Here is a 121896-nt window from a genome sequence, read left to right on the forward strand (position 1 = left end):
AGTCTCCTTCCCCTCCCATCCCGGAACCCTCCAGTAGCTGCCCTGGCACTTAGGATACAAATCTGTACCATCAGCACCGCCCATCCGGCCCTCCATGATACGACTCCTGCCTGCCTCTGTTTTTTTAGTTCCTACGACTGAGGCTGAACTCTGAGCTCCCACAACACCAAGTGGCTTACGGTTCCCCAAACCCTTGTATCTTGAGTTTTCTGGCCTCTGTCCCTATGAAAGCACCTGCCCTCCCCTTGGGTCCTTTGGTTTGCTGCCTCCTCCTCACCCCTGATGGGCCAGTTCAGACATCACATCCAAGAAACCTTTCCCAGTGACCACATGCACGCACACACACACACTCAGATGCACACACTGTCACCCTTCCATGAATGCATACACTTGGCTGTGCCCAGATTACACATGCAGGGCTCTGCTACCTACCACTGCACTCATCGCCCTAGCGCCCTGATGTATTACTGTGTCTGTTTCTCTCACCAAGTTGTCAGCTCTTATGTGGAAGGTTTATTACATATTCATCTTTAGACCCAAGCACCTAGCATTGTGCCTGCCATGTAGTAGGCCTTGCAATAAATGATTATTGAAGCATTATTTCAACAAGCCTGCATTTTAAACTAGGGAAACTACTGCTCAGACGGCTTAAGGGATTTGTCCAGGATCTAAACTAATAAACGGGAGAAATGAAATGCTAATCTAGGTCTGTCTGCTGCCTCTGACACTTCCAACTACTCCACACTGCCTTCCAGAGGGAACCCACAACTCTGTGAGCTGAAAAAGTTATGTCTCTGGAGAGAATTTTTCCTTTTTGTTTTGTTTTGTTGTTACCCCCTTTGAATCTTAGATTTTTTTTTTTTAATCTGAGGAGAGCTATGGGCTTTTTCCTCAGAAAAAATGTGCATACATACACACCAAATTTTGTGTGAAACATGAGTATAATCAGTCAGAATAGGGTAGCTGTTGCTGCAGTAACATATAAGCCACAAGCTGTCAATGACATAATACAACAAAAGTTTAATTCTCCGTCGTAAAGTTCTCTGTGAGCCAGCAGGGGCTCTTCTCCATCCAGTGAGTCAGAGCTAGAGGCTCCCTCCACCATAAGACACTTATCTCAACACACGCTTCCAAACCACAAGGATGAAGGAGGAGAGAAACAAAGGAGGCACAGTGGTTTTTAACTGCGTTAGTGTGAAAATGGTGTGTGTCTGTGGTAGACGCAAAATACCCACAAATTCCTTCCAACCTTGGATGCACATCCCTTTTCAAAGTGACTCTACCTTTCCTCCTGTCAACAGGTATGATCTGTGTCTCTCTCTCTTGAATGTGGATTTGGCCATTGCTTTGGTGAGTGGGACATTAAGAAACAATTCAAGCAGAAGCTTAAAAGCACTGTGCCTTGGAGCCTATCCTTTCTTGCTGTCCTTTGGAACCATGAGATCACCATGAAGAAGCCTGAGTTAGTCTATTTGGAGACGTATCTGTGGCCCATAGATCCCATAGCTTCAGTCAACAGCCAGCACCAGTAAACAGACAGAGTGAATCCTCAAGCAGGTAAGGCCATCCTGTATCAGCCAGCCCCCTGCCAACCCACCAGCTGGCTGAGGTTACATGAGTGTACCCAGCAAGACCAGTAGAACCACCCAGCCTAGCCCAGACCTACTTGATGACCCAAAGAATTTTGAGCTAGTAAATGACCATTGTTTTAAGCTACTGAGTTTAGGATTATTTGTTATGCAGCAAAAGCAAACTAATACAAAAACAGGTACTAGGGGTAGAGTAATGCCATAACAAAACCTAAAATCTGTGCAATTGATTTATGGAAATGGAAGATAGAAAATCAGTTATCAAAGATGGGAAAAAGCAATGATCTGTTAATGGACCCATAGACCTGAAACTGGATTTCTTCATAGAATTTAAAGGGCTGGGGACACATCATCATTTTTGAAAGCTTTCTCTTGGTGAGACAAGAGAGCTACGGCCAGAGAGTGGTGAGGTGTGGTCATCGTGCTGGGCCTAGATCCATCCTGGAACTTCCTAAGAGGAGGGTAAAGTCTTGGAATTATAAACAGAAGAGTTTGGGAGTCAGGGGAAAAAAAAATATCTGACCATAGATTTGCTACCTTGGAATCAGTAATGGAACCCTATCCCAGAGGCATGAAAGGTGACACTTGTTTTTAGCCTATTGTCAAAATCAAACAAGATGACGTATGGGAAAAACTGTTAGAATGCTAAGACCTGCCCATGAAAAACATGTTTTATCACCACAACCTGAAGGCACCGTCCTCCTGGCCTGATCTCAGGTGAGCGGCACCTGAAACCACTAGCGGGCGCCATGAGGTGGGAATTCCAGAAGACCTGTTGGAGCCAGCTAGGAACCAAAGAACCCCAGGAGAGTCACTTGGAAGGCTTTCTGGAGAAAGTGACATGAGTATGAAACATAAATAATGAGTCCTGTTTAGCCAAGTAGCACACAGTCTGGGGAAAAGGAAAAGCATCCACATACACACAAAAAAAATCTGGCAAGAGAGAGCACATGAGTCATTCAAGTCACTGCTCTCTAAAATGTGCAAGTTTCTCTGTGAGTCCAGCAGGTTGAGGAGGTGGAAGGGGAGCCTTATCTTGTAAGGATGTGGCTTCTCTTAAATGCAGGCAGGCATGGGAGAGGACATGGATCTTTCTTGAAATGCAATTTTCTGCTTGTTTACAAATGATTAACTACCACAATCAATTGTGGCAAAGTTCAGGTCACTGCATCCATTGGGACAACAGTGAGATAGTGCCTTGTGCTTGGGGTAATGATAACTGGGATGCACATAGGAGGGTCTGACAGCAGAGTTTGTGTTCTGTGTTCTGGACCCAATTAATGTGAAGGCATGGCCGCCCTCTGGGGCTTTCCATCTGTCCCCTCGCTGATCTTCCTCATCTGCATTCCCAGCCCCAGCTGGGCTCCTCTGGCAGGTGTGGTGGGATAGGGAGCAGGCTGGCACTCAAGAGTACTCCCCTCTGTGTCAGGAGGTAGGTTAAAGCCTTAATATTTTATACATTCAAACCTCAAAACCTCATAAAGTAGATATTAATGGATTATCATCTCCATTTTTCAGATTAGAAGACAGAGAGATTGGGTACCTTGTGTAAGGAAGTCAAATGCAGTTTCTCCCAGCCCATCCTCAGGCTCCCTCCTGTCTCCCCCCACCTCGAGTCCCCTCGTCTACACCTGCAATATTAACAGCAACGGGAGGGTCATCCACCACATTTATAAAGCCCCATATGGGCTGCGGATGCCAGGTCCGTGCAGGTTGGACTTTGTTGATTCTGGGCAGTCAGTGATGGTTTTCAGGGAGCTGTGTTTGGGAGCCTTGGCCGTTTGCACATTGCCCTTGAGTTTGTGCTCTGCTGCTCCCAACCCCACTCCAGGGCTCCTTGCCACAGGCAGGCCAGGCGCCATCTCCAGCTGAGAGGCGGGGCTCACAGTGTCCACCCTGCAACCACAAAGGTGAAGACACCCATCCTCCTTCGGCTTGCGGGTCCTTTGGGAATCGTTCCTAGAGGTGTTGAGGTGCACTTTTGCTTGGATTCAGCCGTGGCAAGAGAGCTTTAGGGGACATTTTTCTTTAATCCCATTTAAGGGGGAGGCCACAGAGAAATGACCAGGCAATCAGTGTGTTATTCAGAATAATGAAAAGTGGAAGGTGAAACTCTCTTCTAGGCTTAAATCAAACAGGTTGGTCCACCATACATGAATGGCACCTGCCTTTGCCATGTTCAACCTTACAGGGAGGACAGTGAGTCCCCCCTACCCGTGACATGGGAGAGGTGATAGGTGAAGAGCAGTGGTGTTTATGGAACTCTTTTCAGGTTGCTACCGCTCATGCTTGTATGGGGGTTACTAGCAAATGTGGGAGACACATGTGAAATCTAGCAGTACCAGCCACCTGCTTCACTTCCCAGAGAGGTCAGCGAAGCTCTCTGTTTCCCCCTAGCTACAGTGAAGTTCGACGTAAGTTATATAGGAACACCACCGCATATTTGGATAATTATTCTCTTATAGTTAGCATTTTTATAATGCCTACTTGTGAAACATTTTCATATCTAGTATCCCATCTGACTCTCTCAACTCTGCCAAGTAAGCATGGTCCTCCACATTTTACAGATGAGGAAAGAGAGTCAGAGAGAGTCAATAAAAATAGATCAGTTTACTCATAGAGAGAGCACATAGAATGTGCCAGGCACTCTTCAAAGCGTTTTAGGGGCGCCTGGGTGGCTCAATCAGTTAAGCATCTGCCTTTGGCTCAGATCATGATCCCAGGGTCCTGGGATCGAGCCCTGCATCAGGATCCCTTGCTCAGTGGGGAGCCTGCTTCTCCCTCTCCCTCTGTGCACTCTCTCTCTCAAGTAAATAAATAAAATCTTTAAAAAAAAAAAAAAGAAAATTAAAAAAACAAAGTGTTTTAAATATTGAAATTTATTTAAATTTCACAACAACCTGTGAGTTGGGTACTATTATTCTTCTTGTTTTATAGATGGGGTAAGTCAAGCTCGGAGAGGTTAATGATTTGCCGTGGGCCACACAGCTAGTGAAACATACCAAGAGAACTGGAACTCAGGTAGATAGGCTCTAGAGCTCTACGGCCTCTCGTCAACTTGCTCAAAGTCACAGAGCTAGAAAGAGACAAAATGCAAAGCTTGGCTGGACTTCCCACCCTGCCTTCCACGTCGCAGTAACAGCTCACATATCTGAGTGTTTAACATGGGCCCGTTCGACTCACTTTACTTCTGTTATTCTACTTAAGCCTCACCGCTTTGCATTTGAGGAAACTGAGGCTTCGATGTAAAGTAACTTGCCCAGGTCAGCTGGGGTGGCTCAGAGGTTTAGTGCTGCCTTCCGCCCAGGGCGTGATCCTGGAGACCCGGGATCGAGTCCCATGTCAGGCTCCCTGCATGGAGCCTGCTTCTGTCTCTGCTTGTGCCTCTCTCTCTCTCTCTGCGTGTCTTATGAATAAATAAATAAAATCTTTAAAAAAATAAAATAAAGTAACTTGCCAAAGGTGACAAAGCGAGCAAGTGGCAGAGAAAGGATTTGAACCCAGGCAGTCTGGACCTCGAGCCCCTCATCCTCACTAACAGCTTGTCCTTTTGGCTGCCTCTTTCTTGTGTAGAACTTTCCATTGTTCTCCCTGGTGTCCAGAGTCATAGGTAAGTTTCTGTCTGTACAAAGTCTAAGGGGTTTCCGGTCACTGTTGATTTTTTGTTTACTTTGCTGACCTGTTTGCTCTATGGGGACAGAAGCTGACAGCAGTGCTCCCTGCGTGGACCTTTCATGGACCTAGGAGCCTCGGCAGAAGCTCGGTCTCATACTGAAAATGAAGACATCTCGGCCGCAGGGGTGGAGGGCACTGGCAGAGCTGATTCTTCTCTGTGCTGCTCTGGGCTGCCTCAGTTTACCTGGCTCCAGGTAAGTGACGGTCACACATGATTCCCCAGTCAATCATGTGACAGGGAGTATAAAGCCACAGAGTGCTGACCGCCTCTTTGTTGAGTGCCTATTGAATAAGGAACATCTCTTGAAGCAGTTTGCATGCATTTGATAAAATATCAACAACTCCCTTGAAATTATTGTGGAACCAAGCATCTGACTTCAACAAAAGTGCCCAGAAGAAACTGACATGTTTGAATGTATTTTGTCACGCTGAGAAGAATAGGATACTTGTTCTGTGTTCTGAACAAAGCCCCGGTGTGATTCTTTATGCAAAAGAAGGTTTGTTGTGTATGGAAAAAAGAGCCAATTCACATCAATGATTTTAATTTATGGGAGGGACTCACTCTATCTGCTCATCAACCCAAACTCTTTGGGTTCTCAGGTGCTCTTGCTCACCCACTGGCGTTCTCTCTCTCTCTCTCTCTCTCTCTCTCTCGCTCTCTCTCATACACACATACACACACACTCCATATGTTCTCAGCAGATAAATGCTAATTGATTTATTTCATCATTTTGTTAACAGGATATAAAACAGGCTAAAGAAATTATCTGAGTGAAAGCTCAAACTTGAGCTTCAGTGAGACAAGTGCCAGTGACTTGGCAATTGGGGCATCCTCTCTACATGAAAAGTCCCTACCATGAATGCTGAAGCACTCAGGTGTCCCAGGCCACCTTGTGAGCAACCCTCTGGGAGGAAGGACTGTTAGTGCTATTCCTTTTGTTCATTCCATAAATGTTTCCTGAGCACAACCTCCCACTTACCGTGAGGAGCACCAGTACCCATTGGACACATGCCTTGGTCTCAGCTCTGTTTAGCACTCAGCTGCCACTGGGCACTGTCCCTAAGACCAGGACGGTGAGTGCTCACTACGCATTGCGCACTCAACAAATAGTAACTATTATGATTGTCAAGAATCTCAACTTGGCCCCAAGAAGAACCAAGGTTACCAAGGCCTTCCTTAGGTGCACACACTCTGTATACACAGAGAAGGGTTATGGACCCGAGGAAATGTGTCTGGAATGGAGGTTTGAAGGGGCTCATAGCAACCCTGCCCACAGTAGTGACCCCTGCATGATACAGAGATGAGTAAGCCACAGAGAGCTTGTGTTCTCATGGAGAAAGCCAGCACGTGAGCACACTCTATGTGTACTGCTGCAAGAGAAGATACAGGGACAGGTGGGAACCAAGAGAGGGAGTGACCAGCTCTACTGGGCATGCAGGGTATGTGGGAAGGCTTCTAGAAGACAGGGTACTCGCACTGAATCTTTATATATGAATAGGTGTTGTCAAACGGCCAAGGCAGTGGAGGGAGCTCCAGGCAGAGGAAGCACCACAGACAAAGACATGGAAGTAGGACAAACCTGGTGTGTCCCTGAAGCTTCAAATCTATTTCAGGAGGCCTTGAGCACAGGCCACAGTGGAGTGCCACCAAAGTGGGAGTGAGCAGGGTCAGAGCAGAGAGGACCAAGAACACTAGGGTGCTGGCTAAGGAGCTTGACTCTTACCCTCCCAGGCAATAGGGAGCCATTGAAGAGTTCTAAGCCAAGGAGCAACATGATCATATTTATACATTAGAAGGTTCACTCTGACGTAGGAAGCGGAGGTAGGAGAGGGTAAGTAGAGGCCCTGTTCAACCCTCCAGCCATGTCCAGAGGTGGATATTAATCTCATACTTACACGGTGTAGAGTAGCAAAATGATCCTCAAAGAGAGGAGGAGATTCACTCACTCTCTGTCAGTCTCAAACCAGGTGTGGTGCTCGGCCCCTCCCCATGATTTCCACCGGGCAGCCCTGCAAGCAGCAGGTATTTGAATTCTATGTCAAGCGTGGAAGAACAGGCTTCAGTTCTGAAACAGGAGAAGCTGAGACCTCCCTCCTGTTAGCTGAGAACAGGTTTCTTGTCTTGAGTTCTTCTTATAATCAAGCCAGATGAACTCATCACACTGTCACCAGACCGGTGGCTTATTTATTGCCACTCTGTGCCAGGCACTGAGCTACATGAGCTCTCATCCCTCACGGTTATCTGGGGTACGTGCTGTTGTTTACAGTGTAACCGAGAGGAAAAGAAACTAAGATTGAGAGATAATGTCATTGTCACAAGGCTACTTACTTCATATGTAACAGAATATGGATTCAGATCCAAGACTTTTTCTGGTTCCAGAGCTCCTGTGTAACCCTGCACCATTCTACCTCTCAAGTGCATTATCCCCTCTCGTTGTGTATCTGACCTACTGGACCTCCATGCCCCTTCTCTGTCCCTGGGCCACACATTTGTTGCCTTGAAAGGTTGCTTTAAATTTCACGCCTACAATGGCAACTGACAGAGAAAGGAAGAAATTGAAAATCTGCCACCCAGAGGCTGCCCCTTCTAGCAAAGAGAAAGGATGCTGGTTGCAGAGGGGATGCAGCTGCCTAACAAATTGTGTGTGACAAGAAAGTTGTTGTGTCAGGACATTTCTACAGAAAGCCAAAATATATTGACATACCGCATCTATATAAGCTGATGGCTTGCAATTTACTGCTGACCTAATCCTGCCTTACTCGGTGGATCCATCTTTATTTTGATCAGAAACTCCTGTTAGAAAGAGAGTAAGAGACAGGGACCCAGTGAAATATGTCCTGATGTTGGCAGTAGCTTTCCACACACCTCGAGGAAAGGCACATCCCTGCCATTCCTTATGTAGAGAGATATGTTCCAAGAACCTGTAGCAGGGTGTTTATTGTAGTATTATTTGCAATGGAAAAACAGTGGGAATATGTAAATGTCCTTCAAAAAAGAAAAAGAATAAATCGAATGCAATTTATGTCCTCTGATGGGATATCTAGGTAAAGATCTCTTTATGAACAAACGAGCATTGGGCTCAGACATAGAGATTGACAAAAGCAATTTACACAATGAGATGTACAGTAAGAGTAAAGCATACAAAAACAGTGTTCTATGTCACACATATGGATAGATACATAAAAATATTTAAAGGATTCAAGGATATGTGTAAATTCCTAACAATAGTTCCCTATGAAAAGGAGGAGAAGGAAATGGAACTGGAACTGGTATCACACGCAGATGAGAAATGTATAGGGTTATTCATTTTTATTTAAAAAAAGAAAGACTAGAGGCACCTGGGTGGCTCAGTTGGTTAAGCATCCAACTCTTGATTTTGGCTCAGGTCATGATCTCAGGGTTGTGGGATGGAGCCCTCACATTGGGCTCAGCTCATCAGAGTCTGCTCAGGATTTTCCCTTTCCCTCTCCCTCTGCCACTCCTCTGCTCATGCTCTCTCTTTCTCTCTCCAATAATGAATGAATGAATGAATGAATGAATGAATGAGAGAGACTTGAAGGAAATATACCAAAATGTTAATAATTGCCAATCCTGTGTTGTGAGTACATGAGTGTTTATTACTTTATTTTCTGTACTTCTCTGGGCATGTTTAAGTTTTCAACATTAAAAACATACAGAGGATTTTTTTTAAAAAAGATTTTATTTATTTATTCATGAGAGACAGAGAGAGAGAGAGGCAGAGACACAGGCAGAGGGAGAAGCAGGCTCCATGCAGGGAGCCCGATGTGGGACTCGATCCCAGGACTCCAGGATCATACCCTGGGCCGAAGGCAGGCTCTGAACCGTTGAGCCACCCAGGCATCCCCCATACAGAGGGTTTTGAGTGACAGAGTCAATTCAGCGAGTCAAAAGTCCATCTAGTTTATTTCTGTAAAAATCCATAGGTGTGAGAGCCGTTAGCTATATCCCTACACAGAGGCCAGGATTTAAAGATGCGACTTAGTGTCAGCCTTTCTTTCAGATTTGCGTTTTGTAGGGCTAATAAACCACACACATCCCAACTGCTGTAATTTACAAACATACTATTTACGCAGCTGATTACTTCATTATATTGCCACCTCCATAATGAAAATGGGGCACAAAAATGAGACATCCGGTGGCTCTAACTACTTTTTACCAAGTTCCTTCTGTAAATGATCATCTTGCCTATTAACAGGCTTTCAAATCTTAGAGAGGAAAATAATTGTGACTCTGAATAGTGTGTGTGTGTGTGTGTGTGTGTGTGTGCACTCCTGTTACTTATCCACCCCGTCTCAATTGTGGCCCAGAATTGGGTTGATCATTGCTGAAAACACAATGTAACTGTTTCTGAGTTGAAACAGGAAGAAGGTACCCTGCCGAGCTGTCAAATATATACTTAGGAGAAGCCGAATCACAGACAGTATTGTTTTGTCAAACCTGGGCAAATTAGTAGATAAGAGCACATTCTGAGCCCCCCCACTGGTGTGCAGCATCCTGCCTCAAGTAACCATTTTAAAGCATCCACCTGTGGTTTCCAGGAGAGTCTTTGACCTTTCGTTAAAGATCCAACTTTACTAGGCAATTGATTTTTGCTGGTCTCTGGGGCGGTTGTGGAGATGGATTTCACTGTAGTTAATATTATACTCTTTTTAGGACTTTTGCCAAGTGAGAATGTATTGTTAATGACCTTGTCTGGAGTGATGTACTATGTATTTGAGTCAGTGGAAGCTCTGTGATGCTCTCCCTAATGACTCAATCTTGGACGCAAGGAGGGAAGAAGCGTTGCACGGAGAAGGAGGGCACCGGTAGAGTGGATGCTGGCCTGGTTCCCGGTTTGGGGAAACGGTTGCAGAGGTTCTAGAGTCCAACAGACCTCAGCTAAGACCCTCAGACCACCGCGAACCAGCTGTATGACTCTCAGGCATTTCCCTCATCTATCCAAGCGGCAGTGTCTTCTCACATTGCTGTGGGGACTCCGTGAGATAGCACAGGTCAAACTCCGTGCTCGCGTCTTGACACGTCCTGGGTGCTCAGCAAATCTGTTTCCTTTCTCATCTCTCGTGTCTTGGAAAGGAACACAGATGACAAAGATCTTACAGTGTTATATGCTCTCCGATGGAAGAAAAGCAAAATCTTAATAATACACCCATCATGTTACACGTAGGGAAACTGGAGGCCTAGACAGATTCAGTGACACGTTCATTTATTCATTCTACGGAATGACCCACTGAGTGCCAGGAACTCAACAAAAAGGGTTCCCTTACTTTCTGGGCGTATTTCAGGTCTCACATCACTTGACTGCTCCGCAGATGTGACACTGCCTGTCTCCCCACCACCCACCCTGGCCTCACCTATGCCCCCACCCACTGCCCTCTGCTGCCTGTGCTCAGGACTGGCAGGGCACCAACCTTTCTTGGTCTGCGGGTGGTAGTGATGTTCCGCAAGGACTTACCCTTGGCCTTTGTCTCCTCTCAAGAACAGTCTCATCTTCTTCCATAGCTTTGCACGATCAGATCCATATCTCTTGTGAAAATCTCTCTTCTGAGTGTGAACCCCACGTAGGAACCAATTGCTGAATACTCTATACAGGTGTTCCATGAGCACCTGGAACTCAGCATGTCCCAACCACATCTTCCCCGACAAGCCCTTTTGCTCCTAAACAGGAAACAAGCATCGGCTCGAACCCCTTCCTCTCTAATGCCTTCCTATTCCACCTGCGCAGTGCCTCATATACCTGTCCTCCCCAAGTGCTCTCCCCCAGACGCTGCCATGGTTCAAGCTCGCATCACTCGTTGGTGCTACTGCCAAGAGGCTCTTACCTGCTTGTCCCACGTCCAGGCTTTCCCCACCCCTGCCCAGGCTCCATACTGTAGCCCCTAAAAAGCAAAGCTCTGGCCATGGGGCCTGCATGCTTAAAAACTTTGCCTAATGGATAAAGTCCCAAAGAGCTAAGATAGGAGATCTGGTTCTCTTTTCCCATTCTAAAACAAACTGAGAGTTCCAGAAGGCAGAGCCTGTGTTCTCTATGTGCCTGTGTCCCTGTAGCTCAGTACCCTGAATGTTGTTTGTTCTCAGCCAATGTTTCATGGACTCTTAACATGATAGGGTGCCTTAAAGACCATCTAGTCCAGGGGTGTCTGGATGGCGCAGTTGATATGCATCCAACTCTTGATTTGGGCTCAGGTCATGATCTCCGGGTAGTGGGATCAAGCCTGGCATTGGACTCTGTACTGGGCATGGAGCCTGCTTAAGAGTCGCTCTCTCTGTCTCCCTCTGCCCCTCTCCCCTTCAAAAAATAAAAATAAAAAAACAAAACAAAAAACAAAATACCATCTAGTTCAAACCTCTCCTTTCCTACAGCATAACACAAGACCCGCAGAGAGGGGGGATTTGCTTAAAGTCCTCTATCCAGCTGTGGTTGTATTACCTGCATATCTATAGCAGTTTAGAGTTTATAAAGTGCTTTCATATGTGCTTTCTTAGTTAATCATAGAAAAAACCTTGTGGGATATCTATAGTTCTCCCGTTATATAGATGAGAAAAAGTGGAACTCACACAGGTAGAAAAAGCACCCCAAGATCCCCCAACTGCTGATCTTCTGCTCTGAGCTCAGTACTCTTTCAACCATAGCTAGCCAAAATGTAAAGCACTTAGGACTGTTCAGTAACTGTTTGCTGGATGACTTAACCTATACTTGAATTATAAACTACTAGCCTCACATAATTGAGCAAATATATATTTACTGAGTGGGTGGGAGGGATGGTTGCATGTATACTTAATTCCCTTCTGACACTTGACTGTGTTTTCTCATGATGATCCTGTAGAAGTGAAAGGCCACAATCTCTTGAGTCAAACGCAGTCAATGAGAGCCTTGCCAAGAGCAGACAAACACGGAGTGTGGATGTCACGCTGATGCCTATTGATTGTGAACTGTCCAGCTGGTCCTCCTGGACCATGTGTGATCCCTGTCAGAAGAAAAGGGTAAGTACTCTGGCCTGGGGGGAGCTGTAAGCTTCAAGAAGCCCTAGCTCTCAGCGAGATTGGCTGGGGCAGTGCTGACAGTGACTGGCACATGGTAGGACCTCGATAAATATTGGCTTATTTAATTCATGAATTCTGTTCCTCTGTGCTTCCAAGTAGTAGATCCTTTCTTCGACCTTCCAGTTATTTTCCTAGCATATCTCTCCTGGCTCTTGTTAACAGCTTCCTTCTCTGACTTACTGCCTCCAACTTTGCTATCTCAATGCATCTTCATTGTGCAACCAGAGGAGCTATCAAAAATGCAAGTCTGGCCTGTCTTTTCCCAGCTTGAAACCATTTGAAGTCTACACATGGCCCTTAGGCTCAAATCCAGACTCATGACATTCATGGCCTCCAGAACATAGACCTGGATGACATCTCCATAAAACGTCCCCTGCTCCAGCACACAGAACACTTGACTCTCTCTGACCACTTCTCATGCCCTCTCTGCCTTTATTCATGCTGTTTCCTCAGGCTGGAGTGACCTTCCCCATGTCCATCACTGGCTAACACATACTCATGATTTGAAATTCTTATAAGCCACCTCTCTGAGCCTCTCCTTGACTTCTCAGCCATATGCTCAGTTAGATAGGCCATCTCTGAGCTGTAATAGCTCTGTATTCTTCCTGTCACTTACTTTCCCTTAATTGTTTACCTTTATGTTAAATGGTGAGCTGTTGAAGGTTTATTCAGTTCTGTATAGAATTCGGTGCAGTTAAATTTCTGGAACATAATGGGTGCTCCATAAATGTATATTGTTTGATTTCATGATATTTTATGACACCTCTGTAAGAAAGGGAAGACAGTTGTGACACTTTCCGTGAGGCAGATGAGTAAAACAGACTCAGAACGGGTGGTTTGTCACATTCACCTGGTAGCAAATAACAGGCCTTGAACTCAGCCTTCTGGCTTCTTGCATGGTGTTTTCCCATAAAACAACCTCACAACAACAAATAAACCACGTGGTCTTTGCAGTATTTGTTATTCAGGTTCCCTTGTCCTAAGAGAGCTGACCCAGGATCCCAGCTGTGGGCAGAGCAGGTGTGTCAGAGAAGAGAGAACAATCGCCATTTCCCCAACTCCTCAGGACATCAAAGCATCCATGGGCTAAGACCCTAATGAGGTTGTGAAAGTGAGCCCAGGACAGTTAACTGGAGCTTTGTGAAGATTCAAGCTGGATCATTCCATTCCCAAAGTGAGCTTTATTGCTGAAGTTATCAACATCGAATCCAATTATCTGTATAATTGCTTCATCTGCCCCATAAACCAGGAAGACTCAGTGCGAGTCAGCCAGCCAGCCAGCCAGCCAGAGCTCTTCACTCGGAGCTTGTTACGCGCTTGCCCTCAGTGGACATCATCACTCTCTGCAGGGTCACTGGCTGGGAGTATCAAAACCTTCCTACTGGCATTTCGAGATGTCTCTTTTCATCATTTCCACGTTCCTCAAACCCATTTTGTCTTTGGAGCCTGGGGCTGGTCATCTAGCATATTCTTTGCAGACCTCATCTCTGTCCTGCCAGTCTCAGCCTTCCAAGAAGAAAGACCCTCTGGAAGTGCAAAAGAGCATGGGTGAATGGTTGTCTGTATTTGGGGGTGGGGCAGGATTTCCAGACACTATCCAACATGGTTAGCTAACAACATGGTTGGTTACCATGGCATTCTTCAAAGGGGCTGCTACCTTGGTTTGTATCCTTTTGTTGCACCAGATTCTTACCTACAACTAAGATTTGGAAGCCACCAACTCTGATTACTTTCTCCTGGGAATTATTTCTCATTGCCTCATAGTAAAATGCTGAACCTAACCTAACTGAGGTCTGGGAGACCCCGCGTTACCTGTCCCTGGCTATATCTCCCTCCACCCGTGGCCATCTGCCCTCTTGTACCCTTCTCTCCAGCCATGAGTAATTTCTTTTTGCATTCTGAAACAAGGCACACTCTAGTCTCTCAGGTTTGGTATAGCAGTTTTCTCCATCCAGATTATTCTTCTCTACCCTCCTCATGCCACCTCTTCCTGTTTGCCTGATATCTCTACTCTCTTTGCATCTCTGAGTTTGCATCAGGGATGCCCCTAACAGTTTAAGGAGCAGTCTGTCTTTCCTTATCACACTGTGTTGTCACTGGCTGGTGCTTACCATCACCACCACCACCATCTGTGACAACCTCTTTGAGAGCATGCTAGAGGCCAGGACCATGATTAAAACCAAATAAATAAGCAGTTACGGAATGAACAGGTCCCAGGGTGAAAGGTACAACATAGGCAATATAATCAAGGATATTATAATAGCGTTGCATGGTGACAGATGGTAGTTACACTTGTGGTGAGCATGATGTAATGTATAGAGTTGTGGAATTACTGTGTTATGCACTTGAAACTAATGTAACATTGTCAACTGTACTTCAGTAAAAAAGAAAATACAAACAAGCATAAACACCTACCTTTTCAACATTGGGTGGCTCAATTAATGTTCTAGAAATTCAGTATTTTTGGAATAAACAAACAGGAAGTTAGAGAAATATTGACTGCTAAAAATTATTAATAATAATAAAGAAAAATAAGTATAAGAAATTGTGTGCCAGCTACGTACCAGACAACATAATTTGATTTCACATATAAATCATATATGTAATTGAAACTCGATAACTGTGTGTTTAGGTAATTCATTGCCCCTACTCTATAGATTTAACAAAATGAGATCACAGAGGCTAAGTAACTTGCCAACATCACATAACTACAAAGTATCAGAGTCAGGTGCCCCTGCTTTTTCATTTATAAGATACTAAGTAAACAAGAACCCACTTGAATCAACCCACTGGAGTAATCAAGCTGAGAGATTGTGGTTTTGTATTATTGAACTGGCTATGTCTACTCACCCTATTGAACTGGTCTACTCACCCTTTGACTCTGAAGCCAGGGTTTTTCTCCCATTCAGCAAATCTTTATTGATCACTGGAGCTGCAGAGATCAAAGGCAAGGTCTCTGCCCTCAGAGAGCTCACAGTCTAGTTCAAACAGGCAAGCCAACAGCCAATTGCAACATGGACCCCGGAGTGTACCCCTCAGTTCCTGAGGTCCCCGAGGCTCTGCCCCTGGTTCACCTTGCTCCTCTCTGCCATAGTACAGACATGCCTCCTTGCTCCGGCCCTCTCAGTTCTATGGGGAACCGTGTAACTTCTCTGACAAGGAAGTTGAAGACTGTGTTACCAGCAGACCATGCAGAAGCCAAGTGCGATGTGAAGGCTTTGTGTGTGCACAGACAGGTATAAAGGGATGCAGGAGTGGGAGGGGAAATCTAGCAAATGAAGTGATGAGACCTAATGATGGGGGGGACTGGCCATAGCTTAGTGCTCAAGGTCAGGGTCATATGTCAGGCTGGGAGGCCTCCTTGTCCTCCTTGATCTCTCTTTACATGTATTATTTCACAAAAACAGCCCTATAGAGTAGGTGTTAATATTATCTCCACTGAATGAATGAAGAAATTGAGACTTGGGGAAGTTACTTGCCCAACATCATACAGCAGGTAAGTAGAAGAGCTGCGGCGAGAAATTTGGGATGCAAATTACATTCACTGACGTGAAGGACACCAAAAGAACGTGTGCTGGAATCAGGAATCCTGAGTCAAGTCTCATTTTGACTTTGTGACCTAGGAGAAGTCACTTAATCTTTCTGCATGTTGGTCCTCTCAACAAAATTGAAAGTGATGTTAGTACTTTACAAGCGTGCTCTAAGCATTAAGTGGCACAATGGATATGAATATTCTTTGCAGCGCTGCCTCTCTCAGAGGCTTGGGGCTCAGTACAGCTTGGGGCTCAGTACCTACAATGGTTACACAGGTGGTTAGATCATTTATCTCTGAACAGTTTTTGCAGAGATAGTTCTTGACTTTTGCATTTCTGCATAACCAAGTATAGCATGGCCCCTAATATGTGATATAGTCAGTAAAATTTTTGGTTAAAGGAAGTAAAGGAGAAAAAGGACAGATGGATGGACAGAGGGAAGGAAATAAATAATCATCTGCTGCAGAACTAAGTCAACACTTGTCTTTCCAACTCATTCATCTTATGAATTCAAGCAAACCTGTGCCTATTTCTCAAAGTCTGCCACAGAACTCCGAGTATTTTGACCCAAACTATCTAGATGGTTGTTGCAACTCTCTACAGTCACTTTACTCATGTGGACTGTGCTTCAGGATTTTTCAGGAAAGAGTTAGAGATTTTTAGAGGAATTTCTAGGGCTTATTGCAAATGCAGGATTCTATGTAATAAATCTGAAAGACTTTTACGGTGTGTCCATGGACTCATTATGGCCAGTGTTCCATGATTCTGACCAGAGTCATAATGGTTATTCAGGCAGGCTTTAGTTTAAGTGCCTTGTAAGAAATGTTTGAAGACCAGATTGATATTCTTCTACTATTAATATTGGTTATAAATGATCAGACACACCTAAAGAAACAGGGTCACCTGTCTTACAGGCTTTATCCCCCAAGAATATGTAAATAAGAAAGGGAGTCAAGTCAGGGGGGTAAGACATTTAAAGGAAGCAAAAGTGCTGCAAATCTTGAATATATAGTCCAAATACTTTTAAAGCTTAAAAATAATCTAAATGGCTATGGTGTTGAAGTTGGTGTTGCTCAGTGGGAAGAATTTGTGATTAGAAATCCATAGTTTCCAATCCTGTTGCAAATATTTACCAGCCATGGGCATTTGGCCTACCCAAACAGTAATTAGAGGAATGACTCTTATCTAGCACTTACCATGAGCCACTACCATTCCATTTATTCATTTAAACCCCCCAACAAGGGGGGGCGGTTAAGAATGGATGACCTCCCTATTTTACAAATGAGCAAACTGAGGCAGGGAGGTCAGGTAACCTGTGGAAGGTCACACAGGTAGCACTGTGCAGGACCCTGCAGGACCCTAGCCAGCCTCAGGGAGAGAAGTCTAGACTTCCCTCCTGTCTGGCCACTTTGATCCTGCCCACACACTTTCCCTTTCCCCATCCTTAATAATCTCCCCTCCAAGTGCATTGGGAAATGCAATACTGGCTTCTTGGGGGGAAGAATGTTAATGCCCTACTGACCCACCCTGATACATGAGGACTAATCAAAGTGGCATGAAAGACCCAGGAGCATGTCTGGCCATAGTTGGTGCTCATCCCATGTTTGTTCCCCTCTTGGCAGCCATGTGACTATAGGTAACACTCTTTCTCCTTACAGGGAGGTGTGTAAACCGCAGACTTCTCTGCAATGGGGACAATGACTGTGGAGACCAGTCTGATGAAGTGAACTGTAGGAGGATTTATAAAAAATGTCAGCATGAAATGGAACAGTACTGGGCAATCGGCCGTCTGGCCAGTGGGTAAGTCACTGTCTTTCTGCCGTATAGATAGGAAGGCACAAAATCAAATGTCAGTCTGCTTGAGAGGAAGGGAGCTGATTTTGGCAGAGTTGCTCCTTTCTACCTTTCTGAAAAAAGATTATGGTGTAAGTGGATGCTTGTAGCCGCTCTCTGAAGAAGGCTCCAGGGAGCTCCAGGGACATGCCTTGAGGAGAGGTACAGGCCACACAGAGGGCTGGGCTAGGAACACTAGGGACAGAGCTGTGTGGAGACCATCCAGGCTTCACCCTGGGGCTGGGCGGGGGAGAATGTTTATTTAACACCTGTTATGTGACTGTGTTAGGTGCTTTCTAAGCATCACCTCCAAATCCTATTGACAGCTTTCAGGGGAGGTTTTAATCTGCTTCTGTATATCTAGGCCCCAGCATAGGGCCTGGCCCAGAGGTTAGGCCTCCTAAGTTGTTAGTGAAGAAATGGATTTCCAAGATGGGTCTGCAGTCTGTATTTCAAGCTTCTGGGGATCTCTGAGTTGCTCTAATCCTCTAGAGAGATCAGAGGAGTGAGATCAAAAGGGACCAAGCTAGCCTGGTGTTTTCCCTGATTTCCTGCCACATTCTGCAGCTTCTTAGTTTCCAAGAGGAAGGGTGAGAGCCTCCCCTCACATGTACTAGAAGTCATCGTATATGATGCAGTATGGGGAGAACAGTAACCCTGAGTGGAATTCACTTTCTTCCTAAACATAAATCAAATCTCACTCCTTAAAGGTTGTCATCAGAGAGAGAGATACTCCTCATATGGGGAAGACCTGCTTTCAGGACCACTTCTAAACCAGTGACTATAATCTCCACCTCCTCAATAAGGAAACTGAGGCCTAGAAAAGTTAAGAGAGTTCCTAGGTTCACATGACTAAGAGGTCAACAGAGTGGATATTCCAAGTCAGCCAGACTGGATCACGTAGGAGGAGATGGAAGGACAGCTTGCACTGGCCCTGGGACCTTGCGGGAGGCACGTTTGTAGGCGGGGCTTCAGTTTTGTCATCTGTAGAAGGAAGTCGATAATATCCTTCCCTCAAGTTCTATAAGGATCAAATAAGCTACTGTGGTTGTAGCAGACAAGCAAAGAGAGGCAGCTTATGTGGTGGGGAGGATGCAGACTGGCAGTAAGACATTGGGCAGGTCAGTTACCCTCTGTACCTTACCCTCCTCCTCTGTGAAATAAGCACCATCATCATAATCGATATGTCTTTTTTTTTATAATCGATATGTCTTAACGATTAATCCTTATAAGGATTAAATGAGCCAATATTTGTAAGTCGATTACAACAGCTGCCTCCACAAAGTAAGCACATCATTGTACTGGTTCATAAAAATAAATGTATAGACATTGTTATGATGCATGAAACTCTGTCACAGGGAAGAGAGCCTGAGATGATTCTGTTAGGAACAGAACTGAGGCCAGTGTGCAGAAGCTGAGGGAACACAGAACTCCTTCCAACCACACAAAAAAAGAGCTTTCAGTAGCAGTCATAGCTGGGCAGGATGGAGGCCTGCCTCGGGAGGCAGTGAGAAATAAAGCTACAGCCTGGATTTTCATCCATTCTAGATAGACATGATGATATCTGCTGCCCGGGGCTTGGCGGGACACTATATATGGTGATCCGTACAAAGAGCCACCCACTGCTGGTCTGGTTCCAGTTAGCTCCTAGGTAAATGATAATCATTCAGTGTCTTGTGATGGAGATCATGGAGGATTGAAGAAGGAAACCACCACCCTCGAGGGCACACAGTCTAGTGGGACAAATAATACCAAACATTTATCATAGACCAAGCAGTTTTTGAACACAGTGGGTGTATGTAATCCTCACACCATGAAGCAGGAATTGTCCTCGTGCCCATTTTACAGATGACGAGACCGAGGTACAGAGAGGCTAGCTGGTTTGCCCGAGGTCACATTACTAGTAAATGGCAGAACAGGGATTTGACTCCAGGTGTCTGGCCCCGGAGTTCATGTTCTTAGCTATTTTGTTAAGCCATTCTCCTAAGCTAATGGTAAAGTACAGAGTGATAACTCCTTGAGGGGGCAAGCACAGCAAGTGTTGGACGTCCAAGGCAACAACAGAGCTCAATCTTTCAAGACAAGAAAGAGATAAAACAGTGAGTGGCTGCAAAGGTGTTCTGGGTACAGGGAACAGCACTTCTGCAAAAGAGAAGGAGCAGAGCACACTGGTGGAAGATTAAGCATCTCCAAATGGCTGGGACTAGGGTATGTGATCGTGGTCGGGAAGGGCCAGAGGTGAAGCTGGAAAGCTGGTTTGGACCAGATACTGGGGACCTTGAATGTATAGGAGACAAATATCTTGAAGGTATAGGAGACAGATCTCCTCCACCGAGGAGATTTGGTTTCATCATGAGGGTCTACCAGTCAAGATTACATAAACCGATGACCCTAACCTCTCCCCCCTCTCCATGCCTTCCCTGCAGGGTAAATCTGTTCACCAACAGTTTTGAGGGCCCAGTACTCGATCACAGGTATTACGCCGGAGGATGCTCCCCCCATTACATACTGAACACGAGATTCAGGAAGCCCTACAATGTGGAAAGCTACACCCCACAGGTATGTGACGGCCAGGAGGCCACTGCCGGGGCAAGGGAAGGAGCGTGTTCTAAGGAGCCAGCTGGCCGGGAGTCGAGGCTCTGCCCCGCGGCCTGCTAGCTGGTGAGCGTGGATGTATCACTTCTCCTTGAGCTTCCATCCTTTATATGTAAAATGGACAGTTCCTTCCTCTGGGCAGAGTGGTGAGGCCGGCGTGCCACGTACAGTAACAGCAAGAGTTGCAGCAGCAGAATTATTTGAGCAACAGCATCAGAGCTGCTGGAAGACAGAAGTAGAGCTTCGGATTCAGAGACTCACAGACTGGGTGACTGTGCAGGATAGCACCCGAGTAACCCTACATGCTCTGAGCCTCAGTTTCTCAGTCTTTACATTGAGGGTTGGAAGGGTTCTGCGAGGATCAGTGAGACCACGTGTAAAAATGCGTAACACACGCAGCAAACCCCTGGCTTCATGGTGAGTCCTCAGGAAATGTAAACCGCTTTCTTGTTGCTGCCAGTCCCCATCTATTAGAACCAGCATTCTGCGAAGCCTCTTAAATCCAAACTGGCTCTGTCAATATAAGCCTGTGTTGCTATGAACATGCAAACTTCAACGCAATATGCACAGAGAGTGGGGTTTGGGACACACAACGCACATACACGCTGGAGATCCAAAGGAAGGATGTGAGTTCCAGCCTTACTTTGGGCTAAGATCCTTCTCCATGCTGGGCCTCCTCCTCCTCCTCTTCTCCCCATGCATACTTAGTGGCAAAAAAAAAAAAAAAAAAGCCCAGGGACGAGCACAGCCTGCCCTACAGTACCCACTGCCATTCCCCTCCTTGGTCTCTACTTTCAAGGGAGGATCTCAGCGCAGCCATTTATCATCGCAGTTGAAATAGCCCCTGACCCGGCAGGACATACATCGTAGGTCTTCCCTCTGCAGAGCCAGTGGTTTCGGAGTGTCGAGTCAGGCACTGTGTGTGTTTTATCCACATAGATTCAATCCTCAGAACAAGCCTAATGGGAGGAACAATCATCATCTCTGTTTTACACATGAAGAAATTGAGGCATACAGAGGTTACATTGGTCATCCAAGGTTGCTCAACTGGAAAACAGTGGTGACGTGTTCCACTTCAGGCCACCTTACCCCAGGCCACACTGGGAATCACTTCTCCCTTCCTCAGCAGCTGAGTGTTACGGGAACTGCAGGCAACCGGCAGCTGACGTGTATGAGTGGAGACCCGTGGGGACTGGTCCCTCCAAGGCCATCCCGCCAAGGCCATTTGGCAGCTCCCCTGTGCACAGAACAATACACACTGATTTTTGAGCAAGCAGCTCTTCTAAGTTCTCTGGCAGACACTTTCCTTCCATGCCACTTCATCCCTGCTGCACCCCCTTTGACCAGGCCTCGTCCACTATCAGCTGCTCTTCCCTGATAGCCTCCACACTGGCCTGTCTCTCTGACCCTAGATCCATTCCTTCCAGTGCAACCTCTGTGTTATCCCAAAATGATCTTTTGGAGGCTCAGCTATGTCTATGTTGGTTCATCTTTGGATTAAGTCCACATTTCAGAGCCTCTAGTAATGCAGAAACCTCAACGTTTTTTTGCCAGCACACACCCTCACAACACCTGTCCCTTCCTCTCACTGTTGCATCTTCTGGGTCAACCACACTAGAATCCCTGAACTTTGTAGAATGCGTCCTTCTTCTTTCCAATGGACTTTGCCTAAGCCGAGTCCCCAGGCCAGAGTGTTCTCTTGCATTTCTACCAGCTGAAACTCAAATCAAGCACCCACTCTGAGTATCTCCCACAATCTCTCTCTCCTACTGGATTGGGAGCCATAGGGCTGGGGCCCCAGTTGGCCTTCAGGTTTCTGTATCCAGAGCCTCTAGTTGGAGAACCTTACACACAGGAAAAGTACAGTGGTGATCTGTTGACTTGTATTGAACTGATGTGAGTCAAATGAAATGAGACATTCTCTTTTTTCCTCCTTTAGACCCAAGGCAAATACAAATTTGCACTGACAGCATATGAGTCGTACTCAGATTTCGAACATAACATCACAAAGACAGAAAGAAGCACATCCAGTTTCAGCTTTGGTTTTAAAATACCTGAAATATTTGAATTTGGCATTAGCATGGCAAGTGATAATGGCAAACATTTTATTAGCAGAATCAAGCGATTCTCTCACACCGTAAGTACCCTCTACTGCTCTCTAATGTACGTATTTTTATTATGTATGTATTTTTCCATTTGAATTTTCATGCCTAGATGTGTCTGTGTTCCCCATTACTACTAAGCCTCATAACCAGGTATATTTCTGTGGTCTTGATAATCTTCTCACACACACACACAAAAGCATGGTCTTATACGGACTTACTTTTTAGAAAGACCAGGCTGAGGCATATAGTTACTTTCTTCTTCTATATTTATGTTCTCTCCCTTTCTGGTGAACTTTATCCCATGGTTTTCTTTTTTTTAAAGATTTTTTTAAAAGATTTATTTAAGAGAGAGAAAGAACACACAGAGGGGCAGAAGGAGGGGGACAAGTAGACTCCACAATGAGCCCAGAGCTCCATCCTATGACCTGAGATCATGACCTGAGCTCAATTGACTGAGCCACCCAGGCGCCCCCACCCCACCATGGTTTTCATTAAGCTTGAGATTGTAGCTTTTCCAGACCAAATCATCTCTGGAGGTATTTCACCCCCAGCAGTTTAACTTTTATCCTAAATATTCAGCTGAAGTCCCCCTCCAGAATGTCACCCAAGACCTCTTCTCCGACCTCTTAGGGCATCTGGTAGAGTCAGCCACACCATCACACACCTGTTCCCCCTGCTTGCCTGCTGCTCCTCATCACTTCCCTTTCTGGGTTCTAATCTCCTCTCCTGCTCTTTATTTAATTTGAGGCCATCTTTTCTTTTTCTTACCCTTCAGCCATACCAGGTGACCTCTTCTGTTCACCCCCCACCACCACGAGGGCAAACTGTGCACCTTCATCGCTGCTTCTGACCTTTCTGTTACATTCTGACCTGCACTGCACACTCTTTGGGCATCATTACCTGGATGCCTCGTGGACATTCCAAAGCAATCTCTTCCTCCCAAATTTTCCACGTTAATTTTTTTTTTATTTATTTATGATAGTCACAGAGAGAGAGAGAGAGAGAGGCAGAGACACAGGCAGAGGGAGAAGCAGGCTCCATGCACCGGGAGCCCGATGTGGGATTCGATCCCGGGTCTACAGGATCGCGCCCTGGGCCAAAGGCAGGCACCAAACCGCTGCGCCACCCAGGGATCCCCCAAATTTTCCACGTTAAATAGCATTTGTTCCCTTCTACTTTTCTAGGCTAAGCATTTCTGAATAGTATTTCACTCTCTCTTCTCTTCATTTCCACATTTTTTGGCCATCAAATCATTCAGTGTCACTCTCCAATATTTCTTAATCTAACTCTGATTATATCTTAACTAGCCTGGATCCTTGCACCTCTTGCTTGGTCCCCCTGAGGGGTCTCCTGTCTCCCGACTTGCCCCTTCAGATTTATGTGCTGCCAGAAAGACACTTCTACAATCCTAATCTAATCATGGCACCTGCTCCCCCTTGCCTCTAAGATGGAGGTCAAAGCCTGTGAGTTGGTGGAAGAGGAGTCATTGAACCGGGAAGTAAAGGGATATGATGTTGGAGAAGCAGGTGACAGGCAGCCCTGAGGAACCTTGAATTCTTGAGTGAGGAAGATGCATTTTATTCTCTAGTCCCTGAGCATTTTCAACATGGGTGCAATATGTTAGAAAATTAATCTGAGTGGAACATGGAGGAAATCAAGTCATCTATAATGATTCATATGAGGAAAAAGTGATGAAGGGCTTAGAAATATCTGCTGCTGAAATACCAACCACCAGAAAATGAGTAGTAAACTTTAACAAGATTGTTATGGTCTTTGCATGTTTTTCCTTATCTGTGCTCTGAGCCATTTGGTGGCACAGGCTGTTTCTTTCATCTTTAGACTTACGATGGCACTTAGTAGGTGTTTAAGACTGAAATATAGTGTCGCCTGGGGGCTGAGTGGTGGAGCATCTGCCTTCGGCTCAGGGTATGATCCTAGGGTCCTGGGATTGAGTTTGCGTCGGGCCCCTCACAGGGAGCCTGCTTCTCCCTCTACCTATGTCTTTGCCTCTGTGTGTGTGTCTCTCATGAATAAATAAGTAAAATCTTTAAAAAGAAAGACTGAAATATAGTGATGAAGGGTGGGACTGATGTAAAGGAACATATTTTGTTGGGAGCAAACAAGGATGCCATCCATTTACTCCTTCCCTTTCTCCTGCTCCCTGCCCTCTCCCCACCTCTCTGATTCAGATAGCCAGTTAGAGCATGCTTAAGTGTTCTGAGCACTTTAGTAGACTTAGGGCTAGAGACAAATACATCTTGATTCTTCCCTTGAGGCTCACATTCTAGGAAGAGAGGTAAATGTGTATGCAGATAACTAATTCTCAAATTTTTTTCTATCAGTAGTAATACAGCATGGTATGTGCTCTAAGGGAAATATAAGCAAAGTGCAGTGGCATCCTGGAGAATGGAGTGGGAAATTCAGAGATGGTGCCATGAAGGCAGCAGTAGCTGAGCAGGTGTTTAAAATATAAGTAGATGGGCATCAAGAAGACAAGGGAGGAAAGAGCATTTAAAGCAGAAGGAACAGCATGTGAAAAATCATATTACAAAGAGAATGGCAGATTTGGGGAATAATGAGAAGTTACACGGATGCTGATGTATGGTGTGGGTGGTGGAAAATAGGAAAGTATGGGAAGAATACTTCACTGCCAGCGGACAGAGTATGAATTCTTATGTTCACAGTGAGGGAATGGATTTTATTCTGGAGACAATAGAGAGCCAATGCAGGGTTTTGTTTTAAGCCCAGGGGGCATTGTAATACAGGTATACCTCAGAGATATTGCAGGCTTGGATCCAAACCACTACAATGAAGTGAATGTCACAATAAAGTGAGCTAAATGAATTTTTTGGTTTCCCAGGGCACACACAAGTTATGTCTCTTAAATGTACAGTAGCATTATGTCTGAAATAACAATGGACGTACCTTAATTGAAAATACTGCTGAAAATGCTAACCATCATCTGAGCTTTCAGCAAGTCATAGTCACTGATGACCATAACAAAAATAACAATAAAGAAAATGTTGAAGTATTGCAAGAAGTACCAACGTGGGGCACAGAGACACAAAGTGAGCAAATGCGGTTGGCAAAAGGTGCCGATAGCCTTGCTTGATGCAGGGTTGCAAAAACATAGTATCTATGAAGCACAGTGAGACAAGACATGCCCATAATACTCTTAGGGTTTTAAGACATCAACTCTGATTGGTACATTGAAAGCAGGCTAGAGAAAGAAAGGAGATCGGTGGAAAGGCTTTTCTCAAAATCCAAGCGAGAGATGAAACCTACAATATTTAGAAAAACTATGAACAGAGCACTGCTTAGCTTGGAAGGGTAAGAAAGAAGGGAGAGTTGTGAGTCTCTGGGGCAGGACTAGAATGAAGTGAGGGGAAGCCAGGAAGCAATGAGGGGCCTGGGCAGTAGGCACCATGGGAACTAGCATGGCCTTCTAGAATAGGTAGGTCAAACTAGCAGGAAGTTTTAAGACTGGGGCAGAATGTGCCTCATGGACATTTCTCACTCTTAGCTCTCCTTCTTTATACACCCCAGTATAAGAAGCCTTATTATATTCATACCTCCTGGATGCTTGCACTTCACCTAGCATCACCATCTTTTCAGTCTGGTCCCCACACCACGGGTCACCAAACTTTTTTCTGTAAAGGGCCAGATAGTAAATAATTTAGGCTTTGTAGAGTCTCTATCACAGCTCCTTAGCTCTGCTATTGTAGGGGGACAGCAGGTATGGCCAGTGCGTGAATGAAAGGGCATGGCTACATTCCAGTAAAACTCCATCTGTAACACCAGGCACCTGATTTGGTGCGCAAGCTGTAGTATGTTGACCCACCATACTGCAATGTCTGGCCTTCCTAAAGCACCACTTTGACTCTTTCTTGAGATGCCTTTCTTCAGAATTTGAAGAGCATAAACAAGGAGGCTGCCTTTGCAGGCAGGCAGACCCTGTATCCCAGCAGAGTGGGCCCATGTGCACCTGCTGCTCCCCGCCATGTCTGCTTCTGGCTACCTACCCTTCTCATTCCCTCTTTGCTATTGTAAGGAAGTGAGTTAAGAGCAAGCTCTCCCAAGCTGAAAGGACATCGGAATATTTATGAGAAATGAAAGCTCGTCAAAGAGGCCGTCTTCCCTCAAGTATCCTCAAGGAATCATAAGAGTGATGACCCCAGGCCAAGAACGTTGGATGGTATTTGTAAAGTTCATCTTCTCGTTCCAGATTCCTAACTTTAAAGGTCTGGTTTTCCCATGTTGGTATTTCATTTAGAAAAGCACATTTCTGCACGCGCGCTCTGACCTTGAAGTAGCACATTACAAGCTGAAACCCAGAAGCCTCATGCTCCATTACGAATTCCTTCAGAGAGTCAAGCTGCTGCCCCTGGAGTACAGTTATGGGGAGTACAGAGATCTCTTCCGTGATTTCGGGACCCACTACATCACAGAGGCTGTGCTGGGGGGCATTTATGAATACACGCTCATTATGAACAAAGAAGCCATGGAGAGAGCAGGTACACGGCCCAGGGGACTATGGCTTTGCTGCTGGGGCACACACAAGCTCTGTGAGGTTGTGGAGAGACGCTTCCCTTAGTTGGTGGGAGAAGAGTTATAAGCTCTGCTCCTAGTTCCCTTCTCCCTTCCTGGCTATAGTTTCACTTGCAGTTCTCCCCTTGTCATAACCTGTTCATGTTGGTCCTCCTGCACCCAAACCTGTGTCTGGGGGTCCTCTTTTCTACAGCTATTGTATCTAGACAACAGCATCCAGCCTCATGGCTTTAAGTGCCTTCATTTTTTTTTAATTTATTTATTTATGATAGTCACAGAGAGAGAGAGAGGCAGAGACATAGGCAGAGGGAGAAGCAGGCTCCATGCACCGGGAGCCCGACGTGGGATTCGATCCCGGGTCTCCAGGATCGCGCCCTGGGCCAAAGGCAGGCGCTAAACCGCTGCGCCACCCAGGGATCCCAAGTGCCTTCAACATATGGAAAACTCAACAATATTTCCACCCTGGCTCTCTTCCCTACACCCAGGAGCTTACATCCAAATGTCTCCTTGACATCACCATTGGAATGTCCAATGACCATCATAACTTTACCATGTCCTGAAAGTCAACTTTTGCTTTTCTTTCCCAAAGTTGTGTCTTCCATACTCACCCACATCTCAGAATGGTTTCACCATCCAGCCAGTGGCTCAAGCCAAAAACCTAGGAATCAACCTTGACTGTATTTCTTTCCTTCCAGTCAATTAGCAGGTCCCATCAGTAAGTTTGAGGTGAAACCCAGGATTCTGCATTTCTAACAAGCTTTGACATGATATCAGTGCTGTGGATCCATAGACCACATTTTAAGTAGCAAGGTCTAAGGTCACAGATTATTAAAATAGCCTCCAAACTAATATTCACCTTCCATTGCACCTCGACAATCTCTTCTCCCTACACATATAATTACAGGACTTTCCACTCATGACCAACAACAGGCATAAGGTACGACTCCTGCTTCCCAATCCAGTGTTCTCTCACATGGCACTTGCCAGGTGACATGACCTGGGTCACACAGTTGACAGTGGCAGAACCAGGGCTCAGTTATAAGTCCATTATACTTGCAAGAGGATACATGGTATATGATATATGTACATTTAAGCCCATGTGGCCTCAGTCTCACTAAGGTTGAGGATAGCTTCCTCCATACCACTGGTTTCAAAAGAACTTTTCATCTTCCCTCAAACTGCTTCCTGCTGAGGGACTCGGTTATCAAATTAATTGGGGAAACATATAATGGATCCCACTTTTAGCATTCCACAAGCCTTCTGCCATAAAATGACCTCTCCACCTCCTCTGAAACAACATTGGTCACACTTACTTGACTACAGAAGCACTTCTTCTCATAATACTTACTAGTACAAAAATTACAAGATATATTATCATGAGATTTGTATTTCAAGGAACATGCTTTGGGGGAAATACTGATGTGCACTAATACCACTGGGCAACCCAGTAGTCAGAAGTGCTCTCCTCCCCTTGCCTGGCCTCAGAGTGCCCACAAGTCACACCTGAATTCTGAGCAAGCCCAGGAGAGGAGGATGCTTTGGGGAGGACTAGGGAGGAACAAGAAGGAAAGGAGCCAAGAAATGAAAAGAAATTGGCCCCTTCTCTTTGCCAGGTCCTAGACCCACATTTTAAATGCATCACCTCAATTAATTAATGAACAAGCTCTCTCTTCTATAGCAAAGATTTTAAAAGAGTGGGTCAGGGTAAGGGGATTCAATTCACTGAATCAATCCCTAGAGGTTCGATAAAGAGCCACATTTTTAGGAAGTGACTCTGAGCACTTCTGCTCTTTGGAGGGCAGCAAAGAGCCTCAGAGCCTCTGAGGACCCTAAAGGGGAAGCTGGTGTAGATTCCTCATGAGGTCTCCACCCTGGTGTCAGTGGATGCCTGCATTGTGGTCACCAGGCTGGCCACCCTTTTACTTGAACCTGCAACCCTGGGGGCCCCATGACATCCAGAAAGAGCAAGGCCTTTGGAATTGATGACAGGAAAAGGGACAAGGTGAACTACCCCAAGGTCATGGGCCTCTTTCTTGCTTCCATCAGATTACTCTCTTAAGGCTATCCAAACCTGTGCCCAGAATGATTTTAAAATCGGTGCTGCCATTAAGAAGATCTACGTCAACCTGGGTGTGTCAGTGGACACGTGCGAGCATATTCTGAGGGAAATAGGAGGTGAGTAGCAGGGGCTTGTGACTTTTATGTACATTATCTTTCCCTTCCTAACATCCCCAGAACTGAGTCTCTCTTTAAGCCAAAGACTGGCTATTCTAAGGCATTTCAATTAAAATAATAATTCATTCAATAAAACTTATTTAGCTCAAAAAAAAAAAAAACTTATTTAGCTCCTACTATATTCTGGGCATACAGAAACAAATAAAATTGTATTTCTACCCTCATGGTGCTCACCTGAAGCAGGAAAACAATTAAAGATGCCATGATGAGATAGCAATAAGCACCAAACCTGGTCTGGAGCATCAGGACAGGCTTCCTAAGGGAGGGAACATTGGGATTGCTGCTCAAAGAGTAAAGCAGCAAGGTTGTGGGGTTTTTTGTTCTTTTCTTTTAAGATTTTTATTTATTTATTCATGAGAGACACACAAGGAGAGAGGCAGAGACACAGGCAGAGGGAGAAGCAGGCTCTCTGCGGGGAGCCTGATCCAGGACTCGGTTCCAGGACTCTAAGATCACGCCCTGAGCCAAAGGCAGATGCTCAACCACTGTGCCACCTAGGTGTCCCAGCAAGGTTGTTTTTAAAGCAGGAGAAAAATGACAATGGGGCTTGAGAGTTGGCCCGGCTGGAGGTAACAGGTAGGGGTCAGGAGCAGGTGGAAGAGGTGGGGGAGGCAGGTGAGGAGACTAGTCCTTACCTGAGACAATGGGGGGACAGACTAGAAGAGCAGGCAAAGACCTAAGTCATGTACTAGAGCCCACACAGCAGGGGAGACCAGATCGGAAGGGAGTACCAAAGCCAAGTGTCTGGGAGCAGGAAACCTGGAGGTCATTCAAGGGAACTGGGAATCAACACAGCAAGTGGAGTAGGAAAGAGAGGCCAACCAGCAGGGACCCAGTCCCTGACCTCTGCTGCACCCTGAGCAGCAATCCTCTACCTGTTCCACTTACTCAGCTTATGCCTGGGATAGTACATGGAGCTGAAACAAAACAAAATAAAACAACCAAAATTTAACTACTGGTCTAGAACAATCCCTTGCTTTTGTGAATGATATATGGTTGATATTGTTTATTTGTTCATTCTGGCTGGGTTGCAAGATATGTCCTGTAAGAGAGGCGTCCATAGAATATAGGTGCTCTTTAAAGAAGACTCATAGGGGCACCTAGCTGACTTAGTCAGTGGAACAGGCAACTCTTAATCTTGGGGTTATAAGTTCGAGTCCCATGTTGGGTGGAGATATGACTTAAAAATAAAATCTTTTTAAAAAAATTTAAAATCTAAAAAATTAAGACTTGTAAAGTAACATCCCATGCAGGTCACTAGATGAAACATTGCCCAGGACCCTGGAACCCTTGCTAACTACAGCTCCTCCTCCCTTTGGGAGATAACATCATCCTTGCTTCTATGTTAAACACATCCTTCCATCTTACCACCGTATGTGTCACTAATAAATACAGCTTAGTGTTGCTTGTTTTTGAACTTTATATGGATGGAATGTAATCTTTTCAGTTCTGGGTGTTGGCTGGTTGTTTTTTTCATCCAATATCATGTTTTTGTGTATAACTATAGTTTCCATTGCTACATAGTATTTTATTCTATGAATGTAGCTCTTTGTCTTTGTCCATGCCACTGTTGAATTTGGGTTAGTTCCTGTTCTGAGCAAGTGCAATCACTGGGACTATGAATATGCTTATGCAGCAGTCTGGTACACACATGCAAAGGTTTCTCAGGTAATGCACCAGGAGTGGGATTTTGGGTTGGAGATGTGTACTTTTCAAGGACTAGTTCCTACAAAGCTGTTTTCTAAAATGGTTGTACCACTATACACCCCAGTCAGCAGTGTACAAGACTCCCTCTCCATGGTCCTCAGGTATTGCAGGCTCAGGGCTAAATGGTCACTTGACACCACTTCTTTTGGCATCGGGTACATGAACAAATTAGAATGGGAAGCACTCACTGATTTGATTCAGGACTTTCTAGGAAGCTCCGTGAGAAGTCAAAATAATAATCGTTTTATCCTAGACACCCTTTAGTGGATATCTATCACATGCAAAGCTCAGCCTTTACAAATTTCCTACCTCTGTTATTGCATAGAAAGAAGAACTATAACTTAGAGCTAGCTGGATAGGCCTTTCACCCCTAGCGCCTAAGATTTCTTATCTGCAAAATGAGGATTAGATAGTTCTTATTTCATAGTGAAGATAAGTGAGTTAATACATGTACAATAATTAGATTACTGGCTGACACATAAGTAATCCGTAACCCAAATCCCTATCATCCTATTCACCTGTCTCTCTCTCTCTCTCTCTCTCTCTATATATATATATATATATATATTTATCTGTCCATCAGCTGTCTATCTTTCGTAGATTCAGTGTTCAGTGACTGGCATTTAGAGATGCCCCTTCCTTGTCCTGCTCCCTTCCTTGTCACTCGTGTCCTATGTGATTAGCTGAGCTGCCTTTTGCTCCTCTCGCCATGAATTCCTCGACAGCAGGAATGCATCTTGTCTACCGGCACTTGCAAATGAGCTTAGTGAATATTGTGGTAATGAGGTTGTTGGTTGAGTTGCTGTGCCAAAGTAGATCCCTTGACATGCCAGGTGCCACAATGCCAAAGAATCCCTCGACATGCCAGGTCTCTGTGTCCATTCCAGACAGAAACAAGAGGAACACAATGGTGGAGGACTTGGTGGTCCTTGTACGAGGAGGGGCAAGTGAGCACATCACTACCCTGGCATATAAGGAGCTGCCAACAGCGGACCTGATGCAGGAGTGGGGAGATGCGGTGCAGTACAACCCAGACATCATCAAGATTAAGGTACAGCTGGGAAGCTGCTCCACCCACCCTTTCCTCTATTCAGAAAACAGCTTATGAGGGGCTACTAGGAGCCAGGGTATGGGATACAGAGCTCACTAAGACCCACACCCTAATTTCAAGGCACACACATTATAGTGGATAATATATCTGGAGTGGACCGATTGCAATATACTGTTCAGCATGAGCTAGAGAACCGTGAGTCCGCCTTACTCAAGCACCCAACTTGCTAAAAGAAATTAATCATCAGCTTCTAATTCCAGCTTCTTAAATTGATAATGTTTCCATTTCATCAGAGAATTGCTCATTCCATTATTTATTTATTTTAGCATTCATTCATTCAACCAGCAAATAGTTAAGTTCCTGCAATATGACAGGAGCTAAAACACTGGAGGAAAACACAAGGAGCTCTAAGGATGAAGCATATGGTCTGTGCTGAGCAGTAAGACACATCCAGGCACAACTGTCTTACAGGACAGGGTAATACCTCATGGAGATCACTAACATTTCGAGCACCACTAGATTCATAACACTCTGCCAGTGACTTTAGAAGTGTTATTTCAATCTAATCCTCATGAGTCTGCAGATTGCATATGTTGATCTCCATTCTGTGGCTGATGAAAATCAAGGTCATGAAGGTGATACATCCGTCTGTGGCTGCTTGAGAAGCCTCCATTAGGTCTGGACCCAAGTGACCTCTTGCCTCCCCTCCAGACTTTCCTGTGGGTTTGGTGAATAAAAACCACCTGTCACCCACACAAGAGCAGTTTTGCAACCTTAAACTAAATAGATGTTTGCTTGAACAAGATTGTCATAAACAGCACCAAGAGTGGGTCCTTGCCTATGGGAACTTCTGCACGGTGTCTGTGTTCCATCCTTGGCCATCTTCTTCTTGTCGTTATCTGTACAGTCATGGGTTGTCTGGCATCCACCCCCTCACCACCCCCAGAGATTTAGTCTTGCCGCCAAGGAGGGACAACAAGGGACTGGAGCTCTTGACAGAAGGCTCTGCAGTTCCCAGCCCTGGCAGTTGCCCATGGTGTCTTTACTTGTATGTCAAATACATAGTTTCTATGGAACAAGAAGGCTGCCATTCAAATTCTCTCCTCTGCTGTGTGTTCCATAGTGACACTGTCAGTGTCACTATGTTAACGAGCATCAAGGAGGATAAAGTCAGCTGTAGGTTGTAGGCAGATCCAGAGAAATCTGGGATTGGCTGTTGGTGTGGTGACATCATTTGGTATCACAGAGGGGCATGGGAATGAACAGAGCTCAAGGGAAAGCAGATCCCTGGCCTTTACTTAACACTTATATTTTACCTGCATCTTTTTTCTACAACTGAGACTTAAGAGAGTTTTCCCTGGTTACCCACCTAAATAGGTTGGATATGCCAGACTGGGCTTTGGGAGTGTCAAGTGCCAAGCATGTGGTATGATATGGTGTGTGTGTGTGTGTGTGTGTGTGAGAGAGAGAGAGAGAGAGAGAGAGAGAGAGAGAGAGATATTGAGGGAGGGAGAGAGGAAGAGAGATAGGGCAGGTTACCGTGCTAAACATCTTGATCAGACCTGCAAACAACCTCAGAAATACTACACTCTACCAAAGGCCAGTGACTTCCCCGGCCTGCATGTGATGTAGTGGAAAGTATCACAGCCACTGTCAGTGCAGTGTTGTGAAGGGCTGTGTGGGCTATCCAGGGGAAAGCATGAAAGAATCAGAAATGTTTCCAGGAGCTGGGGAGGTGAGATTACCGAAGGCTTTGAAACCTTCCCTTTGCAAGTCTCGGACCTGAGTTGGAAACACATTCTGGGCATCCCACTCTTGCACACACTCTTTCTGGCAAGAGAAAACTGCAGATGGCTTCATATTATCTCACCATAATTCTCTGCAAAGTCAGCTCACCAAGTAGTTGGAAGAGTGATTGCTTTCCAGGACGGCAGAGGCCACTGGGTAAGCCGTTCCTAGATACAGAATAGAGTGTTGGCCAAGGTTACATATATAAACCATTCTGGAAGATAGAGACTTGCAGCACGATTCCCATAAGAGCGAGGTGGACAGGAAAGAAGAGCACCGAAGAGCCCACTCTCACTGTTTACTAGGTAAACTCTAGACTCAGAGAAATGGCTCTTTGCTCAGGGTTAAAAAATAGCAGTGACTGTCTTGTAAAGAGAGTCCCAAACACAAAAGGTTGAAATTACATTGAAGATGCAGGAGACCAGCCTATATCGAAAAGTGGAAAAATAAAAGTAAATTTTAGGATGCATTGCTTAGTGATGATAATGAGATTTAAGAAAACAAAGAAGTTAGGAAGTAAAAAATAGAAGCTGAGATAGTGAGCACTCATCAGATGAAAAAGGAAGTGGCTGACTATAGGAAACCACAGGCACAAAGGCGGATGGATGAAAGCCTACATTGGAAACTGTAAAGAACAGAATTGACACTGCAGAAAATTGAGTCAGTGATGTGGAAGGTGCCATAAAAATGTTCTTATAATGTAGAAGCAAAAGACAAAGAGATTAAAACAATGATGTAAAAGAAATATGATGGAAAGAGAGGACAGAAGGAGAAATCTAAAACTCAAGGACTTCTTCCTGAGAAGGGGACAAGATTAAATTTGAAGATGCATTAATCCTGGACGTAATAAGAGAGACTTCCCTGAGCTGATAATGCAACATGAAGAACTCATTGAAAAGGAGTCAAAAGTACGGAAAACAAAACAATACTGAAGCACATCCTTGTAATTTTTTTTTTTACTTTTAGAAACAAATATAATCCTACAAAAATAAAAGTTGTACTGGTCTTAGAATTCTTCAAAACACTAAATGCCTGAAAGACCTAGTGGAGTGACAATCATGATTGTGAAGGAAAGACTCATAGCCCAGTGAAATGGTCACTGATGGATGAATAATCCCAAAGACATTTTCTAATTAGTAAGGGAGTCACATAAAGAGTTGCCAGATTTGGCAAAGGAAGATGCATGGTGTCCAGTTAAATTTGAATTTTAGACAAACAATGGATAACTTTTAAAGTATAAGCATCCCTCAAATATTTCATGGGAAATGCTTGTACTACACAATTATTTGTTGTTTATCTAAAATTCAGCTTTAGCTGGGGCATTCTGTATTTGCCTGGCAATGCTAGTCACAAACTCTACCATCCAGGTACATTTCTATAAGTAGTCAGGGTGGCTAGGTTGTGGTCTGAGGTCCAAGCTGATGGAGAAGCTATTGTACAGAGCTCAGGCTTTGCCCAGGGTAGAAGGAAAAGATAGAGTTGTGAATGGTGCTCATATAGAGGCCAGGAAAGCCTCAATTATGCTGCAATTAAGATTTGGAAAACTTCCAAATCTTAGCAATTTAATACAACAAAAGTTTATTTCTCAATCACACAACATGTCCAAAGCATATTGGGGAGGGGGCTGTTTGAACTGCCCCTCAGGGATCCAGGAGATGGAGGAGGCTTTATGTGATCATGTGCTCCTGAAATCACCAAAGCAGTGGTAAAGGAAGGGGAAATGTCACCTCACTCTGCTCTGAAAGCTTTACCCTCTGCTTACTTTGCATTGCTCAAAACAAGTCACGTTGTAAACCTGCCCTTAAGGATGTCAGGGAATGGCATCCCTGCTATGTACCCAGAGAGAAAAGCTGCTGATCAGTTGGTAAGCAGTGATAATCACACCTTTCTAAAGATGTGACCATCATACCTTTCTAAAGCAATGTACTCACAGATTCTCTAAAGGCAAATTACTCTGCCCGAAAAAGGTTTAAAATACAGATGTTGTGGTAACATTCCGTGCTAAGATAATGTCTGACTTGGGCTACTGATCTCACCTCCAAAAATAAATTCTGAATTCCAAATAAGGAAACCATGAATAATAATTAAGTGGCAGATGACACGCAAATAAAATAATTTTGCCACAAATGAAATCCTTAATGTGTAAGGAATGAATGACACAATTTATACAAAAGACACATTTCAAAGGAAATAGACAACTTTCAGAACTACAATGGTGAATAAATATGCAAAGTGTTTCACTTTTCTAGGAATAAAAAATTAAAGTAACTGCATAATGTTTTTTACCTATCAAGTTGATAATGATTAAAAATCTACAATACTCAGTGTCAATGAGAGTGATGAGATGGGCACTTTTATAAAACAAGATGAGAACAGAAGTTGATACAACACATTAGTTAAAGAATGTAATTATATCCATAACATTAGAAATGTTTATAGTTTTTGATCCAATAGTCTCAAATGCAATAATCAACTAAAGGAGTCGTTTTATTTTTTTTATTTTTTTAAGATTTTATTTATTTATCATGACAGACACACACAGAGAGAGAGAGAGGCAGAGACACAGGCAGAGGGAGAAGCAGTCTCCATGCAGGGAGCCCGACACGGGACTCGAATCCCGGGTCTCCAGCATCACACTCTGGGCCAAAGGCAGGCACTAAACCGCTGAGCCAGCCAGGGATCCCCCTAAAGGAATAATTTTAAAAGTTGCTAAAGATGTATGTATAAAAACATGCCTTCTTTTATGTTGTTTGCAGTAGCAAAAAAAAGGAAACAGGGGCATCTGAGTGGCTCAGTGGTTGAGCATCTGCCTTTGGCTCAGGTTGTGATCCTGGGGTCCTGGGATCGAGTCCCCCATCAGGCTCCCCTCATGGAGCCTGCTTCTCCTTCTGCCTGTGTCTCTGCCTCTCTCTGTGTGTCTCTCATGAATAAATAAATAAAAATCTTAAAAAAAAAAAAAGGAAACAGACATAACAACAGGGGAAGAGGTGACTACATTGTAGTCCATCGATACAACAGGGTTCTATCCAACCCTAAAAAATCATTTTATCAAAGGATATTGAATGGCATGGGAAAATGCTCATAATAGGATATTAAGTGAGGTAATGGAAAACTGTGCTTTCTTATGCCACCAATTTGGTATAAATATCTGTCCATTTAACTATCCAAAAATATACACTGAAAGGACACAAACCACAATGCTAACAGTTTGAATCCTTTTCTTCCATTTACTGACTGTTTGCCTTTGGTATATCCATTTAACTTTTTTGTGTTTGACCCTTTTCATCTGTAAAATGGGGCTACAAAAGACTACCACCTCATAGGATTGTTGTAAAGATTAAGTTAGATAATGTATGTACTTGGTTCAGCAGCTAATAACTGCTGCCAGTGCAATGGTTAGTTATTATCATTAAGAATGGTGATCACCTGGGGAGCCTGGGTGGCTCAGTTGGTTAAACATCTGACTCTTGATTACATCTGGGGTCAGGAAGTCAGGTTCACGAGATCAAGCCCTACATTGGGCTCCATGCTGGGTGTAGAGCCCACTTGAGGATTCTCTCTCTCTCTCCCTCTCCCTCTGCTCTGCCCTCCAAGCAAAAGAATGGTAATTACCAGGGTCCATTACAGGGAACCGCATGGAGTTTAATAAGTAGTGAGCACCATCCTTTTGCCATGATATGATAAAGTTTTCACAAGGGTAAGTGTGCTTAGGACCCAATGGTCAATATGAGTAGGCAAGACTGTGTGTTGGGGGAGAAATAAGGAAGAGAGAGAGAGAGAGAGAGAGAGAGAGAGAAGAGGAGAAAGAAAGGAGGGAAAGCCCAGAAAATGAAGGGACAATTATGCCCTACTGACTGAGAATAAAAGGCAGCTGGGGAGTCTAGGAGGTGCTGCTCAATCCCAAGGCAAACTGCAGTCTGCAAAACTTGGAGAACACTGACATCGAAATTGGAAATGGGAATAATTAAGCCATTTTTATCAAGAATTATTATAAACTAGTAAGAAAAACGAACGCTTTGGTTCAGAATCTTGGCAATACTGTTGCATGAATTCTTTGACTTTGTTCAAGTCACTTAACCCCATCTGAAAACAAGGCTAGTCATTGCTACCTTGTGAGGATGGAGTGGGATCACATTTGTCAACCACCAGCACAGCTGCCGGCACACAATTCACGTAGGAGGTTTATTCTGGTTTTGCCACCGACTTGCTCTCTGTCCTGGAGCAAATCTCAGTGCTGGTAGGACAATGCCTAGGGGGCTAAAGGCAGCCTTTCAAGGCGCTGTGGCAGGGAATGCAGATTGTTGGAGGAGCTCACACTGGTGTACAGCAAACCCCCCACTTCTCTACCATCCCTCCCCCACGTGTGGCCAGCAGGCTGGACGGTTCTGCAAACCGCCTCTGGATCAATTCATTGACCACAAAACGGTGAGACAATGGGACCACCAAGGGACCTTGCTTTGCCCACTGGAGCGAAGGTCAGCGTCAGATGCATTAAGAAATGGAAGCAATTTTCTTCCCACTGGAGGCTTCTATTAGGCATGATTGCCTGCATTTAGACAGACCCTAAACTCTCCAGAGCTGGATTAGGGCAGGATCACAAACAAAATCTGGAGAGGAACCTGGCCCTGGAGCTGAAAGTAGGGCCAAGAGGCTCTGAACATTTTTAACTACCTCTTTGCACTTTGCCTCAGGCTTTTCCTAGCCTGTCAACATCACCACACTGGCCTGTGACTTCCTCTTGTGGAACACTGCCATGCCCAGGGGAGACCAGCATCACTCTCTCTTTGTCTACATGTCTCCTGTCCAGCTCCTCTCTCCCGGCTATTGCCTTGATGAGGTCTCCCATCCCCCACTCATTCTCCCATCCACTTTTATTAGCTGTTCTCACTAAGCTTGGGGCTAGAGCCCAGAGACACAGGGCTGAGCAGGATACAGTCCTGATCTCCAGCAGCTTACCTTCTAACTCAAGAAGGGAAACAAGGAGATTTCAACACATTTAAAAAAAAAAAAATTAATGACCACAAAGGAGCAAAGAGAATTTGTATCAGATGAGCACTGGACTGTATCCTGAACACTTCATGGTGAGAAGGTGTTCTGTGAGCTTTGGAGCTCAGGAAAGGCTTCATGATGGTGGTGTTTGCATGATGTGAATGATTTTGCCAAATTTGGAGAGGGGAGCGATGTTGGGACAAAGCTCCATAAGAGTTTCAAAGAGCAGCTTGAAAATCACTTCCTCTCCTCCATCAAAGACAGACTGACCACCTGCTCCTCTGCCCCCATTCCAAGTTTGCACTCATGCTCTAACTGCGATGGTGTAAGAACTTGTTACTGTGTCTCTTTCCCTCTGGATACCGAGTTTCTTGAGAGTGTGGATTTTATCTTACTCATTCCTTATGCTTAATGCTTGACACTTAGGAGGTATTCAGTAAGAGTTGACCTGAACTCGAATGAATTTATTTGTGGATATTGAGTGGGATGGGACAGCTAGAGGATGGAGCATCCATCTACATACTGGGGCATCCAGCCAGTTCCTGATCAACCCACTTGTCTCCATGCACCGGCCCTTTGCTCACCCCTTTGGAACCGTGCTCCATCCTTCTGTTGGAGGTTTTCTGTTGAAATCCATGCCTTTCCTCTCCCCAGGCAGAGCCTCTGTATGAACTGGTGACAGCCACGGACTTTGCCTACTCTAGCACAGTAAGACAGAACATGAAGCGGGCTCTGGAGGAGTTCCAGAAGGAAGTCAGCTCTTGCCGCTGTGCTCCTTGCCAAGGGAATGGAGTCCCAGTTCTGAAAGGTACCATTTCCAGGCATCTGGTGTCTCTGTGGAAGACATCATCTGGAGGGGCTGATGCTGGGGGCCAGAACATGTCTTCAAATCCACATACCGCCCAGGGTATCTCCAGAAGAATTCTAGGTCAGTCCTAAGGTCTCTATCTGGGGTCCCAGGGACTATCATAAAGCCCTCTTTATTTTCTCAGAGGGAAAAAAAAAGAGCCCCCTGGCCACTCAGAGCCTCCTAAACTGACCTCCTCCACTCTCATTAAGCATTAGAACTACCTGATGCCTTCAGAGCTACTGATGCTCAGGCCCCATCTGGATCGTGTGACTCTCCAGAAGGCCCCTCATCAGGATGGGTAAACCATCTCCAAGTAGTTCTAATCTGCAGCTGGGGTGTGACTCACAACTGCTAAAGTCCCACAATGAGGTGGCATGGGACCAAGTTGCCCCCACACACACTCAGGTGCAGCTCAGGTGCAAAGAGCATTATGTGCCTCTAAGGCAGACCCCAGCCCAGGCTGCATGTGAGAACCACCCGGGGAACTTTATCACAAACACAAAGTCCTGGGCCTCAACCCAGAACAGCTAAAGTGAATCACTGGGACTGGTCTTTGAAAAACCCTTCCAGATGATTGCACCGTAGAGTCAGGGCTGAGAAGCTGCTCTACAGCTGAATTCACTGACACACAGGATCCATGATTTCCCCAGCTTACAAGCTAGTGGGAGAGCTGGGCCTGACCAAAGAGTCACACTGAAGTGTAATTTAGAACAAGTGTTATTCTATTTCCTAAGAGGACAGAATGTGGGCAACTAGGTCCTGCTGCTCTGGCCACCAGAATACCTAAGTTCCAGTCGCGGGGACACAGTAAAACCCATCTGTCCTTAGATGTCTCATCTAAAAACAGATGGTATGATACATCACAGGGTATGATGCACACTCACTGTGCGTCACAGGGCAGCCCATAAAACCAAAGGAGCAGGCTGAGACTGTGAGGTCTGTAACAAGGGGTGGGGATGGATGTGGGAAATCTCTTTGGGCCAAATAAGAGGCCCTGGGCAGTGCGTGTCCTGACCAATACCTGGTGAGAAGATTGGGGGATGGGAGGGAGGATTGGCAGCAAGGATGAGCCACTTGAACTTGATTCCTAACTTAAGGGCCATATCCAGGGCCACTGCAATGGACACAGCAAATTTGGCATTTGCTAAGCCTTGGGACCTTAAGCTCCTGTCATGATGGCTGAGGAAGAGTCCAGTCCAGCATAAAGCCAAAACAAGGTGTCATGAGCAATTGGATGCAGCAGATCCCCACCCAGGGAGGGTCCAACCTGGACTTAGCCTATGTGGACAGAGCCAGCTCAACAGAGGGGACACAGAGACCTCTTCCCAAAAGAGACTGAGACTCTTGGACAGAGTGGATAGGAGCAAAGCAGACATAAGTGAGAGCCTAAGGCTGGGAAGTTCTGCCATTGGAATAGGGACACCTAAGTGGGGATGAAGTGAGCAAGAAGTCGGATCGGCCCATCAGCCCAAGGGCTTGATCTAAGGTTGCTGAAATCCCCTTGTGTGAGAATTGGAGCCACCTGAGAAGGTGCACTGGTATGAGGGAGACTGTGAAGGCAGAGACTGGGGTGTTCATGGGCCTCGCCTAGAAAGGATAATCCTGCGAAAGTAATCTGTGTGATCCAGATGAGAGTAGCTCCAGGATGACCTGTTGCAGATTAACATAAAGAATAACTTCCAAAGGGTCAAAATTGGCCAAAGATAGGATGAGACATCTAAGGACAGTGAGATTCCCCCCACCCCCACCCCAACACTAGGAGTGTTCAAGCAGAGGCAGGACAATTAAATGCCTCGTGGTGAACTTGAGCACCAATGATCAGGGGCCTCAGTGAACACTCACATCACTTCTGATGCTAGAAACTTACCATGCTGGCTGGGTCAAATGTCAGCTCACGAGTAATTCTCAACAATGCTGTGTGATTCCCCATGATGGCAATAGATGCCCTTCATGAGCAAAAGGCGCTCAAGGAAGGAGGAGGTATCCTTGGCACTAAAACCATTGAACTAAATGTTTCTCCTACTTTAATTTAATGGCACAGTGTCACCACTTTGCTGTGGAGGGCTGAGCTCAGGAGCTGTGCTTCACAGGGTATGATTCACACTCACTGTACATCATCTTTTCCAGAATCACGCTGTGACTGCATCTGTCCTATTGGATCCCGGGGCCCAGCCTGCGAGGTCACCTATGAGAAAAGTAAGGAGACTGACAGTTGGTCAAAAAAAGGAAAATCTAGGGAATTCCAGAGGATCATTCAGAAGGACATCCCCAACCTGGGGATGTCAGGTTGGGAGCTGGGTGCTATGACATTTGAGATACATCCTGGCTCTTGATTTTATATTTTGTTGTTCTCACAGCCAAGAGTGCTTCATGTCACAGGACTATTAATGTGTGTCATTTACAAGTCATTTCTTTGAGTCATTCTGGAATGCTTACCTTCCTTTTTTTTTTAAACTGAACTTTTATTCAACCCTCAAAATCCAGCACAGAATCACCTTCTTTTGTAAAAGTTCTAACCCTCTGCCCCTGAGTAAAATTAGTGAATTCCTCCTATGTGCTCCCGTAGCACTTTGAACATATGCTTTTATAGTACTTAGTACATTATATTTTGGATTATGTGTGTCTGTCTCCCCTATGTGTGTGAGCAGAGATCGTCTTCCATTTATCTCTGTGTCCCCATGGCCCAGCATAGTTCCTGCTCAGTGGTAGCTGCTGAATTAACAAACGAAAGACTGGACTATCATCAAGATCCCCTCCAGCTCTCAAATTCTTTGGCCAGTTTATTATCTGAGTTCTCAACATGCTCCCTTCTCTTCCCTTCCCTCCCCTCTGCTCCCCTCCCTTCCCCTCCCCTCACCTCCCTTCCCTTCTCTCTGCCCGCCTCCCCTCCCTTTCTCTTTTCTTTTCGGTGGTACCATTAAAAAAGGAAATGACACACCCAGTAGAAACAAGGAGGCACTGTACTGTGTATCGGGCACCTTGCTGAGTGCTCAGACTCAGCATGGGTTGGGGTTTCATCTCTATCATTCAGTAACTGTGATCTTGAGCAACTTAAGTGACCTCTTGGTGCCTCAATTTCCTCATCAGTAAAATGGAGACGATGATACGAACTACCTCCTAGAGCTGTCTTGAGTTTCTCATGAAACATATAAAACCCTTGGAATAATGCCTAACACATAATAAGGGCAAAATCAGTGTTGGTTAGTTTGTTTTAGGGAAAAATGAACAGCGTTACTTTGTATTTTACACATATCAGATCCTTTTGGTCCTCACAATATCATCGCAAAATAGGTACCATCCATATCCCCACTGTATTGATGAAGAAACTGAGGTGTAGTGGGTCACTAACTAGTTTCCTCAGTGGTTGCACAGTGAATGTAGGGCCCCAGGTTCAGGTCCAATGGGTCTGTCACAGCCTTTGCTTTCAACTCCTGCCTGCACTATTCTCCTCCTTAGTGAAATGCTCAGGATTGTCCTGACCCACCTCCAGCTTTACAATGCAACCAGGCCCCACACAGTGCTGTGCCCCCTGAGCGTGTGGTGCACAACCATAGGATTTCTCCTGGTTGGAGAAGACCTTGGACACCTCCTACTGTAGCCTTCTCATTTTACCAGTGGGTAGGCCCAGAGATACTAAGTAATGCATGTGGAATTGTACTGCCCATCAGAGGCTCAGCCAGACACATGATATATGTGGTGGATGGAATCAATTACATGTCAATCTCATCAACAACCAAAAAATCTTCAAGGTAAAGACAAATGTCAGGGAGGGGAGAATGCATTGTTTGTTATTATTTCATATGACACACAATGCCCACAGATAGATAGGTAGATAACGGAGCTGCCAGGTTATACATTGACAAGAAGTAAACTACCCAGCATCCTGTGGCTGGGAAATGACTAAGTGGAGAGCCGTTCATTCAACAGATGTTTACCAAAGGCCTCATATGTGCCAGCTTAAGTGCTAGGGTTCAGTGGTGGGCAAATCCAGTCATCCAATCATCATGGAGACTGCTGTTCAGAAAGAAAGACCTATATCATTTGAATTGTCTCTGAAATACATTTAAAGTTTTAGTTGTAACTGCTATAAAATGCTCGAAAGCTTGAAATATGAAGAATTGGTGGGAGGTTAGAGGACTGAGATCTGGAGGGTAAATGGGATTGACCAGATGAACAGAGGAGGAAAGAGTATTCTGGGCTAGGGAAACAGTATCTGCAAAGGCCCCGTGGTGGAAGGGAGCATGCAAGTACAGTGGTATGCAAGGACAGCTGATGGGAGGGAGATCAGAGCTGACTCCCAGAGACTTTTGGCTTACAGGCCTCACCCCTCCATAGGGCACCAGGGTGTAACAAGGGCTAATTAATGTTCGCTGATCTTCTTTCTTCTAGATGTCGCCATTGATGGGAGGTGGAATTGCTGGTCAAACTGGTCTCCGTGTTCTGGAGGACATAAAACAAGACAAAGGCAGTGCAACAATCCACCTCCTCAAAATGAAGGCAGCCCCTGCTTGGGCCCTGCTTCAGAAACACTTAACTGTTAAGGAAGAAGAGCTTCTAGTAGATACTTCTGTGGGCTGCTCACTGCAAAAGCTCTGAGCCCTTAGGAACTCCGGCCCAGATACCTCATACCAATTCCCACCTGGGGCCAGCCCAAGGGTAGAGGACTGTGCCATTCAGGGTGTTTGAAATAAAGCTGTTACTTGCAAAATGCACATTGATTTGAACAAATAATGAGTTAAACATAAACTACAGTTTCCTTAAAGGCTTAAGAATCTTGGAAATGCTCACTTCTCTCATGTGTGTAGTTTTATGCCTCTCCCATGTACTAACCAGCCAGGAACTGTGCTAGAGTTGTTCACACTGAAGTCCTACTATCCAGCAGTGATAGGCACAGAGTAGGTACCCAGGAGTGAATCAGTGAATGGCTATTCAGTTGTTCTTCCGTTGAGGACAACATGGTCTCATTCAGTGACAATGGTGGTGACTACATATTGAATGATTACTATGCCAGCCACACTGCTCAGTATTAATTCATCCCATCCTCAAGCCGGCCTTATGAGGTGGTTGCTCTAGGGGCCCTATCCAACAGCTGAGGGAACTGAGGGGCAGCCAAGTGGCTTGTCCAGGGTTGTGTAGTTAGGAAGTGGCAAAGCTGGGCTGCAAGCCCAAGCACTTGGGCTCTGGAAGTTTAGACTTGTAACTGTAATGTTCCCTTCCTCTCAGTAAATGGGCATTTACTGACAAAGAATTTTTTATGAAATAAATTGTAGAAGAAAGTAGTGTGTGTGGTGTGTGGTGTATGTGTGTGGTATTGACAGTCTTCACCCACTGCGTCCTGAGGAGAGTGATCCTGGCTCCTCTGCTCCTGTTGAGGCTGAGCAAAGGAAGGGCGAGGTTGGGCATGTCAGAAGCAAGAGTTCTGGGACAGAGTTCAATTATTGTGATGTGAGTGGGTGCCCAGAGGAGGTCCTGAGCTGGAGAAAAGAGCAAGGGATACTGATCACTGAATGGAAGAGGAGGGAAGGAAGGAAGGAAGGAAGGAAGGAAGGAAGGAAGGAAGGAAGGAAGGAAGGAAGGAAGGAAGGAAGGAGAAAGGAGGAAGGGGGAAAGGAGGAAGGAAGGGACAGAGTGGGGAGGGAGGGAGAAAGAGAGGAAGGGAAGAAGGAGGAAGGAAGGAAGATGTAGTGGCTGGAAGAAGGAACATCAAGGAAAAGTTCAATTTGATGGGTCGAGCAATGAGCAATGTGCACCTTCCCCTACCTCTGTACGTCTCACTTTGCTCACTTGTGCTTGTCCGAATCCCACCTGGGTGAGGGAGGTACTTGAGCAGAGAGAATAAGAGGGCAGTTTGTTGATGTTCAAGTCACTAAAAAGCAAAATACTTTGGTTTCTTAGACTGAGTCAAGGTGATCATTCAGGCTTTCTTTTTTTTTTATAATAAATTTATTTTTTATTGATGTTCAATTTACCAACATACAGAATAACACCCAGTGCTCATCCCGTCAAGTGCCCCCCTCAGTGCCCGTCACCCATTCACCCCCTCCCCCACCCTCCTCCCCTTCCACCACCCCTAGTTCGTTTCCCAGAGTTAGGAGTCTTTATGTTCTGTCTCCCTTTCTGATATTTCCTACCCATTTCTTCTCCCTTCCCTTCTATTCCCTTTCACTGTTATTTATATTCCCCAAATGAATGAGAACATATAATGTCTGTCCTTCTCCGATTGACTTACTTCACTCAGCATAATACCTTCCAGTTCCATCCCCGTTGAGGCAAATGGTGGGTATTTGTCGTTTCTAATGGCTGAGGAATATTCCATTGTATACATAAACCACATCTTCTTTATCCATTCATCTTTTGATGGACACCGAGGCATTCAGGCTTTCTTGCTCTCATCCATTCCATCACACTGAAACAGCCCTTAGGATCTGTTTGTGTTTGGATGCTCCCTGTCTGGTTGCAGAAGTTCATGTGAGTTTTCAAAATCAAATTGGCTGGGGGGCGGGGGAGACAGTGGTTGAAGGTGAATTGGTTCATCCTATTCTTTTTCAAACAATTTGTTTTCAGCCGTGTCATCTGCTTCCGTTTGCCTCTGGGCTATGTGGCTGGTGCCTAAGACCTTCACACATCCATGGCACCAAAGTGTGGGTCACGGCCACCCACCAGTCTGGCCCACCCGGTCATCTGGAGTCGAGTCCATAGAAGAATCCGGAGCCCAGTCCTGACCTCTGGGGGTTGTTGCAGCAAGCATGTGGGTTCCCTGCCCTGTCCCCTCTCTTGTCCCCCACAGCCCTGCCCCTGAGCTGATGGGCCTGGGCTTGTTTGCCTTGATATTATTGCTTTGCCGTCTGCTGTTATTTCAACAAGCTAATTCAATAATGTTTTATCTCTTTCATTATACCGAAGCTGTATAATTTTCTTGAGTTATAATCTATCTTCTTTTAAGGTTCCCCAGAGACGGGAAAGAGTGGTTCTGTCTTTGGTTGATGGGAGGCTCCCAGGAAGCCTGTGCTAGCACGTTGAAGCCAGCGCTGCCAAATTAAATTCTGAATCTCAATCACAGCCACCGCTTCTAATGGGAAATTTAAGTTGATTATGGAGATGACAGCCCAGGTTCACGTTTATTGCATTTAGCAGAAATTGTTTATCCTATTAAATACGGTCTTGAAGGAGAAACAATTGAATTTTGGAGTGCCGGTGAATACCCGGGTGACGCCCAGGTACTGCTAAACTGTGTAATAATTATATTCTTATTTGTGGGCTGAACTTCCCCTCGTGGCTCTTTTTGCAAACAAATGCATTTAAGAGGAGGCTGAAACATAGTGTAAGAATTAAACAAAATAAATGCAGGCTGTGTTTTTGGCAACCCTCGGCAACTGTAGCTCACGCTGGCGTACCCGAGACAGAACTGCAGTGTCCGTGGGGCACAGTCCAGGCAGTGTAGTTTGGCAGTGGTCCTGGAAGCTTGAACACGCCACCAGATACCTGGATGTGGGAGAGTTTTGCATCCAAGAGCATGAATCTCTGAAACGCCATGAGCGATGCTGTGCACTTGATGTCGGGGCGGGGGCTCTCCACCTCTGCTTGCTCCCTGTGTGACCTGGGCCTAATCACATAACTTCTATGGGAATAATCATGATTATAATTATTTTAACAATAGTAATAATAATAACAGCTGCCAATTAGACAGTGCTGTTCAGTTTATGGAGTCTTTTAACCTGCATGATCTCAGTACATCTTTATCTGAATTTGATGGGGTGGAGATAATACAATCATCAGGTGATGTGTAGAGAGAGCTTCACAGGGAAGCAAGATCCTTACCATGAATGGGCTCACTGTGGAAGTCAAGGTGGGCTGCTGAAGTTGGGAGAAAGAGCATCTGCTGATGCTGAATCCAGAGGCACATGCCATCTTTATTTTAAAGAAGAGGACTTTGGCCTGTTCCCAAGCACTTATTCGAAAAGCTTTTGGGAAAGAGTGAGCCTGCAGCAGAAAGCCCTTGGGACACCAGCCAGGTCTCCCTGGGGACCTTCTGATTAGCCTCATGGTGGAGAACTATTTTGTTTTATGGATTGAAGATGTCTTTAATGGCATTATGTCTCCTTGCCAACATCTCTAGGCTTTGAGGACATTGTGTTATAATTTACTCATGTACCATCTCCTAATCTTTCTCAAATATAATGTCCGTGAAGGAAGGATAGTATCTACTGCACTTTGAGATCTCAAGTACCCAGCGCAGTGCCTGGCACAGCAGGCAACAATAAATCATTGTTGCATGAATTAATTAACTACAAATAGGAGTGTGAGTGGGCCGAGGGCAGAACGTTCCCAGGCTGGTGAGAAACTTGAGTGAATTCGTGGCACATGACGGCAGCATCATGAAATTTGGTGTACAGCAACCCAGAGGGGAGGGACAACCCCCATAGCAGTGGCTGTGGGAGGCATCCTCAGCCAGCTTTGTGGGCAGCAATATAAAAGAGTTAGAAAAAGAAGAGAGAGAAAAACAGATTGGGGCTGATGATCCTCAGGTAGGGGTGTCAGTGACACCCGCTGGGGACCGCCAGAAACCTTCAGGGCAAGTTTATTGAGGAAGAGAGCAGAAAACTCTGCAAGCATTGGTGGGGTGAATCTAAGAAGCACATTTCGAGTGGATGCCAAGCCAAGGCTCCAGGGGGTTAAAGTCCGGCCTGGCAGGTGGTGGAGGTGGGAAATGAACAAAGAGTAACCCTCTCAACATGTTGTCTTCTGGTATTCTGCTTCCCCCTCATTTTTTCCTCTATGGATTCATTTGAAACCTGGAACGCCCACCTAAAAACCCAACAGCCACACACTGGAGTAGCCCCCACCGTAAGTCTTCAGGATTCCCTGTTTATTGAATGTTGCTGTCACAAAATCAGATTTTTCTGTATAGTGTTTTCCTCTTCGAGCTATCTTTCACGAATGGCAGGCCAGATTCCATACAGAGGCATTCAGAAATTTAGAGTTTACTGAGCTGCCCAGGGAAAGGCACAACCTCTTGGGCCAAACTGGAGACACAGAGGAAGAGAAGCCGAGTGCCCTGGTTTATGGGAGCGTGTGCTCTGGTGCCGCGCTGCCTGCCTCTGAGGCATTGTCTGGCTCTGCGGCTTATTAGCTTTGTGGCTTGGTGCAAGCTTGGTACCCATCTGCGTGCTTTCATTTCTTCATCTGTAAGATGGGGATGGTTACAGCAGCAACCTCCTCGGGCTTGGGGAGCATATGTGAACGCGCACAAAGTCAGCACTCCATAGTTAGCTATGTCACTGACGTTGTTGTTTCTGGGGATTCTCAAAACATCAACAAGGGCAGTGGTTTGATGGTTTGTTGGTTTGTTTTTTAAAAGTCATTTAAGACTACTCTAAAAACATTTCAGCGCTAAACCCACTATAACCATGAGAACAAGAAAGATGTAAAATCGCTTAGCTCCTAGGAGATGTCTTCATAAAGGACATGGAAGGCTTTTGTATCCCAAGCTCTGGGTTATTAAGGGAAAATGTAACAGCATAATAACTAATATTTGCAGAGGGCATTACCAGCTACAAAGAACTTTCACATACCTAATCCAGCTTAATCCTCTCAATGGCTACAAGAGGAAGGATTTATTATCTGCCTTTGACAGGTGATGAGAAGGAGCCTCGGAGAGACTGAGCAATTTGCCCAAGACCACACAGCTGCAAAGTGGCAGACCTGCCTCAGTCTCATGGCTGCACCCCAGTTTCTTGCCACAACAGAAGCAGACCCAGCTGCATTATGCAGCAGGTGCCTGACCACCTGCCCACTGCATAGAAGAGGTAGAGAGAGGCCCCCAGTCTGGCTTCCCTGCAGCAGGGAAGCAGAGCTGTTTCGGAGGACTTGCAGGCAGACAGAGGTATAAAACTCAGTGCCACCACTTCCTAGATGAGTGGTCATGATCAAGTCACTTATCCTGTGTGCCTTGGTGCCCTCATCAGAATATGGGGCCAGGGGATCCCAGAGTGGCTCAGCGGTTTAGCACCTGTCTTTGGCCTAGGGCCTGATCCTGGAGACCTGGGATCAAGTCCCGCGTTGGGCTCCCTGCATGGAGCCTGCTTCTCTCTCTGCCTGTGTTTCTGCCTCTCTCTCTCTCTCTCTCTCTCTCATCTATCATGGATAAATAAATAAAATCTTAAAAAAAAAAAAAAAAGAACATGGGGCCAGGCGTCCTCATGGCCCAATGTGAGAATTGAATGACATGGCATGAGCAGAGGGACGGCCATCACCCAGGTGCGTGGCACATGGCCACTGCTCAACCGCCTTTCCATTCTTGGGTGCTAAACAAACAAACCCTGTCTACCGTCTGCCTCTTCTCACCCTGCCTAGCATCTGTCTCTTTTGGGGGCATGTAGGTTGCATTTTACAGAAAGGAAAAGGGGAAGAAACAGGGATTGCATTTGCGGTAGGAAATTCTTGGAGGATTGTCGAAGAGAGTCAAATGGCTGGTCTGACATTCACCTCTGTGCGGGAGGCCGCTGCAGCGCCCGGGCACTGCCATTATCCGTGGTTGCACCCACCGGTTATCTCGCGTCTCCACCTTGCAACCCCAGGTGTTCCTTCATCCATCACTGGCCATTGTCTGGTATCCACTCCTTCTTCCCCCCACTGCCTCCTGCCTGACGGGCCTCCTTGTTAATAAGCCAGTTTGTTCATATCCTGAGAACTATCTGATTCTGGTCCCTTTTATCCCAAACACCATCCATCCATCAACTGCTGGCTCTACATGCTTGGTTAGGAAAATAGGAATGGAGGAGGGAGGCGAATAATAGATAAAACTTCTTAGCTGCTATCTCTAAAGAAATAGAATGGATAAATAGATCCATCAGACATGTATCATGCCACTGGACAGCAAAGTCCATTTGTTAAAAACTGGTTAGGCGGGAGGATTTATCTCACATTTTAAGCTGCTAATGTAGAAGGGAAGCAGTTTCCTTTATCTCTCCCAGGGGAGGGGAGAACCCCCAAGGCCACTAATGCAGAATTTTTAACTTGATTTGATGGGCTTTTCTTCACTAAGGTTGAAAAGGTGGTCTCTGTCTCAAGTTTACACAGCCTCTTGGAATGGTGTGGGCTCTCCTCTGATACACCAGGAGGGTTGCAGGACCTGGAAGTCCTATGAGAATATCTTCCGTGGGGTTCTCTCCCACAAATTCTTGACCTTACATGCTAAGGTCATTTCAGAGCCCTTGCTTCTAGCACAGAACAGAGAGAGAACAGCATCCAATAAACTTTGACTAGGAAGCTCCTACATGCCCGGCACTATGCTAGGTACTGAGGTTCCAAAAGTACAAATGCTACTAGGTGAGGGAGACAGACAAGTAAGCCATAGTGATAGACTGGAAAGTGCTGGAATACAGAGCCATAGGAAGGAGTGGCACCTGATGAAGTGCAGGCAAATGGGAGGGGTCGGAGTTGACACCTAACCTCTAGCCTGAAGATTACTGGCAAAGAGCTAGGAGAAGGGGGAGTTGGCAGGTAGGGTGCTTCATTCGGGGCAGTACGTGCAAAGACCTGCAGGGGACAAAAAGCTTGAGATGTTTGAGGAACTAAATGGGAAATCATTCATTCAACAAATATTTGTTGACCCCCCCACCCACCCCTGCCATTAAGGGCAAATGCTATTCTAGGCACCTTGGATCTAGGCATGAAAAAATTTATGTATTAATGGGGGAGGCATACCAAGAAAAATAGAAGAATAAGCAAATCTATAATCTCCGGTAGTGCTAAGGGCCATACAAGAAAAATAAATAGGAGTAAGGCCCTTGGAGGGGTAATATTTGAGCAGAGACTTGAATGAAACAAGGGCATGAGTCTTAGATGAGCTCATTTAGTGGATGAGCATTTCAGGCAGTGGGGACAGCAGATGCAAAGGTTCTGAGGCATGAGAGAGCTTGGCATGTGTGAGGAACCACAAACAGGCTTTCGTGGCTAGAGCAACATGATCGAGGGAGGGAGTAAATAGAAGAAAACAAAGAGAGCCAAAAGCTAGACATATAGGGTTTTGTACTTCCTGTAAGGGCAATAGATTTTTAGTATAAGTCACTCATAGAACCTAAAAAAGGAGCTGAAGATGGAGTGGCATGTTGGCATCAGATCCTAGAGAACCTTATGAATCCAGTTAAAAGCACTTGGGCTCTGGGGTACTAACCACCAGGAGTGCCCGAGATGAGCAGGGAAGTGACAGGGAAGTGGCATCTACAGAAATTTCCCCAGGACCAAGCACCAGCTGCCCTCAGGAAAGGCTCAGTGACAAAACCAAAGGTCTGAACTCAGAAATCCCCAGCCTGAGAAGGACCAGCATCCAAAACAAGGAGCTGAGCAGTAAATTGCCACCCCTGCCACCCCACCCCATGGGTTCCCACCCCTGTGACTTTGTACATGCTGTTTCCTCTGCCCTTTCTCCACCTTTCCTTGCTTATCTAACTCCCGCTCATTTCCTAGACTCCACTGGCCATCCTCTCCTCCTCCGGGCTGTCCTCCCTGCTCCCCCAGCCGGGCTAGCCCCCGCAGCCCTCTGGGCTTCCCACTGGCACGGGACCTATAGCCATCCCTGGCCTCCTGCACCAGACTGGGGTTCTTGCAGTCAGAACCACATCCGATTCACTTCTGCATCTCTGGCACTTGGCAAGGGGCCTAGCACCCTGAGCTCCTCCGGGTGCTTCGCCTATTTCCCAAGCGAAGGGGTAGCAGCCCTGATTGCCTTCGTGAAGGGGGGTGCCCTTCGCTAATACGCATCACATCCCCTTCCCTTCCTGACTCCCGACGGCTGCATTTCTGCAGCGCGGTTTTTGCAGCCTATCCTTCCTCTCTGTCCGTTCTCTTCACCCTAAAGGCATATACAGTTCAGAAGAGATTCATTGAGTGAACTCTTTAGATCTTCCTCTCTCTCAAAGAAGAAAAAGCGAAAAGAAGCCTCTCCTTATTGCCTCTCGGTCTGTCATTAATTTACTTTCCAAAAGACACCTTGTCAAGCTGAAGATTATATCTTTAAGCCGTGTTTTTACATCTGCTACCTATAAAGCCGTAGATTATAGGTCTCCTGAAAGGACCTGAGGGAAAATACATTTGACGAGCTTTATGCCTTTTGCTTGGCGAGAGCCAGGCATTCTTGAAGAGGGAAAGGCACTGATCTGGGGAGGGGTTGCTGCCTCTGAAACTGCCCTGCCAGTGTATTGTGATTTCTGAAACTGCTGGAGATGCAGCATCCTTGGAGGTGGGGGGCAGATGCTGGCCTTGGTTCTCCGGCTCTGGCGACAGGAAGGCGGCATGGCTCAGATGGTGGTTTTGGCTCACAGGTGATCCAGGCACCTGCTTAACCCTAGCGTTGTCATCTCCCGCCTAGATGACTCGATTTACCCCAGAAGGAGCTTCCTCGCCTCTCCCCCGCAGCCCACACACCATCCTGTGAGTCCCCGCACTGATGGACATCATAGAGCAAAGGTGGGGAGCACTGGCCTCTTGCACTGCATTCAAACCCTGGCTGACCATGAGGCTCAACCTTGCCAAGCCTCAGTTTCCTTCGCCGTGACATGGGACTCATAAAGCAAACCCGAAGAGGTCCCTGGTCAGGCTTAATGAGATAACACAGATAAACCCTACCGTGGCTGCCCTTTTTGCTTTGTTACACACCTGTTCCCATGAACACGTGATGACTCCTCGACACGCAAGGGTTCTCAGCCTTGGCTGCTTGCTTCTTTCTTGTTTTATTGAAGAACAGCTTTAAAACTACTGATGTTTGGCTCTTACCCCCAGACATTTGGATTTAATGGGTCTGAGGTGCAGCCTGTGGACATCAAGGTTTTTAAAACTCCCCGGCTCATTCTACTGTGCAACTGAGCTTGAGAACTACCGTTTTCGGACCCAGCTTGGATGTCCTCTGTAAATTGCCCACCCGGCCTCAGTCAGTTGCTAGCCTGTAACTACCACTTCCTAGTAAATAATGAATGGAAATTAACTACTAATGTAAACTGACTTTAAAAAGAAAAAAACAAATTAATGACAGGATGAGAAGGAGTAAAGGAGTCTTCTTCTTTCACATGGAAGATCTAATGAGTTCAGAAATGAAACTTCCAAACTATATGTTTTAATTAATGATAGTAACAATAGTAATAATAAGGGTGATGTTAATAATTCCACGTGTGACAGGCACTGTGCTGTTTTATATGACATATTTACTTTCACCTTCTTCCCCACTCTCCATTCCCAATACATGTGCATCTCCCCCCTGCAAGGTTCCTTCTCACCTTCAAATTTTGTTTTGCATACCAAATTTCTATCTTAAAGGCCTCTTCCCTCTTTGTCTAGTTTATAATCCTTCAAGGCCTAGGTCAAGCCCTGTTTCATTTATAAAATACACACAAGGGAAGGTGAATCTCTCTCCCACCTGACCTCGCTTGGCACTTATTTTGGCATCAACTTAGACATTAATACCCTGCATCCATGACACGCCTTCTAATTGTTTCATGTATATGTATCCTATTATTACCCTAAAAAGATGGAGGATTCTGGAAAGATAGGGAGCACCAATAAATGTCAAACAACAAATGTTTTTGTCCCTACGGGAAATGCAGGTTTCACCACCGAGGAGCTCCCAACCTATAGGAGAAACTTGGAGGTTCAACAGAAAAGTCAGCATGACACAACACATTCTCTGTCCGAGATATGACTGGAGTATTGTGGGGATACTGAGGCAGACTGGTGTGACTGGCTCTCCCACAGGTGGCAGGGAAGGTGCACGGATCAACATTGGTTGGCCTCTCCACATCCACGCTCCAGTCCGGGGAGCTGACTACTATGGACCACGTTTTGGAACTGACTCATGAGCTCAGCTCTCACTTCATCCAAAGATGCTTGGATGGTCTCTCCCAATTCAAGGCTCAGCTCTGGACCCTGGGGAGACAGTGCTGAACCAAACAAAAACTGAGCTCTCCTGATAACTATCTCAGGGGAGGCAGGTCATAAAGAGTCACAGGACCTATGGCAGCCAACATAGAATGATTAATTGTGAAAAATGCAACAAAGGAAAAGGATAGGGGACCATGAGAAGCTAACTGGGGGAAATGTGTTATTTGTGGTAAGAACGTAAATGAGAGAGATTAAGTGAGGGAATAAATGAAAATACTGTTGAATCCAGAGGAAGGAAAATTGAAGGCACTCACATCGGTCCTCATTTTTTCCTCATTATTTCAGTGGGTCTGCTTATTCTACCAACTAGTAATGGTTCTTTGAATGAGCAAATATTGTAATCAAAGAACTGAAATCATTCTCATCATACTTTGTTTTATTTGTCATCGATTGTTTCAGCTACATCTGCTGGCCTCAGACTTCTAACATCCTATAAATCCCTCTATGGCATGGATTGAGATCTCTCTCTTGGTTTGGGAATTTTTTTGGGGGGGGGGTGCTCCAAAGTGCTGTGAGCAGGACTGAGCCCCTAGTTAACATCCAGCACCCAGTTGTTGATTGACTAGAGTCATAGGGCAGTTGGTTGTAGACAGCTGGTCCTGGGCCTGGCAGTTGGCAGGACAAAGAAGAAATCCATGTTGATTCAATTTTCCTTCAGCTGAAAGAAGTCGTTATCCAGTGACATCCACAGCATCTGTGCCCAGAGGCTATCAGCAAGCCTGGGTCTGTGCTTTCCACCCTGGACACGAGGCACCTCCATTCTGGGGTGTGGGGTTGTTGCACTCTCTCCTCCTCTCCTGGGTGCCTGCTCTGCAAGCCGACCAGGAGCTCCAGCAGCTCCAGTGACCATCGGCCTTGGCTCCTGCACAGATTATTTCCCAGGGGAAGAGGAGGTTAGCATACAAGAAGCAGCTCAGACTTTATATAAGGAAGGAGGCCCATCCCACTACCCTAGAGTGGTCTGCAATCTCTCCTTGGGGAAATGCCTGGTGTAGCCAACCAAGACCTCTGTGCTCGCCGCCTTGCACTTAATTTGAAACTCTGGATGGAGTGAGAAGAGGCCACTGAGAGCCCATTCTCATGAAATTGGAGTGCGCGCTTCCATGGAAGATAGATAGCAGAGTAAGGCAGGAAGGGATGCTTCTCTGGAGGAATGACACAGAGCCACTGGAGGGTCTGAAGAGCAGAGAGCATAGCCCAGCCAAGGATTCAGACAAGGGCCAGCCTGACAGCCCCGTGGAGAGGCTTGCTGGGCTTTTGTGAGGGTTTGCAAGTCAGACTCGCTCAGACTCTTAAGGTGGGGCCACAGTGGGTGACAGAGTCTCTGCTCAGAGCATGACAGCACAGGCACTGATCATGGGTCACCTCTGGAAATCCAGCTCATGCAGTCCCTTGGCCTGGGGCTGCTGCCTTCCTCTGGCTCTGTGCCTTGGGGCAGACCCTCTCTCAGCCTGAGTTTCCATTTCTGTAAATGAAACAGCTAGGCTAATCTGGTGGGGTTTTTCCATAATTTTTTTTTCATTACTGGTTTCCCCCCCTTAAATGAAATCTTATAAAAGCCCTAATATGGCAGCCAGATGAAAGTCGAGCTGTTTTATTTGAAGCTGGGGTGTCTATCAGGTTTGCCCTGCTCCCCTGGGGCAGCCCCTAAAACCACAAGTTTTCTCAAATCCCAGTGTGAATATCACTGGATTAGATTATCTTCAGGTCCCTTCCAGTTTTGTAATTATACTCCCTGGTGGGACAGCCGCAGCAGGATTCTCTGTCTCTGTTTTTTCCCTGCCTCTGTGACTTGGTCCCCATAGGCAAAGGTTTGCAGGGAAAATCCTTAGGGACCAATGTCAGTGGGTCTCCATGGTGGCTGACTTCCCAGTCTTAGATTTCCTTACTGAATTAATCTTTGTCACGCTGAACATTCAGTCCCCAAGGCTACCTGATGTCCACACAGTGTTTGTAACAAGGTTAATGGAATACCTGTGAGCTGCCTGCAATTGACTGAATGTAATCTAGCAGGAGAAATGGGCTCTGAGGAAGAAGACCCATCCTCTGAGCCCTGTCATCACCCCCGGGTCATTGGCATCATGTCCCCCTTCCCCAGGGCCCATTGTGTGTACAGATGACTTAGCATGGCTGCAACTGAACCCAGCATTGGACCATTGAGAGACATAACTAGGTAACCCACACTCCTTCTTCCTCTCTACCTCTGTGATCTTGGACAAGGATCCAAGGGATCCAAGCAAGTCACTGGTACTGCGGGCACATGCCATAGTGTAATTACTGAGGCAGGGTTAGGCTAAGGACTATGAACCAGGACATACCTTCTCTTCCCACCCCCAAAATAATGGTCAATGCAATCATCTCAGACTCTCTGCCCTCATTTCTGAAATTTCCTGACTCTGACTCTCAGGATGTACATAGTAGAATGTAACAGTTCAGAGCTTGTGTCCTAGCATGGGTCCACCCCCCTGGGTCCAAATTCTGGCTCTGACACTCCCCAGCTGGATGACTTTGAGCAAGGTATGTCACCTTCCTCCTGTGCCAATTCCTCCTCTGCGAATTGGGGCTAGTAATAGTACTTATTCTTGGAGGAAGAGATGAGTTCATGCACATGAAGTGTTGGGATAGCACCTGGCACAGAATAAAGGTTAGTTATTCTTTCTGTCCACAGACCTTTGGTCCTTCTGGAAAAGCTGGCTGGTCAATGGGGCAAATGAGGGCTGAAACCCAGTCCACAGTCTGCTTGAAAAGTAAAGAAATCCCTGGGCCCTAGAGCTGATCTGTATCAGACCCAAAAAGTTTCATTGTTTCTTTAAGCACCTGTCAGGTAGTGCTTTTTTTCAGTTTACATGAGAAGACTATGCCAATCTCTGCCCCAGTAATTAGTCTACTTGTTTTTTATTCTCTGCATCCTTCTTCGTAAGGACCCTTGGATTCACTCACCATCTTGGCTCATTCCTCTCAGAATTCCTCCTATAGGAGGATTTAATTTGCAGTCCCTTCATCCAGCAAAGGAGGGATTAAGACAAGGCACCAAGCCAAGATAGATCCTCTTATTCTAATGTATCATAATAGAGCCTGACACATGTGTTGGCTAGTGTGTAACATCAACACAAACTGTGAGAAAGGTACTGATACTAACCCCATTTTTCAGGGGATTCTCAGATGAAAATTGGCAACCTTGGTATTCAGAGGCCTATCTGCCACCAGAACTCTGCTACCCTGCTTCCTGTTTAGAACTACTCCTCCAATGAGGAAATTATAATCCACCATAAGCTCATTTTAAACCCAGGCTCCCACCCCATCTTACCATGGGTATCAGCAGTTCATTTTATGGACCTCAGAGTAATACCTTAGATATACCTCTCCAGACTTCCTTCTTTTTTCCTTCACATTGTCTATAATGCACTTGCCAGTTGAGACCGATTTATACATTGTGTCCTTGCCATCATTCCAAGTACAGTATAAGCAGCTTTGCATGTGTGGAAAATTGGAAGCTTAGAGATTTGGGATGAATTCTTGGGCTAGAGATTCTTGAGGGTCAGAGGAAACTTAAATGAGAGTGATGAGCCCCAGAAAAAAGATATGGTTGACGAGGATCTCACAGGAAGTTAGGAAAGAAGTAGTTGGAACTCACATCCAGGTCCTCAGACTTCATCTTTAAGGAATATAGAATTCTAACCCTTGTTTGAGAGCCTTCTTCCCCGGTGGCAATCGGTTCATGCTATGCCATGATACATTTAAACCTCACTTGCCCCAGCCCTTTTGGGTTTTGCTCATAATTCTTTTCACTGTAACGCAACTACTTAACTCTTGTAGTGAGTTGAATTGTGTGCCCCCAAAGATATGCTCAAGTCTAAATACCATCCCCTCTAAAGGTGACTATATTAGTAAATAGAGTTTTTGGAATAAGTCATATTAAAATGAGGTCATGATGGATTAGGGTGGGTCCTAATCCAAAGAGTAGTTTTCTTTTTTTTTTTTTTTAAGATTTTATTTATTTATTCATGAGAGACACAGAGAGAGAGAGAGAGAGGCAGAGACACAGGCAGGGGGAAAAGCAGACTCCATACAGGGAGCCCGATGTGGGACTCGATCCCAGGTCTCCAGGATCAGGCCCTGGGCCAAAGGCGGTGCTAAACTGCTGAGCTACCTGGGCTGCCCCAATGAGTAGCTTTCTCATAAGCAGAGAAAACGGAGTTGTATGGATGAGAACACCACGTGGAGACAGGCAGAGATTGGAACAGCACATCTACCAGCGAAGGAATGCCAGGGATTACCAACCACCACCAGAAGCTAGGAAAGGTAGGTCTACCTTCAGAGTCTCCAGAAGAAATCAACCTGGCCAATACACCTGAATTTTGGATTTCTAACTTCCAGAAGTGTCAGACAATAAATTTCTGTTTCTTTAAGTCACCCAACTTGTGGTGATTTCTTATGGCAACCCTAGGAAACTAATATATCCTTCCAGAAATGAATCCTATATCCATCTACACCTTGGCAAAACGAAACAAAACAAAATAAAAAACCCACAGATCTCATCTGAGAGAGGGTCTTGATAGCAGGGAGAAAGCATAAGCACCATTAAAGCAGAGAGGTGGAGTCAGCCATAAAACTCAGAACACAGATTCCTAGGTCAGGGGGCAAGAGGTCACAGAAAGGAGAGGCTGGGAACCCCAAAGATCCTTTCTGTGCTGGCCCCTCTGAGCTGGGCCAGGCTCAAATCTAAGTATGGACCTGGGGCACCTGGGTGGCTTAGTGGTCAAGCGTCTGCCTTCAGCTCAGGTCATGATCCTGGGGTCCTGGAATTGAGTCCTGAATCAGGTTCCCCGTAGGGAGCCTGCTTCTCTCTCTGCCTCTCTCTCTCTCTCTCTCTCTCTCTCTCTCCCTCTCTCTCTCTCTCTCATGAATAAATAAAAATAGAATCTTAAAAAAAAACACACAAAAAAAGGATGCACGGGTCTTACCCTTTTGCTCCATTTGCTCACAGGAAAGGCCCTTGCGACCCAGCGGGCACTGACACTTGCAGCTGGTGCCCTCAAGGATGGGCTTCCCATTGTTGAAGCAGGGCCCGCAGCGGCAGGCATTGAATTCCATCAGGTACTGGTCCAAGGCCCGGTGCAGGTTCTGGCGTTTGGTCTCCAGGGGCCCCAGGGTTGTATGTCGTAGCACTTCATGGATGGGCTGCATCTGTGGGTGCAGAAAGAACAGAGAGCCCCTCCCTGGGTCTGCAGCTTCCCAGAGCCCGAGAACTGACCATCAAGCCTCTGGAGGGTCTGCTACATGCCAGGCATGGAACTAGACACTCAGTTCTACCCACTGCGTTGAATCCTCACAGCCACTCCTCGGAGCAGGTACTAAACTCCGGAGACTCCGAGTGTTTGAGTGACTTGATCAGGCTCAAACTATTAAGTTAAGTGCAAGAGCCATTCTGAACATGGGCCTGCTTATCTCTGAAAGCTGCAGTCCCCCAATCCCAGAGAAAGAGAGCTCAGCAGCTGTCTATGCCAACTCATCTGCCCCCACCAGTACTTTTAGGAAGCAGGGAGAGTGTAAAGTATTTATTATGTGTGTTTATGTGGTTTGGTGTTTTTTTTTTTTTTTTTTATTGTTAACCTTCAATGCAGGAATTGTTAAAGTCCTTGATGTGCTGGCAATACTGAACACTTCTCTTTTCGGTATAAGTGTGGGGAGGTTGGGGGGAAGGGGTAATTTGCATTTGAGGCACCCATTCCAGAAATGACTTATAACCCAGCAGGTTTCCCAACCTCAGCATGACTGCATTTCCAGCTGGATAATTCTTTGTTGGCAGGGGAGGGCAGTCCCGTGCGTTATAGAATGTTTAGAAGTATCTCTGGCCTCTACCCACTAGATGCTGGCAATAACTTCTGGTTGTGAAAACCAGAACTTCTCCTGACATCGCCAAATGCTCCCTGAGGGTGAATCGATCCCTGACTGGGAAGTAGTAGGTGTGGTAGAGAGCACTGAATCTGGAACCAGAAAATCTGGCATCGATTGGATCTCAGCTCTACTAGTTCCAGCTGTGTGATCTGTCAGGTTACAGGCACAGGAAGCTTGCCTTCTTCATCTCTAAAATGGGAACAAAACTCTCACCTTCCAGGTTTACTGAGAGGATGAAAGCTGATAGATGGGAAAGGTCTATCACAGAGTGAAAATTCAATAAATGCTGCTCACATCCTAGTTATGTGACCTAGAACTCTTTCCTGTCCATCTTTAAACCTGAGCCTCATTTTCTATAAAATGGAAATAATAACCTACTTCCTAGAATTCTTATGAGGATCTAAAGAAGTAATGAATGAGAGATACCATTGCAAAAGGGAAGAACAGTATAAAGTAAAGCACCATTTTTATTAGTTAGATATGATGACGGGGGAAAAAGCTAAAATTTTTCAAATTGCATGTACATATGGTTGTCTTCAGCATGCTTTTAAGGCCATATATTTTAACATAGAATCATAAAATGAAAGCTCCTTTGAAGATCTCTCATTTTATGGGACAGTAACCTGAGGCGGTGAGATGGGAGTGATTTGCCAAGCTTGCAGGGCAATTCAGAGATAGGACTGAGCCACACTGCAGCCATCTCACTTCAGAACCAAAAGTCAATAGAGGGCACTTGCAGTAGCCTTGAGTGGATTCCTGGTAATGTGTACAGAAAGACCCATGACAAACAGACCTTGGCTTGTGCTCATAGGTTGCAGCTGAGGTCACCAGCCTGGTCATTTCAGGACTGGATGGGCTGCCAGCCAAAGGCAGACGACCACTTACTGGAAGTTCAGGAAATTTGGCCCCAGTGTTAGGCAGTCAGTGCAGAATGGGCTGCCCTGTGACTCTGGTTAAAGATGACTCAATTCCAGGGAAGGTCAGGACCATTGGGCAACTTCTAATCTAAGTCTAATGGACTTTTTGTCCTGTCACTCCTCACTCCCAGAATCCACAGGAAGAGGAAAGGGAGCATTCCTTGGGAAGGGCAGGTAGAAGCTAAAAGGAGGTTGGGGTGGTGAAAAAGACTCCTAGATCTTGAAAAGATACTGGCCATGGTTTTGTTCCCATTTTACAGATTCAGAGAAAGCAAGTGGTATGATGTTAGCGGCACAATATAACATAACTCAGAATAATATATAACATAGCACAACATCATACATTAACACGATTCCTGTATTCACTCAGTCTAAGTAACCGCCATAAATAAATGCTGATATTTAAATAAGTGCTAAGCTATGGGGATATGCAAATGAGTAAGACATTGTCTCCACTCTGAGCATCAGGTTCCCAAAAGCCCCCTGACTGGCCTCCTTGTCCATTGTCTGTCTGCCTGTCTCTCTCCCCAGCCCTTCAAGTCACCCTTCATATGTCTTTAAGCATCCTTCTTTTAAAACACAGCTCTAGCTGTGTCACCTTCCTGCTCTATAACCTACCAGCCCCATTCATGCATCAAATCTGAACTTCTCAGGAGGCAGCATGTATTGTAAAGAGATCGTGTATATTAGAGTCTGTTGAACAGAGCTCAAGTTGGGCTCTGCCATTTACCAGCTATGGTATTCTCACTTAGCTCCCATCAACGTGTTTCTTCAACTGACGTTCACTAAGTACTCTCTACTCTCTCCCTAAACCCGTGATGTAGCATTTTATTATCCCCATGTTATAGACCAGGAAACTAGGGCTCAGAAAATAAAGTAGCTTGTCCAAGGTTACACACTGAAAAGGTAGCAAGCCAATGATCCAAATGATCTTTCTCACCCCAAACCTAGGCTCTCTTTCCCTAAAGACAGTATTTGGTCTTCTCCAAATCATTTATATCAGACTTGCCCTTGGAAGCTTTGCTCAAGGCAAACACAAAGTTCACCTCTTGCCCACAAAAGTTTATATATTGCTCCTGATATCAATTTTATACTTTTTGCCTAAATGACTAATAGCTTGATGATAGCAATTTTCAGACCCTATGTGAATTACAGGTGCGTGAAAATGGTCCCTTACTTATTGAGAAGAAATGAGATCTATGTTAATCCACCTGACCTCTTTCTTCATAGAGAGCGGGGTGGGATAATAGACTTTTGTTTCAACTGTTGGTATATCTTTTAAGAAAACGAATGTATCCATACCTGGGATTTAAAATATATGTAGAAAATGGGCAAGAGTCCAGAACAAATGGGCAAGAAAACAATAATATGTTACTTAAAAGCCCCAAATACAACTCTTTACTTAATGGACTGCCCTTGCCTATGTATAGAAATAGTTTGATGACTGGTAGACAATCCATCTCCTCTGCACTTTGATTATAGTTTTATTGCCTGTGTGAGGTTAGGCAGAGTTTCTCAACTTTAGCACTATTGACATGTGGGATCAGATAGTTCTTTGTTGTGGGGGCTGTCCTGTGCGTTGCAGGATGTTTAGCAGCCTCCTTGGTCTCTACTCAGTAGATGCCAGTAGCACCTTCTTATAGCTGTGACAACTAAAAGTGTCTCCAGACACCTGCCAGATTTCCCCAGAGAAGCAAAACAGTGGGAACTGGTTATGAAGTCCCAAGGTCTGAGATCCAGGCAGTTACATATAAGCTATGTGACTGTAAATGGCTCATTGGTGGGACACCTGGGTGGCTCAGTGGTTGAGCGTCTGCCTTGGGCTCAGGTCGTGATCCTGGGGTCCTGAGATTGAGTCCTGCATTAGGCTCCCTGCATGGAGCCTGCTTCTCCCTCTGCCTATGTGTCTGCCTCTCTCTGTGTCTCTCATGAATAAAAAATAAAATCTTTAAAAAAAATGGCCCACTGGTGACTTGAAGCCTCAGGTCCCTAATCTTTTCCACGGCAAGACTCACATCTAGACAAGAGGTTCATTATGATGAGGGGATGGGACCCTTTAGAGCAGAGGCAGCAAATACAGCTTGGGACCACGGCTTGTTCTCGTACGTCTTTTGTGCTAAGAATGGTTATTATGTTTGTCAAAGTTTGTATAAAAAGGAGGGGAAGAATTTGTATGACAGAGACTGTATGTGTGCCACAAAGCCTAAAATATTTACTATCCATTCCTTTACAGAAAAAGCTTGCCAACCCCTACTTGAACAAATGTAACTTTAAAGTCTTTTCTGTATGGATGCAAGTTCCTATATTTTAATGTGGCCTAATTCTGAAGAAATTCTGGGACTACTAGTGTAAAACTGGGCTCTGCCCAGATATAAAGCTTCTGCCCCCAGTGGTCCTGTGGCCTGGGTTTAAAGTCACGCACTCCCAATAGTCAGGCATGGGGTAGGCCAGCAGATCAGTGTGCCGTTACATTTAATCTTGTTCTTTGATGGGCTCATAATAAGAAATATGAAATGATCTGGTCTGCTTCACTTTCATTCCTCATGGACGTAGAGTTTCTTCAAGTGCGAAAAGACTTACCTCAAAATCAATAACAACAGGATTATACTTTAATGACCTCCCCCAGGAACGGTATGTAATGGTGCTCCTCTTTTCAGCCAAGCCAGCACCCCAGCCAGAACTGCCACCTCGCACCAGAGAAATGATGTCTTCCACAGCTGTGGTCAGCCTGTGGCCTTCTGCCGTCAAGAAGATAACTGCATTAGTTCATTTTCCAAAAAGCCAAAGGACTGGTCGGTAGGCTCCACTGCTCCCCTTAGAGCTGTCTCCTATTCTTCTACCTTGCTAAGTTAACTTGCAGAACAAAGCAGAGGAGCAGGACAAAACCCTAGAAATGGACCCATTAGAGCAGACACTGGGAAGACAGCCCAGCCCAGCCCAGCATGGCAGAGGGAGAGGATGAAAGAATGGAGGAGGAGTCATTCATGCATACTTTTATTCATTCATATGTCACATGTTTCCTCAGTGTCTGCTGCCTACCAATGAGATTCAATTAAACATCAGAGGTCCTGTGACAGATGTCTCTATGGGGCTCAGAAGGGGCATGAGGAAACACATACAAACTACAGTAGAGGAGGGAGGGTGGTCTGGGTGAAAGGTGTAGAAAAGTGAATGAATTTTTATAGATAAACGGAGAGAGGAAGGAAGGGCATCGCACAGGAGAAACGATTTGGCTTAAGGCCCTGACGCATGAATAGCCTAACACAATCGGAGTAACTTGAACCTGTTTCATATCTACCTCATACACTATACTGTAATCTGTTTCATCATCCCTGTGTCCTCTGTGTCTCCCACCTGAAAAAAAGTACCCAATACATTTGATGAATGAATGCATGCATGAAGACACACTGACTTGTTCAGGAAATGCCACAAAATATCTGTGTACAGTCTTTCTCTAATAATTGTTCTTTGACCTTGGTGACTATATTTGTCCCTCTCAGAGGACTTGTTTCTTCCCTCTGGACTATAACATGAGGGGCCTTCATCTCAACAGTCAACTACCCAGGTTCGGTCTATACATTTTCATCCCAGTTCGTTCTTTCATCTTTGTCTAGTGCTCGAAACCTAGGAGAGGGTACTTTCCAAAAACCACATATCTCTAAGATGATCTCAGCCCATGATGAATTCAAAATAGAACCACAACAGGCGATTGGTTTGGGATATTTAGCAGCTACTCAGTGTGACCATTGACTGTAATGAAGTCAGTTGAGGGGGAAAATCATGTTCATGCCCTGAGTGTGTATCCAAGGAAAGGTCTAGCTTCTTTTTGGGAGACTCATTACTCAATACTTACTAGAATCACCACCTCCAATATTTTCACAACCTTTTCCTCCTAAACTTCCTCCAATTTTCATCCAGTTTGCATAGTCATATTCAATGCCCACAGAAATTCCAAAGCACTTCTCGATATCTCTGCTGGTAATACCTGCAACAAGGCGATGGAGAGACACAAAATGTTGAGGTGCTTCAAGACAGTGAGTAGAGAACAACCATCCACAGCGGTTGTAACTTCAGTTTTGGAGTCTAAGAGATCTAGATTGAGAGCCCAGTCCTTTAACCCAAGCTCAGCGTTCTCTTCTGTGTGACTCACGCCCAAACAATTCTTGAAATGAGGAGAATGTGTACTGCACATACTAGTTGCTCAAAAGTGCCAGTTCCCTTTCCTTTGCACATTCTTCATGGAGCCTCCTTGGGGCAGAAATTCTGCTTCATCCATCCATATAGCCCTGTGCCTCTTGCAGTAACTGGCCCATGATTGGCACCATTTTCACTCTCCCATTTTGCACACAATGCCTCTTCCTCCCTCCCTCATCGTTCCAAAGTCTACTCACGCTCCAGTTCAAATATCATGTTCTCCATGAAGCAGATTTGGATCAGAATGCTTCCTTCTTTTTTTCAGAGCTACCAATGTGTTTCAGTCAGGCATGAATGATCATATTTGCACAATTTTTTTTTTTTTTTTTTTTTTTTTTTTTTTGCTCAGGACCTCTCAGTACCTTGGAGAGGTCAGAGTGCTGTTAGAAGATGGATAGATCTCCACGGGGAGTCAACCTGACTTCAGGCCCCATGATAACTGAGTCCCACATTAGCTATTTCTATATTTGTCTACATCTGGGGACCCACGGAGGAACCTGAATCTTGTAGATGAGGAGCATCATCCTCAAAGCTGTAAAATCATTTTATCCCAATCCCTCACTCTGTACACAAACAAAGCTGGGTTTCCAGCCCTTTGTTGGGCTGGCAAGTAAGGCTAGAAAAATCGACTAGAGCAAGGTCCTGACCAGAGTCCAGCTTTATCTGTGGCTCAGGTTTCCTGAAGGTTCTGAACTGGAGTTTGCATTTTTGAACTGTCATTACTTTTAACTACAACCATAACAATAATTATTACCAATACCTGCATTGTTATGGCAACCACAAGGAAAAAATAATTTAGGTCAGTTATTCAATTGAGCTAAGGATTAGATCTAATCTTTTCAAGGTAGTATTGAGGAAGCAAGTTTATTTGCCTGCATCCCCATCAAACTGCAAACTCTGTGAGGTCAAATATTTGTGCCTTATTCACCGCTCTCTTGTCAACATGGCAGACAGTGTCTGCTGTGAAGGAAATGCTCCCTATTTTGAGAATAAGTAATTGATTAATGAAAAAAGTGAGTGAATACATATACGCCATGAGTCCTGTGGTATGGGCTTCTGACAGAAAGAATCTCAGGAGTCAGGAATCCTGAATTCAAATTCCAGTCACTTAAATAAATGGATGAAGAAATCGTGGTGTGTGTGTGTATATGTATGTGTGTGTGACTATTATATCTCTATCTCTGTATCTACAGCTATATCTATATAATATAATGTGCCACAACCAGGTTCATGGATGAACCTGGAGGATGTCATACTACATGAAGTAAGCCAGACACTAAACGAAAAAAATGACATGATCTCATTTATAGGTAGACTCTAAAAAAACCAAATAAATATATGGAAGCAAAGAGTAGAAAGGTGGTTTCCAGGGGTGCAGAGGTGGGGGAAGCAGGGAGATGCTGGTCAAAGGGAACAAAGTTGCACTTATGTAGGATGAATAAGTATGAACGTCCAATGTGTTGCCTGATGGCGACAGTTCATCGTATTGGATAGAACACTGAAAATTTGTAAAGAGAGAGGTTCCAGGTGCTCTCATCACATACACACAGGCAAAGGAAACTATGTGAGAAGATACGTTAATTAGCTGCACTGCAGTAATCATTTCCCTTTGTATATGTATATCAGATCTTCATGTTGTATACTTGAACCGGGTACAAATGTTGTATTTTTCAAAAGTAAAACTAAACAAATCCCAGGCACAAGCACCCTGTATGAGCTGAGAAAAGGCTGGTGGTCACACTGGGCTTGTTTCCTGTTTGCAGAGACAGGGGCTGGCTTTGTCCCTCTCTAGACTCCTGTGAGCCACACACAACTCCAACCCCATGCCTCTGTGCACTCTTCTGAATCACTCCAGGGCTGGAAGCGCCTGGAAGGGGATGCTGTGAGGTATGAGCACCAGCACTCAGCATCAAGCACAGGGCTTCTCCTGCCACTTCTATTTGAGTACTTTTAATTGTTAATGCATTACTAATTGAGGAAGATTGAGCATATTTAATTGTTTTGATTAAAAAATGCTTCACCAGTGATAAACAAGAGTGGGGAAAAGGAATTCACAGGCAGAAGCCAGAGTGATTACAAGGAGAATGGCAGTGGAGGGCTGCCTGCTTCCAGTGACAGGGTAGGCTGATTACAGGGTGGGAGGAGGTGGTGCTGGAGAGCACCCACAGAGCCCTTATGCTCACACAGGGTCTGCACATCCTGCCATGTGCGGGGGGAGTGAAGTGAGGGTGGGGGGGATTCCAGTTCAATTTGAGCAGCACTGTTCAACTGCAAAGATTTGCCTTCTAAGGACACCAAGGTAGGGTTTCAGCCAGCAAGGGAAGGTCTGTGATTTAAGAATCATAGGATGTGAGAACTTCAAGCATCCTTGGACGCCTAGCCCATACTCCTTATTTTTAATTGAGATGTTCTCGGTTCATAGAGGTGAATTATCTTTGCCTAAGATCCTATAGGTAAGAGATGGTGGAGGTGAGATTCAAATTCAAGTCTGTTTCACTTAGAAGCCTGTGGTATTTCCATTAATTGCAGTTGTCACATCAGACTAGAGAATTCTGCTATCAGAGAGAAAATTTTGTAAACATTGACTGTGTACCATCCCCATCACGATGTGTGTTAGGCAGTGTAGACACTGTGAATTAAATAGGAATATGATGTAAATCTGAATAAGGTCTTGTCCTTGAGAAGCTAGCAGGTTTGGGACAACATACTAAACAAAAGCTAAGGTGTATCCCTAGAGTTGCCTGTTTCAATATACGAGGGTGAGAAGTGAAGTCACTCACCAGAAGCTGTAGGGGAGGCCAAATCAGAGCTGTCTACAGAGGGCCCATGGGAAAGCAAGACCAGGAGGCTGGGGAGGGGGCTATAGGGTAAAGCGGGAGGGGGGAGGGGGTAGAGAAGGTCTTATGTAGTGCCCAAATCCAGGACTTGAAACTGGTATCAGAAGCCAAGACACAGAACCAGAGACTTCTTGCTTTCAGCAAGTAAAGAGCAGAAGAAGAGGAGAGAGAGAGCAGAGAAATGTCTGGAGCAATTGCATGCACTTGCCCAGATAGATGGGTGTGGGGCATGAGTGGACTGACTACACAGCTGAAGTTTGAAAAACACAGGAGTTAGGGGGCGCGGACCCTCCACCCAGTTGAAAATCGAAGTATAGGGGATCCCTGGGTGGCTCAGTGGTTTAGCGCCTGCCTTCGGCCCAGGGTGTGATCCTGGAGTCCCAGGATCGAGTCCCACATCAGGCTCCCTGCATGGAGCCTTCCTTTCCCTCTGTCTGCGTCTCTGCCTCTCTATGTGTATGTGTCTTTCAAGAATAAATAAATGAGATCTTAAAAAAAAAAAAAAAAGAAAATCCAAATATAACTTTTGACTCCCCCAAAATGTAGCTACTCTTGATGGGAGGCCTACAGTTAACATAAATGGTTGATAAAAACATATTTTGTGTTTTATATGTATTATATGCTATATTCTTAAAGTAAGCTAGAGAAAAGAAACTTATGGAAATCATAAGGAAAATACATTTACATACTGTATTTATTGAAAAAAATCATGTATAAGTGGATCTATACAGTTCAAATCCATGTTGTTCAAAGGTCAACTGTATTTATAGAACCAAACAGTGATCCACCATGGCTCCACCCCATCCCATCAGGCTGGACTCCTTAGATGTCAGCTTTGGACCCGTATCATACTGGCATTTGTTTTGAGAGTTTGATGTTTCCCAAACATGGCTACACAGTGAGATTGTCTGGAGTGCTTATTAAAAATACAGGTTCCCATGTCCCACCTATATCAGTTCTAATTCTGTATTTCTGTGTAATCAGCAATCTGTATTTAAACAGATAACCCAGATGATTCCTAGTCAGCACATCTGGGGCCAGATATTGGGTACCATGGTTCTATAGCAAGCTCTGGTGGCTCATCACAGAGCACTGGCCTCTGCCCTGTCTCAGTCAATGCCTTTGTCAATGCCTTGGATATGGACTTAGCAGCCAGGCTCATCACATCTACCCGTAAGAAGTAACTAGGAAAAGCCAAGGATCATTCAGATAAAGAATCAGGATTCAAAAAGCCCTCAAAAGGTTTGGAAGAAAAGACAGACCAAGCACGGCAAAATGAGGCTCAGTTGGGAAAGCTGTAACATCCTTCCCTGGGGAGAAAATACCATGTACAAGCATAATAGGGAATGGGCACAGTTTAGGAAAGCAAGAGAAAAGGCTGTAGGGTTTTGGACAACTTCCAGCTCAGGAAGACAATGAAGCCAGGTGAAGAACCAGGAAGAAATTATAATCAATAAAGTAAAGGAGGGGATAATCTCACTCTCTTTGTGTAGCTGAGAGAAACCTAGAGCCTGGCACAAAGTTCTGTAGTCTACATTTTAAAAAGGAAATAAGAAAATAAGACATTCACTCAACACTATTCAGCCTTAAAAGAGAAGGAAATCCTGCCATATGCAACAACATAGGTGAACCTTAGGACATTATTGTAAATGAAATAATCACAGAAGGACAAGCATGCATGATTTCACTTATATGAAGTATATAAGATAGTCCAACTATCAGGTGTAAGAATCATGGTTGGCAGCAGTTGGGAGAGGGTGAAGAAATTCAAAACCACATGCTTTGGGAATGTTTGAGGGGATGAGGGATGTTCACCTGAACAACAGAGGAAAGATCTCTCTTTAAGAGAGATCAGTGAAAAAAAAAAATAAGAGAGATGAGTGGAACTAGATTCAGCTCTCTCCAGAGGGTTGTCTTGAGGAAGAGGAATTAGGCTTATTTGTGTAGCTGCACGGGCAAGATTTAGGAGCAAAATGGCAAAAGCTACAGGAAAATAGATTGAAGCTCAACATAAGGTAAATCACCAAGATGGCCACAGGCCAAGGAAATTTGAGTTGTCTCATAAGGCAGTGAGCTCCCCATACTGAGAGGGTACCAAGCTGAGGCTATTTGCCTGTATGGAGCACAGTAGAAGGGTTTGAAGAATTGACCAGTAGTCTTTTAAGGTTGCTTCTAAAGCCATGATTCTGAAACTTTGCTCTCAGTGAGTTCACAGGCAAGTGTGAAGAACCGGAAGGGCATGATTACTACTCAGTGTGATGAGAGCTGTGAATGAGGCCAGCAGAGGGGACTCTTCCTTGGGGGTCAAAGGATATGGAGGCAAGTCTGAAAGGATGAGTAGAAATCAGCCAGACAAGCAGAGACATTGAGAGCAGAGGGATGCCATGTGGAGGCCTTGCATCCCTAGCAGCAAGATTCTGCTCAGAAAAGCCAACCTGACCTAAACTCAAGAATAGAAAAGAGAGATGCCAATCAGTGTAAGAAGTACTGGGAGCCCCTGGGCTCGTTCCCACTCTAGTCTGGATCTGAGGAGAGCTGTTGTGATGCCCACCTAGCAGACCAGGAGCCCAGAAGACATGTCTCTGGCCACCATGTCTACGGCCTCTTTCCCACCTGGTCTTGTCTGTGGTACAGGTGTTAGAGCTGTTCTCCTGCCTCTTTGGAGAGGCTGCATCAATGTGGCGGGGAGGCAGAACCAGGCAGCTTGACTTCCAAGGTGCCAGAGCGCAGCAAGTCTGTCACTTCTCAGATGAAAAGCATCAGGTGGAAAACAGCAGGTGTAATACATTATTTATCTCTTTGCAACAAACAAATGCCATTCAGGTTGCTGTGATCTATCTGCTATGTTGGCTTTGCTACATTGGTTGCCCCCAAAGACAGGCTCAGAAGGACAGGGAGGACTCATAAAATCTATTTCATGCCATGATATTGGAAAAGATGATTATTTAGCTGGGAAGTGTAGGCTACTGTTTATGCATTGAGATTCATGCTCCTTCCCAACCACCTAGGAATAATAGTATAAGTACCTCTGTGCCTTTCAGATGCTGTTTCCTCTCCCAGTCAGCTCTAGAAAGCCTTTCTTCTCTCCCAAGGGCCCAACTCTGTGTCCCCCACGGTATCTCTGCGCTTCCCTCCAGCATAGTATTCAGCATACCCTATTGTCAGTTTCTTGGTCTATTCTTCCAATTCAGCAATTGTCGGTTTCTTGGTCTATTCTTCCAATTATACTGCAAACTTATAAAATCGTCTCTTGGGTTTACGGGTCTTGGCACAGAGCCTGGCATGTGACAAGCCCCCAGGAGTGCTCAGGGATGGGCTGATTCCAACCAATCTAGACAATACCTCTAAATGTTTTTGATAGTCTCAGATCTCCTTTTGGTTGATGATGCAAATCACATCTTTGTAATATCTCACAATGGATTAAGAGATGATATTTTATAAACCTTCATCTTCATTATCTCATTGGAGGCTCACAACAATCTTAGGGAGCCAGGAGGATTTATCCATTTTGCAGGCTCAATGGCTAAGAAAAGCAGTAATTGTGGTCAAGAATGTGAACTCTCAAGTCAGAGTTTTACATTCACATTCACTATTTGTGGAAGTTACCTGAACCTCTTTGGGCCTTATTTTCCCCATTGGTAAAATGGCAGTGATAGTTTCCACACACGAGTCTCTAAAACCAGCATCTGACACAATTAAGTGTTCGACAAATCTTAGCTACTATTAAGTTGCTTGCCCCAAATTGCGGTTGCTTGCCCAAAATGCAGTGCATGCTTCGTTTCATTACCTCAGTGTTAACAGTGCAGAGAAATGTTCCTCATGTGGCACAAGTAGCAGTAGCCTTACCAAGTCCCCGGTTCCATGATCACCTCATTCTACAAAGTGGCTCAGAGAAAGGAATCCATGCTCCCAACAGGCAGCATTGGGACTGCAACCTCAGATGTCCCTCCTGACTGATAACAAGTATCTTCAGGGACTCTGGTTCTTCTAGATGATTTTGGAGATATATATATATATATATATATATATATATATATATACACACACACACACAAGAGGCAGTATAGCTGAGGGGGCTGATGTGGCCATGATAAGAGTCAGTTATAGCAGAGATTTTCAGTCCTTCTAGAATGAAGACTGCTTGAACTATAATTCACCTTTGCGCACCTACTGTCTGGGCAAATTATTTAACCTCTGTGTGCCACAGTATTCTCATCTGTAAGGTGGGGGCTCTCCTGGTGTCTGCCTTGTAGGGCTGTCTGTGGTGCTAAAGTGATTTGAGCTGTACCGTGTGCAATGCTGGGGATGATGCCTGGCTCAGACCCAGCAATAACAGTCAAATATTACTATTATTACTATTGCTGTGAATGCTACAGCGTACAAAGACTGGGCTGGTTGTCCCTGCTACTGAACTTGGAAAATCAGAGAAGGGTGGAGACTGAGGAGTTTGTCAAAACAGGTTTTCTTAATCCGCATTCTGCAGTTTATATTGTTAGGCTACGAATGAGTGAAGATTAAGAGAAAAGCCATATCTGATAAGGACCTATTATATGCTAGGCAAAACTTTCCCATGGGTCATCTCATTTCATATTCACACATTTCTCCACAGCAGGTGCAATCATTCTCGTTTTTAAGCCAAGTAAACAGAAGCTTAGATAGTTTGAGTCACTTGCCTAAAATTATACAATAAGTAAATAGTAGAACTAGGATTGAACCAAGGTCTGTGTCCAAAGCCCATTTTGTCCATGCCATATTATGTTACCTACAGGAGAGAGCTAAGGGTGGCACTGGGGGTAATTTTGACATCATGCCTTTTTCCCCTTTAAGGCTTGGGCTGTTTCAGTGACAGAGGTAGAAATGCAAAATTAGGACAAGATCAGGAGTATGGTGCTGAGAGTGTCTCAGTTCCAAGTGTATGCAAATGACTTAGGGGGGATGGGGACAAAGCCAAGACACCAGGAGTCTGTCAGTCAATCAATACCATCCATCACCGTGAAGCCTGGTTGTCATGGTAACTGGGGATAAAGCCTGGAGCCTGTTAGAATCTAGTGCCTGTCTGTTCAGGGTGACTGGTTGGTTAGCAGGCACAGCAAAAGACCCTCTGGGCCAGCCCAGACTGTTGAGCCATAAATATAAGACCCTTCACATTCAGATTCCTGCCCACCCTACCCTCCGCCCTATCCAATCCAGCCCAGACTTTTTAGGACTCTACCCTGACACTACAGAGTGTAGGAAAGTTCCAGAGGAGGCCGAACATAGATGGGCTTGGATTCTGAACCTCTCTTGCTAGAAAGACACAGAGCCTTTGCTATAGATCAGCCTCAGCCTATGGGCAAGCCTCTGGGAACACATCATCAACAAGATGCATGATGGAAGTAGTGCATCAGTAAAGTGTGATAGATCGAACTAAATCCCTAGTCCCCTGAAGCACCTAGGAAGTCTCCCAGGCCATGGAGACTGGAAGGGTCCTATCTAAGCATAGATTAAGAATGGATAAGCAGTAGCCAGGTGAAGAAGAAAGGGTACGGTTAGGGAAACAGAAATCCAGATAGAAGAAATAGCCTGTTTCTTCTTATAAAGCCCCAGGGGGAAATGGAGTATGATTAAGTTGAGGGACCAGCAAATAGCTCAGTACAGCATAGCCCATAGCTGAGTCATGGGGCTGCAGGGCTGAGTGGGGCCAGAGCATGCTCCCTTGAACACTGGCCATCTCCAGGGGCAGGAACCCTCCTGTGCTCAATGGTCACCTTTGCATGGCTCCAGCAGCTTACCATTCTGCAACTTGTCATCCTCTCTGTGGCTCCCTGGAGGCCGACACTGACTGCATTTCCACCTACTAATGCCATCACTCTTCCTGCCATAACTCAGCCGCAGGATTGCTCTCCTTAATGCACTGGCCTCAGGGGCAAGCCCTCCACAACAGTGTGGCCTTTGGGTGAACCTGGACTCTTGTCTCCTAACACTCACCCACTCTCATGAGACTCCCTCCACCTAAAAAAGCCCTAGCTCCCTTCTCCGTTAGGCAAGCTCCTACTTCTAATTTTTGGAAGTTCAGGTTTGGATATCTTTGCAGTCTAGAAAAGGGGAGGGGCAGAAGGGGTGGGTTTATTTCTATTTGAGCATTTTCACATTGTATAATTCTTGGTGCCCAACTAACTGCATATTTCTCCAGGGCATGGAGCTGTGTGTTTCATCTCTTTGTCCCTGGAAATCATGGGTTCTCATTGACTGGTTGAGTGGTTGGGAGGATAAATGGAGGGATGGGTGGGTGGATGCAGATTAGATTAGAAGGATTCTCTCTAGAGATTATTGTTTGCTGCCTCTTAATTAGGGTAACAAGGAAAAAAAAATGTTGTTTTCTACTCAATACCTTCCTGAAAGGGAATTATAAGCAAACAACAACAATAATCTATAAATGTGATGGAAAATATGAGAATTTGAGGGACTTAAATAACACGTTCATCCCACCCCAGTCACTCCCCACGTACAGCTTAGTTATTTGGGCTGCCTTTGTCTCATTCTCTAAATGGAATAAAAAATGCACAGCCCAGGGGGCCCTCATTCCCCCATTCTACTGCTTCTGACAGACATCACTAATTGATCACAGCACTGTCAGGCTCAGCCCCTGTCCTGTGTCATAATCCGCTGGCATTTGCTATTGAAACCAGCTGCCATTACTGGCCTAGACACTTTTTCTGTCTGTCAAGGCTCTGAGGTCCACTTCTTTGAGTGCTGCGATTGCCAGCACACCATCCTTTTTCCCAGCTCTGTCACTGTACCTAAGCTTCAGAACAGACAATCACAAGCTGGGCGATTTAAGGCTTAACAATTCTCCCAATAACAGTTCCTAATCAGCCGGCCAAACTGACCCCAAACTGCATTTAGGAAAGAGTATTGAGCATAATACTCCATTAGTTATTTTTAAAACCTGATTTAACCACTTTCAAAGATATTGCAAACTGTTTGATGTTTTTTTTTTGAAGGAAGAAAAGTGAAAAAATAAAAATACAAAGGTAAATGAAATAAAATATCCAGATAGACTCCAAGAAGCATGGAGCTGGGAATAAGAATCCTTGTGTCAGACCTCACCCTGCTCCTAGCCAGCGGTTTCACCTTGGACATGGCATTCTACCTTTTAGTACCTGGTTTTTCCTGTTTGTAAAATGGGAACAGCCATAAAACAGCTCAAAGCATTGCTGAGAGGCTTGAGTGAGAGGATATTCATGGAGGCACTCAGTGCTGCCTGCCACAGACTCAGTTAGAAGCCAGGGAACATTCCATCTTTCATTGTCATTTGGATAAACTATTTCATTGGATGAGACTTTCCAGCCTTTCTTAGCAGTGATTACTTCACCTCCCTCCAGCTTTTTACCTTGTCTGCCTTCCTGTGATTGTTAATTTTATGGGCCAATTTGACTGGGCCACAGCTGTGTCCAGATATTTGGTCAAACATTATTCTGGATGTTTCTGGGAAAGTATTTTTGGATGAGATCAACATTTAAATCAATAGAGTAAAGCATTCATCTTTCGATGGACACCGAGGCTCGGTGTCCATCGAAAGATGAATGCTTTAAGAAGATGTGGTTTATGTATGCAATGGAATATTACTCAGCCATCAGAAATGACAAATACCCACCATTTGCTTCAACGTGGATGGAACTGGAGGGTATTATGCTGAGTGAAGTAAGTCAATCGGAGAAGGACAAACATTATATGTTCTCATTCATTTGGGGAATATAAATAATAGTGAAAGGGAATAGAAGGGAAGGGAGAAGAAATGGGTAGGAAATATCAGAAAGGGAGACAGAACATAAAGACTCCTAACTCTGGGAAACGAACTAGGGGTGGTGGAAAGGGAGGAGGGCGGGGGGTGGGGGTGAATGGGTGACGGGCACTGAGGTGGGCACTTGACAGGGATGAGCACTGGGTGTTATTCTGTATGTTGGCAAATTGAACACCAATAAAAAATAAATTTATTATTAAAAAAAATAGAGTAAAGCAGATTGTTCTCCGTAATGTGGGTGGGCCTCATCCAATCAGTAGCCATCCCAAATAGAACAAAAATGCTGATCTTCTCCTGAGTAAGAAAGGACTCTTGCTGTCTGCCTGCCTTCAAGCTGGGACTTCAGCTTTCTTCCTGCCTTTGACCCACACTGAAACATCAGCCCCTCCTGGGTCGCAAGCCTGCCAACTTCAGATCTGGGGACTTGTCAGACTCCATAATTGGGTGAATCAGTTCCTTATAATAAATCTTTATATCTTATTGGTTCTCTGAAACCAGTTAGTTAGAACCCCAACTGATATATCTCCCAATGCTTTCATTATAGGCCACTGATATTTTCCTCTATTTAAAGTAATAAGATATGCATGTATAGTCAATGGAACACACTAGATGGTATTTTTAATATTTTTTTACTATGCTGAAAACTGAGCAATACACTTTACTCCATGATTCAGCCCACATACATCCAGATAAAATAAGTTTTAATACTTCATCATACTTTAATGCACTCTGATATTTTCCACCCTATTTCCCTTTATTTTGTTTTGTTGAATGCTGATAATGACTCACCAGCTTTCTTTTTTTTTTAAGATTTTATTTATTTATTTATGAGAGACACAGAGAGAGAGAGAGAGAGCCAGAGACATAGGCAGAGGGAAAAGCAGGCTCCATGTGGGGAGCTGGATGTAGGACTTGGTCCCAGGGCTCTGGGATCTTGACCTGAGCCAAAGGCAGATGCTCAACCACTGAGCCACCCAGGCGTCCCCCCACTAACTTTCTTTTACAATCTACTAATGGGCTATGTATGACCTGCAGTTTGAAAAATCCTAGACAAAACATCTCTGAGACATTATAGCATGTCAGTTAATATGACAGGTTCCTGAGTTTGATCCCTGGCTCCACCAGTTAATGGTACCATGACCTTGGGCCAAGTTATTTAACATCACTGAGCTGCAGTTCTTAATTTGTAAATTGGGGATTATAGTATCTTCTTCACAGGTCTTTCTTGAGGATTAAATGAGATAGTATGTTTAAAGTGTTTAACTCAGAGTCCACCACATAGTAAAATGCTCAGTAAATGTTGACCATCTTGCCACCTCTGCTAGAGGCTAAGCCTCTGATATATGGTATCAGAATAAATAAGAGAGTATATGAGGAAATATTGGGAGGGATAAATACTTGGGCAATATATAAACTCTATACCAGAAGATGTTGATTCAATACTAACTGAATCATGTTGAGTGATTTCCTTAGGCTCTTTGTACCTCAGCTTTCTCTCTATAAAATTGGGGAAAATACTAATTCACCTCCTCATAAAGTAATTTGAAGATTATCTGGAATATTAGATGTGACTATATTATACTTTACCAATATTGGGAGTTATTATGTGTAAGTATATTTATTAAAACCAAATATTTCAGTTAGCTCTAAGTGCAGTGAATTTTAAAAATTAATTCTTTTTAGGTAGTAATCAATTTGATTGTCCACAGGATATATCATTGCTGACTGTAAGTAGATGATTATGACAAAGAGAAATCCCATTACCTTTTATGTACCCTTGATGAGAGGAACCATGTTGGTATCTAAACAATGTGTACTGTGTTTGTGTGCTTAATAAATGTTTGTTGAGTGAAAAGCTGAAGGAATGAGTAAGTAAAGGAAGGGAAGGAGAAGGAAGGAAGGGAATGTGGAATTACAATTGACATCAACTTTAATGAGTTTTAGTTGTTTCTGTGGCTTTTTCTACCCTGTAAGTTAGGTGGTAGACCAGCTGGTCCAGGGACCCTTGCTGGAAGGTGATGATCAATGACGGAGAGAATGTACTGTGCTCTTGCTGGAAGGGTCTTTCCCAGGGTCACTTATCTGGCATCCATCAAGGGGAGGAATGATGGAACACAGGCCCTGATTTGGGCAGAGTTGTTAACACTTTGAAAGATAGTGATGAGAATTCAAAGTGACCTTGATGAATGGGAGAAGCAGTCCCTCCAAAACTGGATGAAGTTCCAGGGACAGAAATGAATGACCTTGATCAAAAAAATAGGCAGGTGAGGGAGAAGGCATGATTGCTGAGGCTCCAAGTCTACAGCAAAAGCACTGGCCACTGCAGGCTGGACACAGTGATAATGATTTCCTTTCCATTTGAACAGTGTTTCAGAGCTGACCAATTGCAGAGAACGACGAGATAGGTTATCTTGTTATCCTTACTTTACAGATGAGAGGGCAGTTAACATTATAGAGTTAATAACTGAAAAGCTGGGAATAAAATAAAGCATGTGGTAATAATAAAAAACCCATCACAGTATAGCAGCAACAGGTCACATTTTTTTAACTCTTACTATATGCCAGGCCCTGGGCCATGTGCTCACATAGTTTCATTTCATATTCACAAGAATCCTGTGAAGTATGTACTATCATTGCCTCATCTAGAAGAACAGAAAACTGAAGCATGAGGAGGATAACTAATATGCCTGAAGGTCACTTGGCTAATAAATGGTGGAGGTGAGATTTGAATTCAAACACTCTGACTCAGAACCTTTTTCAGTAATTAATATTTATTGGGTGCTTGTTAGATATTTTCTGTGGATATGTTCACTCATTCCTCATAACTTCTCTGCGAGATGAATGCCATTAATACTTCCAGCTTACCAAGCTAAGAAACTGAGACTTAAAATGATTAAATAAGCTGCTCATGATCATACAGCTGGTAAGTGAGAGAACCCATGTGTTCAACCACTGTGCTACCTATGATTAGCCTGAATCAAGGGGGACAATATCTGACCACTTACCACCAAAGATGTGGTTGGAATTATTCTCAAACACACAAACCTTGGTTATCATTCCAATATGGGCCTTGAAAGGTTGAGGTTTAGGGAAATTAAGTACCCTTGATCACAAAGTCATGCACTACTGGCTGGTAGAACCAAGATATACACCCAGATGTGTAGACATGTCTGACTCCCAAGTTTAGGTTCCTTGTTACCATGTCACTAGCATATGTTTTCCTTCTATAGTCCTTGATCACGTGCCCTTACAACCTACTGACCCCACGTACAACCGCAATCCATAATAGCAACTGCTGGTTGGACAGTGTTTTACTTATCACAACACTTTTAAAAAATATTATCTTGGGACGCCTGGGTGGCTCAGCATTTGAGCATCTGCCTTTGGCTCAGGGCATGATCCCAGAGTCCCAGGATCTAGTCCCACATCAGGCTCCCTGCATGGAGCCTTCATCTCCCTCTGCCTGTGTCTCTGCCTCTCTCTCTCTCTCTCTCTCGTTCTCTCCCTCCATCTCTCATGAATAAATAAGTAAAATCTTTTAAAAAATGATTAATAAAAATATTATCTTGGGTAATTCTTCTAACAGCCTTTAGAAGTGGTTTATTGTCCATATATTAGTGATGGGAAAATAGACTCAGAGACATAAAGTATTAGCTTTTAGATGGCAGTGCCTACATGGAAAGCGAAGATATCTCAATTGGAAAAAATATTTTTACTATCACACTGCCTGCTGGCTTTTATGGGGCCAGACAGTGGTGCTGGTTTCCTTCACAAGCAAAGCAGCAATAGAAGTCATTTTCTATAATGTTTTTGCAGAGTCCTTTCAATATGGCCAAAATCCATATAGTCATGAACCTTTAGAGAACCTTTAGGGCCATTCATTTACTTTCTATCCATGCATAGTTTTCATTACAGCTTCCCTGGTAAAGGTATCCAATCAGATTTACTTAGGTTCTTAGATTTGGATAGGAAACTCTATTTCCTATTATGTTTTGAGAGACAAAAGACACAGAAACTGAAACAGATGTGTCAGGACCTATCTACATTAGTCACAAAACAGGAGTCCAGAGCAGACCACTACCATCTTTGTCCCAAAGATATTTATGGAATATCCACTAACTTCTGATACTCTTCTCATGTAACACATCAACATGGATGGAGGGAACCGGCAGAGAAAACATAGAATAACCTGGTAAGCAATAGTTGTGGGAATGGAGAGGAAGGCCCAGAGTGCACATACTAGGGAGATGACTAATGAGACATTTGAGAAGAGAGTAAGAAGTCATAATTATTCCCAGGTTGTGAGTCTGGACAAAGGCAGTTGGATAAAAGGGAAATAAGTCTGAACTATAATTCAGAGTAACTCGTGTATTTTTCACTTACTTGTGATAGAGCTTTTAGCCTCAGTTCCTTATCTGTAGAAGTAAGAAAATCTCTCTTCTTACACAAATATTTGGAAGATTAAGAAGATACACAAACAGCCAGCAGATATAAAAAGATGCTGGACATCAATAATCAGGGAAATGCAAATCAAAACCACAGTGAGATATCACCTCACAACTGTTCAGATATCTATTATCAAAAAGATAAGTGATCACAAATACTAATGAGGATGTGGAATTAAGGGAACCCTGTGTAGGACACCTGGGTGGCTCAGTTGGTTAAGCATCTCCCTTCAGCTCAGTTCATGATCTTGGGGTCCTGGGATTGAGCCCTGCATTCCCCATTGCTCAGTGAGGAATCTGCTTCTCCCTCTACCTCTCCTCCCTCCGCATATCACTCCCCTGCTATCGTGCATGGGCTCTCTCGCTCTCTCTCTCTCTCTCTTCCCCTCTCTCACAAATAAATAAAATCTTTTTAAAAGGGCAGCCTGGGTGGTTCAGCAGTTTAGCTCCACCTTCAGCCCAGGGTGTGATCCTGGAGACCCCGGGTCAAGTCCTGAGTCGGGCTCCCTGCATGGAGCCTGCTTCCCCCTCTGCATGTGTCTCTGCCTCTGTCTCTGTCTGTCTCTCATGAATAAATATATTTTAAAAATCTTTTTTTTTAAAAAAAGAAGGGAATCCTGTGTGCTGTGTTGTGTGAATGTAAACTTGTACAGCCACGATGGAAAACAGAATGGAGATGCCTCAGTTAAAAATAGAACTACGTATATGACCCAGCAATCTGACTTTTGTGACTATGTCAGAAGGAAATGAAATCATTATCTAGAAAAGATATCTATACTAACATTTTCACAGCAGCATTATGCATATTAGCCTAAGTATGGAAACTGTGTAAGTAAAACAGATCAATGAATAAAGAAAATGTGGTACAGATAAACAATGGAATATTATTCAGCCTTTAAAAAGGAGATCCTGTCATTTGTGACAACATAGATGAACCTGGAAGGAATTATGGTAAGTGAAATAAGGCAGACATAGACAAATGCTGCATAATGAAACCAAAAAAAAAAAATCAACTTCATAGAAACAGAGATCAGAAAAGTGATTATAAGGACTGAGGGTGGGAAAAATAGGGAGTTGTTGAAAGGATAAAAACTTTCAGTTATAAGATGGATAAGTTCTGATATATAACATGGTGACTGTATTATATAATTAAAATTTGCTAAGAGAATACAACTTAATTGTTCTCACCAAAAAAATAGGTAAATATGCAAAAACAGTGTGGAGGTTATTCAAAAAATTAAAAATAGTTACCATATGAGCCAGCAATTCCACAACTGAGTATCTACACAAAGAAAATGAAAATACTAATTTAAAAAGACATAGAGACCCTGATGTCTTTTTGATAATAGCCCATTCTGACAGCTATAAGGTGATATCTCATTAGGGTTTGGTTTGCATTTCCCTAATAATTAGTGATGTTGAGAATCTTTTCTTGTGCCTGTTCGTCATCTCTATGTCTTCTCTGGAAAAATGTCTTCATTTTTTTTCTGCCCACTAATTTTTCTTAAGATTTTATTTATTTATGACAGACACACACACAGAGGCAGAGACATAGGCAGAGAGAGAAGTAGGCTCCCTGTGGCGAACCTAATGTGGGACTCGATCCTGGCATCCCCGGGATCACACCCTGAACCAAAGGCAGATGCTCAACCACTGAGCCACCCTGGTGTCCCTTTCTGCCCACTTTTATTTGGATTGCTTTATTTTCTCATTCTTAAGTTGTATGAGTTCTTTATATTTTGGGTATTAACTCCTTATCCAGATATATCATTTGCAAATTTCTTCTCCCAGTCAGTATATTGTCTTTTCATATTGTCAAGGTTTTCTTTCACTGAGCCAAAGCTTTTTAGTTTGGCCTCATGCCAATTGTTCATTTTTGCATTTGTTTCCCTTGCCTTTGGAATCAGATCCAAAAAATTGCCAAGACCAGTTGCTTGCTGCCTATGTTTTTTTCTAGGAGTCTTATGGTTCAGGTCTTACATTCAAGCCTTTAACTATTTGCGTTGATTTTTGTGTATAGTATAAAATAGTGGTCCAGTTTCATTCTTTTGCATATAACTGTCCAGCTTTCCCAACACTGTTTATTGAAGAGACTTTTCTTTCTCCATTGAATATTCTTGCCTCCTCTTTCATAAATTAATTGTCCATGTATGTGTGGGTTTATTTCTGGGCTCTATTCTGTTCCATTGGTCAGTATGTTAGTTTTTATGCCAATACCATACTGTTTTGTTGACTACCACTTTGTAGTATAGTTCAAAACTAGGGAGTGCGATACCTTCAGCTTTGTTCTTATTTCTCAAGAATGTTTTGACATTTGATATCTTTGTGGTTCTGCATAATTTTTAGAACTATTTGCTCTAGTTCTCTGAAAAAAAATGTTATTGGAATTTTGATAGGGACTGCATTGTATCTGTAGATTGCTTCAGGTAGTATAGACATTTTAACAATATTCTTTCAGTCCATGAGCACAGAATATCTTTCCATTTACTGGTATCTTCTTTTCTTTAATCAATGTCCTACTATTTCAGAGACTTTTACAAGACCTGTACACTGAAAACTGTAAGACATCCTTTTATTTTTGATGCATGTTTTCATGCTGTCTTTGAGGGAGAAGCATTTTATCTAAAGGGACACATTAGAAGAAATCAGCCTTGTGCGTCCTCTGGGGTGAACCCAGAGAGCATCTGAGGCAAATCCAAGGACAAAAGATTCTTCCAGGGCAAACCAGCCAGTGTGTTCACTTAATCATTCCATACCAAGCTCAGCTCTTTGAGGACATGAACATACACAACATGGGGTGTTTCTTAGAAACAAGCACTTTATAGAATATAAATATTATTATTTGATATGGATCAAAGATACAAAGAAAGAGATAGTAACAAAGAGGAAGGACAGAAAGAAAGAGAAAGAAAGGCACCAAAGAGAAAGGGAGAGACAGAGGATGACAGAGACAAAGAAGGAACTAGACAAATATCAAACATGGCAAGAAGAGCGTGCATGATTTGATTTGTCAAAGGGAAAGAAGGTAGATATTTTTGTTCTTTGTAGGTTAATATGTAAATGGAATTCTGATTTATTAGCGGTCTCCAGCAGATGAGGTGATGATTAGCACATTTCCATATTTATAGAAAAGCAACACTAACTTTCCGGATTTATAGAAAATCAGCTCTTCACAAATAGCAAATTGTGCTATTATCGACATATGGTTTTCTATAAACAGAGCTGAGGTAATTATCCCTGGGACAATTTGTTGGTGGGCTCCTTTTGAATATTAACCACATTGGAAGCCCATTTCTGCCTCACAGATTTTAAAGAGGAGGGGCCATGAGACACCCCAGACAATTAATTAGTAATCCAACACCAATGACAGAACCCAAATGAAAGGCTCTACCCAGGACCACATGGTGGAAAGACCATAGGTCCAGGGCTCTGACGCCAGCTTCCTGCAGTCCTGGGCAAAGTAATTAACCTCCCCGAGGAGCCTCAGCATTTATGGGATAAAACTGGGATAGTACCAGCCACCAAGTGTTGTCAAGAAAACTAAATGAGAATGTACACAAGAGTACCTGGAACCTAGTAGGTCCTCAACAAATGTTAACTGTGTTTCCTTCTTTGCATTTTTTGATGATTCTAAAAAGACCCACTTGAATTAGTTTCTCAAACTCCTTTTTTATATTGATCTATTGTAAACTATTTGTTTTGTATCATGATTCCATACATGTATGTATGTCTTTATTTAACTGGAAAAAATTTCTTGAAGCAATAACTTCTATTCACTACCTCTAATCCTCTGTGATTTTTTCTATTCTCTCCTTTGTTGCTATTATTTAAAAAGTTGTTTGTGATCCATACATTGATTTTAAGGCCTGCTATTAGGAAGGCAGTACTCTGCTGCAAGAGGATGGGGACCATATTTAGATTTGCTCACCATTGTATCTGTAGCACAGACACATAATAGATAGCCAAGAGATATTTGAATTATAAAAGAATAAATACATGGATAGATGGATGAATTAATGAATGACTCTAACCAGGAATCTAAATTAATGCCCTCTTTCAAACTCCATGTCTTGTTTTACATACTACGTACTAAGAGCTGTGCTGAGTACTAAAGAGATAAAGAAGTGTCAGACATAATCTTTGCTTTCAAAGATCTTGCTATCTTTATGAGAAAAATATTATAATTTGGAAAATTATCTTTTGAAGACTAAATAGTGTGAGGTTTATATGAAGGTGCTGAGGGAAAGAAATGGACATTCTGAGCTGGTGCAGTCCGGGAAACTTCTTGAAACTGGGAATTTGAATTTAGCTTTGAAATATGGAGAGATCTCTTAGCCTTTTACTCACTCATTGATTAGGTCGGTGATTCTCAAACTGTAGTGAGCATCAGAATTACCTGGAGGGCTTGTTAAAATACAGACTGCTGGGTCCTCTACCAGTTTCTGATTTAATAGGGATGGGAGCCTGAGAATTTACATTTCTAACAGGTTCCCAGGTGACGCTGATGCTGCAGTTAGAATCCACCCTTCAAGAATCACTGTTCTAGCCATTCAGACTGAGACCATGATGGCTGTTGATGCTGTGTTAAGGAGTTTCGCTATTCAGGATTTTAGGCAAAGAAGTGATAATGTTTTTTATTTTTTATTTTATGTATTTTTATTTGTTTATTTATTATTACATTTTTTAAATTTTAATTCAATCTGCCAACATGTGGTATAACATCCAGTGCTCATCCCATTCAGTGCCTTTCTCAGTGATATCATTGTATCTGTACAATGAAAGATCATTCTGGAAGCAGTTGTTGAGAATGGATTGCAGAGGTGAGCCTTCCCCTAGAGACCATTTATTTTTTTAATATTTTATATATTTATTTATGAGAGACACAGAAAGAGAGAGGCAGAGGCAGAGTGAGAAGCAGCCTCCATGCAGGGAGCCCAATATGGGACTTGATCCTGTGGCTCCAGGATCAGCCCTGAGTGGAAGGCAGATGCTTAACCGCTGAGCCACCAATGCGTCCCCCTAGAGACCATTTAGAAGCCAATGCAGTGATAAGTGACAGGTGAGAACCCAGCCTACCACTGGATGGGTGGAGGAGATGGTTTGGGGGGAGGGTGGCAGGGATGAAGGCTAGTCCAGAGCCAGAATTGAAGGTTCTCTGAGATCTGCAGGGGTAAACGAGAGGAGGAATCTGGGATGACTCCAGGTTTCTAGCATCACTGACTGATTATATGGCAGTTACATTAACCAAGGATCTATATTTATAACAAGTTTTAACACTTTTAAAAGATTATTCATGAGAGACATCGAAGGAGAGACAAAGACACAGGCAGAGGGTGAATCAGGCTTCCTGTGGGGAAGACAATGTGGGACTTGATCCCAGGACCCTAGGGTCACACCCTGAGCCAAAGGCAGATGCTCAGCCCCTGAGCCACCCAGGCATCCCCAAGGTTTAACATTGTAAATAGCAAAATCCCAAATATTATTTATTATTATCAAAGAGGTAATCGTAGTGTAATAGAAAACACATAGTCTTGGGGAGCCAGACAAGTCTGAGTTCAAATACTGTTTGTGATGCTTCCTAGGAAGTCATTTCACCCCTCTGGCCCTCAGTTCCCTATAAATAATAATACTCTTAACTGGGGTGTTTACTACAATGTCCTTCTTGGTGCTCCTCACTCTGTTCTGCCCCCAGTCCATTGTCACCTCCACAGGTCTCCCTGCTCTGATTACAGCACTGCACAATGCAACTTCCTGCACAAATATTAGGTATGTTACCTTATACGGTTTTGCCAAATGAGATCATATGTGGTTCATAGTCAGTGCTCAGAAAACTTGCAACCACATGTGTTGGCCACTGTGTGCATAAAGCTTCTGTTCTACTTACGTTGTGATTCCATTTCTTCTTTGTTAAGCACCAGGATATGTTCATAAATGCCACCCATCGATCCAGACGTTATGTAGTGAGTGCCATAGTCATTGATGAACTTGGCATACATGCCATAATTGTACTGCTCCGGAAGTTCCATTAATGACTGCAGCATGCCTTCATCCAGCACAATATTACCTCTCCTCATCTTAAAATGAGCAGTCTGCACCTTTGTGAAAACTCTGAGGAAGCTATATTTCTGCCAACCACCACCATGGAATAAGGGAAAAGAAGAAAGAGTACACATTTTATTACATGGCATGATGTGAAAGGCAGCATTTAGGAGCTATGGGAAATATGTTTATATATATATAAACATATAAATTTATATATATATATAAACATATGACTATATATAGTGACTGTATATGTCATAAACTTATGACTTATATATATATATAAGCTTATATATATATATATATAAACATATGAGCATAAGTACACATAATGAAGTATTATTCTATTTTACAGGCATGTATTAAACACCAGGATGTGCCTGGCTGCCTCTCCTGTGCCTGCATCTCTGTTCCCCCTACCCCTGTTCAGGTCCCCTTCTCCTCAACTCTCAACTGGGTTGATTACTGCAACGCGCTCCACGGTGCTGCTCACTCTGTTCTGTCCCCAGTCCATTGTCACCTCCATACATCTCCCTGCTCTAATTACTGCATGGCACAAAGCAACCTCCTACACAAATATTCAGTATCCATGAAAAATTATGCTTAGGAATATTTTTGATGACATGAAATGCCAACATTATTTATTTAGGTAGCTTACTGAACGAGTAAGAGCCTTGCATTAGTCACTTGCATTATGCTAGGAGCAGAGGACATCATCTTGAATGACATAGACCCCTCCAATCATAGAGCTTATGTTCTAGTGGTAATCTTGTACTGTTAAGTAATAAAGTGAAGCAGGCTCCTGAGATAATAAAAAAGACAAGAATGGGGTAATATTGGATTGGTTTAAGGGAAAGGGGATCAGGGTGCCTAGGTGGCTCAGTCAGTTGAGCGTCGGACTCTTGGTTTTAGCTCAGGTCATGGTCTCAGGGTTATGAGATCAAGCCCTACATCAGGCTCCATGCTGAACATAGAGCCTGCTTAAGATTCTCTCTCCCCCACCCCGCTCCTTTCTCGTTCAGGCTCTCTTGCCCTCTCTCCCCCTCTCTCTCTCAAAAAAAAAAAAAATTAAGGAGAGGATCGTGTATGGCCATTGCTTCCAAGTAAACCTTGATCCAAAGTGATAGTGAAATTTTGAAAAGGCCACCTGCTTTGAGAAATGTCCACATGACCATGTGATAGCCAGATCTCAGAACCATACTTCCCCTTCAGAGCGACAGCTAACTTTGCTTGTGGCAAAGCTCCCAAATGTAATTTATATCTGTTGATAAGTTAATTTTCATAACTGTATTGTCATCATCCAGAATAATTTTTTGAGCTCCAAGTAAATCTACAACTCTGGTATCAATACAGTTGAGGCTTTTGGTAAACTTTTAATCAATTCGGTAAATATTTGCCAGATGATTTCTCCATCTCTGTCTCTCCCTACTTTCCCTTCCCATCCTGTGGGTCAGCTGGTTGAAGTCTTTGCAATCCCAAATTTGTGTGAGGCTGTCTGTCATCTCTAGGCCTTTGTGCAATGCTGTTCCCTCGGCCCAGAAGACCCATTACTAACTTCCACCTCACCTCATCGGGACAGCCTGTACTAGTCTTTAGATGCCATTTTTTAAAAAAATTCTTAAAAATAAAAAAAAAATTGATGCCAGTTTAGGTGAATGTCCATTCCTCAAGGAAGCATTGCCCGGTCGCTTAGGTTAATAGGAAGTTAGTGGTGAATGTCTGATAAATAAATGAATGATTGATAGAGCATGCCAGTCCTCCAATCTATTCAGAAAAGCCTGGCTTGCTTTAGGATGCTTCCAAATCTAGTTCACAGGGCCTGGCTGTTTCCCTTTAAGCCATTACTATTCTAAGTATTTCCCTGTATGCTCCAGGTAACCATGAAAAAGAATGGGGTGAAGCGATAAGAGTTCTACTCTTATCATTTAATTTTATTCTCTTTGTGATGATTCTGTGTCCAAAAGCGTAATAAGAAAAACAAACATGATTACCACTGATCAGACATTTCCAATTACACAAGCAAATGCAGTTCAATTACTACTGTACTTTTTAATGCAATTAAGGTAATACATGTTCAGTGCAGATTATGGAATACTGTTTGACACAGGCATTATGCTTTAATACCTTCTTATTATACTTCTTTAACTCATCCAAGGATGAAGAGTTTTGTGAACTGGATACACCCACATCCACCGTTACAGAGCTGCCTGTGAAGCTCACACCCACAGTCACTCCCGTCGACACAAAGTTGTTATTTTTTACTTTAGAAAGAAGGTCATGTGCATCATCATATAACTCTGAAGAGAATCTAGTATCTGCCAGCGCCTGAAAAGAAGCAAACAGATGTTAGCTTTGTGCACGTAGTTATATTACAATTTGTGCTTCATATTTAAATCTTTGCTCTGTAAAATATCTCAAGTTGCAGATTATTATAAATAATTATTTTAAAAGGCTACTCCAGGCGTCAGATTGATGCTCACTCACTAAAATACCAAAAATACAGCAGTTAGTTTAGTTATTGCTTAGTGGCAGTGCTAAAAAATTTATTTTTAAATACACACACACACATACACACAACTCATGATTCTGATAAAATGCTATATTGTTTGAATACAGATTTTTTTTTCCAGCTGACTTATCCTTCCTGTAGGGCACCTATCTCTGCAATGGAGATATCCAGAAAGCCACATCTGGGTGTGGATCTGAGAGGAAAGGGTCAAGGAAGGCGAACAGGTGGTGGGAGTTGTAGGCGAAGTATGCTCTAGTACTGCCCACAAATGCAGGGTTATTTCATTCCAGGCACACGGTAGGGTTGCACTTCTCTTCCAGCTTGAACAGAGGCATGGCTTTGTTCCTGGCCTAAGCCAAGAGAGTAAGGCTTAAGCACAAGTGGTTAGTTCTGCAATCACAGGAGCATGTGTTGAGATAGAACCTCCATTAGTTTGGATCCCAAGTGTCTGTGATGATGAGTTCCCCTTCCACCCTAGGATAGACGTGTAGCATAGGGCCACTGCTGCTTTAAAGCACTGAGACTTCAGAATCCTTTGTTGCCACAGCATAGCCTAGTCTGTCTTGCTGGACACATAAGCCTCAGACTATCCTCGAGGTTAGGGAAATGGCATTGTCTGTGTCTTCCAGCTCAGCTTACCATAGGCTTGATGGTAGCAGTGCAAGTGGGGTAGGGAAGTAGGGGTGGAAGTGGGATGGGGAAATAGAATATTCCAAAGCAAGGAGTGGGGTGGACTTGTCCTGTCTTCAGTACTTTTTTCTTGAGAAAGTTGGGGGAAGGGGAATGTAACTAATAATTGTTCAGAATCCCTGGATCCTACCATCTCTCTGTAAAGATAGAATGCATATGACTATATGCATGTAATGTGTATAATCTGTCTTTCCTTTTAAATGACATATAGCCAGGCTTCATTGAGATAATCTGGGTTTGAATCTTGTCTCTGCCACCTACTGCAGCATACCTTTGGGCCTGATACTTTATCCCTCTAAGTCTCTTGGTCTTTTCATATCCGAAATGGGGCAATGATAACATGTACCTCATTGTGTTTGTGAGGATTAAATGAGACAATTTGTGTGGAAGTGTATGATCTGGTGCATGTGAGCAACCAGTGAAGCTGTCTGTGTAGCTATCTCACCTAGAGGGTAAGGGGTACAGCAAGGAATGGTTGGGAGTAGGCCCTTGAGCTGGTCATGAGCCATGTGGCGCTCTGAGCGACCAGAATACCACAGAATTTTAGAGATGGATGGAATTTAGGGATCAGCAGCATTTTGCAAGCACTTCTCAACAGCAGATCCCTTTCTTTAAACAAAATCACATATGGAAAAAAAAATCACATATGGAAACCCAAGATAAGAAAGTTATCAGAGAAAGACAAACACCATGTGATTTCACTCAAATGTGGAATATAAGAAACAAAACAAATGAACACAGGAAAAAAGAGACCAAAAAAAAAAAAAAAGATTCTTAAATATGAAGAACAAACAAGTGGTTGGCATAGAGGAGGTAGGGGGAGGATAAGTGAAACAGGAAGAGGGAATTAAGAGTGCACTTAACCTGATAAGCACAGGTATCCTGTGGGGCTATTGAATCACTATACTGTACACATTAAAGTAATATAATAGTGTATGCTAACTATACTGGAATTTAAAAAAAGAAAGAAAGAAGGTGATCAGTGGGGAGCTGCTCTTGGTGAAACTGGGGGCCTTGGGCTCAGAACCCTACCCAGACACCTCCTGTCCTGATCCCTAATTTACATGGCAGGAAACTGGGCCCAGGGAGGGGCAATGATCTGCTCAAGGTCCCAAATACTTATATTCTACAAGAGCACAACATGGAAACAGGTCTTATGAGAACTGAACCCGGGATCTGTGTCATTGATTATGGAATGGAGCCAAGATGTAGCAAGTGGATGGTCACATTTCTGTCCTGCCTGTCATTGGCCCTGCCCTCGTTGTCAGTGCCCTCCAGCACGGAGCATGCGTAGGAGCAGATGTCAGGGGAACTTCAGCCGCCAGCAAGCTCTATAGCAACTAGAACCTTCCAAATCAAGGAGTCCATCTCCATCCACAGGCCTCTCTCTCCCCACCCCCACCCTCCAGTGGCCTGTGAGCACCCCATGCAGACTTACCTCAAAGTGGTACTTGAGGAAGTTGTAGGGTTTCCGGAAGTACTTCTCATCCTCTCCATAGTAGAGACGCTCACAGGTGGGGTCATATCGAATCTCCCTCCATTCCCCATTGTACACTGTCTCACACTGGCCCCCATAATACCTGGGGTCATACACATGCTGAGCTTCTTTCTGGGTCAGGATATTGTATCTAAATCGAAAAGGCAGATAGCTTCTGGGAGAGAACACTGAAAAGGCCAAGATAGCATAAACTCTCTTCCAGAAGACATTATTGCTGGTCCAAGCAGTGGCTTCTCAGACTTGGTTCTGGGTGGAGCCCTTGGGTTCCTCAAAGTACCTTAAATTCCACTTTGGGTAACACTGGAAACCTCAGTGGGTTCAGCCAGGCCCCAGTTCCCTTTGACCAGAGCAGCTGACAGCTCTATCCTTGCCTACAACGATGCTCCCACAGAGAAGGCACTCCTAAAAATTTGTTGTGTGAGTTACAGAAGAATAGGCACAATTATCAGAAATCCAAGAACAGAGTCCAACAGGTTGAACCCATTTCCCAGCTCTGCTAAACCTCACTATGTGACCTTGGGCAAATCATTTAACCTTTCTATGCCTCAGTTTAGTCATTTATAAAAAGCAGTTAATACAGCTGCCCTCAGAGAGTTAAATATGAGTTACAACATACAAAGGAACCAGAAAGTACTTAGCATATATCAAATACTGAATAAATGTTGCTATTGTTATCTTTATGCTGTTTCAGAAAAGCTCTGATGGTAAAAAATAGATTTGACATGTTGACTCTCAGTACCAAGTTGAGACTCTAATCCTCAGAAAGGCTGTTGTCTTCAAGGTGGCATAGAACAGCAGAGGGTGTGATTTGAAGATCATTGAGACTCCTGTTTAATTTCTAGCTCTGTCACATACTAGCTGTGTGAATCTGGACACATTCTAGATGCTTTCTGAAGCTCATTTTCCTCATTTGAAGAACAGGCATAATAAAACTACTTCTCATGCTTTTTGTGAAGTCTAAATGAGAGTATTAAAGTAAAATGGAAGCAAAGTTATAAAACATATTAGGCACTCCACAAATGATACTTCCTCTCCTCTAGCCCAGTACCCTTCCAGAAACACTTTCCTTCACTTCACCCTCTGGGAGGCATTTCACATCCATCTGCCCAAGAACTCCATTTTAGGCTATAGATGACTGAACTATATTGAGGCATGAAAAGTGTTACACAGATGAAAGAAAGCCTTAATTTTCTACAAAGGAGAGAGTTAACTGAACAAAAACATTTTAATTTGGCTAAGAGATCCAAGGCCTAACAATCAAAGCCTCTTCTGATATAGATAATAAAATGTTTGCTTGTCTCTGCCCTTCAAACTCCTATGCAGCCTTTTAAACCCAACTCAAACATTGCCTCCTCTATCTGACCTTCTATTATTATCCTGGACAGAGTATTGTTGCTTCCTCTGTGTTCTCATGGCATTCAGTGATTACCTTTGGTATTGCATTTGTCATATTTGCTCGTTCCCTCAGTGAAAAGGCACAAGGGCAGAAGATGAGCAGGGGGTTAACTATGAATAATACCTGCCTCAAAGGAATAAATGGATAATTATAGAGCACTTGGCATACAGTAGAAATTCAAGGTATGTTACCTTCATTCTTCACCTCCTCTCTCCATCTCTTTCTTCATATTAATGGAAGTGATGTGGTAATAGCTATGGTGAATTGAATACACACTCTACCAGACATTCAGCATTCATTAACTTTCAACCTCATGACAATTTTGTAAATGCAGAAATTGAAGCTCAGGAAAAGTAGGTAATTCGCCTGCCTATAGTCACAGCTAAATTTTTTTTTTGATACAAAATCTGGGTGCCTTCCCTTTACTTTGCCCCCTTACTTTTCTTTTTGCCCATTAAACATGTTTCTGCTTTTGGCTTATAAATATAGACTCTCTAGTGAGCTAAACAAAAATTCAAAGAAATAATTACTCCTAAGATTATAACTATAACTTCTAAGCATATGAGGTTACTAAGCCATGTATATTTAGAAAAGCAGATTGCAGAAGACCCAGTGAAAATGAAAAGACAGAGAAAAATTCCACTTTTAGGAAATCTGTGCAGAAATACTCACATGCATACAAAGATAAGGTACAAGGATGTTCCTTGCAGCATTGTTTATAAGAGGGGAAAATGGGAACAAGCTAATTATCTTTCAATAGAAAGTAGTCAAATGAATTTTCATGTATTTATACTATGGGAGAAGAGTCAGCAACTTTTTTTTTATAAAGGGTCAGATACTAAACATGGGCTTTATATAGCCCATGGGTCTTTGTTGCAAATACTCAATACCCATCATTGTGGGATGAAAGCTGTGTCCCAGTAAACATTTATTTACAAAAATAAGAAGCAGCCTGAATTTGGCCTTCGGGCCATAGTTTGCTGACCCCTGTTATAGAACACTATGTTTCTTAGAAAAAGACAGTAGAAAATGGGGGTGGAGGGCATCTTCAAAATATATTGTTAAGTAAAAATCAAGTTACACACAATATGTATAGTATGATCACATTTATGTAAAATATACTTATGGCTATCATGTACAATACTTATAGGCATATCTTCCATACATTGTATATTGTCAGTGTATTTTTTACATGATCTGAAAGTCCTACACCAAACTGTTGATGGGGGTCAGTCAGTTCTAGGGAAAGAAGTAGGAGGAAGTGGCCTTCAGGAGTGCAGATTGGGGAGGATGAAGGAAGACTTTCGGTTTTTACCACAAATATGTATTACTTCTGTGGCAATCAATAAAAATTTAAAAACTGTGACATCCTTAAATTAAAAAACGATCTCAGGAAAGCCTTCTGAGATCTTGGCAGAATGAAAAACTCAAAGTGTCAGCTATTGGGAGTGGAGGTGGGGCCACTGTGTTGATGTCAGTGTTCAGTGTGGGCAAAGCACACTTGGGAAGTGTATTCAAATGCTCCTTTGAATCACATGAGAGCAAGATCATGGTCTTCAACCTTTTTGCCAATAAGGAGGGAATTTCTTTTCAAATTAACAACTCACCATTTCATGCTTCTCCTTTATTTACCCGCAATCACTTTCAAAATCAACAAAATCCCCTTTTATTAGTATTAGGGGCTGAATTGTGTCTAACATTTAGGTGTTGAAGTCCTGGCCCCAAAACCTCAGAATTTGACTGTATTTTAGTGAGAGGGTCTTTACGTAGGTAATTGAGTTAAAATGGGGCTGTTAGGCCCTAATCTAATATGACTGGTGTCCTTATAAGAAGAGATTAGGAAGCACCTGGGTGGCTCAGTCAGTTGGCTGACTCTGGATTTTGGCTCGGGTCATGATCTTGGGGTTCTGGGATTGAGCACCCCTGTGTTGGGTTCGGTGCTCAATGGGTAGTCTGCTTAAGAATTCTCTCTCTCTCTTCTCCTGCGTTACCCCCGCTTGCATGCTCTATCTCTCTCAAATAAATAAATCTTTTGAAGAAGAAGAAGAAGAAGAAGAAGAAGAAGAAGAAGAAGAAGAAGAAGAAGAAGAAGAAGGAGGAGGAGGAGGAGGAGGAGGAGGAGGAGGAGGAGGAGGAGGAGGAGGAGGAGGAGGAGGAGGAGAGTGCCTGGGTGGCTTAGTTGGTTAAGCATCCAACTCTTGATTTCAGCTCAGGTCGTGATCCGAGTCCTGGGATGGAGCCCAGTGTCGGGCTCTCTGCTAAGTGGGAGTCTGCTTCTGCCTCTCCCTCTGCCCCTCCCCCCATGCTCTCTCACTCTCTCTCTCAAATAAATAAAAATCTTTAAAAAGGATAAAGAGATTAGGACCCAGACACACACTGAAGGAAAGCCATCGACGAGCCAAGAAGAGTGGCCTCAAAAGAAGCCAACCCTGCCATCACTTTGACCTCAGACATCCAGCCTCTAGAACTATGAGAAATAAATTTCTGTTGCTTAGAAGCCACCCAATGTGTGGCATTTTGTCATAGTAGCCCAAGTGGACCATCACGCTACCTTTAGTAGCCCAAGTGGACCATCACGCTACCTTTAGTAGCCCAAATGGACCATCACACTACCTCAGAGGGCTGCCTCATGGGATGCACTGCCGAAGGATCCTCTTCTGTCCTCAAAATAATACTGGTGATCGAAAAGAACCATTCTGTGTCCCCAAACAGCTGGAAGGCAAGACTCACCCCAAGGCCGCACTCTCTGAGCCTGGAATGGGTTCATACTGGCTGCAGTCATTTTCAGCCACCCTGACATCTTCACAGTCATCCTCATCAGAGCCATCAAGGCAATCCTTGTCTCCATTACACACAAGGTGGCGTTTCAGGCAGCGACCTAAGAGAGAGAGGAGAGGCTGTGGGAGCCTCTCAGACTCCTCCCTCTCCCCCGTGACCCACATCCAGAGTCACCACATCCATCCCACTTCCCAAGCAGCCCCTCACCCCTCTTCATCTCTCTGTCCCCTGCCCTCCTTCCATCCTGTTTCCTACTCCTAGCTCCCACTCCCAGCTCAGGCCCCGCAGCAGGCTCCCCTCTAAAACTCATCCTCCATGTGGCAGCTCCAGTGATGTTTCTAAAATGTCAGTGTGGCCGTGTCATCCCCCTGCTCTATATCCTTCCATGATTTCTATTCCTGTTCTTCCAAATGCCACAGTATGGTCCTCCATTCCCTACCAGACCCATCCCCTATCTCTCTTCCCAAAGCCCTGACCTGCAATCATTCTGCACCCATTGCTAGTCCTTAAATCCCTGTGTGTGTTTGCATATTCTTTCTCCTCACTAATTCATTGCTACTTTCTAAGTCTCAGCTCAAGTGCCACTTTAAAGCCTGTTCTGACTCCCCAACACAGTTTGGTCATTCCTAGCCAGTGAGGGCCATTGACCCATGGGCCTATGCCTGTTACACTGGCAATCACACAGTATTGTCTCCTTGTAGGTCTACGACTAGACCTATGACTCCTTGTAGGTCTCACTCCCAAAGACGCTAGGGCTACCTCATTGTCAGGCACATTACCTTTTCATCTTCTGTGTCACCAGCAGGTAGCCCGCTGCCTGGCACATATGTGCCCAATCAATATTTATTCAATGAAGGGATGAATGAGTGAATTAATTTAGAATTTAATCAATGGATGTTCCTACAAACTTATATCAAAATTACTTGGGATACTGGGTGGGTTGGCTTAAAACGTAGGTTCCTGAGCCCCACCCCAAACCTACAGAATGACAGCCGCTAGGGGAAGAGCTAGAGAGTCGGCATTTGAACAAGCTCCAGGGTGACTGTTTTTGCATTTAGTTTGACAGGGCACAGCTGTTATCCCACTGGAATGCTACTCACCTGTCTCCTTACACTGGAAATCCTGTCCACACTGTGCTTGGTGTAGACAAGCTGTGGGACTGTGACAGCTGGCTTGATCCCAGACATCACCACTGCAGATGGTTCCCCCAAACTTGTCTGGTTGCAGGAGGCTCCGGTATCGGTACTAAATCAGATTTTGAACCAGACAGATTCACTGTCTATCAATCAAACAAGATTTGTGCAGGCGGGTCTCGGCTCAACATAAGGAATAACTGTCTGATGATTGAGAGCTGCCTAAAAAGCTGTCTTTTGAGGGGATGGGTGTTACTAAGTGGTGTTGTTCAGCCAGGGGTGGCACAGTAACCAGTGGGAATGTTGAATAGGTCCTCCAAAGATCAAATGAAAGACTTGAACAAAATATTTCTTTTTACTTGTTAGGAAGGACCTTCTCTCCCCACCTCTTCAACCAGTTAGTACCTATTCATCTTTCATGATTCCCAGTGTACCTCCTCTACATTTTTTATAGTTCCCTGTGCCTCCTTCTCTCTTCCCACTTGTCATCCCTGGTCGACTTATTTGTTTATTTACTTTTCTCACTAGTTTAAGAATAGTTTGCAAACAGGGGATGGAGTGGCAAAAGGAGGACCATGTCTTATTTGGTTTCATACACTTGACACGTAATCTATGGTCATGTACGTGAGAGGTACTTTTATAAGATGTTTGTTGCTTTCGCTCTGCAACATTTCTTCTGGTCATGGCATCCTCTTTCCTTGGGACATATCTCATATGGTTCTAGTGGCATTGATATCACCCCCTGAGTCACAGGAATGTGTGATCCAGGCCGGATCAACCAGGGTACCACATCTGCCAAATTGCAATGATTGGCTTTGGGATCATGACTCAACCTTAGGGCAATCATTATTCTCTCAGAAGATTTTCTTGAACTATTGGAAAAGACAGTATCTTTTTTTCTGAAGTTACTAGGAACTGTGTGCATCAAGTGGTCATCTAGCCTACTAGGTAGAAAGAGCTCATCCAAGAGATAGAGACATCATCTGAGTCCCTGGGTGCAGCTATGACTGCACATGAACAAATTCTTGTTCAAAGAAAGACAGAAAGAATAAAAATGCATACCAATCTTGGAGCTCTATGGTTTCATGATACTACTTTCTATATGGTGTACAGCTTTGGGCACTAATGTAGAAGAAGGAAGCTGAGCACTAGGATATCCAGAGAAAAATGAAATTCCATCCCCACCTTCAAGAAGTTTAGCGTCAAAAAAAAAAAAAAAAAAAAGCTTAGCGTCTAGTTGAGGAGATAAAATGTTAACATAGGAAACATGCTGAATGGAGAGCTCCATATTTTCTGCCGCCTCTTGCCTTGGCCCAGCCTACAAGATTTTCTTTCAAAACTGTTCTGAACTAAGTAGGAAAGCAGTGGTTTGAACAGCAAATAAAGTGAAAACCTAGCCTCTTTCTTTCTTCTTTCTTTCTTTCTTTCTTTCTTTCTTTCTTTCTTTCTTTCTTTCTTTCTTTCTTTCTTTCTTTTTCTTTCTTTCTTTCTTTCTTCCTTCCTTCCTTCCTTTCTTCTTTCTTTCTTTCTTTCTTTCTTTCTTTCTTTTTCTTTCTTTCTTTTCTTCTTTCTTTCTTTCTTTCTTTCTTTCCTTCCTTCCTTCCTTCCTTCCTTCCTTCCTTCCTTCCTTCCTTCCTTCCTTCCAGTATAGTTGGTGCACAACAGAGTGCACCAATTTCAATTAATTTCAATTGCACAACAGAGTGATTCAACTTCTCTATGTTATATGTTCACAAGCATAGCTATCACCATACAATGCTGTTACAATACCATTGACTATATTCCCTATGCCGTACTTTTTATCCACATGACCTACTTATTCCATAAATAGAAGCCTATATTTCCCACTTCCCTTACCCATTTTGCCCATCTTCCCCATCCCCAGCCCTCTGGAAACCATAAATTTGTTCTCTGTATTTATAGGTCTGGTTCTGCATTTTGTTCATTTGTTTATTCCTGAATCTATTTCTTACTTGCTATATAAAGTATCAGTGCCTGATACTTTGTGCTTCGGTTCCCAAATCTGTAAAATGAGGTGGTTGATCAAGATGACCTCACCAATTACAGTTGCTAATGATTGTTTCACCTGTTCCCTGTAGGTGAAAGAGCATGAGCATGAGAATTTAGACTGACTGAGTTCTCACTTACCAACTCACCATAAGCAAGCCACTTACCTTTTCTGAGTTCCTGTTTTTTAATATGTAAAGTAGATGTGATGACCCTTCACTTTGAAAGGGTGTTGTGAGAACTAAGTGAGAGAATGTGTGAGCAAAGCACCTAGCCCTGTGTCTGGCATATCATTGGTGCTCAATAGCTTTCCCCGTCATTATCAGTGGAGTCTTTTCCAGCTGATTCCAGTGGGTGCGTGTGAAGCATGCAGTTTCCCCTCTCTCTCCTCTTGCCTACTTTTGCCTCTGCAACTGCTCATGAGTAAAGAGACAGGAGTAGCAAAAAAAGGTGAAAAGCAAACCTGTTCATTTGCCTTTTCTGCCTCCCAGTTAATAAGAGTGATAAGAGATTTGTAAACTCAATGGGAAGAGATTAGAATTAACAATCAGTTTGGGAATATTAGGATATTTTAATTCTCTTCCCACATCTTGCCAAGATACGGTACATAAAGCACTACTCAGCATACTAATGTAGAGCCAAATTTTGTCACTCTTCATAATGTTCATCCGAGTTTTAAGACCTGCAGTTACCAACATGATGATGGCTATATAGCTACCATTTATTGAGTGCTCACTACTGGCGGGATACTTCTTTATCTCATTTAATCCTCACAAGTTGAGGAGGTTAAAGACTATTCTGAATCCCATTTTTAAGCTGGGTTGGAATTCCAGTTCTGCTGCTCACTCTCTTTGCATCACTATATAAATTACTTAACATCTCTGACCCTCAGTTTTCCCATCTGTAGGAGAGATAGGAGAGTCTTGTGAAGATTAGTGATAAGACTTGTATAGATGTCAGCACTTGGCCTGTTTCCTGGAGTGCACTCATTAGTAATAGTTATCAACATCAGCATCATTTTTGTAGCCAGCTGTTGGGCTACTCCAGAAGGATTTATGACTGAGTGGGGATTGGATTAGATAGCCACTAATATCATTATGATTCTTCACAGAGTTCGAGGGGAGGTAGTAGAGTGAAGTGGTTAGGCACATGGGCATTTTCGAATCCGACTGACCAAGAGTTAAATCTAGGCTGTGTCTCTATTGGTGACCTAACCAAAGGGGCAATGGTATCTTGGAGTTGGCTGTGAAAGTCAACTAAGACAATTTATTAAAGCATTAGCACAGTGCCTGATATATAAAAATTATTTAATAAATGGTGACTATAAATGCCATTATCATCCTTCTTGTGGTTTCTGTATTGGAATGCTGGTACAGACACGAGGTTCATTCCCACTGAATCCCCATTTTCTGGGTTGTTATCAAATAATGAAGACATTGTGCTGCAGAGAGGTTGGTGCAGATACTCCCTTAGAGACTTCTCCGTGCTGGTGCCTGTGTTGGTATCATTAAGACATAATTTTCTTTTCTAGCTGGTTGATAATGTTTCTTTCTAGAAATGCACATCTTTGGGTGATTTTGAGAGGGAGAAAAACACATTAATAAGAGGAAACTAGGGTGGTCTTTCACTTAAGTAATTAACAGAATTTAATGATTTTAAGGATTATTTTAAGGACACATATGTTGGGGTGCCTGGGTAGCTCAGCTAGTTAAGCATCTGCCTTTGGCTCAGGTCATGATCCCAGGGTCCTGGGATTCAGCTCCAGGCTAGGCTCTGGCAGGGAGTCTGCTTCTCTGTCTGTACCACACCCCCCCCCGTGTTCTCTTTCTCTCTCCCTCTCTCAAATAAATAAATAAAAGATCTTTAAAAAAAATAGACACATATGTCTTTATGAGTAGTGAAAGGAGTAATTCAATTCTGATCTAAATAGTAAGTCATTCACCTGTGCTATCTGCTATCTAAGCTGCAACACAGGACAAATATATCTATATCTATCTATCTATCTATCTATCTATCTATCTATCTATCTACATAGATATAGATATAGATAGAGAGTTTAGAATATATAATAAGTTAATAATGGTCATGCAAAGAAATCAAATCCTAGTCCTTGAAAGTTGTAAATGTCACCTTATTTGGAAAAAGGGTCTTTGCAGATATTATTAAGCTTTTTGAAATGAAGAGATTATACTGGATTATCCAGGTAGGTCCTAAATGTCCTCACAGTATCCTTAAAAGGGAAAGGCAGAGGGAGATTTAACACAGACACACAAAGTAGACACACAGAAGAGGAGGAGGTGATATGGCTGCAGAGGCAGAGATTGTAGCACAGAGATTGGCCATAAGTCAGGGATTGCTGATGGCCACCAGAAGCCAGAAGAGGCAAAGAACAGACTCTCCCCTAGACCCTCCAGAGGGAGCATGGCCCTACCAAACTTCTGGCCTCCAGAACTGTGAAAGAATACATTTCTGTTGTTTTAAGCAACCCAGTTTGTGGCAATTTGTTACAGCAGATTCAGAAAACTAACATAGGATATCAAAACAAAATGAGATTTGGGAGCTAGATATTTTTGAGCAGTGCAGTCTAGGATTCTTTGGCATATCTCAGAAACAAGAGAGGCAGAATAAATAATTTCAGGCTTAGAAGCTGAATAAACTAGGTCCAAATTGTGTTTCCATCTGTAATGATTTTGAATTCCATGTGATTTTGAACAACTCATCAAGCCTTCACAGAGTAGCCCTACACCTAACTGAGGAGCAGGTCTGGAGTCAGGAGAAAACACTCTGGAGAAGCTCAGGTGAGAAAAGAGCCGGTCTTGATTCAGGCAGTGGAGAAGGGGACATGGCTAGTTAATTATAAAAACAGCTAAGAGTTACTGAACATTCACTATATGCCAAGGCGCCATGAAAAGCACTTTGTATACCTTACTCATTTAACGCTCATAGTAACTCTATGCTATAAGTACTATTACTACTTCCATTTATAGATGAGGAATCTGAGGCATAGAGAGGATAAAATATATGCCCAAAGTAACACAGCAAATAAGGTGCAAAGCCAGAATCTAAGCTGGAGAATCAGTGCTTAAACACTTAGACTTGATAGTAATGTGCCAATAGACATGCTTTAAGCAGTAGTATACCCATTGAGAGAGGTGGGAGCCTGGAGGCATCCTACCCTGGGTTCATCCAGTAAAGGCATGTGTTGTCTGTAAAGATCTTAAAATATAATTAAACAGAACAGAAGTTATTCTGTCTTTTATTATCACCATGAGCCAGTAACCCCTGAACAAGGTCAGAGTGCTCCCAAAGTTCCCCTTCCCTTGAGATGCCACTGGGGTTAGTGGCCATTTTGGACCATTCAAAACCATTTAGGTGGGCAAGATAGACTCATGTGCGTTCATTGGGTGTGCCAGCCTTTTCAGTCTGTAAACGTAGAATCCTTAGGAGCATTCTATGGTTTATCTTGGCTCCCCCATGGGTCATTAGCCCCTGTAGATGATCATCATTGGAGGGTAACTGATTGACCAGGACCCAGAGAGGCCATAGAGATCAGTGTGTCCATGTCTGAATGGCCACCTCTCTGCCCACAAAACATAACATACGTTATCTTTTGCAGCCTCACCCAGTAATGGCTTCTAAACAAAATCAGAAAAAGTTCTACCATCCATGTATCCATGGCTCCCAAATACCTATTTCTAGACCTGATTTCTTCCCAGATTTCTAAATTTATAGACCTGTTCATCTCCATTTAGGTGCCTAGTACACCATTCAAATATTAAATAACCCAAAACCAGTCACCAAGTTCTTACCTTTTTGTCCTGACATGGAAAGCAATCTGTCCACTCTGACCAGTTGCTCAGTTGGCAGGGAACTGCTGTGATGGGGGCACTCTGAACAGCCCGACTCACTCTCCTATAAAGAGGAAGGACGTCTGCTTCAATTTTTAAAATTTTTATTATGATCATTTTTAGTGTTGTTGTAAACTCAAAAACATTTCTTAATATGAATGTATCTTATTAATATGAAAACAGATTAATTTTTCCCCACCTTTTTTGAGGTATGAATGACAAAAATTATATATATTTTAGATGTATGATGTTACGGTTTTATATACATTGTGAAATGATTATTACAATCAAGCTAATTGATACATCTATTTCCTCACATATTTATCTCTGTGTGCGTGTGTGTGTATGTGTGTGTGTGTCTGGTGAGAACACTTAAGATCTACTCTCTTAGCTAATGTCAAGTACACAGTACAGTACTATTAACTCTGGTCACCATATTGTACATTAGATCCCCTGAACTTATTCATCTTATAACTGAAAGTTTGTACACTTTGACCAACCAGTTTGTATTTAACAGTCTGTTTTCCCCCCTTTTCTTTTTTTCTTCATTCATTTGTTTTGTTTCTTAAATTTTACATATCAGTGAAATTATATAGTATTTGTCTTTGTTTGGCTTATTTCACTTAGCATTATATTCTCTGGATCCATCCCTGTTGTTGCAAATGGCAAGATTTCATTCTTTCTTATGGCCAAATACTATTCCATTACATATATATAATATAAATAAAAATTATATATAATTTTATAATGCAATATAAATAAAATATTAAATAATAATATAATATACAGTATATATAACTTTATAATGTATATTATATTTATAAATATATAAAATATAATATGAATATAAATAAAAATTATGTAGAATTTTATATATAATATACAATTTTTCTATGATTTTATAATGCAACATAAATAAAATATAAAATATAAATATAAATAAAATAATCAAATATAAATTATATATATTTTATAATATAATATACATTTTATATATATTTATAGATATATAAAATATATGTATTATATATAATTATATAAAATATAATTACATGAAACCAACATTCTAATCCATTCATCTATTGATGTACACTTCAGTTGCTTCCATATCTAGGCTACTGTCAATAATGTTGCAATAAACATTGGGGTGTATGTATCTTTTCATATAGTGTTTTCATTTTCTTAGAGTAGATCCCCTGTAGTGTAATTACTGGATCATACGATAATTCTATTTTTAATTTTTTGAAAAGCCTCTGGGGGATCCCTGGGTGGCTCAGCGGTTTGGCGCCTGCCTTTGGCCCAGGGCGCGGTCCTGGAGTCCCGGGATCAAGTCCCACATCAGGCTCCTTGCATGGAGCCTGCTTCTCCCTCTGTGTCTCTGCCTCTTTCTCCCCCTATGTCTATCATGAATAAATAAATAAAATCTTTTAAAAAACATGAAAAGCTTCTGGACTATTGTGCACATTGGTTGCACCAGCTTGCACTCCCACCAACAGTGTACAAGGGTTCTTTTTCTCTACATCATCACCAACACTTGTTGTTTCTTGTGTTTTTTATTTCAACCATTCTGACAGCTGTGAGGTGAGATCTCATTGTGGCTTTGATTTTAATTTTCCTATTGATTAGTGATGTTCAGCATCTTTTCATGTGTCTGTATGTCTTCTTTGGGAAAATGTCTATTCATATCCTCTTCCACTTTTAATTACATTATTTAGTTTCAGTTTTGAGTTGGTGTTGGGTATGAACCCCTTATCAGATAGATCATTTGCAAATATCTTCTCCCATTTGGTAGATTATCTTTTTCTTTTTTTTAAGATTTTATTTATTCATAAGAGATACAGAAAGAGAGAGGCAGAGACACAGGCAGAGGGAGAAGCAGGCTCCATTCAGGGAGCCCGACGTGGGACTCGATCCCGGGCCTCCAGGATCATGCCCTGGGCTTAAGGCTGTGCTAAACCACTGAGCCACCCCGGCTGCCCTCTTTTTCTTTTCTTGATGGCTTTCTTCACTGTACAAAAGCTTTTTATTTTGGTGTGGTCCTAGAAATTTAATTTGCTTTTGTTTCTCTTACCAAAGGAGACATATCTAGAAAAATGTTTCTACAGCTGATGTCAAAGAAATTGCTGTGTATTCTTTCTTCTAGGAATTTTATGGTTTTAGGTCTGACATTTAGGTCTTTAATACATTTGAGTTTATTATTGTGTGTGGTATAAGAAAGTATTCCAATTTCATTCTTTCACATGTAGCTGTCCAGTTTTCGTAGCACCAGTTGTTGAAGAAATTGTCTTTTTTCCATTGTATATTCTTGCCTCCTTTGTTGTGGATTAGTGGACCATAAAAGTGTGGGTTTATTTCTGGGCTTTCTATTCTGTTCTGTTGTTGTATGTGTTCATTTTTGTGCTAGTACCATACTGTTTTGATTACTGCAGCTTTGTAGTATATCTTGACATCTGGAATTATGATATCTCCAGCTTTGTTGTTCTTTTTCAAGACTGGTTTGGCTATTTGGGATCTTTTGTGATTCCATAAAAATTTTAGGATTATTTGTTCTAGTTCTGTGAAAAATTCTGTTTGTGTTTTGATAGGGATTACATTAAATCTGTAGGTTGCTTTGGGTAGTATGGACATTTTAATAATACTGCTCTTACTGTATGCAAATATGATGCTGGAGGATTTATATAAATTATCTGTTTTAATTCTATATCAATCATATTATGAATCAAATTATCATAATTTTAGAGACACAAGTACAAAGGAGAACTAACTTTTTGTACATTAATTTTGTATCCTAAGTTTTACTGAATTTATTTATTACTTTTAATAGTTTTCTGGTAAAGTCTTTAGGGTTTTCTATGTATAGTATCATGTCATCTACAAACAGTGACAGTTTTACTTCCTTCTTACCAGTTTGGATATGTTTTAATTCTTTCTCTTGTCAGATTACTGTGACTAGGACTTCTAGGACTATGTTAAATAAAAGTGGTGAGAGTGGATATCCTTGTCTTATTCCTGATCTCAGAGAAAAAGCTTTCAGTTTTCACCATTGAGCATGATGTTAGTTAGCTGTGGGTTTGTCATATATAGCCTTTATTATATTGAGGTATATTCCCTCTAAATCTACTTTGTTGAGAGTTTTTAATCATTAATGAATTTGAATTTTGTCATATGCTTTTTCTACATCTATTGAGATGATTGTGCGATTTTTATCTTTCATTTTGCTAATGTGATGTATCATGCTGATTGATTTGTGAATATTGAACCATTCTTGCTTCCCTGGAGTAAATACCGCTAGAACATGGTGAATGATCCTTTTAATGTGTTGTTGAATGTGGTTTGCTAATATCTTGTTGAGGATTTTTGCATCTGTGTTCATCAGAGATTTTTGCATCTGTATTTTTCTTTTTTGTGGTGTCTTTGTCTAGTTTTGGTATCAGAGTAATGCTGGCCTTGTACAATGTATTTGGAAGCCTTCCTTCATCTTCTATTTTTTGAAATAGTTTGAGGGAAATAGATATTAGCTCTTTTTTAATTTTTTGGTGGATTCGCCTGTGACTCCATCTAGCCCTGGACTTTTGTTTGTTGCGAGTTTTCTGATGACTGGTTCAATTTTATTAGTGACAATCAGATTTTCTATTTCTTCCTGATTTAGTTTTGGAAGATTGTCAATTTCCAGGAAATTTATCCATTTCTGCTGTTTTTCAATTTGTTGACATACACTTTTTTGTAGTAGTCTTTTATAATCCTTTGTATTTCTGTGGTGTCAGTTCTCTTTTTTCATTTCTGATTTTATATATTTTGCTTCTTTCTCTTTTCCTTGGTGAGTGCACCTAAAAGCTTATCAATTTTGTTTGTCTTTTTGAAGAATCAGGATAACTGGCAACATTTTTGAAGAGTCAGAGTAACAGAAAGCCTGGTGGTTAAGAACATGAGGTTCAGGGTGAGAGGATTGATTTCAAATCTTGCTACCTGCTGACCTTGAAAACTGGAGCAAGTTACTTAACACCTCTGAGCTACAGCTTTCCCATCTGTAAAACTGTTAAAAATAACATTACCTAATAGAGTTATTGAAAATATGTTAAAATACTCATGAAGTATTTGTTAAAGTTGGCTTTTGTTACAGGTTGGCTTTTGTTATTAAGTGCTAGGCTATTACATGGATTATCTCATCATTTAATTTCTATAAGGATTCTAGGAGGTAAATATCATTAGCTCCTTTTGTATATAAGAAAGCTGAGATTCCTAAGAGCTAAGTAATCCCAGAAGTCATAGCCTAAGGGGTGATAAAGGTAGAATTTGACCTACTTGGTTTGATGCAGAGCCCATGTTCACTTCCCCATCATGCTGCTGCTTCCTTGTTTTACAACTCAGCCAAAATAACCGAGAGAGAGCCTTGCCCAGGATAACACAGGTAGAAGGTAGAAACTGGCCTATCTCCAAGGCTGTGTTCTTCTTATTACCCCATGCTGCCTCTGAGAGGTGAGAGAGCTTGTCCAGGTCACACAGAGTGAGGTGGACAAGCCACAAGCTTGCCTGGCTCCAAGCGTGAGCTCCTTTCCATAGCATCATTGCTGCTATTTCAGTGTTAGAGCCTGGTCAGCCCACTGAACAAAGAGTGTACAAAGATTGTCTGTTACCACCAATTTTATCATAACTTCTGAGAACCAGGCAGCCTCTTCTGTGACAAATGGCACGATTATCACCCTAGTATAGGAAAAGGGTGCTTCAAGTCTCATGCTAATTATTCCATGAGTCATGACGAATGATGACACCCAAGACAAGGAGCTATGGGCAAAGCAATACTCGTCTTTAACACTGGTTTTCAAACTTGGATCCCAGCACTCTTTTACACTACATATTACTGAGTACTCCAAAGAGCCTTTGTCTAAGTGGGCTACATCTATTGATATAACATTCAAATCAAAACCAAAATATTAACAATATGTATTTTTCTATTTAAAATTGCAATATCAAACTCACTACATGCTACAACATATGCCATAATTTTATTTGGAAACACATTTCTTAAGAAAAATAATTAGTGAAAAGTGTGTCATTGTTTTACATGTTTGCAACTGTCTTTGATGTCTGGGTTAGTAGAATACAGTTAGATTCTCATTTCTGCTTCTTCATTCAATCTATTGCTTTACATTGTTTTTGTTGAGACCTATAAAGAAAATCAGCCTCGTAGACTTATGTAATTGAAATGTTACATAGTTGAGAAGAATTTTAATAGTCTTTTCAGACTGGGTATTCTTCTTTGACACTATACCACAACTTGATAAGTGGTAATTTCTTAAAGATTAGTTGCAATGTGGAATCTGAAAGCATGTCAATGAATATTTTTGCACCCTGTTACACTGAAGTCCATTGATCTATGTGTACTTTGAATGGATCTGGCACTCATACATGACTTTTGTAACACCAGGCATTGGAAATTTTTTTTTAGGCATTGGAAATTTGGAAAACAATGGTTCACTACGCATATCTTAACAGAATTAACACATTTCCCTTTCCAATATAAAAAGGTCAAATAAAATAAAATAAAATAAAAAGGTCAAATTTATTAATATCATCAGTGATCTCATGAAGCTCAATAGATGTGTTTCCCAAAATTATAATTTTTTTGAAAGCTCAAATCTTGTCATTGGTAACAAATAATGTTATTTGGTTTCCTTGAAGTGATGACTCTCTCTCTGTTCATCTTTGAGACAATGTCTGCCAAATAACTAAGCCTGAATAACCATAGTTTGGCAGCTATTTTGTCAAGTAAAAACAGTGTTCCAGGAAAAAAAGTGGTTGCTTTGACTTACAATTCAATAATTGCTTTTTTTCAAAACAACCACCATACTTCAGTGCGGCAGAAGTTCCTAATGCATTCTCCCTATTTTATCACATGGAATATTTAAATAACTTGTATTCGAAGATTGAAGTGGATTTTTTTTTTCAAAGATTGAGGTTTAATAGAATTAATGATTTTGACTCTTTCGTGAGCGACTTTTTTTTAAAGATTTTATTTATTTATTCATGAGAGAGGCAGAGACATAGGCAGAGAGAGAAGCAGGGTCCATGCAGGGAGCCTGATGTGGGACTCAGGATCATGCCCTGAGCCAAAGACAGAGACACTCAACTGCTGAGCCATCCAGGCATCCCCATGAGGGACTTCAAAAAAAAAAAAAAAAAAAGAGTTTTTTTATTTATTTATTTGACAGAGAGACAGAGAGAGAGAGAGAGAGAGAGAGAGAGAGCAGGAGCACAGGGAAAAGGAGATTCCCTGCTGATCTGGGAGCCTGATGTGGGGGCTCAATCTCAGGAACCTGAGGTCATAACCTGAGCCAAAAGCAGATGCTTAACCAACTGAGCCTCCTAGATGCCCCAAAGAGAGACTTTCTTAAGTAAAACTTAACTTCTTTCCTATGAGTTTGAGGCCATTGCCTCAATTTGTACCAAGACCACAGTATTTTTATCCACCATAACTTTTGCATCATCAATGAAAGTATTAACACAGTGAAAAGAACAAATGTCTTAATGTTATTGTGATATTATTTTGAACTCACATACCCTCCCTCTGAAAAGATCTTGAGGACTCCCTGGAGCCTGCAGATCATACTTTGAGAAACTCTGATCTATAAAATGTTGCTAGTATGTAATGCCAGTGCTACTACCCCTCCAAAGAAAATTTTTAGTGCTCAGCTCACAATCTTCCTCTCTATTCCAATTCCTTCCATAACCCTGAGAAACTCGGTCATCCCCATAAATGAGCTATCCAACACTTGCCCCTCGGTCACTCCTTTTCCTCACCTCCAGGGAACTTTTTCCTCACCTCACTATCTTCTATGGTCATATCCTGGTCCTTCTCACTCTGAAACAGCTCCTCTTCTAAATCACTAATGCATGAGTTATCTGTGAATAGTTATTTGGGGACTCTTCTCCTGTATTATATGCTCAAGGATTCCCAGTGCACTTTTATTTGGATGTCTTTGGGGCTTTTACTTTCTTGACACTTAAGCTTTCTATCAATAAGATCCCCTCATGGGCACCTGGGTGGCTCAATGTTTGATTGAACAACTGCCTTTGGCTCAGAGTGTGGTCCTGGAGTCCTGGGATTGAGTTCCACATCAGGCTCCCCGCAGGGAGCCTGCTTCTCCCTCTGCCTATATCTCTGCCTCTCTCTGTGTGTCTCTCATGAATAAAAAACTAAAATCTACAAAAAAAAATCCTCTCTTATTTTCATTTCTCTTTATAACTAGTTTTGATTCCATGATCTATCATTTTAAATCTATAACTATGTCCTAAGTTCCTGGACTCCATTGTTCCCTTAATCATGTCTACCTACAAAAACCAATCCTAAATGAATCCAACTATCTACCTCTTTATCTGGCTAACTCCTAGGCATCTTTCAGTGTCATCCTAATCGTCAGTTCTCTAGGGAAGTATTCCCCCCCCCTCATATAATTTAGTCAATCTCTGAACATCTTCTCAACACTTAATTATCACACTTGTAATATTTGTCTAATTTCTGTCTTCACCACGGACAAAAAAGGAAAAGAGGAGGGAAGGGAAGGGGGAAGGAGGATGGAAGGAAAGAAAGAAAAGAAGAGAAAAAAATGAAACCAATGTATAGGAAATAGAATGACATTGTTTAGAAACTTATTTGAACCTAATTTACAGTTAGAAGCTAATTCAATAATCCTGGTAGCCAGACTTTCAAATGGCTCAAGATTCTGTCCATATGTCATTTTTCTGATAGATTTTCCAAATAATAAAAGTTTGAAGTATAGGAACATGGAGAAAGACAGGGTTCTAACCATCAAAAAGTGAGTAGAAGGCATAAAGTGAAGATTTGGGAACAGAAAATGACTCCAGCATTAGTTTTGTATCTCACTATGAAATTGTCAAGATAATGTCAATGTAAGCCCACGGAGACTGCATTATGATGTCAAAATGGAAGGAAACTGTATTAATGCATGAAAGCAACAGCCTAGACAGAGCAATGCTCTGTTGCTGTAGCTTTAAAAGCTTTGTGACATGATGTCTAGACAGAAGAACACATAGTAATGCTATCACTGAAACAAGAGTACAGAAAGTACACAAGGACCATTCATTAAGTCATTATAGGGCTCCAACCTTTTAACCAATATCAATATGTCCAACATTTTCTCTTATCATTCCAATGAATCTTTTTAAATTTAAATTATTTATTTATTTTTATATTTTTTAAATTTAAATACAATTTGCCAACATATAGTATAACAGCCAGTGCTCATCCCATCAAGTGCCTTCCTCAGTGTCCATTCAATGAATCCTTAATTGTAGTTTATTTTTTGCTTATTATAAAAGTAATACATTCTCTTTAAAGAGAACATAAAGGAAAAAAATACCCTCAATCCTACCACTATTAATATTTTGTTGCATTTTTTTTCATTCCATTTTCATAATATAATTGAGGTCATACTGAGTATTACATTTTATATCCTGATATTCCACTTAATACTGTACCAGAAATGTAAACTATTTATGATGGCTACACATGGTTCCACTTATCTAAAATCAAAAAATTAGATTATTGATTCAGTGTTTCCATATTCTAAGTTCTTTCCTGAAGATACATCCTGTAGAATGGGATGGCTAGGTTGAAAGATATAGGTGATTTTAAAGCTTATGACACCTATGGCCAAATAGCTTTCCAAAAGAATTGTATCATGTATCATTTTTTTATTTACTTAGAGAACCATGGATAAACCTATGATCTAGGAAATCTTGGCAAATAGTTTTAAAGCATCTCCAGAAAATAAAAAATAAAAAAGTGCATCTCCTAGCTGCTGAGAATCTACTCAAGTAATAACACATTTAATACAGAGCATTAAGAGTCAGGAGTCTTTCATTATAATTTTTAGTTTACATCTACTTTGTTACGACACTGTGAACAAGTTTCTTTACCTATATGGCTTTTAGGCTTTTTTAATCTATAGAATCATCACAAGCCAACCTAGTACCATGGCAGGATTTCTCAAAGTATGCTCTGTGGAGTGCTCAACCTGGGGGTTGGAAAGGAAGAGAAGAAAAGTTACATGGTCAAATACATTTGGATAAATTGCATACAACATGCTACTTTTGGACATTTAAAATGAAAATACTGAGAAATCCTGCCTTCTAATTTGTACAACTGAGCACTTCCCCATTTTTTAGCACATTATTTCTTTTTTCATGCATCTGTAGGAGTGTTACATAGTTGCGGACACATCTTTACGACACAAAGTGGCTTGAAGTCCACCAAACATGCATTGCAATCCAGTTTCTGCCACCTACTGAACTTCAATTTCCTTAAAACTGAAAAACAGGATAATAATAACATGTGAGGCTGCTTTGAATATGGACTAATATCATTTATGTAAAGCCCCAAGCTCAAGCCTGATGTATGTGTCAGTTCCTTCTCTAAAACCTTCTCAACTCTGTATATGAGCATCAAAACTCTCCACCTTCATCAAAAACGTATTGAATGCCTATGCTGTAGAGGGCTGTGGATTTGTGAGATGCTACCCATTTGACTTTTTAAACAGGGTGGCACATGGGGCAAAGGTCCTAAACCTGGAGTTGACCAGGCAACCTGTGAGTCAAATGCTTGACCCTGGTCTGTGGCTACCTCAGCAACTGAGATCAGTAAACAACTAACCGGCTAGAAGGTTAGAAGACCTGACCCTGACTATTGGCCAGGGGATCATCCTAATAAGTTGGCTCAATTTATATTTAAGACTTATTATCACTAATTATATCATCTTAAGGGAGATCCATTCAGTTATTACATGGAAATTACATCATGAAACTGAACTATTTTAAATTGACTTTGAAATTTGGCTGAGTCTCCGGTGACCTCCATGTTGCTAAATCCAGTGGAAAGTTTTCTGACTTGATCTTACTTCTTTCTTTTAGCCATTGCTCCCTTCTTGAAATCGGCCTATCTTGGACAACTTCAGCACCACACTTCCTGGTTCCCTCCCTACCTCTGTGGCCAGTTGTTTTTGAATTCTCCAAAAACTGGAATGCCTCACGGAGTAGTACAGCCTTTCTTTTCTCTTTCTGCTTCTCTCGGGCTTAGAAAGGTGAGATCCATTTCCTGGGCTTCCTGTGACTCAATGCTAATGCTTCCTAAATTTAGATCTTCAACCTAGACCACTCATCTGAAATCCTATTTTCTTTATCCAACTGCTCCATTTTAGATCTCCACCAGGTTGGTACTTCTGAGGCATGGCAAGCTCAATGGCTCCAAAACTCAACTCTTAATTTTCTTCTAAATAGTTTCTTTCTCAGTTTTACCCACATCCAAAAGTGGAACCACTGTAACACGTAGTTGGTCAAGCCAGATAACTGGCAGTGGTCTTTAATTCCTTCCTCCCCCTCAACCCCACATCCAGTCCTTTGGAAATTTCTGTCATTTTACTTTCAAGAAAAATCTCAAACACCTTCCCTTCTGCCTACCTCTACTGCCAAAATTCTGATTTAATGCATCATAATCTCTCCCCCACATCACTGCTACGGCCTCCTGTGGGCCAAGACTTCCACTTCAGCTTCCTTCAATCCCGTCTCTGCACAACCACTAGAATGAATTTTTTTTATTAGAAATCAGATAATCCCTTTTCCTCCCTTTATGAAACCCTACAGTGGTTTTTTGACTGGTTGGTTGGTTGGTTGGTTTTTAATACACATAAACTAAAGTCCAAATTCCTCATCATGATGCCAAGGTCCTCTATGATCTGGTCTCTGCCCACCTTTTTGACATCCTCTCAGGGCACATCCCCTACTCTCATGCTGTTACCATCCTTCAGTGCCATAAGCACAATGGGCCATTTCCCCCTGGAGGGTCATAGCACATGCCAATCTCTCCACTCTCTCCTGTTCTTCACATGACTTCTCCTTACCATCTGACATATATCAGCTTAAATGCCAACTCTAGAGAAACCCCACCAGCCAGCCTGTCTTTATTGCTCTAATATCCTCTATTAAAAAGCTCTATTTGTTTCCTTCATAGTCCTTATCACAGCTTTACTGTAACACGTAAACAACATATAAACTGGCAGCAGCGCCATGGCGGTCGGCAAGAACAAGCGCCTTACGAAAGGCGGCAAAAAGGGAGCCAAGAAGAAAGTGGTTGATCCATTTTCTAAGAAAGATTGGTATGATGTGAAAGCGCCAGCTATGTTCAATATAAGAAATATTGGAAAAACACGTCACAAGAACGCAAGGAACCAAAATTGCGTCTGATGGTCTCAAGGGTCGGGTTTTTGAAGTTAGCCTTGCTGATCTGCAGAATGATGAAGTTGCATTTAGGAAATTCAAGCTAATCACTGAGGATGTGCAGGGCAAAAACTGCCTGACTAATTTTCATGGCATGGATCTTACCCGTGACAAAATGTGCTCCATGGTCAAAAAATGGCAGACCACGATTGAAGCTCATGTTGATGTAAAGACTACCGATGGTTATTTGCTTCGTCTATTTTGTGTTGGTTTTACTAAAAAACGCAATAATCAGATTCGGAAGACCTCTTACGCTCAGCACCAACAGGTCCGCCAAATCCGGAAAAAGATGATGGAAATCATGACCCGAGAGGTGCAAACAAATGACTTGAAAGAAGTGGTCAATAAATTGATTCCAGACAGCATCGGAAAAGATATAGAAAAAGCTTGTCAGTCTATTTATCCACTCCATGATGTTTTTGTTAGAAAAGTAAAAATGCTGAAGAAGCCCAAGTTTCAATTGGGAAAACTCATGGAGCTTCATGGTGAAGGTAGTAGTTCTGGAAAAGCTACGGGGGATGAGACCGGTGCTAAAGTTGAACGAGCTGATGGATATGAACCACCAGTCCAAGAATCTGTTTAAAATTCAGACATTTAATGGTGACCAATAAAAACATATTTGTGATGTTTAATTTCTTATCATTCTTTTTAAATAATCAGGCTCGGTGAAGCAGATGTTTTGAACTGACCGTGTGAACTTTTCAGAACTATTGTATGGATCTTATCCATTGCTCTTGGCTACTAAATAGCTGCAAAAGGGTAGTGATCTATTTTAAGCTGTAGTGATCTGGATGGAAGTGTTCTAGATGGTTAATAAAAGGAAACTTTAAAAAAAAAACATATAAACTAAACATATAAACAAAACATTACAGTAAATGTTTTGTTTATATGTTTATCGACTCTATCACTAAACTGTAAATTCCCTGAGGGTAGGAATATTACCAGTTTAGTTGACTACCTAGCACCTAACATACCTGGAGTATGTACTGAATAAATTAATGAAATGAACAAATGAAAAGTATTTATTGTGTGCTGTGTACACACAGAATTCCACACAGAACATCTAGTTCTAGGCATGCTCCAGGCTTTCTTCAGTACATGTGTAATTTGGTTTCCTCTACATAATCGCACCTTGTCCATCTGGCTGAAACTTCCCAGTTCAGTTAAGCCTCTCTTCCTCTACGTAGATTTCTTTGACCTGCCCACCCTATGTTAACATTATGCCATATACATAGCTCCTCTCATACTTTATCTCCATCCCTACACTGCTTGTTCTATGAAGCAGGGATCACAACTATATTGTTCACATTGTAGACTAGTGCTAAAGGTAGTACTTTGCATATAGTAGGAACTCAGTACAAATGTTGGGTATAAATATATTATCTCATTCACTCTTACATTATTTCACTTAAATTTTATAAGAACGCTGTGGGGCGGGAATTATTACACCCATTTTGTAGGTAGGTAAAGCAGCTTCATGAGGAGATGAAATAAGCTTGCTTAAAGTTATATAGATAGTAAAATGGCAAAGCAAGGATTTAAATGAAGGCTGTTTGACACTACAATGTTTGTATTGTGTTAGCATTCCAAAATATGCTATGAAAGATTTCTGACTAAAGGGAAAGAGAGTAATAAAAATAATATCCTAGAAGCTTATCATGTGCCAAGTTTTGTGCTAAGTACTTTATATGAATGAACTCCCCTAACTACTGAGAAGCACTCATTGAATTATTTATCTCTGTTTTATAGATGAGAGAGTTGAGTCTTAGAGAGTTTTACTTGTCCAAATTCTGGAGCCACTATGTGGTGAAGCCCATACCCAGTGCCCCTTGAAGTATAGCTAACGATTAGTCACCCTGAACCAAAGTTCCCACCTTCACAAGACTCACTTCTGAGTCACATCCACTATTCCAGCTGCTCATATTAGTTAAAAATTCATGTAGGTTGAGTACATACTGATTTCCAGTTATCTGGACAACCTTAGAAAATAGTCACATAGCCTTGGCCCATGGTACTTTGGTAAACACACTCAGATGCTTATGAAATAAATACAATAAAGAGAAGGATCATGACTTAAACTTCACAGGATCCATTGCCTCTGTGGCCTATTTAACAAAAACAGTGGTCATCCTCCATGTTTGAGGTCCTTACTCATGTTTCCATCAGCTCCTCTAAGGAATTTTGTTTGTTCTCCATCAGTGGAAATTTTTGGTTGAAAATGTCATATTTTCAAAATGTGTGCTTAGTTAAAAAAAAATAAAACTTTTTTTTTTTTTTTCTGGTGGGTGAGGGTAGCAGGAATGGTGGAGATAACACTTATCCAGCAATTAGAAGACCTGCCTGTTTCACTAGGTGGTTGAGTTATTTAGAACCTGTCAAACTGCTTTGTTTCTTCTCTGGTCTTCAGTCAGAGGGTAATAATTACAATAATCTTAGAGGAACATAATGAGGATTAACTGGCCAGTATTCTTAAAATGACTGGCAGAGAGGTCTGGTTGTTACATAACATGCCCCTTCTCTCCCTGGGGCTCAAGTTCTTTATCTGCCACATGAGTGGATTAAACCAGATGTCATCTGAGTCAGTCCTAATTCTAAAGATCTGTGATATAGAAATGATGGAAGCAGTAGACAAGAACTTTAGAAGAGTTAATGCACATATATCCCAGTATGTAGGGAGAATGATGAACATGATAAGTGGAAGATGTAAAAGAGGACCAAATGAAATTTTTGAAACTGAAAATCATCACAACAGAAATGAAAAATTCATTGAATGGGTTAACAGGTTAAATACTACAGAAGAAAAGATAAGCAAATTTGAAGATAAAGTTATAGAAGTTATGAAAAATGAAACAAAGAGATTTAAAAATGCTGCCAACAACAACAAAAAAGAGCAGAGTCTCAGTGGCCTGTGGGATATTGAGCAGTCTAACCTGTCTGCAATTGGACTATCAGAAGGAAAAGAGAGACAACGGGGCAGAGAACATATGAATTAATAGTGTCAAAACTTTTTTTCTTCAAATTTGGTGAGAAATATAAACCCATGGAACCATATCAAGGTGCATCAAAATCAAATCGCTGATGATCAATAATAAAGAGAAAATTGTAAAAGTAGTCATTTTTTAAAAAATGACACTACACAAAAAGGAAAGCAGATTTTTCCTCAGAGACTATGCAAGCCAAAGATAATGGAATGACATCCTTAAAGTGATGTGGCAAGAAAATAAAACAATTCACTTAGAACTTTATATTCAACAAAGATATCCTTCAAAATAAGGTATAACGAAGACTTTTTCAGACCACTCAAAATGGAGAATTCATTACCAAAAATCATTCTGCATTGCAAGAAATATCAAAGAAAGTTATTCAGTGAGAATAAAAATGATATCAGGAGTGGTACGATATTATTTGAAGGTAGGCCGTGATAAATTAATGATATATATGTAAATCTTAGAACAACAGCAAAAAAAAAAAAAAAAAGCAGAATAGCTAATAAATCATTAGGAATTAGAAAAAACATTAAGTCTAAAAGATAAAAAACAGAAATAAAGAACAAATGGGACAAGTAGAAAATAAAAAGATGATAAATGCATAGCTATCAGTAATTACATTTTATATATGTGGTATAAATACTATGATTAAAAGACAGAGATTGTTAGACTAGATACTAAAGCAAAATTCATCTATGTGCTATCTACATGCTTTGAAGCATACTTTGAAGTACAAAGAGTCAGATAAGTTAAAATAAAATATTGGAAAAACTCATCATGCAAAAAATAATCATAAGAAAGCAAGTATAGCTATATTAATAATAGACTGCAGAACAAAATTGCTATGGATAATGGAAGACTTTCATAATGATTGGGGGCAAATCATCAAGAATGTATAAGAACTCTAAATATAGATAGATAGATAGATAGATAGATAGATAGATAGATAGACAGATATAACACAGTTTTAAAACATGTGAAGCAAAAACTAAAGGAACTGAAAGGAGAAATAAATCCACAAATGTAGCTGGAGCCTGCAACATCACTCCCTCAGTAATAAATAGAACAAGTAGACACGAACTTGAGCAACATTACCAACCAGCTTAATTTAATGACTTAGCACTACAGCCAACAACCATAAATACAAACTTTTGAGTGCACATGATATATTGACTAAGAGATCATACTCTTTATCATAAATGAAGAACTGAAATTTGTTTAAACTTTTTAAACACACACATGCCAAAATGTATTATTTATATAAAATATGTAATGGGGATCCATTGGTATTTGAGACTGGATATTACAACTGATTTTCATCACCATTATTTTAAAATGTTTTTCTCAATCTCATTTTTCTATTAAGAGTTTATAATAAGCAAATGGTAAAGAAGAGCTTATAAAAATAAAAATGTACCTCAAATTTTAAAAAAATTTAAAAATTAAAATGTACCATTTAAAACGTAAATGTATATCATTTGTTTTTTTCACTCTTACGTTTCATGTAAGATTTTATTTGGGACAAAAAGAGTGCCACTGTTAAATTTTGTAAATGTTTGAAATCACTGACCAATCTTGATGATCCCTGCCAATTAGGCACATTATACATCTGTTCTAATTTTTGTCAACCATCAGAGAGAATGGAAAGACCAAAATATGACAATAATAATCACACAAAACCGCTGGCAGTAGCTTCCACTGAATGCTTACTCAGTACCAGGCATTGTCCTAAGTACTCTCATCCATTTGTTTCTCTGAATTTCCTCCCATTTTACAGCTCAGAACACTTACATAACTTGCCTGAGATCAAACCAATAGTAAATACCAGGGCCATAACTTGAACCTAGTAAAATTATTTCACCATATAGTCTTCCATTTTCAAAACCAGGGTCAGATATACTGGCATTAGATACAAAAACCCCATGATTTCCTATTTCAGCACTTTGTGAAGTATTTAATTGGTTCTCTTTTGCGTTGACTTCAAATTTGCCTCTTCACTGGTCTGTCTTATTTGATAAGTTCATCAAACATCAAGACTCTTTGTTCATTTTCAAAAAGGATTACAATGATAAGCTTTTATAATTAAGAATATCTCAGCAGAGATTTCCTTTACCACCATTTTCTCGCCTTTATCTTCTAATTATTAGAGGTGAATTTTCTGATTTTTCAAAAGTGTATTGGCTTTAAATACAAGTTACAAATTAACTGCTTGTAAAAATGCCTTTCCCCCTTCTGAATTGTTATGTAAAGGAAATCTGTCTTGCTTTAGCATTTAAAAGCAATAATGATTCAAAATTAAATCACTCAACAAGAACTTGAATAAACTTAAAATCTTCAGTGTTTGGGAGATAAGGACTGCTTTTACACTACCCCAAAGCTAAAATTAAGGCCTGTTTAAGCACCACAAAATACTTGATGTAAAACCTGAAGCCAGGTTGAACAATTCAAGGAAATGAAACTGGTATAATTGCAATGTACATATGAAAATATCACTTCCATTTATTACCCTGCAGCAAAAGGTAAACATTTTAAGAATGAAATGACCCAGCATCTCTATAGTCTCTTGCCTTTCCCAAGATGATGTTATTAACATTACCTAATTGTATCCTCCTTCAAGCTCTCTGAGATGGGAATTTGCAAGATTCACAAACAGATAAGTAGAGGTTAGCTACCCAGCATTACTCAAGAGAATTATTATTTATTAAGCTGAGTATACTTTATATTCTAGGACCTTATTTCATATTCATTAACTCTAACAGATGAGGCATTATTATTCTTGTTTCCAGATAGGGAACTTGAAGCTCAAAGTGATTAAGTGGCCTACTCCAGATTACCCAACTCTTGAGTATTAGATCTGTGATTTGTATACCAAGGTCCATCTGACTCCAAGAGCATGCTTCTTTCACTGTCCTGCACTCCTTCAGTGGATTGGTAATGACATGAGAAGGTCGCATTCCATCCTAAAGTAGCCTGTTGCAAACACGAAAGTGCCTTATCTCCCCACTAGGTGATCCCTATGTGCAAATTTTGCAGATTTATGGCCAACTCACCGGTTCACCTTCTCCTGAATGGTTACCCCAGGCTGACAAATCATCAAAGATAAGATGAAAAAGGCAGCAGCAAACATGTCACCTACCCTATATTATTTAGAATGAATAAAATTATTCAGAGAGTTAAAGATGTCTTCAGGCTGGGACCTGTAAGATGAATTTAATGTTTGGAACTAACAGAACTCACTCAATTCTCATTGAGATGTGGTTAATTAGTGACTATGGTATTGATTAGCCAAACACCCTAAAATCTCAGACACCAAAAGCTTCTGTCCCTCAGACCTTTTGAAAAGTAATATCCATATGGTTGAGGAAAGGAGGATTTTTAGCCAATACCAGTCTAGCAAAGAGTTCTTATTTTCAGGATGAGGCAAAGCCAAATCAAGTGACAGTTGCTGAATTCATTCAGTCTTTCTGAGTGGTTCTTGGAACTTCTGAAGTCAGATCAATTTGTTTTGCAGGACTGAGACCAGGCTAATACTGGTGTGTGAGCTCAGTCCGAAAAAGCTGCCCAAATGTAGGAAATGCTAATAGTTACATAAAGGTTCTACAATGTATTGCCAAACATCTGGAGCCTGAGAGCTGTGGTAAATGAATGGACTTTCTGCTTCTCATCCAGACATTAGATATCATTAAGACCCAGCATATTTGTGTCTTGAGGGGACCAGATGTCTTCCATAGACATCTCCAAAAGCATTCTCTAGAATTATAGTGACAGCCACACATCTGCACTGATGATATTATACCTACATCCATTCTCTTTCTCTTTGAGACATATTCATAAATTAATTAAATAACTAGAGATGGAGAGACCGGGATAACTGAACGTGTGGCAGGCATGTCGTATGTCTTATTTTACTGAACCCTCATGAGTCAATGAGATAGAAATGATTAATTTCATTTTGCAGGAAAAGGAATGGAGGTTCAGAGGAGTTAAGTAACTTGCCCAAAGGATGTACAGCCATCTTAATATCTTTGGGAGTATTTATGAGTATCTTATGAGAGTATTTAGATCCTCTTATTAGCAGGATTGGCCAGGAGAATCATTATTCATCTCAAATGAAGTTATGAAAAGTTCTAACGAAGAACTTGTATGCTTAAAAAATGTGTGTCTGGGATGCCTGGGTGGCTCAGGGCGTGATCCCGGGGTCCTGGGATCGGGTCCCACATCGGGCTCCCTGCATGAAGCCTGCTTCTCCCTTTGCCTGTCTCTGCCCTCTCTCTCTGTGTCTCTCATGAATGAATAAGTGAATGAATGAATGAATGAACAAATAAATAAATAAATCTTTAAAAGAAAGAGAGAGAAAAAAATGTGTGTCTGATTTAAATGTGGAGATTTTAATAAGGCACCCAGTCGTTACTGCCTCTATTTTTTCAGACATTTAGGTAAACATTTGACAGAAGTAGAGACTATTCTGGTCCTAAAGAGCTCCTAAAGTCCCTGATTTCTATGTCTCTCTCCCCCTATAACAGTGGTCTCAACTAGGAGCAATTTTTCCCTTCAGAGGATATTTGGCAATATCCAGAGATATTTTTGGTTGTCACAACTTTGGAGGTTGTGCTACTGGCATCCAGTGGGTGCTAAACATCCTACAAAACACAGGACGTACTCCTTGTCCCCAAGAAAGAATTATCTGGCCCCAAATGTCAATAATGCCAAGGCTGGAAAACACTGCCCCACAAAAAAGCTGGTCTGCCCTCCCCTGATGTCTGGGATTCTGATGAATTATTTTTTTTCTTTTAACGTATGGATAATATCATCTTCCTTCCCAGACCAGCTGCTTCTTGAGATTTCCCTGATGCCTTTTCTCCTCACCTAAGACTTCAGTGGCCTTCAGGACTCCTCCTGAACCTCTGTTCACCTCTCTCACCCTCCACGCCCCAACATGAGCCCTTACATTCTCTCATATTTCCTCTGTAATGTTTTCCCTCCAAAGCTTCTCTCCTTCATTCTTGCCCTTTGATCCATTTCAGGGCCTGTGCTCTTCCCGAAACTATCATGACAGACTACTAGTGGGCCTCTGTTTCTCCCGCCCGTGCATTGCAGCTAGACTCAGGATCAACAAAACAGCTTCTGACAGTGTAAGTCTCCTGCTCAGAAAC

The 121896-nt window shown here is 42.7% G+C and overlaps 2 protein-coding genes and 1 pseudogene across 5 annotated transcripts; 2 read left to right on the top strand and 1 right to left on the bottom strand.

Moving 5' to 3' along the window:
* The first annotated feature begins 5265 nt into the window (after positions 1-5265).
* Positions 5266-44273, top strand: C8B (complement C8 beta chain). The gene is made up of 12 exons (XM_038537412.1): positions 5266-5458; positions 12111-12267; positions 15422-15563; positions 17519-17660; positions 20120-20252; positions 22228-22425; positions 26667-26907; positions 28988-29116; positions 31771-31934; positions 39366-39519; positions 41689-41757; positions 43951-44273. The coding sequence occupies exons 1-12, from the start codon at positions 5367-5369 to the stop codon at positions 44100-44102; spliced, it is 1773 nt and encodes a 590-aa protein (XP_038393340.1). The 5' UTR covers positions 5266-5366; the 3' UTR covers positions 44103-44273.
* A 10574-nt stretch (positions 44274-54847) lies between these two features.
* On the bottom strand, positions 54848-119962 carry C8A (complement C8 alpha chain). Of its 3 annotated transcripts, XM_038537414.1 has the most exons (11): positions 119794-119962; positions 102429-102531; positions 96580-96724; positions 95432-95579; positions 91246-91435; positions 88733-88933; positions 86451-86691; positions 65161-65292; positions 63888-64045; positions 59457-59679; positions 54848-55354 (listed from the first exon to the last, which is right to left on the bottom strand). In XM_038537414.1, exons 1-11 carry the CDS (start codon positions 119868-119870, stop codon positions 55203-55205), a joined length of 1770 nt encoding a protein of 589 aa, XP_038393342.1. In that variant the 5' UTR covers positions 119871-119962; the 3' UTR covers positions 54848-55202. The 3 variants fall into 3 exon arrangements, with proteins under 3 accessions (XP_038393342.1, XP_038393344.1, XP_038393343.1); XM_038537416.1 differs by lacking the exon at positions 96580-96724 and having other exon boundaries at positions 119880-119950; XM_038537415.1 differs by lacking the exon at positions 96580-96724 and having other exon boundaries at positions 119794-119933.
* LOC106558828 lies at positions 113536-114388 on the top strand (annotated as a pseudogene). The gene has a single exon (XR_005359721.1). The product of XR_005359721.1 is annotated as a 40S ribosomal protein S3a-like (transcript).
* Positions 119963-121896: the final 1934 nt, after the last annotated feature.

This window comes from Canis lupus, chromosome 5 (assembly GCF_011100685.1).
Source record: "Canis lupus familiaris isolate Mischka breed German Shepherd chromosome 5, alternate assembly UU_Cfam_GSD_1.0, whole genome shotgun sequence".
Classification (NCBI taxonomy): Eukaryota; Metazoa; Chordata; class Mammalia; order Carnivora; family Canidae; genus Canis; species Canis lupus.

Coding starts and splice junctions, on each gene's coding strand:
- C8B (XM_038537412.1), top strand. CDS start 5,367: ATGAAGACATCTCGGCCGCAGGGGTGGAGGGCACTGGCAGAGCTGATT. Junction 17,661..20,119: donor ATCGGCCGTCTGGCCAGTGG/GTAAGTCACTGT, acceptor CCTTCCCTGCAG/GGTAAATCTGTTCACCAACA. Junction 26,908..28,987: donor AGAAGCCATGGAGAGAGCAG/GTACACGGCCCA, acceptor TGCTTCCATCAG/ATTACTCTCTTAAGGCTATC.
- C8A (XM_038537414.1), bottom strand. CDS start 119,870: ATGTTTGCTGCTGCCTTTTTCATCTTATCTTTGATGATTTGTCAGCCT. Junction 86,692..88,732: donor TAAAGAAGTATAATAAGAAG/GTATTAAAGCAT, acceptor GGTGGTTGGCAG/AAATATAGCTTCCTCAGAGT. Junction 59,680..63,887: donor CTGTTGTTATTGATTTTGAG/GTAAGTCTTTTC, acceptor CTGCACCCACAG/ATGCAGCCCATCCATGAAGT.